Source organism: Talpa europaea (assembly GCF_964194135.1).
Source record: "Talpa europaea genome assembly, chromosome: 9".
Lineage (NCBI taxonomy): Eukaryota > Metazoa > Chordata > Mammalia > Eulipotyphla > Talpidae > Talpa > Talpa europaea.
The window spans coordinates 115,334,993-115,446,203 of NC_140076.1; the positions used below are offsets into that span (position 1 = coordinate 115,334,993).

The window sequence follows — 111,211 nt, forward strand, 5'->3', positions numbered from 1 at the left end:
CCCCAGAGCGAGAAGCATGGAGGTGGGTGGGGGGAAGAGGTGGGGTAACCGTAAACCCAGAGGAGGAAAAGACGCATTTCCAGCAAGACCTGCAACGCCCCCTAACCCCCAGGCCCGGGTCATGCTCTGCGTCTGCCTGTGTCTGAGCCATGTCCTCGCGGTCATCTGGTTGTCTCATGACAACACATGGGCCTGAAGTTTCTAAATGTGGGCGCTGTGAGGATGAGTGTGGGCCGGAGGGGAAGTGGCAGAGCTGAGTCAGAGAGAAATTGTGCAGAAAGGCAGATTCTTTTGGTCTGCCCTAAACTTTCCCTTGCAGCCCACGCTCCAGGTAGGAGAGAACTGAAGACCGCCCGGCTCTTTTCCTTGATTCACAGCAGGCTGTGAAGAGCCGAGCCTTGCAAACATGAGGTCTTATTTTAACCAATTATGTAAATTGCCATCCAGTGAGGGGGATCCCCATGGTGCAAGAGGGGAGGAGTAGAAGATTTTGCTTCCCATTTTCACTCCAGGTGCCACTTTCGGGGCCATTACGGGGCAGAGCGTGGCTGAGGACCCTCACAAAGGCGTGGCGGTGGCAGAGGCTGAGGGCGAGAAGGCAGGCGCAGGGTGCAGGCGAAGGGCAGGCGTTGCCAGGTGGCTAGGCAGGCCCAGGCTTAGTTACAAGAGTCCCTTCCTTAAGCCAGCAGGGCGGTTCTCAAGCAGCAACCCCAGGGGACATTTGGCAACATTTGGGGACTTTTTTGACTGTTCTGAGTTTCTAGTAAACAGCAGAGATGCCATTGGACACCCTAAAATACACAGGGCGGCCCCCACAACAGAGAAGTCTCTGCTCCAGTGTCAAGAGTTCCCCAGGTCGAGAAAACCTGAGTGGGAATTTGGGGCCCTACAAGAGCCTCTCCGTCACCCCACGGAGCATGGTGGGGTCAGGTGACCTAGGGCAATACAGATGTTGGTGCTCCCCAGGCCCCACGTTCCCCTCAAACTTCAGCCCAAATACTTAACTTCTAACAAAGATAAATCAAAGTGGAATCCCTGCACTGCTGTGAAGTCAGCTTCCTCCAGAGACGAGGGCCCCGGGTGCTTGACAGAGGCTATGCAACTCTGCAAAAGGCACAATCTCTTGGCCTCAGTTTCCCCATTTGCAAAATGACTACCCTGAATTCGGGGAACTCTCATGTCCCCTTTGTTCCAACACTCTCGAGTTGTGAACAGTTCTTGTGCAGCCTTGTACCCGGTTCGGGTCAATGGAAAAGGAAATGACTCAAATGCAACTGAGGGAAGTCCAAGGATGACTCAGATTTCCCCAATCACGAAAGGCATCTCAGGCCCAGACCCTGATGTCAGACCAGGCCTCATGACCCCAGTCATGCCAGCGCTGTCCTTTGGGGGTCTGAGGCAGCGGGACCCACATGGGGTGCCTTTAGCTATAGGAAGCTGCCTCTGCCGGAGAGAATCTCCCCACAGGACACTCATGTGTGAATTTCTACCACGAGAGTTTTTAGCTCCAGTTAAAAATATAGATATCCTACGTGACGGAGCTGGCACTGATGAGGAATCGGGTCGCTGAAGGGTAAGAGGCAGTTAACAGGAATCATCTGAGAAAAGTCTCCCTTCCTCAGTTCAATCTTTTCCAGCTAAATATTATAACAAACAGTTAATAATCGACTTCACATTTTATATTCATTTCTAACATGAGCCTGTGATGAATACAGGCCAGCACAAGACTCGAAGTGTGTCCAGCCAAATACACAAAGTGCCTCTGACACTAAACCTGTTGATACTAAACCTTCTCTGTTACCTGAAGGGGCCACTTACCACACTGTGGTTCTCAGTACTTTGTACTCTGCTCTTCCTGTCAGAAGGAGACATTTTAATGTTTTATAGAAAAAGTCATGCTTGGTTGATAATCTGAGCGCTTGGCCTTTACCTGTTCCATCATGTGGCTCATCTAAAGGTTTTCCAAAAGAGAGACCAGCTGTGTCTGGGGAGTAACCTTTCGATGATATTCTCTCAGAGGTTTCATTTCCCTGCTTATCTACCACTGCTGTCATGTAGAGGCTGTTTAAAGAGGTCAAATTCTTCTATTTTTTCTTAATACTTACAGATTTATCTGAACATAAAGTTAGCAAACAGTTCATTATTTCTTTTTAAAAAAGATTCATTTTATTTATGCATACAGGAACTGGGGTGCAGGCCAGAGGTGTGGGAGGTGAGAGGATTCCCCAGAGACAGAGTGGGGAGCAGAACAGGCTGATCCACTGAAATACACTGCTGAGGGGGGCAGACAGGAGAGGTCTGCTGCGCCGTGTGGGTAGCTCCCTGGCCAGGGATGGAGCTCAGGCTGCAGTGGTGACAATGTTGAGACTCAACCCCTAGGTTACCAGGGAGGCCCCCAAACACCCTTCCTTTTTTTTTTTTTATAAAGATTTATTTATACATACAAGAACTGGGGTACAGACCAGAAGTGTGTGTGGGGGGCAAGAGGATTCGCTAGAGACAGAGTCGGGAACAGAACAGGTGTAATACGCCGCTGAGTGGAGCAGCGGGGAGGCAGGAGAGGTCTGCTGCACCGTGGGGGTAGCTCCCTGGCTGGGGTTCGAACTTGTGCTGCAGTGGCTGCTGATAGTTTCATAGTGAAGAGACTTAACCCCTTGCGCCACCAGGGACACTCCCCAAAACACCCTTCTTGATGCTGAGGATACAGCAGTGAACAATAAAGAAGGAAACGGAAAGAGAAAGAAAGGGAAGGAAAACAAGAAAGGAAAGAAAGAAAAGGAAAGGAGAACAGGAGAGGCAGAAGGGAGGGAAGCAAGAAGGGAAGGAGGAAGGAAAACTCCTGTTCCCTTTTCGTTATCCGGCAATGTCGTCCCAGAGGGGAAGCCCCACCTACCGCACAGCACCCCGAGAGGCAGCCTGAGAGGCGGGCACGCCCGGGCTGCAGTCACCACTGGCACCATACACTGGAACCAAAGGCGGCACCTCGAGGCCGCCCTGGGCTGCGGCTCCCTGGTCCCTCCTCTTTGGTCCTGCCTGAAAGCGGAGCTTTTCCCACCTGCTCGCACCTTCTCTCGGTGCCTCGCTTCTCGGATGACTCACACAGAAAACCCACTTGAGAGAATTTCCCTCAACCCACTCATTCAAATTACACCTCGGTTTCCCCCGGGACAGCGCTTAGTGAACAGCTGTTGTGGGGTTTTCCCCTCCCGTATCAGAAAGTTGGGGATCTGAACCACTCTCCGCCCCTCAGACATTTCCAGGCCACAGTTAACGCGAGCGACGCCTCCGCAGTCTGTGCCAGGCCGGCCCGCCTTCCTGCCGGGGGCTGCATCTCCCCTCAAGTCCTGCATCATCCTGGGGTCATTCAAGCGCCTCCACTTCCGGGCCCAGCGCTCCAGGCTCCTCGTTCTCTGTTGCGGCTGTTTTCTAAGCTGGACACGTCAGCCTTTCTTTATAAAAACCACAAGATTTAATGAGCAGATGAAGCCCAGGTGCGCGAGCCACTGCCTCGAGGCCGGTGGGCTCCCTCGGTCCCCCCAGGCCAGGGTCCTCCCTCCCGCCCCACACCTGTCCCTGCTGACCTTGTCATTGCGGGAAAATTCCAACTCTCAGCTCCTAAACTCTAACATCATTCTTGCTGCCACAGGGCAGGCGGACCCCCCCACCGCACGCTGTAAAGGGGTTCTGCCCTCCGCTGCATCAGCCCTGGAAACCCCTCCGTCCCTGGGGGTGACCCTGTTAGGCGCGCAGCAGGCCCCCGTCTCCGGCCTCACCACTTCTTGGAAATCACCTGCCCTCACACCTCAGCAAGACGTCTCCCGGCCAGCTGCTCCCCTCCTCGGCCCGCCTCCACCTTCTACCCAGTCCTGACGAGGCAGAGCCCCTGATGCGTCCTTCGCGAGCCCCCCGCAGCCCCTCGTTCCTGTCTGCCTCACGCGTACCACCACGATGCAGGCTCTGGCCAGCGACGCGTCTTCTCTGCCCCGGGACGGGCAGCTGTGTGTCGCAGACAGAGCAGAAGACGCGGCTGTGTCGTTCTAGCGGCTCGGACAGCCGCGGGTCTAGCCTGCAGGGCCTTGGACAGGGCTCTGACCTCCCCCTTCGGGTTTGTCAGCTCTCTTCCGGGCCCTCCTCGTCCTCTCTCCTAAACACAGGCCCTTCTAAGCCCCCGTCTAACTTCCCAGCTCTCCCCCAGCAACTTCCCATGTGCAGGGTACGTGATAAAGTGTCAGGCTCTTCTGCCCTCCGCCATCAGGCTGGACGATGGCTCCCTGAACGCACGGCGGTCCTGAATGCACGCCTGATGGCGGCGCCTGGGCCTATGTCGATGGGATTCACCTGGGCTGAGACTGGGCTTTTTTTTTTTTGTGGGACGCTCGCGGGTGGCCGGGGATCGAACCGGTGCTGCAGAGGCTGCGGGCAGCCCCGCAGCCCAGCACTCAACTGCTGCACCACCAGGGGAGGCCCCAAGACTTTTAAGGGTGGCATCATGGGGACGGGGACGCCAGGAGAGCGAAAAGAGGGAAAGAGAAGCAGAGGCCCCAAGAGAAGGCCGGAGAGCCCAGGAAGAGCGAAGACTTGCTGGGAGGCCTGCCAGCCTCCCGGCCCCCTGGCACCCCCTGCCAGCCGTGTACCTGGTAAATGCCAACAGAAGCCTGCAAAAGCCACCGAGGACTCCAGGACTCCTTCGCCCGCCTGCTCGGATCATAGAGATCCTGCTCCGGCCCTTCCTGCCCCTGCGCCCTCCCATCCGCGAGGGACAGTGAAGCTGTCCGCAAGGCCTCCCGCTAGTTGCTGACTCCGCCGGCACAGCAGCTGTCTCCCCTGTTCTCGCTCCTCCCGGGTCTCGGCAGGATGAGGAGCACACCCTCTGCTGGAGCCCAGTTCCTTACTCAGCGGCGGCCCAGCACCCCACCTCCTCAGCGGCTCGCTCGCTACGGGCGACCCCACAGCCCTCTGGCTAGCCACATCCACCCAGCGCCTTGCCATCCCGCCTGCTCAGAGCCTTGCCCCTTCGGGCACCAGCATTCTCTAGTGAGCGTCACCTTCTCTCCGGCAGCAGGGGCGCCTGAACCACCCCCATCTTAAAACATCATCATCAAACCCTTCCCACACGCAACGCAAGACGCTCACTCCACCAAGCCCCCGAGCCCGGTCTCAAGAAGGGTTACCAACTGTCAATCAAATGGGCACCTTTTAGGTCATTTTAAAAAAACATTGTCATTTTATTGTTTTGGGAATTAAAATTTCCTCCAATTATCAAATACATGCATATTGCCAAAATCTTGAACAGAAAGCGCACACATGTGCACACACGTGCACACCCCCCCCCCAGGGTAAGGAAAAGTATCAGGCTTTTCTGCCTCCCGCCATCAGGACAGGTGAGGGAACCCTGAGGTCCCGAATGCAGGCCTGATGGCGGCCCCTGCCGTGGGTGCACCTGGGCTGAGAGACTGAGTTTTTAAGGGCGGCGGCGCGGGGACGCCAGCAGAAGCCGAGAGTAGCAGCTGAACGAGAAGCCAGGAACGAACGGAAGCCGAGAGCAGAAGAGAAGCAGAGAGCAGCCAGAGCCGGGACGGAGTGAGGCTGTGCTGGGGGCTGGCAGGCCGGCCTGCCTCCCGGCGCCCCTGCCAGCCGCTGCGGGTTCCAGGACTCCTCCCGTACCTGCTGCTGGATCAGAAAACCTGCTCAGCGTCCGTTCCTGCCCCTGACACCCCCCCAAGCCATAACCCTAATAAAGTCACCCACTGTCCTGGCACGTTTCTTCCCTGAAGTTTCTGGGCACTTTCCACGCTGACAGCACGGACCGCCGGCTGTGCTCTGCGCAGGGGCCCGGCCGGGTCCTGGGGGGACTGCCCGCGGGCACGCCCTTCTGATGCTCCCGCTTTGCTGGGCGCGGCTCTCCACTCCGGATGCGAACCTTCAGCAGGGGCCGCGTCCGCTCCTTCTGCTCTAGAGGCTTGTCCTTATGTGGCCAGCACCCACGGAGTCACTGTCTCCCCTCGATATTTCTCTCCCACCTCTATATCATAAATCCAACAACTCCGTCCCCTGCTCCTGGATGTCCTACAAGCACCTCGAGTCACCTCCTCTGCGAAACCGCCCTTGTCATCGTCCCTGCTGACACCTCCTCCAGCTCCAGCTGAGCTCCACCCGGCCCGGCGTCGCCGCGCACCCGCAGCCCAGGCCAGAACCTGCGGATCGTGAGCGTCCTGCCTCTTCCCAAGCCTCTCGTGAAGGGTGGGTGAAGCGTGGGTGACTGCACCTGCTTTGCATTCCTTGGCTCTATCGTTCACTCCTCTTCATCCTCATTGCCACTCATTTCCCTAGCTCCCAAGCGGCGGTCTCCTGCGGGAAGCGCGCTAGCCTGCGGCAGGTGGACTCGGGGGAACGCAGTACAGACTTCCCCTCGGGTGTTTCTCGGTCACTTCAGATTTACTGTGCCACCAATTGAGCTCATCCTCTTCCTGAGAGCCACACCCCTTTCAGATTTCTAGCACCTAAGACATCCATTTGACTCTCCCCAGCCTCTCCCCCTACGGTCATCGGAAGACGGCTCCAGAGAGCCAGCGTGACCGTGTCGCCGCCGTGCTCAGCCTCTAGGCAGCAGCTCACCCTTGCTCCCAGGACAGACCAGAGGCCTGTGTGACCTGTCTGAGTTTCCACCCGGTTCTGCTTCACCCCTGCGCGGTCACACTACTCTCGGTCACTTTAAATTGGCAGAATGTAAACCTCCGAGCGCTTCCACACTCTGTTGCTTCCACCTGGATGACCCCTTCTGTCTATTTTTATTTTTATTTATTTATTTATTTATTTTTATAGAGGCATGCTTTATTTATTTGTTTGCTGGTTTTTGTTTTTGTTTGTTTTGTTTATACATGCACTGGGTACAGTCAGAAGCGCGGGAGGGTGAGAGAATTCACCAGAGCCAGAGCGGGGAGCAGAGCAGGCAGAAGGACCGAAGGACACTGCTGAGGGGAGCAGCGGGCGGCAGGAGAGGTCTGCACGCCATGTGGGACCCTCCTCCGGTGGCCGGGGAGCAGCCGGGGATCGAACCGGCGCCGCAGAGGCCACGCGCAGTTTCGCAACCCAGCGCTCAACCGCTGCGCCACCGGGGAGGCCCCGACCCCTTCTGTCTAATCCCTTCACCTGCGTGCTCCTACCCCATCGATTTCCATTTACAAGTTTTTTTTTTTAAAGATTTATTTTATTTATTTATACACAGAAAAGCTGGGATGCAGGCCGGGGGTGGGGGGTGAGAGGATTCAGCAGAGACAGAGAGGGGAGAACAGGCAGACTGACTGAAATCCACTGCTGAGGGAAGCAGCGGGGAGGCAGGAGAAGTCTGATAGCGCTGAGACTTAACCCCTGCACCACCAGGAAGGCCCTTTGGAAGTTACTTTCTAAGGAAAGGTTTTTCCAGACAGGTCTACTTCCCCATGTTAGACGAGAGCCCCCGCTCTGCGCTCGGGAGCATTCTGTGCTCGCCCCGACTTCGCCCCAATCGGCGTGTGCTAAGCGTCCGCCTGCCCAGCCTCGGGTGTCCTCCCAGCCTGTGAGCTCCTTGAGGGCAGAAACCATCTGACGAACTTAGCGTGCTCGTGGCAGGCACATGTGATCCTGCCTTATGGCCGCGGCCTGAGGCCTGCGAAGCTTGTCTCAGCAGCCCCCGCCCACCTGGGCCCAGGGGCTTCTCCTCACAAGCCTCTTCTGCCTAGCGCCCTGGCAGCTCTTTCTGCCTGTGCCAGCTTCTCCTTGCCTTTCCTAACAAACCTGTCCTTTCAGAGTGTAAACAAACCCCACAACTCGCAGTAAGTGATCAAGACACCCAGCCCGGGGTGCCAACGGGCAGCCTGACACCAAACCAGCCCGCCCCAGGGCCCACCCGCTGGTCCCTTCTCCCCAAGATTTGGCCACGACCCATGAGAACTGGGGCCTGACCACTCTCCTTGGCAGCCCCGCACCGACTCGCACGCCCCTTGCTCCGAGCAGCGCAGCGCCTGCCCCCCTGCCCGGCGGCCTGCACCCCTGGCGCACGGGACACGGCCACTGCAGAAGCCACAGGTGCCCGCCACCTCCCGCTTCTCTCCGCGCCGCCCTCGACGCCAACGCCGCACCTCACCTTCCCTTTCTGGGGCCATGCCTGCTTGTCACTCGGAACCTGCTCCATGGAACCTCCCGACACGCCGCGCCCCTCCCTCTGCAGGCGCGTGAACCTGCTCCCCTCTCAGGGGCTGAAACTTGGGGAAAGGGCGGTTTGCTCACGTGACCACAGTGCCGCGACCGCGCGCTCCGCAGAGCCTGAGGATGCCAAGAGGCCATGTCCGTGAAGCACGCATGGGACTGGGCACGTAGCAAACACCAAACACTGAGCAATTGCTAAATCCTGTCCCTAGGACTCTGGAGCGACAAACTGAGCACTACCATGATGTCACGAGGGGTTCCCTGGCACAGTGGGATCTGGAAGCAGCACCCACATTATCGCTCACGTACGGGATGACCGGGCCGGACCCATTTTTTAAGACCCAGCTCAACTTCCACTTCCTCCGCTGGCGTCTGCGCATGATGCCAGCCCTGCAGCCCCTTCTCAGAACTCTGACCACGGCCTGACCAGTCATGCGGCGTCTTGCATTAGGGGGTATGTGCAAGAACTGTCTCAGCGAAGCTTCTAGTTCCTCCAGGGCAGACACCACCTCCTGCATCGTTCATCTACCCAACAGCTAGTATTTCTGACGGCAAGTGGGCGCCCAACAGTGACTTGAATCAACGCGCCGTCCCAGCGCGGGAGGCCTCCCTTTATTAGTCACCAGCTCTAAAAAAATTTGGCTTATTAATAACTCGGTTCCTGACACTCCTGCCCTCAGCTCTTGGAGCTCTACTTCCTTTAGCTACATTCCTGTGTTTTTATTTGTCATTGTTATGCTTTGGTTTCCCGAGGGACGAGCGCTTCCCTCTTCCTGTTGGCCTCCCCCCGGCCCAGCAGAGGGCACTGCGCGCTCCAGGGCGGCTCACGAGGGGTCACGGGCTCACTGTAAATACCTTCCCTGGCAGCTCTCCAAGGTATTTATTTCTCCCTTGCCTGTTTCCCACGCCCAGCCCACATCAGCTTAAAATACACGCTGGACAATAATGGTGACTTCACCCCTTCACAGGGCCGCGGGCCCTGCGTAGCAGACAGCCCGGCCGAGAGGCGTGTCAGCGCCACCATCACTCAACCAACCGGGGGGTGAAGAACCCCCTACTCCGCTCTCAGAACAAAAGCTATGAAACCCTGAGTTATGAAGATGGGCTGTCTGGGCCCTGCCGGTCAGGCTGCCCCGAGGCCTACCCCTGCAGTGTGAGGGTGAGGAAGAGGAAGCGCACGCTTTGAACTGAAATAGCCACACTGACACGCAGGAGCTCCAAGGCTACAGCCTGAGACTAAGGACCGGGCAAGCCAGGAGCGCTGGCAACGTCACAGAAGAGCCCAGATACTAACTCAAGCTCTTCGGCTCTGCCGCTGGCTGAGTGACTTCCACACCTCCGCGTCCTGACCTGTATTCAAATGACCTGCACTCAGTGATGCCACGCTCAGCCTTGGTGATTGTGCCTGGCGGCCTCTGCCTGGCAGACAAGCCAGGGGCAACACGGCAGGCTCAGAGGCCCCGGGTCAACGAGGGAGGGCGGGCACAGCGCCGTGTGTGCCTCTGGCTTTAACATCTGCAAGTAACCATTTGAAGAACGTGAACTTGTCCAGATTTTCTTCCCGACAGACAGCAAGCCCCACCAAGGCAGGGGGCATCGCTTCTGTACCTCTTCCGCACCACCGCGCCGCTGGGGTCTGGTGCGCTCTCCAGGTGCCCCAGGCCCCCAGCGAACTCACAAAAGCAATCCAGCAGCACCCTGAGTGGCTGAAAACTTACTGGACAGCTCCCGGCTAAGGAGCAGGCATGCACTAGGCTCTGAAAACATCGTTTCCAGACCTTACCTCCCCTCACGCGTACTTACTCAAGAAGCCCACCACGTTCGGGAAAACACCCCGATAAATTTGGGCAAAAGTTTCAATCTACCAGTGGCTGCGGGCAGGTCTGCGCTGTGGCTCCCCGCTGTCGCCGAGAGCTTCTAGCGCCCTCCAGCTGCAGCCGACCAGCAACTCAGGGCGGGGAAGGCGGCGCGCGCCCCCTGCTGGCCGCCGGCAGAAAGGCCTGAGCTCACTGGGGCAGGAGCCTAGAGGTCAGGGTTCTCCCTCCCCGACAAGACTCCTGGAGGAATGACAGACTGACAGGGAAGAGGAGGAGCCGGCTTACATTTTTCCTTAGCCAGGATGAAGCTTTGGGTGGCAATAAACCCTTTAAATCAAATCCCTCCAATCCCTCTTTTTTTTTTTTTTTTGAGTCAAAACCTGAGGTTGGTGCCTCTGTGCATTCGCCACAGAAACACGGGGATGGACGAGAACCAGCAAAGGCCTGGTCTGCACACCAACACCCCTGCGCCTTAAGACGAAAGCAGGGGACCCAGCCACCCCCCATATCAAGGGTCCCTATTCCTTAAAAAGTCAGGGCCCCACAGCAGCCGTTCCCCTGAATGGGGTCCTCAATCTTGTCTTCCCTTTCCCAAGCCCCAATAAAACACACCAACTGCTTCAGAGCATTTCTGGGTCGGGTTTTTGTCGTGGGTGTTCTTCTTTTGTTTTATTTCAAACACTGAAAAAGTCCCTTGGGCTCCGTGGGGCTCCCCACGCTCATGGCCCCTTCCCCACACTCACTGCCCTTCTTCCCACGGCAAACCTACTTCAAGGACAGCACTTATTTTTCCTTTTATGAACAATTAGTGGTGAGTTCTCAGCCTGCGCTGCAGAGCCGGGGAGCTGTGCGCCGCGTCGTATTTACATGGACAGTTCCTCGTCTCTGACAGCAGCTTCCCAGCCTTCCCAGCCAACAGGGCGTGTGTCACAGAGCGGACTCGGAACCCCTCGTCTTCAGTCTACTCCTCGTCCTCCTCGTCACACCCACACCGCTCCAGCCACGCGATTGAGGAGGACTGTCAAGAATGTCATCAACTCCAAGCCCTAGTCCGGAGTCCCCCAGATCTCTCCCCCCACCCGCTCAGCCCCCCCCTCCAGAATTTCACTGAGATTTCTCCCAACAGTTATTTGGAAAAAAAGGTAAAACAAAAAAAAGGTTCAAGGTCTTGGTGCTCAGCCCAAGGGGCTCCATGCGCTGGGACACCGACGGGCAGGGGCTTCTGCCTCTCCAGCCCGCGCCCGAGCCACCTCCTAACCCCTGGCTGCAAAAGCAGGGAGGGGCAGGAGCGGACCCAGGGGGGCAGCGTCTCAGGATCTGGCGGAGCCCCGGGCAGCATCATTCAACTTGGCCACTGTGGACGAACACAGAAGAAGAAAAGAAAACACTGTCAAGTGATAAGGGAGAAACCCTAAGTCCATCCCAGTCTTTACCCATGATTCTCTGACTCTTCCACGCTAGAGCTTCCCTAAGCCTCCGGGCTCATGCAAAACCCAGCCTGAGAGTGATTAATCAGAGGGAAGGGGTGGGGGGAGAGCAGAGAAGGGGTGGGGAGGAAGAAGGAATTTGAGCTTTTCACTATTCGCAAAATAAAATGTTCTCTGCCTTTCTAGAGATAACCCATGAAAACAAAGACAGAAAAACAATTCCTTAGACAAGATCAGAGTAACTGGGGGTTCGCAGGGCAGGGGCGCCGGGCTTGACACAGGTTCAGCTGTGGAGGCCCCTGCCACCGGCAAGACTGGTAGGCACTCGTTGGCACAGTGGGGCTGCGGGGCCAGGACCAGGACACAGGCGCTGCTCTGAGGGGGTGTGATCATCCAGGTTTGAGCAAAGTGACCTGGAGTTGGACTTTACAGCTACCCTGCTCTGCCAGGCAGCCCTGGCCTCCTGCTGTGCCAACAGGCCGGAGCACAGCACAGAACAACGGAGATTGTTTTCTTAGCTTTGAAGAGAGCCGGGTGGAGAGAGGGAGACCAATGATCTTTGACTTTCTCTTTTTTCCTATTCTTTCTTGAACACCAGACTACCGCAAGCTCACTTGTGAGGATTCAAACTGACCAATAGAGAAAGCAGCTCAGACAGAAAGAAAGTACAAAATTCGAGAAGATCGGAGATGAAGAAAACGTACAAAATTATATATATATTTATATATATAATAACATGACATATCTATGTACAACATGGTCGGGACGGCTGAGGAAACTGTACAAGGATGTCCGGCAGCCCCCTCCCCACATGGACTTTAGACTAAGGAAGACAGCATGAGAAATGGAGCAGGAAACACAGAAGTTATATACAGTTACAAGTGACAGTTCAGGAGTGTGGGGCCGGGGGGCGAGGGACCCTGTTCTCTCCATTCCTTCCTCACCAGCTTCTCCCACCCGGTGTGCAGGGCAGGCGCAGCATGGCCACCCCGCGCATGCGCACCGGTAAATTCTCCACGCCCGCCCATGGCGTCCACCGATGCTTGGCGTCTCAGAACGTTTGAGGTGAACGGGCAAGAGAATTTCAGGATCTCGCTCTCTGAACAGCGAGTTCCCACCCTGACCCTCTCCGTCGTATCGTAACTAGCAGATTGTGTTCGTAAAGATTCGGGCCAAGCTAGTGATGAGATCACCTGCCACCCCCTCCCTCCGCCTGCTCCTGACTCAGCGCCTCCTGACCTCCCTCCTGCTCAGGAGCTGGGTCACTGCACTCTAGGAAGGCAGAGACTTCTCAGGGTTTCTTCTCTCTCACACCCTCCCCAGCTTCCTCTCAGGTGAATCATCTCCTCAAAACCTGCTGCTCCAGCCCTGCAGGCCGGCTCAGTGGCTCAGTTTATCCCCTTCGTGTCTTCCTAACAGTACACCTGGCACCTGATTACATCTGGGGACCCCACGCTGCGTGACTGAGCACACTTCCTCTGGCCAGAGCAGCTTTTCAGTAGGCTGCAGACTGTCGGGGAGGAAAGGGGCGGGGGCAAGGTGCTTCACTGCTCACTTCCACCTTTCTTTGGTCTTAACCCTCTGGGGCCTGTTACTTACGAGGCCCTCCTGTCTAATTCACGACCCCCCAATCTCCGCTTTCTCTCAATCTCAGCCGTAGCCGCCCCTCCTGGAGGCTCACTCGCAGGCCTTCTTCACTTTGTTTCCCAACGACCAGCGCAGCTTCCCAGCTAGCATTTTTAGGATTTTAGAAGCAGAATCGAGTTTACTTAGAGTCAACTCTAGTTCAGGAATGAGGAACTAGGAGTCCAGGAAGGTTAAATGACTCAACCGAGATTACACATCGGTTCTGCCAAAACTCAGTGGCACCCAGAGATCCTGACTCCTAAAGCAGTGCACTCCCCACCACCCCGTGAGACCTACAAAAGCAGCATGCTGGAACAGAGAGAGAAGGTGCCCGTTTCCTGTGGATACTTTTCCCAATCTTGACATTATTGAAGAGCCACGACAAACTGCGTGGCACACTAAGGGAGGGTAAGTGGACGCTGCGGCTTTATGCAAGCAAATCAGTTTTTCTTTTTGAGGAGTCTCTAAATCGGCCATAATGGGAACACGAAGCAGTAGCAGCCTAAGGGACAACACACTTAGAAGCACAGAGAACAGGTCTCACCCAACCGACCAGCTCCCCACTCTGTCAGGTCGGCCTTAGGGTCCAAGCTGTCGTATTATCCCCAAGGTGGGGGCCTAACCAATTCTGGGATAGTCTCTTCCCAAAGGAGAAAGCACATCTCCCCAGCTTCGCACACGAAGAAAAAGTTTGCAGCATCCCCCCAGCCTAGTCTTCCCTTTCGGGGCCCCCACCTGGGTCCAGGGAGGGAGCGGAAATCTCACTTTAACGGAAGAAACGAACTCAGAGCCCCCTCCGACCGCGTGACCGTCTCAGCAGCCCCGCAGGGTCACGGCCATTTCTGGCCAGCAAGCTGAGCAGCTCTACCTAGGTGCCCGGCCCGGCCCATCCTGCCTATGATATGCAAAGTCCAGCGGGTGAGGAAGGGGAGGAGGGGGGCTCAGGTTACCCCGCGAGCTTGCTGGTGACGAGCGAGGACTTTCTCTGGGGCAGATCCTGTGGGGTGGGGATGTGGTCGCCGGTCACCAGGTTCTTGTCTGGCCCCGCACTGGGCAGCTGCTTATTCTTCATTTTGGCTTTGGCCATGTTGTAGTCTCCTGAGTCAAAGTACTTTTGCTAAGAGACAAGAGGAGCATTTAGATGAGAGCAGCCCTGGCCTTCCTCAGGAGCAAGAGACTCCCACCCACTACAGACCCTCACCCACATGCAGGTCCTTCAAAGTCTTCTTTGATTTGATTAACTTCAGCTTGGCGCTAACTACGTGCGTTCACGCCCTCCTCACAGTGTGCTCTGAGGTTTCCAGGCCTGGAAGCAGTTTCGCAGCCAGAGTATGTATTTTGGGAGTTAAGAGGTAGTCCCTGCTTTGTGTGTACCCTCATCCTTTGTAGCCCCAGCGGCACAGGATGATTTAATCCAGTCACTGACTATTCACAAGGGCTTCCCCAGGAACTGTGGGCTTGGTGCCAGGGAAACAGGCAAACAAGACACATGAAGGGTCAATCTGGGGCTACCCCAGCAGTCAGCAGGTAGCAGCCTCAAGCTGACAACCTTAAAATTAAAAAATTTTCTCTCAGATCATGAACAGAAACTGGGCTTGTTCAGGAGGCAAATGTACTTTCCTCCAATTCTCACCACTCCCACACATGTTCCGTGGCTGTGACAGCCAGCCTACGCCTGCCTTGCCAACAGCAAGGTAAACTGCAAATCAGCACATCATCTTCTGTGACTAAGACTCAACAACTAGGATTCTCCAGAGGGATCTGTTTCACTCTCCATTTTATCCACACAGAGAAATACACTCCATTTTAATGACTTCCAGCGCCTCAGCCAGCCTGAGGTCTCTCTGGGGCCCAAGGAACCTGATCAGGAGCTGGGTGGCTGTGAACGCAGACTCTCCCTAGGTGTGGAGGACCACCGCACACAGGAAAAATAAGCCTCTGGAAGGAGGACACGCAGTGGCTAGTGCCAACTTCAAGGGTATGAAAAAACCTATTGTTCATTCAAGTTGAGGCAACTGCAGGACAGATGATTTATCCTTTCCTGAAATGATGCACCCCAAAATTGAGCTCTGATCCCATACTACCATCTAAACAGGCAAAGGCCTGGGGGCAGTTCAGCAAACCAGTCTCTCAACTCCCTTATTTCCCCAACCCCTGCCTCCCCAACCCCAATTCCCCCACACCATTAAGCCTTAATTCCCTATAAAGGAAATCAGAAGACAAGAGACCCCACACGGGGCTACAATAATGAGCCTCGCTCTTGCTAAGTCCCCGACAGCAGAGCCCCAGCGCAGCGGCCCTCGTCCCTAAGTCCCCGCTTGGGCCCCAAAGGAAGAGAGTGGGCCCCGTACCCCTTTCTGGAGTCTCTTCATAAGGAAGTCGGAGCCTCCAGGCTTTTGTCCTAAGCTTGGATATTTGGCCTTCAGCTTGGCCTCCTCGGCTCTCTCGGGGAGAATGCCTTCTTTCTCCTGTGTGTCCTGGGGGGAAAAGGGTGAATAAAATTAAAGACCGAGGACCAAATGCTGCCAATGTCTGATAACCTTTACACCGACCAACAACCCCTGGCGCCCCACCCACGCGGGAGCAGCAGTCTCCGCCGTGCGCTCCGGGCCGGACCTTTGTTCCTATCCCTGAAGCTCAAGGCGAAGCCAAACCCTCTCCCACTCGGCGCCCGGAGCGCCCCGGGGGCCCGCAGTGCCGGTTACGGGCAGCAGCTGAACGCCAGGCCGGCACCGCAGCGCTCGGCCTAACCTCTCACAGCAGCGACGAGGCCCGAGGGGAAAGGGCCGTCGGGCTTCTGGCGGTGCGGGCGGCACGTTCCCAGCGACAGGGCGGCCGGGAGCCCGGCGGGGTCCCCCTGCGCGGGCCCAGGGCCGGGCGGCGGGCGCAAGCCGGAGTCCAAGCTCAGGGAAACGACGCGTCCGCCGGTTTCCTCGAATTCCCCCGCCATGTCCGCCGAGGACGCGGCCCGCCCCGCGGGGCGACCGCCGCGCCTCCCGGGGGCCCAGGGGCCCGTCGGCCGCTCCCGCCGGGGGGCGCCCCGCCCCGCCCCCCGCAGCCGGGCCCCGGCGTCTCCCCCGGCCGGCGAGCGCCGCGACGACCCCCGGCCCCTTTCTAGGCTTCGCCCTTCAAATCCCTATTCCCAGGTCCCGCCGGCTCCCGGGGCCCCGGCCCCACATCCTGACGGAACCCGGGCTCCCGCCCGCCCGGCTCGGGGCGCCCTGAGGGGGCGACAGACGCCCGCAGCCCGGGCTCCCGAGGAAGCTGCCGCCGCCGGCCACCCCCCGTCATCACGCTCGTCCCCGCCCCCGGCGCGGGTCCTTCCCAAACGCCTTCGCCGCGGCCGCGGTCCTTGCGGGGCTGAGGGGCCCGGCCCGGCCGCGCCGCCACCCCCACCCCCGACCCCGCGCCCCGCCGCCGCCGGGACCACCCGCCCCTCCATTCACCCCACTCTCCCCCAACACCCGCCCCGCGCCGGAGCGCGGCCAATCGCAGCACCGCCTCGGTGCGGCCCGCCGGCCAATCAGGAGGGGCACGGCCCTGACTGACAGGCGGCCTCACGAACCGGGGGCCGGAGCAGCGAGCCTTGTTGCGGCTCACCCAGCGTGACGCAGGAAGCGGCCAACCCCCGCGGAGCCCGAGACCATGGCGACCAATCCGCGCCGGTGGGAGCCCGTCTCCCGCCCCATCACGCTCGCCCCCGGCCGCCCGCCCGCACCCCCTCCATTTCACCTGCTTCTCTTCGCCGGTCTCCTCCGCAGGGTTCTCCTCTTCTTGCTTCTGGGACATGGCGGGGCCGGGGCTGTGGGCTGCGGGGGACCCGGGAAATCCGCCGGAGGAGGGAAGGGGGAGGGGAAGCGGGGACAACCTGCGCTGCTTCTCCGGCTCCTGTCACTAGGGTTGCTCAGTTAAAATGGCGGCCCTGGCCTGTGACGTCGCGACCGCCCCGGCCCTTCAGAGCCAATGGCAGTGGAGCAGACGGGGCGATGACGTAACGACCCGCCAATAGTCGCCGACTGGGGGTGGGCTCTGTGGGCACGACGGGCAAGCGGGAGCGCCAATCTGGGCAGAGCGTGAGCCGCAAGGGCCAATAGTAAGCCCGGGGGGCGGTGCCGCCCGCCCCGGCCGTGGCCCCTTCGGGGGGCTCCGGCTTCCTTCCGCCGCTCCGCCCGCGCTCGAGCGTGGAGGGGCGGGGGGCCGGGCAATCCTCGCGCAGCCTGGGCGGGGAGTTGTCCGTCTGCTCCCGGTAACGTGGAGGTTGGCGCGGACCTCAGTGGGGCCCAGCGCGAGGCCCGCGGGGAGGGGAGCCCGCCCCCCACCCGAGCCGTCTCGGCAGACTCGGGGCTCGCGTGCCCTCGCTCGCCTTAGGCGCGCGCCTGTCCAGGGGCGCCCCGCGGGCACCGAGCTGGGGCCCCAGAGCGCGGCTCTAGTGCCGTGAGGGGAGACGCGTCACTGGCCTGAGTCTCCGCGACGCCGCTGGCTTCGCTGGGCCCGAGGCCGTCTCTGTCCTTAACTTGGTGGGGGCGGGCGGGAGGGTGTCCCCAGTGTGCACGGTGTATCCCAAACAGTCAATAGACAAGTATTTCTGCTGTTGATCAAAAGCATAGCCTTTAATATTAAACATTGGACTAATGCTAGTAACACCGCAAAATTCCTAAGAATTAAAATTTCCGGACAGCTTCTTGGGGGTTGCCTGGGGCCTGTGCATTTTTCTGTGTAATTAGGTATATTTATAGAAGAGAAGCGCTGGAATGCACAGATTACCAAACAAGGGAAATCTGGCGAGCTTTGAAATACGTGTTGATGAAGAGCTTGTAGAGATGCAAAGGAAAGTTCATATATTCAGTTTAGGGTTTAAAAGAAAGACGTCATGAAAGAGGTGGTATTTAAAATGGTGATTTTTTTTTTTAAAAGATTTATTTATTTATGCACACAAGAGCTGGGGCACAGGCCAGAGGTGTGTGGATGAGAGGATCCATCAGAGCAGTGGGGAGCAGAACAGGCAGACTGACTGAAACACACTGCTGAGGGCAGCAGCGGGGAGACAGGAGAGGTCTGCTGCGCTGTTTGGGTCACCTCCCTGTCCAAGCTGCAGGGGCTGTGGGCAGCCTCATAGGTTGCTTCTTAATCCCTTGTGCCACCAGGGAAGGCTCGAAAGAGGTGGTATTTGAATAAGCTTTAAAGCATTTAGGAGTTTCCCAGGCAAAGATGAAGGAAGGATGGGTTTTCCAGAGCTTGGGCACGGCGCGAGGTCCACAACACGGGGGGTTTTGAATGCCAGCATAAGGACTTAGTGAATACTTTCATAAGCCATCAGAGAGTGGCAGATCAGAACTGCTCTCTGTGAAGATGAATCTGTTATTAAAGAGCATTCAGAATTCCCAGCAGAAAGATGCTGGCAGTGGGCATCTGGTCATGGGCCCACTGCCTGCTATAGGTGGGGTAGTTAGGATTTAAACTAGCAACGTGGCGGTTGAGGATAGAAACCGTGAACCTAATTGCAAATGTCTGTGAAGACGGAATCTACTGGGTTAGCAGCTGGGAAGACAGGTCTGAAGGCAGCTGCGCATCCCAAGGTGACTATTTGTAGAAACAGTAACTCCAAGAAGAGGCGTTAGTTTGAGGATGGAATTAGCAGCAGATAGAAAATGAACTGTTTGATTTTGAAGACACTGGCTCGTAAAAGCCAGGGAGCCATTTCCTGGAAATAGGCGGACACAGAAGGTGGAGGGGGAATGCCCCGTGAGAGCTCCACGCCTGACGTTTTCGGCCCTAGGAAGCGCAGAGCTGGCGTTTGGGAGAAAAGCAGAAGCCGAATAGGAGTGTGACCTGCTTCACGGAAGCCAAGTTGTGGCAGTAGATGGGGTTGCTAAAAGCCGACGCAGAAAAAGAGAGGGCCCTGCGGAGAGTGGGCGCGAGACAACAAGGGCCCAGAGTGGGGAGGAGACGATCCGAGGAGAAGCCAGTAGCGGCGTCTTTACTGTTTCCCTCGATTAGACCCTTCCAGCCGGGACTGGCCTTTGCCCACCGCACAAAGCAAAAGAACAACAACCCCCTCCTCGACTCCCTCTTCGTTGCCCTCATTCCTTCGTTTTAATGTTAAATGTGGCCACCACCTCTCTCTCCCACCTGCTTGCCATGGAACCGTGTCCTCTCCATTTAACATCCCTGCCGCTCCCGGTTTGTCTCCTCACCAGCTGGATAGTGTGTGTGTGTGTGTGTGTGTTTCCTGCCCCCTCTGCCCGCGCCTGTGTTGGGACCTCTTTTTCTTTCTACTCTCGCTCCTGGCAAGCCCACTTGCTTCCCAGTTTTGCAACTAAGGCTGATACTCAAACCTGTGGAGAACTGCAAGTCATGCAGCTGCTGAGGTCCCCGCGGCCTGAGGAGACTCAGAAATGGCATGTTTGGGACTTGGAAAGGTTTAACTGCAAGTAGCGCTGTGGGGGTGGGGCTGGAGGGCAAGGGCTGACAGCGCCACTCCAGGCTAGAGGAGACTCTACGTGGGGCATAAAGGCTAGGCGAGGAGCAAGGGTGAATCCTGGCTTCCTGCGAGGAGGGTGCGGCCCTCAGAGCGCACACCAGCAAGGCCAGGTTGGAGGGGAAGCAGGGAGGGGAGAGGCCTGAGCTGCTCACATGCCCATCCTTGCTCTTTTGGTCTTTTTTTTTTAATGTCTGTATTTTTCAGGACAGGACCTAGATCTTTCAGGTTATGAGATGAGCTATCTGGAAAGAACACTGAAACGTGTCAGAAACATTCTCTGAGGATTGGTGGTTGAAAGAACAGTGAGACTGCAGTGACGCCTGGGCTGACGCATGCCGTGAGCACCCTCTGATGGGCCAGACCGAGAACACCAGGACGAGCCCAGTCCTCACCTCAGCTTGCCTCCTTGACAAATCCGTGCTCCTGGGATTGGTCTTAACCAGAGCTCAGAGTAGCTAAACGATCAGAATAGTAGTGTTCGGGATGATTTCCCAACAGGTCTCATCACAACCCATACAAACGGGGGAATCAGTAAGGAGCTAAACTGGTTCAAAGAGAGCCTGGAGACAGACACCTTCCCACCACTTAGAGGCCTCTGGGGCGGCAGGCCGTGGTCCCGCAGGCTCCCCCATGGACATAGGTAAGCGATAGGCTGCACACTTGGGCTCGAGTGAGTGCGCTCTGACATTTGCACAACCACAAAATGGTTAAACGATGCACTTGTCAGCACCTACCCCATCCCTAAGCGACGCCTGATTGAATAGGAAGCGGAGTACTGAGATGAACTCACCAGCAGATGTCAAGTCGCTCAATATAGGGCAGAAGACATGATGTTTGGAATGAATTTTTCTACCTCGTTTCTCCAGGGGTAACGAGCCATTTGTCCCCAACGGCACTGGCGGGAGCAGGTTGTGGCTCACGGGTTCCAGGCGCCCGGGGCTCCAGACAGGGTGATGGAGCGGGTCTGTGAGGATTGTGTAGGGAGGAAGGTCCACACCGAACACAGATGACACCACCTGGCACCTGATGAAGCTGACCCCAGTGCACACCGGCACCCACTGGACTGTCTTCGGGAAGAGGCAGGGCCACGTGTCTGGGCCATGGAGTCCACAGTGGATGATGTGGAGCTTTGGAGCAGAATCTCCCCCTGCTGTGCCCTTCCCGGTCCATTTCTCCCACCCTCACTCGTATGGATGCTTGTTTTTTTTTTTTTTTTAAAAACAGGTTTATTTTTTTATTTTAAAGATTTATTTATTTATGCATGCAAGAGCTGGGGTGTAGGCCAGAGGTGTGGGGGCGGGGTGTGTGGGTGAGAGGACTCACCAGAGACAGAGCGGGGAGCAGAAATACACTGCTGAGGGGAGCAGCAGGGAGACAGGAGAGGTCTGCTGCGCCATGTGGGCAGCTCCCTGGCTGGCCAGGGAATGAAACTCATGCTGCAGTGGCTGGCTATAGCTCGATAGTGCTGTCTTTAACTCCTGCACCACCAGGGAGGCCCAGTTTTATATTCCTACTTGAGCTTTTACCACAAAGTATCCAATTTTTCCACTGAAATGAGTCCTCAGAAGCTGGCGTTGTTTCCTACACAATTTTTTTTTATTATTATAAACCAGTTAATTTGTAACTCCATAACAATTTTTGCATGAATTATAGACAATAAAACACAATGCTGTGTTCTCAGATTTTCATGTGCGAGCCTTTAGCGACTGTGCTCAGAGGCAGTTTCCTAAGCCCGCGGTCCTGGAGAGCGACTTACAGGAAAGGGCATTTCGGCAATCATACACCTCCCCAAATCAACTTTGGTGATTTTGTTTGAGAAACATTGCATAAAGGATGACCTATGGGACTAAAGCTTTGAAATAACTACTGTCCCTTTTGCTACAGATATTAGAAAGAAGGGAAGAACAATAAGAAAATTACAATTAAATTACATTTTCCCATATTCAATTATATGTCATCTTATCACATTTCATATTCGTAACTATAACTCAGGTATGTTATCTGTGCTTGAAACTTAAGACTCTTCATTCTCAGATAAGTTCAGGCTTCACTTACAAGTAAGTATCAGCGGGCAGAACATACTCTCTCCACGGCTATAATGGTGTAACTGGGTACCTCAGTGGACTGAGATGGAGACATAACTTGGGCTTACAGCATTAGCTGTTCTTCAGGTCAGTGCTGGTGTGTCCTGCTCCCTAGCTACGTGTGTTAAAAAGAACATTAGTGTAACCCACCCAGGATGAAACGAAGGCCTGTATCCCAGTGTAAAGATGGCGCCTCTGGCCTGGTGTGTAAAGTTCTTATTTCCAGCTAAAGTGACTCAACTTGTAAACCTGCACAGGAAATCAGAGAGCGAACAGTTGATCTTTATTATACAGAAGAGGAGGCCGAGTGGGAAGCACTCTGCTGCGGACATTATGCAGATTCCAACCGGAGACAGCCTCACCCGCTGGGAGGCGACAGAAATAAACACAGGCCGAGAGTTGCAAGAAGGAACTCAACTCACCTTCTACCCCCCAATCAAGCTGAAACTTTCCACAGGAAAACCTGGTTTCAATTCATGCTGAATTGTTCAAATGGAAAGAAAAACAGAGTCAGGCAGAGACAACACACAGCTGGTCTTTGTTCTTTACAGAGTCAGACTGAAGCTCTGCTCAGTCTCACAGTTACAATTCGTTTCACATGAAAGTTTTTATCTCTAGTCACCTAAGTGATACCCAATGTGAAAAATGAGAACAAAGAATTAATTGGTTGGGGATATTGTGGGGCTAGAAAGGCTTGGGGAGGAAAGTTATAATCATTCGTTTAAATTACTTCAAATCATTCTAAGTCGCAAGCAGCAGCCCTCTGACAGCTGTTTTCTCTGCAATGGTCATGGTGTAGCATCCATTAAAAGTAACAGCATAATAAATGCCTGATATTTGTACAACGTGGTGTTTGTGTTTTGATATTCACAAATATTGGACTTTATACATCAGCAGCTTTTGATACCAAATTGTCCCTCCAAATAGGATTTTTCTAAGTAAACATCTCTCTGCACTTTGACTTGAAAATGTTTGAGAGATTTGGCTAGAAAGATGGTTCTATAGAGATGAGACTACCGAGTAGGAGGGTATCTCTGGATTAAAGGTACTTCCAGAACCCTTCGAGACCCAATCTATTGATTTATGTAGGAAGGCAACAGCAGGGAGATCTGGAGCGTGGAGGTACTGCCTGGCATCAGGATGCCACTGTTCAGCAGCTGCAACCGACAAGTCCCTCAATCAGAGCGGAGACATGTAAAGTTGTCTGCAGAAACCAGGGTGGTCATGCTAAAAGATGGAGATTCTCACGTGCCCTTTCTCTCTCTCACAAATTGTAATGCCAATGGTGCCAAGGAGGTGGTTGGCAGATATATTTTTTTCATTTATATTTTTGTCCTAATGAATAAAGGACTAGGATAATGCCGAGAGAATAAAGAAAATATTTCTGATTCTACAGTGTGAGAACCAGGTAATCAAATTTGGAATATCTCATTTGTTTAGAAAACGAAAGAGAAAAATCATTAGTGGGATAGATAATCCTGGAGACGATATGCTCCAAAAGGTAGTTTTGTTTTTTTTAAAAGATTTATTTATGCATACAAGAGCTGGGGTACAGGCCAGAGGTGCAGAGGGTGAGAGGATTCACCAGAGACAGAGCGGGGAGCAGAACAGGCAGACTGACTAAAATACACTGCTGAGGGGAGAAGCGGGGAGACAGGAGAGGTCTGCTTCGCCATGTGGGTAGCTCCCTGGCCGGGAATCAAACTTGTGTTGCAGTGGCTGCGGACAGCTTCACAGTGCTGTGTCTTAACCCCTTGCGCCACCAGGGAGGCCCCTCCAAAAATTAGTCTTTTCCCCCATTGCCCCTTATTCAAAGAGGCAACTCTTTCGATAAGGTGAATTACTCAGCAGAGTCTGAGAGACGAAGACTGTGAAAACACGTATTTAAGATAGAAAAACAAACTTTAAATGATGTAACAAAAGGTTTAATACCTCATTCACATTCTGTGGCTAAAGAACGCCAAATCCCAGTCAGATATTCCTGCTTATCCAAAAGCACAGTGGGTGGAAATAAACCAAGTAGGGAAAATGCCTACTGGGCCCGTATAGGCTCACCCAGTGCATCTGCTCTGGCGTGGAAATTCAGGGAGATATAAAGTCTGCTCAGAATGGTCAAGATCTACCGAGAAGCCCTCAAGTTGCTCTCCCCAAATCACAAGTCTGATTCAAGAGAAGGAAAAAAATGATGAAAATATTTCATCACACAAAAATCAGTGATGGTGTTTCTGTCACTAGTTAATGGGGGAAGGAGACCCACCTGGGCTTTAGGACTTATTGAAGGCGGCCAGCACAGCCCAGATCATCTCTGAAGCACTGTGCTTTGTCCCCTCTACTTCAGGGTCCAGCTCTACTAGGTCCTTGGCTCGATTCATTGCCACATCATACTTGTCATCTGTCAGAGAGGAGAAGACATTTTCTAGCACGTCAGAGGAGTGGGCGAGCACCAGGAGTGCCAGCGTGCGCTTGTCCATGCGCTGAGGGTCGTTCACCCACCGCTCGAGCACACTGTCTTGGAGTTTTTTCACTAATCGCTGTTTCTCTGTTGTGTTGGTCACTGGGTGAGTCGTCATGTCAAAAAGGAGGAAATTCTGCTTCTCGGTGGTCAGAATGCCCTTCTCTACGAGGTTCTTTGCAATTCGCTCTCGTACATTTCTCAGCTGGTACTGTAACTTGAAGGGGTTCCAGGTCTCACCTGTGGGAAACAGAGAGAAGACATGAACAACGTCATAAACAGCCAGGCCTGACAAGACGTCTACAGAGCACCCCACCTCCTAACAGGCACGAAACACATTCTTCTCAGGGGCACACAGCATGTTCTCTGGGATAGACTACCTGGGAAGCCACAAAATAAGTCTCAACAGATCTCAAAAGATAAATGCCATACAGGTATCTCCTAGGACCACGATGGGATGAAACTGGAAATCAGTAACAGGAGGAAAACTGGAAAATTCACAAACGTGGAAGTTAATCGCAAAAAGCCAAAGTGTTACAGAAGAAATCACAAGGGAAATTAGAAAAAACTTAGAAATGAATGAAAGCACAAGATATCAAAATACATGGAAAATAGTCAAAACAGTGCTCAGAGGGAAATTTATATGAATGCTGGCATCAAAAAAGAAGAAAGCTCAAAGCAACCACTTCACTTTACGCTGTAAGGAACTAGGAGCAGAACAGCAAAGTAAAGCCGAAGCTAGCAGGTAGGGAGAAAATAATAAATATTAGAATGGAGATAAACAAATAGAGAACAGAAAACAATAGAGAAAAATCAAAGACATTAAAAGTCGGTTCTTTGAAAAGATCAATGAAATGGACAAACCTTTAGCTACACTGCCAAAGAAAAGAAGGACGCAAGAGAGAAGGAAGCAAAGAAAAGAAGGATGCAGACTGATAACAGGAATCAAGTGAGACGACCACCACCTTACAGAGATAAAGAGAACTGCAAAAGAATACTATGGGCGACTGTGTGTATGTTAACAATTTAGATAACCTGGAAGAAATGGACAATTTGCTTGAAACAGGTTATTTAAACTGACTAAAGAAGAAACAGAAAATCTCAACATCAATAACGAGATTAGTAACCAATAATGTCCCCACAAAGAAAACCCCCAGTCCAGGTGACTTCTTAGTGAATTCTAGTTAAAATCTGAAAAAGAATTAACATTAACCTTTCTCAAATTCTTCTAAATAACTGGAGGGGACACTTTAAAAATATTGCATTGTCTCTTGTTGAGGTAACATTGGTTCACATCATTCCACATGATTTGGTGGCACATTCACACCAATCTAATGGGTGTTACCACACCTTAACCCCCACCAACCCCCTAATCATCCTCCACCATGGTCCACTGGGCACTGCCCACTTTGGTCCCCTACTCCTGATCCTTTTGCTCTGGTAGCCTCAGCTTTGTAGCCAGTTTTTTTTTTTTTTTTTTTTTTTGTGGGACCCTCGCCGGTGGCCAGGGAACGAACCGGTGCTGCAGAGGCTGCCCAGCGCTCAACCGCTGCGCCACCAGGGGAGGCCCCAGTGTAGCCAGTTTTTGAGGGTTTGTTTTGGTTTAGTTTTGTCTGTTCCTTTCTTTGTTTCTTTGTATTCCACATAACAGTGAAGGAAGCCGGGGTCTCCCTGGTGGCAGCCACTGCAGCACAAGTTCGATCCCTGGCCAGGGAGCTACCCACATGGTGTAGCAGACCTCTACTGTCTCCCCGCTGCTCCCCGCAGCAGTGTATTTCAGTAGATCCACCTCTTCTGCTCCCCTCTCTGTCCCTGGTGTATCCTCTCATCCCCGCACCTCTGAGCCTGCGCCCCAGCTCTTGTATGCATAATAAATATTAAAAAAATGATGGAAACAATCAAGGTGTTCATAAACCGATTAACAAACAAGATGTGATAGGTGTGTGTGTACGTATGTAAATGTATGATTAATCAGCTATAGAAAGGCATGAGATTTTAATAAGTTCAACAACATGAATGGTCCTTGAAAACACTATGCTTAGTGAAATAAGCCAGACAGAGAAGGACAAGAAATCTAAAGTTCCACTGTGTCAGTCACCTGGTATAGAAAGTTGTGGAGACAGAAAGAGAAGAGGCATTGCTTGGGAATGAGGGTTGAGGAAGAGGGATGTTTGGGATGATGAGAAAACTTTGGGTGTAGAGAGAGGTGATGCTTACGCAATGCTGTGGATGTAGTTAATGTCACTAAATTGTACACTTATGAATGACAATATTTTATATATAGTTTATGTATATATACCCAAAGAAAATGAAATGGTCACACAAAAACTTGACTCTGAATGGTCACAGCAGCTTTAGTCATAATAGTCAGAAAAGGGTAATAACCCAATAAACTAATGAATGGATCAACAAAATGGTATATTCATACAGTGAAGCATCATTTGGCAATAAACAGGAGTCCAGTCAAAACCAGAGACGTTCTAAAAATATTGGTGAATCTTATCCATGACCATATCCTGGTTGTCATATACCAGTTTTGCAAAATGTTACCAGTGGGGGATTCTGGGCAAATAAGGGATCTCTGTATTATTTCTTATAATTGCATGTGAATCTACAAATATCTCAATAAATCTTCAATTAAAAAAATTGTTCCATAAAGTGACACTGGCTGTAACGTGAAAGTGTCCTGTGGAAGATTCATCTAAATGTTTATGCCAAAGATCTAGTTACTCACAGTAAAGTTTTTGAATTTGCCCCTAAAAAGGAAAAAGAAATGAAGTATTATTATGTGCTTCAACAGGCATAAACTGAAATCATCCTAAGAAGTCACAAAAGTTGTAAGTTTATGACTCCATTTATATGAAATGTTCAGAATAGGCTAATCTATAGAGAGAGAATGTGTATCGGTGGTCGCAGAGTTGGGAAAACTGTGAATGATAATGGGGTTTATTTTGGGGGTGATGAAAATGTTCTAAATTTAGGCTGTGATGATGATTGCACAATTAGATGACATACTAAAATCTATTGAGTTGTATACTGTAAATGAGCCAACTGTACAGTATGTGAATAAAATATATTAACAAAGATGTTTAAACAATGAGCCATATATCTTACTCAACACCCTGAATTTCTGTATTTCTTTTCCTGATCTTATTAAGAATAGGATAAAGATCACAAATGGTGGAATTTTTGAATCGTTTTGCATGTTCTTACCAGTGAGTAGTTCTATCCATGTTTGGACAGTTTCTGTGGGTTCAGTGGCTTTGATGTGTTTGAGAGTTTCATCCAGTAAAACGTCACCTGTTGGGCTGTCTGACCTTAGTAGTACCTTTCAGGAGAGAGGCAAGGAACCTGGTTCATTCACTTCATTCAAATTAAAACCTGTCAATATACTATACAATATTGGTTAAGTATTGCAGAAAATGCAAAAAAGCAGTATAGTATACTGTCCTATCCTTAGAAGTTTAAAATAATAAGGGGTGATAGTTGGGAGACAAAATAACATTTGAAGTGGACCCTGGTGATAAAATGGATAGAAATGACAATAAAGGAAAGATTCCATAATAATTCTGAGTCTAGAAGACCAACTGGTGAAACAATTAATTAATGGAAATGCCACGGTGAAATGTCCAGCCGTTAGTTAAATATGCTCCTGGCAGGCGGAAAGGAAGACAGGACTGATCTCACGGGGCTAACAGATGACGCTGGAAAGAAATGGTATCTCCAAACGGATAGACAACGATGTAATGGAAGACAAACCGAGACTGAATGTTAAGAAATGGAGAACTAGAGGAAACAGGGTACAGTGAGAGGAGCAAGAGCGTGTGGTACAGGAAAGGCCAAGGAGACGGGCTTAAGAGGAGGTGGTCACAAGTGTCAAGTGCTACATGGAGGTTAAAGAGAAAAATAAGCAGCGGGTGAGGCCTGAGACTGCGGTCTCCGAGTGTGGGCGGGCGGTGAAGTTGTGAAGGAAGGATGAGCAGTAAGGAGATGGACACGCGGAGTAAGGAGATGGCTTCACGGGCTGGAGAGGGTCTGCTGTAGAGGGAAGGAATCAATGGCTCCCTCAGGTTGACCGAGTAAGCAGGACAGCGCCTGACCCCTGTGTCTGCTCCCTGCTCCACAGCGCTCTAGTCTACAGTACAGTCACAGAGGGGAGGGAGCAATAGTATCAGAAATGGGATTTGCCTGTAGTAAAGAGGCAGATGAAACCCCGGAAAATCCTGGAGCTCTTTAGACCACGGACGCCTGGGTTGCTTCCTCTGCTGCAGGATGCTACAGTCAGCGGGACGGCCGCATCGTGGTATCGACCTCGTCTCACTACACACACCTTCCCACTCTCCTAGGACGGACTGCTGGTCTCTGCCTTCCCTATGTCAAGAGGTCGTTCACAGAGGATGCTGTACCTTTCTGTCAAGGAGCCGTTTCTTACGCATGGTGGCAGGTTCCAGGTAGATTCGACCCCGCATGGCCAGCTCTATCAGGATGCCCCCTCGAAGGCCCGAGGATATGCAGTCATTCCAGAAAGATGTGTAACCCTAGAAAAGGGAAAAAGGAAGAGAAAAATTGTTCTGAAAGGGACAGACCCAGAGCAGCATCCTAGGAACATTCTACTTCGTCGTGACCCACTTCACGTCACGTCACATGAATGCAAAGCACAGAACAACGTGATGTCCGACGTCAAGCTATTTTATGAATTCCTATCGTCTGGCTGTTAATAACTGGCACGTCAATTTATATTTTTGAGAATTTGGGCTTCTTTGAAATCTGTTTCCATGACACTCTAAATTTAGGAGTAGAAGTTAAATCAAGCAGAAAAATGTACACACATTGGAGCCTTTACTCCTGCAGGATATGTGTTTACAAGCATCTTGACAGCCGGTGTAGTCAAGTCCCAGCCTGCCAATGACCAGTAGGTAACTAGGGTGCGACGAGTAAGTAACTAGGGTGTGTAAGCAACCTTAAGTGCAATGGGCTCAGAGGTACAATGGAGACACTAACATCTTTCTAAGTTTGCTGTGAGGCATAAATGAGATGTTATATACAAAAAAAGACTTAATATAGCACTAGGCATATAGCCGGCACTTAAGTGTTAATTTTCCTTTCTTAGGAGCTATAGGGGATACAAGCATATTGAAGACATATCACTGTTTTAAGGAGCTGAAAGACTAGTGTTCGTCCTTTGCAGTTAGGCAAAGTTGAGGGAAGTTCCACGATAATAAATAAATTAAATTAAAGCTCGGTTGAAAATGCAGCAAAAGAGACAGGCATCCAGAACTACTGAAGTTTGCTTTGAATGGCAAGTTTTCAAGTTATAACTCACTTTTGAGTTAGTCTTAGGGGTCCTGCCTGGGGTTTGAAGAATAGGTCGAATTTGGTAGAGGGTATTCCAGAGGAAGGAAATCATTCAATTTTTTAAAAAGAACATTCAAAGCAGCAGTGTCAAGGAAGAAGACCTCAAATACGTTGAGCATCCACATTCCACACTGGAAAGCAGGCAAGGGAGCAGGCTGGCTGGGGCCAGGCCGCGGAGATGCTTTATGCATGGAATTTTTTACTGAAAGGCAATGTTGAATCCTGAAGCTTCTGAGCAAGTTGCTATGGAAGGAAGGCCCACCAGGGTTCTCAGGACAGCTGGCACTCTCTGACTCTGGGTGTGGCCTCTTGTCTCACGGGAAAGAACCTGGGTGAGATGTTAGCAGGGAGGATCTACTGCAGCTTAAAGCATTAACAAAAAGTCGAACTAAATCAGTAGGAGAAATGGTGATGTCTAATATTTATTCAACATTCTGGAGATTTGCACTAAGCCTTTTGCTTACATTGTCTGGTTACTTCCCTATAAGGGTGGTACTTCTACTAATCACACTGCAAGGATAAGGAAATCAAGGTTCATGGAGTTTATGTACCACGGCTTAGGTTACACAGCTAAACATTGTCAAAGAACTTACTAAAATGTAAAAAAAAATTCCATCTTCCTCCCTTTATTGGCTTAGACGTTCTGAACTCTATAGCAAAGTTACCTTTGAATTTAATATGCATGGTGATTAACTTAAAATATATGATCCATTTTTTAAAATAACTCAACATTTTAACCACTTTCCTAGTTGTATGTTGTATCCTTTTTTTAACCTCACAAGACATTATAATTCACATCATCATTATGATATGCAGGTAACACGTATTGACATTAACTCAGATGCTTATCAATTTCTTCACTCTCCACTCCTTCTTGCATCTCACATCTTCCTGGTGCCCTTCTCCTCCTTCCTGAAGTAGAATTTCTTTTTTCTTTTTTTTAAAAGATTTATTTATTTATGCATACAAGAGCTGGGGCATAGGCCAGAGGTGTGGGGACTGTGTGTGTGAGGTGTGAGGATTCACCAAAGACAGAGTGGAGAACAGAACAGGCAGACTGACTGAAGTACACTGCTGAGGGGAGCAGCGGGCGAGTCAGGGGAGGTCTGCTGTGCCCTGTGGGTTGCTCCCTGGCTGGCTGGGGATCGAACTCATGCTGCAGTGGCTGTGGACAGCTTCATAGGTTGCATCTTAATCCCTTGCGCCACCAGGGAGGCCCCCAAGCATCTAATTTTAGACTCAAAGTTGGGATTAGTTCCTTCCATTGCCTGCCTCAAGGCTACTTCAAATCACACTTGTAACTTCTCTTTTAAAGAGTAGGCTTTTCGGGCCTCCCAGGTGGCGCAGCGGTTGAGCGCTGGGTTGCTGAAGCTGCCCACGGCCTCTGTGGCGCCGGTTCGATCCCCAGCTGCTCCCAGGTCACCGGAGGAGGGTCCCACATGGCGCGCAGACCTCTCCTGCCGCCCGCTGCTCCCCTCAGCAGTGTACCTCAGTCCTTCTGCCTGCTCTGCTCCCAGCTCTGGCTCTGGTGAATTCTCTCATCCTCCCGTGCTTCTGACTGTACCCAGTGCATGTATAAACAAAACAAACAAATAAATAAATAAAACATGCCTCTATTTAAAAAATAAATAAAGAGTAGGCTTTTCATTTTTATTTTTGTTTTAAACAGAACATTCTTTTTTTTTTTTTAAAGATTTATTTATTTATTTATACAAGCATTGGGGTACAATCAGAAACGCAGGAGGGTGAGAGAATTCACCAGAGCCAGAGCAGAGAGCAGAACAGGCAGACTGACAAAGTACACTGCTGAGGGGAGCAGCGGGCGGCAGGAGAGGTCTGCGCACCATGTGGGACCCTCATCTGGCGGCCGGGGATCGAACCGGCGCTGCAGAGACTGTGGGCAGCTTTGCAACCCAGCACTCAACCGCTGTGCCACCGGGGAGGCCCCATTCTTTTTTTTTTTTCCAAAGATTTATTTATTTATGCATACAAGAACTGGGGTACAGGCCAGAGGTATGGAGGGGTGAGAGGATTCACCAGAGACAGAGTGGGGAACAGAACAGGCAGATCGACTGAAATACACTGCTGAAGGGAGCAGTGGGCAAGGCAGGAGAGGTCTGCTGCGTCATGTGGGCATCTGGCTGGGGACTGAACTTGTGTTGCAAAGGCTGCAGACAGCTTCATAGCTTGCGTCTTAACCACTTGCATCACCAGGTAGGCCCGACTTTTCATTTTTTCATTAATACTTGGTTTTATACAACTTACATGCCTAATTAAGGTTAAAGTATAACTTACTTCACATGCATTATTTACTGAGGCACAGCTTTTATGGTGACTTTTTAAAACTCAGCAGGTGTGTAAATATTTGTCACTACTACAGCAATCTAAGGAGCTTTCTTATTTCTTCCTGTTATTATAACTTCTGTTTCAGTGACAGTGATATCAGATGGTCAATAGGACCATAAAGGAGAATCAATATAAATAAACAGTGGAGACCAGGATGTAGAAACTGTATGCTTTCACCACCCTTTCGCATCACGGTGTCCATAATATGTAAAACTCTTCAAAAATGAGTTTTGCTAACTTTTTATTGAGTTACATGCCAAACAGAAAAAAGGCAAAAAATAAGTATGTAGAGTTATATATGTAATATCACATATGTATTATCAGTACTCAATATTTGGTGAATTAATACTAACAAAATAAATAGGGCAATTCTAGAGTTTAAAAAAAATAAATATGTAGAGCTTTAAAATATAGTTATAATTCTAAGGTCCACTTTCCTCTAAATAGATCTATTTAAAAAAAATCTATCTGAATTTTCAAATCACTTGTAATAAAAATTCTGTGTTAAAGGGCCATTGCTCTGGCATACAGGGTCCCTAGCACATACACATTAATTTCACCATTCAATATTAAGTTAGTTTAACCAATTCAACCAAAGGATAAATATATGAAGGAAAAGAGAAAAATTTCAGGATCCATTAACACAAATGGCATTGCACATTGCCTCATGACCAACAGAGAACCTTGGAGGATTTGGATAGTAAACTTTGTTTTGTTCTGATTATAAAAGCAATATGTGATTTAAGAAGATCACATTATAGAAACACATAACTTAGAATATGAAAGTCTGACAATCTTATACTTTCTAGATAAACACTACTAACAATTTAGTGGGTATATTTCAAGATTTTTATACATATGTACATATTCTATTAATATTATTTATTTAAGATTGATTTATTTATGCATACAAGAGCTGGGGTACAGGCCAGAGATGCAGGGGGTGAGAGGATCCATCAGAGACAGAGTGGGGAACAGAAAAGGCAGACTGACTGAAACACACTGTTGAGGGGAGCAGCGGGCAAGACAGGAGAGGTCTGCCACCCCATGTGGGTTGCTCCCTGGCTGGCCGGGGATTGAACTCGTGCTGCAAAGGCTGCGGATTGCTTCATCGTGCGGTGCTTAACCCCTTGTGCCACCATGGAGGTGCTCTATTAATATTATTTATAGGGGGCCTCCCCAGTGGCGCAGCGGTTGAGCGCTGGGTTGCAAAGCCGCCCGCAACCTCTGCTGCGCCAGTTCGATCCCCGGCTGCTCCCCGGCCACCAGAGGAGGGTCCCACATGGTGCCAGACCTCTCCTGCCGCCCGCCGCTCCCCTCAGCAGTGTACTTCGGTCCTTCTGCCTGTTCTGCATCCTGCTCTGACTCTGGTGAATTCTCTCACCCTCCCGCGTTTCTGACTGTACCCAGTGCTTGTATGTATGTATGTATAAATCAATCAATCAATAAATAAATCTTTAAAAAAAATATTATTTATAGAAATAAAATAATACCAGGTGACAACTTTTTCCCTTACCCATTATTTTATAATTTTATTTTATTTTTTTTAACATTTATTTATTTATTTATACAAGCACTGGGTACAGTCAGAAGCATGGGAGGGTGAGAGAATTCACCAGAGCCAGAGGGGAGAGCAGAGCAGGCAGACTGACGAAGTACACTGCTGAGGGGAGCAGTGGGCACCACAGGAGAGGTCTATCGCGCCATGTGGGACCCTCGCCAGCGGCCGGGGATCGAACTAGCGCTGTAGAGGCTGTGGGCAGCTTCACAGCCCAGCGCTCAACTGCTGCGCCACCGGGGAGGCCCCTACCCATTATTTTAGACCTCTTTCCACATCAATAAATACAGATCTTCATATTCATTGTAGTGATGATGTATTTTAAATGCGGAAAGAGGCCAGAAAGGCTGCCACTGCCCCAGCACACCGGGGCAGGCCTGGAGGAAGCAGGCGCTGCTGCTAGCAGGGGGTGAGGGTGCTGCACCAGAATATGAAATTTATCCAAGCTTTTACTAATGTCTGCTTAGGTAGCTATGTTTACAGCCATTACAAAAAAATTTTTTTTAAATATTTATTTATTTATTTATACAAGCACTGGGTACAGTCAGAAGCACAGGAGGGTGAGAGAATTCACCAGAGACAGAGCAGGGAACAGAACAGGCAGACCGACGAAATACACTGCTGAGGGGAGCAGCGGGCAGCAGGAGAGGTCTGTGCGCACCATGTGGAACCCTCACCCGGCGGCCGGGGATGGAACTGGTGCTACAGAGGTTGCGGGCAGCTTCGCAGCCCATCACTCAACCGCTACACCACCAGGGGAGGCCCCATTACAAAAAATTTTTATGAAGAAATATAGTAAGTTCTACTTTAACATCATAGTTAGGTTCTTGGAACTGTGACTGTAAGTGAAATGACATAACGAAATCAACTTTACTACTTGCTAATTGATATAAATAAGAGTTAAGTTTCCCTTGTACATTGTTGTGGGGATTGGTGTAATATCTATAAAATGGTATCGGTGTTCCTCAAAAAATTAAAAATAGGGCCTCCCTGGTGGCGCAAGGGGTTAAGACGCAACCTATGAAGCTGTCCGCAACCTATGCAGCATGAGTTCAATCCCTGGCCAGGGAGCAACCCACATGGCGCAGCAGACCTCTCCTGACTTGCCCACTGCTCCCCTCAGGAGTGTACTTCAGTCAATCTGCCTGTTCCGTTCCCCACTCTGTCTGTGGTGAATCCTCTCACCCCCCATCCTCCCAGCACCTCTGGCCTGTACCCCAGTTCTTGTATGCATAAATAATCTTTTTTAAACAATTAAAAATATATCTACTAAATGATCTAATAATTTCACTTCTAGGTATCTATCCAAAAAGTATAAAAATACTAATATGAAAAGGTATATGCACCTTAAATTCACTGTAGCACTATTTACAATTGCCAAGATATGGAAACAAACTAAATGCTCACTGACTTACGATTGGATAAAGAGGATGTGGTAAGTGTACACATGGAGTAATATTCAGGTATAAAAAGATGAAATCTTGCCATTTGTGACAACATGGATGGAACTGAGGCTATTATGCTAAGTGATATAAGACAGAGAGAGAAAGAAAATTAGCAACCATTTCACTCTTACGTAAAATATAAGGAAACAAAGCAAAGGAACAGACAAAACCAAGCCAAAAAAAAAAAAAAATACCTGGATTCTGACCACAGAACTGAGTTTTCCAGAGGTGGGCGTTGGGTGGGAGCAAAGGGCGGAGGGAGTTCAGAGAACTATAGTAGAGAGTTAGTGGTGCTTTGGTGGTGGGCGTAGAGAGAATAGCTATTTAAAGAGCTGTTCTCCTAAAACATATACAGAGATATAAACCAATGTCACCTCGATAAAAAAATTGAGAAAAAGAGTTAAGTTCCTACAGCATATTTCTGGTCATGAAAACATCACTAATCTCTAAATAAAGACCCCAAACACTTCTAGTATTAAACAATCATCTATATTCATTCATTTTCTGATCTACTTATTACAGTTCAGGGTCTTCTGCAGCCAGAACCTATGCCCACAGCTCAGGGAGGGAGACAGGCCCAGCCCCGGACAGGGCGCCAATGAGCCTCACATGCTTGTCCTCAGGATTTAGGAGAAAACCCACAGACAAAGGAGGAATGTGTGGGCTCCTACAGATAGTGGCCCCCCTGGGGAACTGATTCCTTTTTCTCATCAATATAATAAAACCATTTTGAGAGAAAAGACCCTGAGGGCCTGCTGTATTCACCTGTGTGTGTTTTTCTGTTGAACAAATTCCTAGAAGAAATTCTGGGGTCAAAGATTTTACAATGACATTTTGTCCTAGTAAGAGATTCAGAATGAGATTTCAATAAATTCAGACAGTCAACACTTCATGCTTGAATTTCCACCTAGTTTCCTCATTCAAACTTCCTTGAAGACACACCTTAAAAAAACTCTGAAGGCCAAAGGTTCTGAAGTTGCTGCTTAGTGTACAAATAGGAAAGATAACAAAGAAACTTCCTAGGATCATTAAAAATTAGGCTTATAAGGAGTTAAAAAAAATCAGAAAGTTGTTATAAAGCTGGATGAAAAACAGTCAAATACAAAAGTGTATTCAAAATTATCACAATTATGTAAGATACTGTTCTACTTTTCAAAAGTTTTTTTTTATTCTTTCAAATTATCTACAATGAGAAAATATCACTTTATTACGAAAAAAATCTCAGAAAAAAAAAAATTCTTCCCTCCCTCCAAATCCCGACACTAAAATTGTTTTAACTTCTATGGGGGAATTGTCTTCTACTGTCTTCCTGAAGCCCTTTCCATATGCCCAATTCCAATGGCCATGTCTGTAAGATGATCCCCAGGGGTTATCAAAGCTTATATAAGCAAAACCTTTTTTTTTAAAGACTTATTTATTTATTTATGCATACAAGAACTGGGGTACAGGCGAGAGTTGTGGGGGTAAGAGGATTCACCAGAAACGGAGTGGGGGATAGAACAGGCAGACTGACTGAAATACACTGCTGAGGGAGCAGTGGGGAGACAGGAGAGGTCTGCTGCGCCATGTGGGTAGTCCCCTGGCTGGGGATCGAACTCGTGCTGCAGTGGCTGTGGCTAGCTTCATAGTGCTGAGACTTAACCCCTTGTGCCACCAGCGAGGCCCCTAAGCAAAACTTTTTTTTACATTTTTTAAATCAAGGTAACATTGGTTTACATTGTTTGTATTTAATATAAAACTATTTTTATTAAAATCTTTCCCTCTTAAAAACATATAGTTAACATACTGTTTTCCCTTAAAGTGCACTTTGAATAAATTGCAGAATTTGATTCAAATTCTCATTTTACAAACTTGATATGATTTATTTTTAACTCTAGATCATATTTCTTTGTCCACCCAGACAACAGAGATGTTTCATAAGAGGTTAGACATTAACAGCTCTCTCTCCTGCTTCACTGTGGTGGGGAATGAGGAACTGTGACAGGGCGTGATTCCGGCTTAACAGGTGATTTCCGTGGCTGGGAGTGGGTGGATCACATACGTAGATATAATTTCTCATAAACTACCTACATGAATATTATATCCTTTCAGGTTTATTCAGAAAGCTGGAAAGATGCAAAGTTGGTCATAAAGATCAGCTTATTAGTTTTCTCAGTTCTCAGTTGAGCTATTTATGTCTTTAAAATAGTCGTTGTCAAAACAACATGTAATAATGCCTCATCAGTGAAAAAGATCCAAAGTGAAGGAAAGCAATTGGTAATCTCTGGATATTTCTGTATATGCTTTAGATCTCATTTTTTTTTAAACGCTAGAAAATGTGAAAGTTATTGTAGCATCAAAACCAGTAAGTTACATGACTTCCTTTCCCACAATCTGTTACTTATGAGAAAAGGGAATTTTCATTGCTACACATTGTCCAAAGAGAACAGAAGGAGAGATAGTTGGAAAGGGGACTAAAATTCTGAAATCACATTTAGGGCTCTAAATCTATCTCCCTACAACTCCTCAAATGATTTAAAACAGCTTTAGAAAGCCTTAAAGGCAATTATGGTATAATCAAACATCAAAAGAGAAAGACTAAGTGTGTGTGCAGTTATCCCTTTTGTTTGCAAATAGCTCTTTCTTTACTGATTAAAAGCAGTATACAGAGCCTCCCCGGTGGCGCAGCGGTTGCAAAGCTGCCCGCAGCCTCTGCAGTGCCGGTTCGATCCCCGGCTGCTCCCCAGCCACCGGAGGTGCCGCCCGCTGCTCCCCTCAGCAGTGTACCTCGGTCTTTCTGCCTGCTCTGCTCCCGGCTCTGGCTCTGGTGAATTCTCTCACCCTCCCGCGCTTCTGACTGTACCCAGTGCTTGTATAAATAAATAAAAAATAAATCTTTAAAAAAATAAAATAAAATAAAAGCAGTATACATATACTTTTGAAAATTTGTAAAGATATCATAAAAATTACTCATAAATTCCATCATCATCATCATTTGGGTGTATGTAAAATCAGATTTTTCATATATATATCATACACATATTTTTTCTTCTCCCCATGTTTTTTCCAGCCCAAATTTTGGGGCTTCCTGCATATAGTAATTTTGTGTTATTAAACCTTTTTGTTGGTGTTATAAACCAACCTTCATAAAATACTGGGGAGTAGAGGGAGAGATATAGTGAGACAAGGTAAATGCGTCATCTTGCCAAACAGGCAGGCAATAGGATATTGTCAAAAACGTAAATGTAGTTAAGAAAACATGATTCCGATTTTATTTATTTATTTATTTATTAAAAAGCATATTCTTTTTTTTATTTTATAGAGGCATGTTTATTTATTTTGTTTGTTTGTTTTGTTTATACAAGCACTGGGTACAGTCAGAAGCGCGGGAGGGTGAGAGAATTCACCAGAGCCAGAGCGGGGAGCAGAGCAGGCAGAAGGACCGAAGTACACTGCTGAGGGGAGCAGCGGGCAGCAGGAGAGGTCTGCGCGCCATTTGGGACCCTCCTCCGGTGGCCGGGGAGCAGCCGGGGATCGAACCGGCGCCACAGAGGCCGCGGGCAGCTTCGCAACCCAGCGCTCAACCGCTGCGCCACTGGGGAGGCCCATGATTCCGATTTTAAATTACAAATTTATATGGCTTTTTGGAGACTTACTGTATGGCATTAATATTGATGGTAGGTTCTTGGAAACTACAACTTTAAGCAAAACAAGTACAATAGAAGCAGGTACTTGAATAATGTCTTTTTACTTAACTTTGTTGGCCAGGATTTTTTTTTTTTAAAAGATTTATTTATTTTATTTTTATACAAGCACTGGGTACAGTCAGAAGCGCGGGAGGGCGAGAGAATTCACCAGAGCCAGAGCGGGGAGCAGAGCAGGCAGAAGGACCGAAGTACATTGCTAAGAGGAGCAGCGGGCGGCAGGAGAGGTCTGCCCGCCATGTGGGACCCTCCTCCAGTGGCTGGGGAGCAGCCGGGGATCGAACCGGTGCTGCAGAGGCTGTGGGCAGCTTCGCAACCCAGCACTCAACCGCTGCGCCACCGGGGAGGCCCTGGCCAGGATTTTTTTCTCATCAATGTTATAACAAAATTATGCTGAACGAAATGGCATTTTTGAGGATCTGCTGTGTGAGTTTTCGGTGTACAACATATATATAAATATGTACACACACGTATCTGATCAACACAGTCAACCTTGGTTAACATTCATTGCTTCACATAATTACAGTTTTCTTCCCGCGTGATGAGAACTTTTAAGATCTACTTTCAATAACTTTCAAATATACACCACAATATTATGGACTCCGGTCAGCATGCTCAACACCACCTCCCAGCACTTACATATTTTATAACTGCAAGTTTGTACCTTTTGAAGACCTTCACCCATTTTACCCCCACAAAACCCTCCTACCTCTGGAAACCACCAATCTGTTCTCTATGTTTATGAATTAATTTCTTAAAAAGTATTTCACATAGGGCCTCCTTGGTGGTGCAGGGGTTAAGTCTCAGTGCTATTAAGCTATCACCGGCCACTGCGGCCTGAGTTGATCCCTGGCCAGGGAGCTGACCCACATGGCACAGCAGACCTTTCCTGTCTCCCTGCTGCTCCCCTCAGCAGTGTATTTCAGTAGAGCCTCCTGCTCTGTTCCCCACTCTGTCTCTGCTGAATCCTCTCACCCCCTGCACCTCTGGCCTACATCCCAGTTCTTGTATGCTTAAATGAATAAAAATAAATCTTAAAAAAAATTTCACACATAGGGCCTCCCCAGTGGCGCAGTGGTTGAGCGCTGGGCTGCGAGGCTGCCAGCAGCCTCTGCAGCGCCAGTTCCATCCCCGGCTGCCGGTGAGGGTCCCACAGGTGCAGCAGACTTCTCCTGCCGCACCCGTGCTCCCCTCAGCGTTAGTCTGCCTGTTCTGTTCCCTGCTCTGGCTCTGGTGAATTCTCTCACCTTCCTGTGCTTCTGACTGTACCTGGTACTTGTATAAACAAACAAACAAACAAACAAACAAATAAATGTTTTTTAAAAAAAAACTTCAGGGCCTCCCTGGTGGCGCAGCGGTTGAGCGCTGGGTTGCGAAGCTGCCCGCAGCCTCTGCAGTGATGGTTCAATCCCCGGCTGCTCCCCGGCCACTGGAGGAGGGTCCCACATGGGGTGCAGACTTCTCCTGCTGCCCGCTGCTCCCCTCAGCAGTGTACTTCATCAGTCTGCCTGTCCTGTTCCCTGCTCTGGCTCTGGTAGATTCTCTCACCCTCCCACGCTTCTGACTGTACCCAATGCTTGTATAAATAAATAAATAAATCTTAAAAAAAAAAAAATCACACATAAGTGAGATAATATGGTATTTCTCTTTCCCTGAATTATTTCACTTTGGTTATTATTTATTGAGCATTTATATATATTGGGCTCTGAGTTAAACATTTTATATAAATAATTCAATTCTTACAATAGCACTTGAAGTCCACATTATCATCTAAAATAAGAATAAAGAAAAGAATGTGGAAACTGAGGCCAAGTCATTTAGTAAGTGGTAGACCCTGGATTTGCAGACAGACAGATCTGCTTCCAAAGCCCGTGCCTTTCCACAATGCCTATAAGAAAACCAGAACAGGGCTTCCCTGGTGGCGCAGTGGTTGAGCGCTGGGTTGCGAAGCTGCCCGCGGCCTCTGTGGCGCCGGTTCAATCCCCGGCTGCTCCCCAGCCCCGGAGGAGGGTCCCGCATGGCGCACAGACCTCTCCTGCCGCCCGCTGCTCCCCTCAGCAGTGTGCTTCGGTCCTTCTGCCTGCTCTGCTCCCCACTCTGGCTCTGGTGAATTCTCTCACCCTCCCGCGCTTCTGAGTGTACCCAGCGCATGTATAAACAAACAAACAAACAAACAAACAAATAAATAAATAAAACATGCCTCTATTAAAAAAAAAAAAAAAAAGAAAACCAGAACACTCAGTAACTGAGCACAGGGATCTACAGAATGGAAAGGTCACTATTGGACTGTAAAGGGCTTTTTTTCAAAGATTCTTTTCAGAAATGTAAAACTTAAGTGAAAAACAAACAAGCAAAAAAAAAAAACACAAATGGGGAGGGTAACATGGCAAGGACATACAAAAGACAAATGTGGTGGGAATTCTGGGAAAATGGAAGACAAGGCAGCACCAGAAAACTGTCCTCCCATCTAGACAACTACTGCACCAGCAAAACCTATCTGGTATAAATACCCAGAAACTCTGGAGTCTGTTGAAGCTTTGCAATTCCCCGGGGAGGCGTGGATGATAAGTCAGAGTTAATTTCAGCTCCTGTTAGCAAGGGCATCCATCCCCTATCCCTGGCCCAGGGCAGGCAGCCAGGGGCGGGCGGCCGGAACACATTCTAGGAACAGGATGGGCATGTGAGAATCCTGCCCTTCAGATACTGGAACCTGCATTCTGAGCACTGATTGCTGCTTCTGAGGAGGAAGCTGGAGACACAGAGTCCAGGGCAACCTCCCTGCTGTTGCAAGCCCTTCCTGCCTGCACCCGGTAGCTTACAGGTGATTCCACCTGGTAGCTGACAGGTGATTTGAAGGGCTGGAACCTTTCTCCTCTTCATGTCTCTGCTTTCCATTTTGAGAACCAGACACCAAAGACTAGGATATTCAACAGAGGAAATGAGAAAATCACCATAAACTGCCAAGACTGAGAAGACTTTAAGTTTGTACCTTAGGCTGATCCTTGGCACAGAGATTGCCTACCAAGATTAAAAAAAAAACCTCAAAATGAATTAAAAACTTAAAAAGTAACACTTGAAATGGTAAAATTAATAGCAGAAAACACAGCAGGTGAGTTCCTTGACACTGGTTTTGGCAATGTCTTTTTGCATTTGACACCAAAAGCTTAAGTAACAAAAGCAAAAAAATCAACAAGTGGGACCACGTCAAAGTAATACACTTCTGCACAGCCGAGGAAACCATCGCCAAAATGAAAAAGCAACATATAGAGTGGGAGGAAATACATACCATATATTCAAAAAATAAAAGAAACTCATACAACTCAGTAGTGAAAAACAAATAATCCAGCTAAAAATGGGCAAAGGACCCAAGTAGATACTTTTCCAAAGAAGACATAAAAATGGCCAATGGGGCCATGAAAAGGTGCTCAATATCACCAATCATCAGGAAAGGCACATCATGGGGCCCCCCTGCTGGCAAAAGGGTTACGTCTCAGCACTATGAAGCTATCTGCAGCCACTGCAGCATGAGTTCAATCCCTGGCCAGGGAGCTACCCACAGGGCGCAGCAGACCTCTCCTGTCTGCCCGCTGCTCCCCTCAGCAGTGTGTTTCAGTCAGTCTGCCTGTTCTGTTCCCTGCTGTCTCTGATGAATCCTCTCAAGTTGCCCCCGCCCCCCGCACCTCCCTTCCTCCCTCCCTCCCTCATCCATGACTGATCATGTTTATTTTTTCACCTCACAGCTCTAGTCCGTCCCAGGCCCACAGGGTCTTCCCCTCACTTGACACACTCACTCCCTTCTCTCCTCCCAGCCTCTCTGTTCCTTTTGCAAAACCCAGGTCTGCCCTTTGCAGAGTGCTCTTGGGCTCCCCTCCAGTATAATCTCAAGTACAAACTTAGCTTTTTTTAAATTTGCATGAAAGATTTGTGGAAGCAGGGTCCCACATCTCAGAAACATAAAGCTAAAATTAGAAACCATCAACTTTTCCAAGTAACATCTGCTTTTCCAAAAAAGCCCAACTGAACCTAACTGCTAAATGCCCTGGGAAACCAAGAAATTCCCTTGACTCACTTCATTGCAATACTAGCTCTCCTGTGGCCCGAGTGTTTCAGTGCTCTCTTATCATAACAGGAGGTATAAATTGAACTCCATATGAAGTTATTCTAGAAGATCAAGTTCTTGGGGGAGGGGGAGTCACACCAAGAAATGAACAACTTTGAGCAGTTCACTTAGTAAGAAATACAGAAAATTATGTGATACCTGTTCAGCAAGCATGTCCTTTTAACCTCAGAGTCAGGAGGACTATACATTCCACAACATATTGGCCAAATGACCACTTAACTCTGACTCCCATAAAAAAAAAGGATATTTGCTTCACAGGATCAAGGAAGAGTACGTGCAAAATGTTTTGAACCCTCTTAAGTTACACAAATACATCATGACAGAGACAAGAGGAGGGAGGGCTCGCAAGACAGTGCAGCTGGTTCAGCCAGCGCCCAAATGTAAGCGAGTGGGTTTTAGTATCAATACAAGATATTTCAGGACAGTGTGCATTTGGGGGTATGGCATATAGGGAGACTCAGGCTCTCAATGAAACAGCTTAAACTATATTTTCCTACTATTAGGATGGAACTTTGGTCTCCCACATTTCCCTGTATACCAACAGTAAATAACTGAGGCTATGTGACTGGATGAAATAAAAGTTTTTTTTTTTTTTTAAACATTCAATGTTAAACTCACAGAACCCGACAAACGAGTCCTTTTGATATTCTGGCCGTGACTACTGACAAGAGATTTATTGTTCATTTTGTGCAATCAGGGAACTAAAAGGCACGACCAGGTTAGTGACCTAACAAAATAAGACATTTACTCTTTTTTTTTTTCCTGGCTTCACTTTTTTTTTTAAAAAAAGATTTATTTATTTATACAAGCATGGGTACAGTCAGAAGTGCGGGAGGGCGAGAGAGCCAGAGCAGGGAGCAGAGCAGGCAGAAGGACTGAGTACACTGCTGAGGGGAGCAGCGGGCAGCAGGAGAGGTCTGTGCGCCATGTGGGACCCTCCCCCGGTGGTCGGGGAGCAGCTGGGAATCGAACCAGAGCTGCAGAGGCTGCGGGCAGCTTCGCAAACCCAGCGCTCAACCGCTGCGCCACTGGGGAGGCCCAAGACATTTACTCTTTTAGTAATAAAATGTTTTAAGACAGTCACTTTTTTTTTTTTTAAGATTTATTTCACTTATTTGTTTATTTATTTATTTATACAAGCACTGGGTACAGTCAGAAGCGCGGGAGGGTGAGAGTATTCACCAGAGCCAGAGCGGGGAGCAGAGCAGGCAGAAGGACCGAAGGACACTGCTGAGGGGAGCAGCGGGCGGCAGGAGAGGTCTGCGCGCCATGTGGGACCCTCCTCCGGTGGCCGGGGAGCAACCAGGGATCGAACCGGCGCTGCAGAGGCTGCGGGCAGCTGGCCCAAGACTTAGTCACTTTTGAAAAGGAGCAATTTTCTCCATTTATAGTCATTCATTGAGAGCTTTTTTAACTTTGATTAGTTCACTAAGTTTTTTTTTACCAGCTTTAAAAAAAGGTTTTACTTTCATTCTCCCATTGCTAATAAATTATAAGTGAATTATAACTGATGGTTGATCATTAGAAGCTTGAACAAATTTAGTATTAACATAAATTTAGCATTTAAAATAAACGTTCTGGGCCTCCCCTGGTGGCACAGTGGTTGAGTGCTGGACTGCGCGCAGCCTCTGCAGTGCCAGTTCTATCCTAAGCTGCCGGCGAGGGTCCCACATGGCGCGCAGACCTCTCCTGCGGCTCCCGCTGCTCCCTTCAGCAGTGTATTTCATCCAGTCTGCCTGTTCTGTTCCCCGCTCTGGCTCTGGTGGGTTCTCTCACCCTCCCATGCTTCTGACTGTGCCCAGTGCTTGTATAAATAAATTAATAAATCTTAAAAAAAAGTTCTATCCAGTTTTATTTACCACTTTTCTATATGTTCAAAGAATGTAACTGATAAATACAAGAATATTCTTAGCAGCATCGTTCACAATGGAATCCCCAATGTCTAGTAACTAGTAGGATGAATGGAGGTATATTCACATGATGAAATACTGTCTTACAGTGAACTGAACTAATTTATATGCAATAACACGGATGAATCTCAAACATATTGAACAAAATAACACATAACAGCATTAACCCAACAACATAAGGTTTAAAAACACTAAAAAAAAAGGTTAAGGGACATACACACATGTTAAAAGCAGAGAGAGGGAACATGAGGTTAGGGGTGCGCGGGGGATGTGTCTAGGGAGCTGATGTTCTAGTGGTGGCGGCTACAGGAGTTTGTGATTTAAAATTACTTGTTAAATTCTGCATATGTGTTTTATATATGTCTCTGGATATACTGTATTTCATAATTTTAGGAGAGCTGAACAATAAAACACGTAACTGGACATCTAGCTGTTTGATAACTAGGTTTCAAACACCTGACTCCATTTAAAGGAGCTGGAATGCTCTGAAATCTCTGAGGTTATTCCAGTTGGAAGTCACTGAAATGATCATAAACATGCAGCTGAAGGTCTTTTCTCCCAGAACCTGTCCCTCTCCACAGACGAACTGACGCTCATCTTCAGAATTCAGGTCAAGAGTTCCCACCTTGTAGCAGTCTTTTCCAAGTAATTCTCCTTCCCTCTTTCACTACCACTTCCGTCACTCACCCGAGCCAGGAGCCTTTCCCCTGTGCGCTCCATGAGCCTGAGCTGCCTCTGCAGCAGCCTGGGGACTTGCCTGATGCCAGCTTCTCCAGTTACTCTCATACCCCTAGACTATCTCAAAAGCAGGGACTACTGTATTGGTTCTCTTTCAACAGCCCTCACTTGACACATAAGAGACATTCTGCCGAAGACCAGCTCTGGCAAAATGTCGGGTCAGGTGTCCCTGAAAGGATGAAACCGTGTGGGCCAACTTGAGGGCTGAGGGGAAGGGGGGTGAGGCAGACACAGATACTATCTGGTGCAAGTATCTCCTGCTGAGGGTCTCAGCGGGTCTTTAATTATACATTAAGGCAAGCGGTGGGTTTACATCACCTTTTGCATAGAAGCAAAACAGAAACAATCAGTACATTCTTTTCCCACAGACATTTTGGCGCCTACAGATTTTGAGAAAAGAAGCGACCTTAAAAGTTAATAGATAATTAAAACTTAGGCTCATTATTTCAGCCTAAACAACTAAGACAGCCTGTAGTCCTTGGTACGTTCCCTATCCGCCAAGGCTACAATATCAGGAGACTCCTCTATCTATAGGGCCTGCAGCTAGAGACCAGTTGCTTCCTGGTAATCAGTTATTAGAACTTTTTTCTAGCTAGAAACTCCTATCGTAATCAACTCTATGAATCATTACAAGGCTTCTTTACGGAACTTCCACATAAGGAAAATTGCAGCCAGCTCTGGGCTGCTTATCAGGCATGCCCTTGCACAATAATTATTTCCCATTGTCAAGTGGGCCAAATTATTCAGTGTTAATTTTTAAGCAAATAATTCTCCGTGCCATGTACTTACAATATTTTTATACGTATAGTTTATTGCCCAAGGTATATTCTGAGAAGTTTTTTCTATTATGACCAAGAACAAAAAAACAAAGGGATGTTTAATCTTCAGCCCTACTGTGTGAGGCTTTTTAAAAGTCTTCGGCCCCATTGTGTGAGGCCCTTTTCTTAGCTGCTTGCCAGTGTCTTATCTGGCTGGGGCAGTAAGGCCCCCTGCAGTAACGTTCTTTTCTTAGCTGCTTGCCAGTGTCTTATCTGGCTGGGGTAGTAAGGCCCCCTGCAGTAACGTTCTTTTTTTTTTTTTTTCAAAGATCGATCTATCTATCTATCTATCTATCTATCTATCTATCTATCTATCTATCTATCTATCTATCTATATACAAGCACTGGGTACAGTCAGAAGCACGGGAGGGGAGAGAATTCACCAGAACCAGAGCAGGGAACAGAACAGGCAGACTGACAAAATACACTGCTGAGGGGAGAGGCGGGCATGGCAGGAGAGGTCTGTTGCACCATGTGGGATCCTCGCAGGCGGCCGGGGATCAAGCTGGGGATCAAGCTGGGGATCAAACCGGTGCTGCAGAGGCTGTGGGCAGCTTCGCAGCCCAGCGCTCAACTGCTGCGCCACCAGGGGAGGCCCTGCAGTAATACTCTTAACAAACAATACTTCTGGTCAAATATTGCTCCAGTGACATGAAAAATATGATGAAAAGCTTTGTGTCTCAGGGCACAGTAAGTACTCAACAGATGGCATTGCCAGGAGAAAGCTTAGCAAGGAAGGGAAGTGAGTAAGAAAACACTGTCCACAAACTAAAAAGATTATGGCCAAAAGCCAAAAGCATTAATAGGGCTTACTCCTCTTAGGAGGCAACTTAATAATAAAGATTCTAATAAAGGAGAGGTTTTATATACTAGCAATTAAAGCATTTATTTGAAGTATCAGTTGTACGTGAGTTAATAATGTCTATATAAAAATTTCCACCAGGGCCTCCCCGGTGGCGCAGCGGTTGAGCGCTGGGTTGCGAAGATGCTCGCAGCCTCTGCAGCGCCAGTTCTATCCCCAGCTGCTCCCCAGCCACCGGGTGAGGGTCCCACATGGCGCGCAGACCGGGCTGCTCCCCTCAGCAGCGTACTTCCGTCCTTCTGCCTGCTCTGCTCCCGGCTCTGGCTCTGGTGAATTCTCTCACCCTCCCATGCTTCTGACTGTACCCAGTGCTTGTATAAATAAATATCTCACCCTCCCATGCTTCTGACTGTACCCAGTGCTTGTATAAATAAATAAATAAATCTAAAAAAAAAAAAATTTCCACCAAAGGTAATAATGACAAACAGGCTTTTTATTGCAATATGAAATAAATGTAGTTATTTTGTCAGGCTCAAGTTTGATTCTCTCTGTTGAGGTCAGTGTTACTAAACAGAGATAACATCTAATTTTAAATGTACTGAAAGGTTAGACTCTTCAGCAGACAATATGTAAATATATTATATATTATACATAAATGTCTTGATCATTTTCACAATACAATGAAACTTAATATTTTAAAATCAGGCTGTGGCAGCTTCTCCTCTAAAGAATCTTAAGAGAGGGATGAATAGAACAGCATGCGTGACTTGATATATGACCTACTAGCACGCCTCCCTCAGCCTACAGTTCTTGAAAGATTAGTCTCTCTTTATCACTTCCTACTTCAATGTCTTTTCAAACAGATTTTTAAATATTATAGTATTAGGTTTGAAATAGTCTTATGGAAATCTTCAGCAAAAGTTAACTTTGGGAAACAGAGTTCAATATTGAGGATTCTTTTTGACATGTCACAAACCTCAAACCATGTAAAAACAAGTAATTATATACACATCAAAACATGTACTCACAAGGAATTTAGAGCAAAAATATCAAAAGTCTTTAATTTGAACTGAAAGATTAAATGAACTTTGCTGTTTTCATTAAGTATGATCTTATTTTACTCAGAGGAAAGGATCTAAAGTCTGCCTGGCACTCAAAATCCTCCACACTCTAGTCTAAATCTAATTGCCAATTTTGAATGTCACGAACATGACCTACTTCACTCCTGCTGGTTTCTCCATCACCTCCCAAACGGACCAAGTTTATGATAACTTTGCTCACCCGGGTTCTCTCGCCCAGCATACCTTTGCTCACACAGGTTCTCTCATAGTTCTAAATAAGCTCTTTTATTATTTTATTCTATTTCCTTAAATATAATAAATGACTATAATTTAGAAACACACAAAGGCAAGTCCAAAGGCAGTTTCTCTACTACTGACCAGAAGCAAAAATTCTAGGGTGAGCAGGAAATCAATCACTTCTACTCAAAGCTAAAACAAACCAAATAGCTTTTTAGTTCTAATGTACTCTTCTTATAAAGTCAGTGAATGTTTCCTAGAGACCAGGTACACATCCCAAAACAGCGTTGATGCCACCTAATCTTCAGGTCTCTTCCGACATTCTTTTGGTGAGTCAGTTTTGCATTTTCATTTGTCATTTTTGTAAAACTACAGTCTTATCAACTTTTTTAGCAAATAGGAAAATACACTTCTAGGCAAGGTTTTCTGATATATTTATGTCTTGGCCAAGTACATACAGCATGTCTCTATTACTAGTTTTAACAATACACAGGCCATAGCAAGTTTTGTTCCAGTTAGTAATTTGATATGAAAAAAAAAAAAGAGAAGGAAAAAAGTGATAAAGAAAATCAAATGTGGGGTCTCCCTGGTGGTGCAAGGGGTTAAGTCTCAGCACTATGAAGCTATCTGCAGCCACTGCAGCTTGAGTTCCATCTCCAGCCAGGGAGCAACCCACATGGCTCAGCAGACCTCGCCTGTCTCCTGGCTGCTCCCCTCAACACTGTATTTCAGTCAATCTGCCTGTTCTGCTCCTTACTCTGTCTCTGGTGAATCCTCTCAACCCCCACACCTCTGGCTGTGCCCCAGTTCTTGTACGCATAAATAAGTAAATCTTTGAAAAAAGAAAGAAAATCAAATGTAAAGTTTAGGACACAAGGGTACTCACAAATTGAGGAATAAAGTAGAAAAGAGACACTATTAGATGCTTGTTGTTACTGAATTTCTAGCTAAGGACAACTGAACAAACCACATTTAGTATTTTTAAAAATATAACATTTTATACATATTCCAAACCTCTTCATTAGGGAAGAATTAATTAAGGGAAAATATAATACAAGTTAAATTACAAATGAAGGTTAATATATACTATTGGTAGAAAAGTAAGAAAATATTTGGTTCAATCACTAGACCTGCTATCTCAAAACTAATTCTATTATAAATGTTCTAGTAATAAGGGGAATTTGAGAATGCTGAAATTAATTTAAAAACATTTTCTAAAATTAAAATAATGTTGTCAATATTTAACTTCTAAGGATCCACAGAATAGGAAACACAAAAAGCTATATCAGAAGAAACATACCCATCATTTATTTTTGTAAGAAAGCAAGTATTAGCATGCTCCTTGTCTTCTCATCTAAAATACTTCTTCTCCCTAAAGCTTAAGAAGCCGTCAATGAGGACCCTCTTTGTTAGTTAAATACCATCAGTCTTAACTACAAGTGCAAAAATTTTAGACAGTGTCATAAAATGTTTTGCAATCCCTAAAAATTTGGAGTAATTTTATAATTATATTTCAAGTAATTATATTCTGGATTTTTACCCTGCAAGTTATTAACTACACTCCAGAACTCCTCGAACCCCCAGATGGAGCACAAATCTCAGGCCAGCTTAGCACTAATGAAAGTACCTTCCAGATTCCTTCCCCCAAACATGCCAGTATGTAAGAGTCTCTGAGATGACCGAGCAGACCCAGCTGCATTACCTCTTTATCCTTTAGTCCCAGAAGCAAGACTTCTTCCATGAGGGTGAGCCGGATATCCTTGGAGTCTCCTGTGTCTTCATTGTCCGGACTCCTGTCCTGATTAGCGTCTTCCTCACTTTCCACCTTCTTTTCAGAGTTCTTGCCTACTTCAGCACGACGGGCCCGGTGAGTTAAAGTAGTCATTCTCGGCTGTTTCTAGAAAGAATGTTGAAAAATGTCTGTAAGTGAGCTTATGTAAATCAACACACGTAGACATTCATACATGCATAAAGAAAATGCAAACGAGTATGTACACACTTCAATAGAGAGAGAAGGCATAATGACTAGGAAAATAATATAGGTAACCCCAAATATTTTCCAGAGTATAATAGGCATTCCAAAGGCATGGACAAGCCATCAAATTAGTAATTCTGAAGATTAGTAGAAATGATCACCTTTTAAGCCTCTGATTTCTTGTGTATAATCTATACCTCAGGAGTAAATGTTCATCATTTTAACTCCTCTTTCACAAAGTGGATACCCCCTTAAACAATATGAAACAGCAAAAAAATTGTCAGCATCGAGTCCCCAAAAGCATATAATTTACATATTCATTCAATGGTACATTATAAATCAAACACAAAAATATAAAGTAAAAAAACAAAACTAAACAGAATTCCATGTTCTACTCTCACCTTCCCATACCCTCCTGACTCATACACTCGCTTTGGAGCTCACTAGTCTAGAGAATAATGCTCAGATACTGTGGAGTAATTCAGTATTACTTTGGAAACCCTTATCTTTACCCCTCGCTAGTTATCTTGCAAAATTACAAACAGCTGCCAACAAAAAGTACCGGCAAGAGAACGTGAAAGATGAGCAATTTTTTTTTTCAATTACAAAAACATCAAAGTACTATAGTTGCTTTAAAAATCTATTAAGAGAGATCACACCAATCCAAGTTTCAAGTTGGCATACTTTTAGAAAAAGCTAGATGTTAGTTTTTAAGACGATTTACAATACACATTTGAAGTCAGCAATTATTTAAAAGAAAAACACCCGGAGCTTCTGTGCCTGGGCCCTGTTCAACCTTCTAGCAACATTTCCCATTACTCCCAGGACTTGCTGTCATCAAACCATTTCTCAAGCATGCCCCGGGCCTTCCCCACCGCTCTCTAGTACCTGTTGGGGTTCTCTCCCTCCCCTTTCCCTTTCTCTCTAAATTCTGCTCACTCTTCAAAGGCCCACTGAAGATCCACCGAGAAGAGAAGCGTCAGTTAAATCTTCTCCACTCCCCGTCTACCTCAAGTCCAGAACTGGTCTCCCTCTCAGCTGGGCTTTCACGGACTTTGTACTTACTTCCGTTTAGCATTTATTCTCTCTCCCCTGGGGTATAGCTGTCTCGCAAGCGTAAACTCCTTGAGGGCAGGGAGATTGTCTTCTTGGGTTTTATATCCTCCACAGAAACTAGCTCAATGTCTTTAACGTTGTAACTGCTTAATAAATATACACTGATTAAAAGGCATACTCAGAAATGCAGGGGAACATTTAAAGTAGAAATACAAATGAAGCGACTTTCAAAAGATTCTTTTGCACAATGCTGTATTTCAAGTGCAATTCCTGGTGGGAGGCGGGGAGCAGAGTGTGGAGGAAGAGGCCGTGAAGTAAATGCTTAAGGACACCAGCTCTACCTGGCACTGTGACTAGAGATTTCCTAACCACCCCAAGAAACTTCAAATTTCAGGGGGAAAAAAAATGAAAGGGCATTTTCTTTCAGGAATAACACCCCCCGGACATTTACTAGTTAAAAATCCAATCTGAAAACAAATGGCCCCCAAATAAAATAAGTAAAAACCTCCCTTTCCCTATTTAAAAATTGGATCTTTTTGAGCGTTAGGAAATGTATTCTCCCCTTTTCTTACCTGACGTTACTCCCAGAGAGGGCCGGACGCAGGCTGCAGCTTGCACTCAATTTTAGGGCGGCACCTGTTCCCCCGCACCCCGACCCCCGTCCCAGCAGGTTAAAAACTTCGCAGCCACGCAGAGCGCGCAAACTTCCTGATCCTTCGCTGCAGAGAAGGAATAACACATCAGCGGCCTCAGGATCCCTAGGCAACCTACCTTAGTGCTGCTTCATTGGGCCAATCAGAGCGCGCCAAGGCCAGGGCCGGCCAATCGGCGCCCACGAGGGCAGGCTCTCCCCCCGGCTATTGTGCTGCGATCCAGACAAACCCCACGGAAAGAAGGCAGGTTTCGGCGCAGCCTGACAGCGGGTCAATCCAATGAAGGAGCCCCGGGTGGGAGAGGAACGAGGCTGCGCGCCCCTCCGCGCCGACCAATCGCGGCGCCCCGAGAGCGAGCCCAGCGCCCACCTGCGAGGACGGCGGCTGGTCAGTCCCGGGAGGCAGGTGTGCCGGGCTGGCGGCGCGCGCCGGGGCGCCCAGGTGGGGCCCCTGGGCGCTCAGAGTAAATGAGCATTTGTTCATGGATTGTGCCTACAGTTAGCTTCCCCTAAACTCCATGCCCCAGGAACGCCTAGCCTGGGCCAGGTCTGTGGACACTCACTCGGCGGACACGAGGGTGACCGGGCACGTTTCTCCCGCGCACACGCGCCAGTGCCCTCCGCGAGTCTTGTTACTGCAAACTCAAGGATAACGTGTGTTTACAGAACAGTGATCCTCAAACTGCCAGAGCAAACATACCAAGTTTTAAGACTTCCTTTTCTAAAGCAAAGGAAATGGTCAAGGCTGGAACCGTCCCAGATTTTTCATGGAAAGTACAGTATTGTGCACACTAACACTCAAGAGTTCTAGGAAGTGTACTCAACGCCTGCAAAGCAACATCTACAGAAGTGATCTCAAAATTTGTGTGCAAACATTTTCTAATTAAATAAGAATTAGAAGCCACAAAAGAGTCTAGATGCTAAACACATTTTATTTATGCTGCCCAAAATGCCAGACTTCAAAAAATCAGTTTTGTCCTGTTGTAAAAACGTTTTTTTAAAAAGGCAACGTACCAATTTTTAATTTTACATTATGTATTAGCATGTTAATCTATTACATCAAAGTACGGAAAATATTGCTAAAACAGTAAAACGACAACCACAGTTAAATGACAGCTTTAACATAAGTAAAAGGTGAACTTCTCCAAAATTTAATACCACAATAAACATTATTCATTTCAAAAAATGACTTCATAGGACCATACAATTTTTGTATGTTTAAAGGAAGTATCCATCACCATGGAAGATAGATGATGCGGATGGAGCAGGTAACAAACAAGACCAACTGTAACAGTGGTGCTTTGTCTCAGCTGAGGATGACAGTGTGAAGCTAAGATTCATTTTAGTGTACGAACTGCTTAAGACTACATATGAATTTTCATAGGCACGGCAAACACACCTTTAAAATAGTAATATCGTGTTGCTTAGTTTAAATGTTGAGAACTTTGCAAACGTGCAGAAGAAAAAATGTTTAGATATGTTCCTTTGGCTCACTAAACTTTCTTCTTTTTGGCACTGACTCTTGACTAGAAGAATCAAAGTGATGAAGGCCCTGCCAAAAGAAAACAGCCACTGAGAATGGGTATTTTGCAGTTTAAATGTCTTACATTTTAGATCTTTTTCATGTCTTGGGGGTTTCTCCCTTTTTTGATTACAGGTAGCATAACCGATTTCCATTAACATAGGAAAGACTTACTGTTTTCCCAGATTCGAGGTGACTTCTCTTCCGATTTTCTCTGGAAGATTTTATTGGTTGATTTCCATTAGCCTCCACAAAGACAGAATAATTACTAATAGGTTATTTGTTAAAGAAAAACCAACACTTCAGTTTTCAACCATAGGCAACTACATGCAATTAAAAAAATAACTACTGAGATATATAATTCAGATACCATACAAACTCACCATTTTAAAAGTATACAATTTAATGATTTTACGAATATCCACAACCAGTCAATTGTAGAACAATTTCATCCCACTGAGAAGAAGACCTGCACCCTTAGGTGTCGTTCTCCTACTCCCCCATTTTCCTGCAAGCTTTAAGATTTTCTGTCTCTCTAGAAATTCTTCTTCTGAACTTTCCCTTTTTTTTGGACTCTCATATGAATGGAATCATGTAAGTGTGGACTCTTGTGACAGGCTTCTTTCACTTAGTGTAATGTTTTCAGTGTTCATCCAAGGTCTGACATGTAGAAATAGTTCACTTCTATCTATGGTTGAATAATAGTCTATTGTACGGATTACCACATTTTGTTTATCCCTTCATTTGTCGATGGACATTTAGACTTTCGACTTCCTGGCTAGTGTGAATAAGTGCTATATATGCAGGGCTTTTGTTAAGTGAATACTCGGTAACAGCAAATTATTCACTGTCACATTACTATTCTCTAAAAGGACATACTTAATTTTCTGATGCTTAAAATGAAGGTTTCAATAACCTCCTTAGTATATATACAATTATTTTTTTAAATTTCTTGTCCTTTCCTAACCTTAATTCAGTCATTATTCTCAAAGTCAGGGGTACTTTGGTAGAGAGTTCATATCCAAATGAAGGGTAATTTCTGAAGTGATTTTATGTCCCCAAACTATCTAATTTTACATTATAAGTAAAACTTGCCTAGTGGATTTTTAAAAAATGCTTGCTTTTAAGCAAAATAAACTCACATCTGGAAAAGAAATCTAAAAAGATACTTACCATTTTATTCTGAAAGATTTTTCCACTTCTTGTTTTGCTTTCAGACACATCAAGTTCAGATGTTTTACTGACTAACTGCTCAACCTAGAAAAGAGAGTAATTATAAAAAACCACATAACATAATGTAGTAAAAGCTTTGCATAGTACAATAATGAAGTTGACAAATTCTTCAAAATTTAGGGTCTTGTTATGTTGAACTAATGAAAACCAGTAATTTTGAGTTGGTTTTTACACAAAAAAGCACCAAGGTAAAGACAGTGAGCCTGACACTGTTACAAGTGACCATTCGGAGCTGAGAAAATCTCAAATGATCAGCAGGCACTGCTCTTCCAGAACTGCAGGACATGCCCATTTGGGAAACTGGCTGAGCAGAGGAAGGTAGACAGTCATCAGTCCCATTACTTTCAAGTTCATTTTACCTAAATCTGTGATTTCAGAATTTTACTGTCTTTGGAAAACAGTATCAAGCATGTTCTGCTTCAAGGCAACAAAAATGTGTTATATACATTTGTAGATACAAAGGGTAATGTATACGTAACTACTTCAGATTCTATTGAGCACCAAGATTCTGAGATGCCATGAACAGTACTTACGGTTATTACTAAACATTTTTTTTTAAAGAGATTTACTTATTTTTATACAAGAACCGGGGTACAGGCCAGATGCATGGGAGGGTGAGAAGATTCACCAGAGACAGAGTGGGGAACAGACCAAGCAGATTGACTGAAATACACTGCTGAAGTGTGTTTTGCCGGTCTGCCTGTTCTGTAACCCGCTCTGGCTCTGGTAAATTCTCTCACCCTCCCACGCTTCTGACTGTACCCAGTGCTTGTATAAATAAATAAATAAATCTTAAAAAAAAAAAAAAGAAAGAAATACACTGCTGAGGGGAGCAGCGGGCGAGACAGGAGAGGTCTGCTTCGCCATGTGGGATTCTCGCCGGCATCAAACCCGCACTGCAGAGGCTGCAGACAGCCTCACAGTGAGGCGTTCAACTGCCTGTGCCACCAGGGAGGCCCTTACTAAGCATTTCTTAAAGCCTAATTTTCTTCTAGAAGACCCAGGATATATTAAGACATTCTAAGCAATATCTAAAAAAGCACATAAGCAATAGTCTTATGAAAAACAAAAACAAAAACAAAACAAAAGTGAGACCGGAACTACCAAGTTTATACCTGAGAATGAGAAATAGAAAAATCTGAACTTTCTTTAAATTTCATTTCATCTTCCTCAAAAACTAAACTTGGCTCTGTGAAAAAAAAGTATATTTTACATTAAATAGTATAATTATAATTAAATTGGAAATGAATTAATCTACATTTTCATTAACTTATTACCTCTGGTTTCAGAATATCCAGGGGTTTTTCTCTGCCCTTCCATTTTAGTTTCAATGTCAGAATCATCCTACAATAATTACAAGAAAAAAAATATATATACATATTTCAAAAAGAAATTAAAACAACTGGGTAGAGGTAATTATGAACAAACTTGTTTTATGTGAAGGTTAAATATATCATGATACTCCAACTACTGTACACTTGCTAGAAATGAAGTAGCTGCTATAGCAAGGCAACCGATTTATCCACAATACAAAATACTACCTAATTTGCAGGGTTGCGGCTTTCTCAAAAATGTATAATGCTTCTAAGAAGCTTAGATGCTTCTTTTGCATCTTGAGGACACTGAATTGGACATGTTCACCCAATAAGCTACCACTTCCAAACTCTGGAATTTCCTAGATGTTAGCATGCACTCTGAACAAGCCTTAGCTCTCCCCAGGGCATTAGTGAAGGGTAAGCTCAGCCTTGATATGGTCATAGTGCTAGTGTCCATAGTTATCGTTCCCTTTGTGACATGTGTCAAAGAGCTTTTAATATTTTTTATTTTTTATTTTTTTTTAAAGATTTATTTTTTTTTTATGCATACAAGAGCTGGGGTACAGGCCAGAGATGCAGGGGGTGAGAGGATTCACCAGAGACAAGAGTGGGGAACAGAACAGGCAGACTGACTGAAATCCACTGCTGAAGGGAGCAGTAGGTGAGACAGCAGAGGTCTGCTTCGCCGGCCGGGGATCGAACTCATGCTGCAGAGGCTGCGGATTGCTTCATAGTGTGGTTCTTAACCCCGTGCACCACCAGGGAGGCCCTTAATATTTTTTAAAAAGCTACACAATTCCCAACCATATTTGTTTATAAAAGAATGGGATTTAGGTTTTAGGATAAAATTTTCTTCATTGAATTGTTTGAAAATTGAATTTTCAATTTGAAAGGATGAAGCCACAGAGCACAAATCATCCTCTGTATATAAGTATTGGGGCATAATTTAGAATAGCATGAGACGAGAAAACAACAAAGATGAGAGTAAAGAATGATCTTGCGAATACTGACAGATTTCTGGGAAATGGGGCAATAAAAGTGCTTTTTAAATATACCTCTATTCATCTATGCATTCAACCAGTACTGAGAATGCACACTGTAAATCCAAGTGCTAGGCACAGGAGGTTACAAAGATGAGTAAGACACTTTTCCTGCCTTCCAGGAACTTCCAGGTTGCTTCAGGACAGACTTGCCAGACCTTGAAGAATTCAAGCACACGCTTACATGAGCACCGAGCAGGGCGCTGAGGAAAACGGTTCCAGCATTAGTTGGGGGATTAGACTAGTTCAGTAATTTTCAAATTTTGCTCCAGGCTAAGGGGTTTCCTCAAAGTCACTGTGAGGGCAAGTGAGGTGGTAAGTGGTTGGGCCTTCAGGAACATTCTCTGTTTCACTGGGAATAGCTGTGCTGGTACATTTCTGAGAATAACGTTGCTTTCACCAAGGTAGAGAATTCTGAAACTACAAACCATTACCTTCCTTAATGGCCCTTTCAACCTTGAGTTTATGATTATAATACACTTATGCAAATATTAATAAAAACTATTAAAGTTCTCAGAATAGAGTTTGTTACTCTCTGTAGCACTTTATAACTCTAATGTACACTCACACTTATATAATGCTCCTGTTCATTTCCTAGGTCATCTTTGTCCATGAGAATTTTCTGAAGTGGTGTTTTTAAATGTTTTGGTGATAATATGGTTGAATCAATATTTTCCATTCGTTCTTTCTCAGTGGTCACTTTTACTTTGAAGGTGTGAAAAGGTGTTGGGACTTCTCCCACATTTAAGTACATAGGTTCCCCTTCAAATATCACTCCTTCGCAATCACCATCCTTAAAGCCAGGAGGCTGGTAATCTGGAGGTGTAACTGCAAAAGAGTAAATGTAAACTGTGCTGTTCATGAAATGAAAGAAATTATTATTGCTATTATAAAAGTAAATGTAGATGAAGGAGTATGAATAGTATAGAAGGGCATACAATAAAAAATAAAAATTACTCTTCTACTCCCAAGTTGTGATTTTATTTTTATACCTTTTTCCCCCTTGACTTGGCTGGCTATGTGACCTTGAGGAAATTATTTATCATCCTTGATTCAGTTTCCTTATCTGTCAACTGGGGGAAATAACTGTACCTACCTACTAATTGAGGTGCTAAAAAAACCCTTGGGTGGAAACCAATTATTTCTTTTTTTTTTTTTAATAGAGGCATGTTTTATTTATTTATTTGTTTGTTTGTTTGTTTTGTTTATACATGCACTGGGTACAGTCAGAAGCGTGGGAGGGTGAGAGAATTCACCAGAGCCAGAGCGGGGAGCAGAGCAGGCAGAAGGACCGAAGTCCACTGCTGAGGGGAGCAGCGGGCGGCAGGAGAGGTCTGCACACCATGTGGGACCCTCCTCCGGTGGCCGGGGAGCAGCCGGGGATCGAACCAGTGCCGCAGAGGCCGCGGGCAGCTTCTCAACCCAACGCTCAACCGCTGCGCCACCGGGGAGGCCCGGAAACCAATTATTTCAATAATAGTAATATATCATACAGATACCAATGGTAAAAGGATATATTGCAAATAGTACCTTCATCGTAGTAAAACAGTTTCATGGTCAAACAAACGTCATTAGGTAGAGGCCCCAGATTTTGCATCAGAATATATATCTTGCGAATGAGGAGAATACTTGCTTTCTTGGTGTCGGCAGATGACATACTAGATTCATTTGTTTGGTTTTTACTAGAAGAGAATCCCACATTAATTTATTTTATGAAACCTGTGGCTGCTAATAACATAATTTCACATTTACTATTTGAGATTCTTATTCCTATCATAGCATACAGTTAAGTTGAAAGTTACCATAACTGTGTTTTAATGTCACTGTGATTAAAATTTTAATATTAATATCACTATTAATATAAAAGAATAACTCTACATAAATTAAATATATATTCTATATAAGGTGTTTAAAGGAAACAAATGATGCATTTTAATTTATTAAGCATCAACAACTTTAATTCTATTAAGCATCAACAACTTTCCTATTCTTTGGTTCTACTTCACAATTAAAATAGTATATGATTAGCCACAGAATCCTGCCTTGCACAGTTACTTCAAGGATATATTACTATATAAGCACACCCTCATGATTAATTCAAAATGTTTGTGAAGTTTCAGAATTAAACATGAGGTTTTAGTTATATAGTATTAATATGAATGAGTGGTAATCTGTTATATAAAAAGAAAACAATACCTTATGAAGTCCATGATTGGTCCATTGACAGTATACTTGAATTTAAACTGGTAACATTCTGAAATTGTCTTAAATAGAAAACACTGCAGTTATGTATCTGATATACAAGTACTGACTGCCAAGTAGACATGTACTGCTTCTGTACGACTCTCAACATTTAATAATTTTTTTCTGCTATCTTAATCCCTATTGGTCCACTGAAACTTTCAAGTCCATAGTCATTTCCCATGGCTTGGGGTTTGAGGCTTCAGTCCTGGAGAGATATTTATTTCCCCATTCACTTTATAACATGTGTTATATATACCAGAAGGAAGGGACTCCCTAGCAGCCCAGTAATGGAGGCAGCTTATCTCTTACTTTGGCAGAATGGCTAGACACAGGACCTAAATCCTTACTATACTTTAACCAAAAGCATCATTTAACTACTCCAAGTCTCAGTTTCTCCAGCTAATAAAAGAGGTTGAAAATAGTACGAATCTCATTGGTGACTGTGGATATTTATCAGATGGGGTACTTTGTATACAGAGCCCTTAAAGTGCCTGCTATGCCAAGCATCAATAAATATTAGTCTATCAGCAAGCGTGCTCTTTTATAAAAGAAAAATGTGCAATTATAAAGCATATGAAAATTTTCTGAATAATCTAATTCCCAGCCTTTGCCCACATGACTTTGTCACTGTGATAATAATATTAAGTATTAATAGCAGGCATAAGTATTAAAGAAAAGACACATTCCCAGTCCTGTTGAAAGTTTAAAACTTGTACTGCTTTCTTAACATTCCAGTACTCACACAGGGATGAGGAATGGTTCTCTTTTTAAAAAACCTGCTTCTCACCTGTTTCATTACTGAATGAAACACTGTATTACAACAGTGGTTATAATACTGGTTAAACACCCAGATCATGAATTAGCTTCTTGGGTCCAAATTCAAATTGTGCCACTGTGAATTCAGGTAAGAAACCTTGTGTCTAGGTTTCATTATCTACAAAGTAGAGATGGTAACCTCATGAAGGTTGGATGAATAAACGAGATAACACATAAAGACTCAAAGAACAGTCAAATAATAGTAAGTATTCAACAGGCCCTTAATTTCTTGTCTTCTGACTTCCTCTATTATTTCTTATAGTCCCCTCTTTCCCTTAAATGTCAGATGAAAAGATGGATGTGAGTGGATTAGGATGAATATGAAAGTTTTAAGGATGAGCATATTTTTCTCATTTTCAACACCTTTCATAATTCTATGAAAAGACTATTGTAAAGAATCAGAAGTCAGGAGATTTAGACTATTTCTAATGGTTTGTGGCCTAAGATCAATCACATAAATCTCTGCTGTAGTAACAATATTAATCTGTTTAAAGGTAATAATACAAGCCCTGTTCTGCCTCAAAAAAAAAAAAAATCTGAGTTCTAAATTTTAAAGTATATATTAAAGTGTATTGATTAAAAGCATATGATTCAATTTTGTTATTTTTAGATATCAGAGATATTATTTGTTTGCTACTTAAACACACTTACCTGAGGGTCTTCAGGATTGGTATATACCTATTTAAAAATAATTTGCAATTGAGTTAGATAAAGCAAAGTAGTCAACAAAATTAACAGGATACTTAGACTACACTATTAAAAACCTCAGCAAAACAAAATACAAAATGACTTCCCCAAATATTGTTATTTTTTCCCATTGAATAGATCAGTTGTGTGAATAAAGTGATATAATCATGTAATGGTTTTAGTGTTATTTAATCAAGTCTGAATTTGACAGTTTTAAAAAAGAACAATTTGAAAATACTTACAGCTAGAACAACCATCCTTAGCTGAAACACAACAAAGAAAAAAATTTTACTTTTATTCTACACTATATTTTGTCATGATGAATCACAGAACTCTTTTACTACTTTCACATCTACTCCTAGTAAGAAATGATCATGCAGAAAAACAGACTTTATATGAGGCCTAAAAAAGCAATATCTTAGATATTCTTCTCTTTACCCCCAAATATCTACTTGACTTACTAAAGGTTGTAATTCATGTCGCTGACTTAAGAAAACAGGGGCATTACAACCAGTTACAAGGAAGAAATATATTGTGAAATCTTAGCACTATAAGAACTGATTTTGAAAAGAGAAAAAGTAGAAGAGTTCATTTGAGAAAGGGAAGAGACTGTGGGGACCACAGGAAGAAGCACAGGAAATCATTCAAGTAATCTGCCAAAAATCTAAGCTTCAGATTTTTTCTCTATACTCCACAGCCCTTCCATCCACAAGTCCAATCAGCTCTACTACCGAATGTGTCTGACTCTTCCATTTTCCCCTCTGTAATCTTGGCATAAGCCACCATTATTTGTCACCGGTACTGCATATTCTTCTTCTACATTATATTCTTTTTTTTTTTTTTTAAGGATTTATTTATTTATTTATACAAGCACTGGGTACAGTCAGAAGTGCGGGAGGGTGAGAGAATTCACCAGAGCCAGAGCAGGGAGCAGAACAGGCAGATTGACAAAGTACACTGCTGAGGGGAGCAGCAGGTGGCAGGAGAGGTCTGCGCACCTCTCCTGTGGGACTCTCGCTTGGTGGCCTGGGTTCGAACCGGCGCTGCAGAGGCTTTGGGCAGCTTCGCAACCCAGCGCTCAACCGCAGCACCACCAGGGAGGCCCCAATATATTCTTTATAATTTTTTAAAAAATTTTTCTAGAGGCATGTTTTATTTATTTATTTGTTTGTTTTGTTTATACATGCACTGGGTATAGTCAGAAGCACGGGAGGGTGAGAGAATTCACCAGATCCAGAGCGGGGAGCAGAGCAGGCAGAAGGACCAAAGTACACTGCTGAGGGGAGCAGCGGGTGGCAGGAGAGGTCTGCGCGCCATGTGGGACCCTCCTCTGGTGGCCGGGGAGCAGCCGGGGATCGAACCGGCGCCACAAAGGCCGCGGGCAGCTTCGCAACCCAGTGCTCAACCGCTGCGCCACTGGGGAGGTCCCCCAATATATTCTTTAAATAAGAGTGATTTCTCTTTTCATTTTAAATATAAATCAAATGTTACACTTCTATTCAAGACCTTTAAATGAGCTTCATTTACACTAAAATAAAATCCAAACACCTCACCTGTACAAAGGCCTGCAGGACAGGGCCCACCTTCCCAGGCTCATCTCATACCACTCCCCACACTCTGTCCACTAAACTCCAAACTCCCTTCTCTGCGCTCGCTGTTCTGCTAGCTTCTCTCCCAAAATCAAAGTCTGCCTGGTTTCTTTTCATTCAAACCTCACCTTCAACAAACGTCATCTCCTAGAGAGTTCCTTCAATCACTCTAGCGCAAGCGACCCCACTTTTCCACTTTCTAAAAGTTTTAATGGCATTTACTACTAATGGAAATGATCTGACTTACTTGTTTTATTGTTTTTTTTTTTTTTTTTTTTTTTTTTTTTTTTTATTTGTGGGACCCTCGCCAGCAGCCGGGGATCGAACCAGCACTGCAGAGGCTGCAGGCAGCCTTGCAGCCCAGCGCTCAACCGCTGCGCCACCAAGGGAGGCCCTTTTATTGTTTTTTCAGTATAGAAGGGAGCTCTTTGTCTCATTGACCACTGTCCACTTATTGACCAGCTCCTACCTACAATATGTATCTAGTATATAGCAGGCGTTTAATATTTAAATATTAAATGCCTTAGTGAAAGAGGTTAGTGACCATGGATAAAATGTTATCATTTTCACAATTTTGTTAGTGTTGAACCTCTACAAGTTGATAAAGACATAGGCTAAGTATACAAAAAGGGTTAGTTTATAGCAAAATCTTATTTGTTGAAATTCATAGGAATACAGAATTTGTGACAATTTAATCTAGATTACATGGGAATTTATTGTTGAACTTTCATAAAGAAATAATTTGTTAAATTATTAGTATAGAAAAGATTGTAGGGACCTCCCTGGTGGTCCAAGGGGTTAGACACTGCACTATGAAGCAATTCGCAGCTTCTGCAGCACGAGTTCGATCCCTGGGAGTAACCCACATGGCATGGCGACCTCTCCTGTCTTGCCCGATGCTCCCCTCAGCAATGCATTTCAATCAGTCTGCCTGTTCTGTTTACCGCTCTGTCTCTAGTGAATCCTCTCACCCCCACCCCCGAATCTCTGGCCCATACCCCGGCTCTTATATGCATAAATAAATAAATCTTTAAAAAAAAATAGAAGACTGCAGAAGACATGTAAAACTAAATAATGAACTATTTAAAAAGAATTTAATTCATTAAGATTTTAAGTTAATATATGTTACTAATACAAATGAGTGTTAACAATTAACCAAACCTGGCTTTGCAAAATTTGCTAAGTATTAATTTTATGAGCTTTAAATGAATTGAGTATTAATCTTCAAGATATTCAAATGTTCTTTTCAATATGAAGAGGACAGGCCTGTGCCCAAGTTAAAGTTTTATTACGTGGTAATTGCTACAATTGTAGAATAAAATGTAGAACAAAGGATAGAGATATTGACTTACATATTTTTTTTGCAAGGCATCATAGCATCCTAGCATCCTAAAAAATAACCAAGGATCCATTTTTAGATGGAATGCATTTTCAGAAAAATTTTTAATAAATCTCCAATGATCTCATTATATATTTATTCAATATACAATAATACAAAGTTTTCTTACTAAAGCTTCCTTCTTGTTAACTAGCTTAAAATAATAAAATAAAACAATGTGGCAGAACTATGAGATGTTGATGGGGGACGGAAGAGTAGGTATAAAATATCTGGCAGCTATTTGTGGGGAACAAAAATAGGAACATGATGCTTGATCATGCAGCATGAAGCAAAGGAAAATTTTAATGCAAAAATTCAAAGACTTGAAAAAATATATTCATGGTTAAAGAGGAACATTAAAATTTAATTAAACACCAAAAAGTATCCAAGATTAAAAAAAATGTGATTTAAAAAACAGTTTTCTATCACTAGGTATGCTTTTACTTACCACTTCACTAACTGTGTAGCTCCTGGACAATTTTTATCTTCTCTCAGAATTTTGACACAAAGATCTAAGCACAAAAATGGTGATATAAATATAGAACTACTTAGGATTAATAAACAACTAGAAATTTTAAATGAAGATTATTTTCTTTAGCTGCTCATTATAAGTAAAGTATTTGCAAAAGGCCAAGAAGTTAACTGGTTACCAAAGAGAACCCTAAAAAGAAGCAACATGTCATATAGTGGAAGGGACTGAGAAGATCTCTTTCTCACGATCCTTATCTGAAAAATAGGGTTAATATCTGACTCATCAGCCTGTAATATAAATTAGTAAGTCACCAGAAATAACACAGTCCTTAACATGTTGCCTAGCACATTACCAGCACACAAAATTACATACTGTGTATGGTGGGCAATGAGTTAACCTAATTATATAAATTGGATGCATTGTTTTCTTCCTTAAGCTAACACGAGAACATGCACTACCACTGTACAAAATTATAAATAACAGAATACTTTATCTACTTACTTCATCATCATAAGATTAATAGCTGGTGAAATTATACTTGTGATACTGCAAATACTTCAAGAAAACCCCACTTAGATGTCCACAATAAAAATGTGCCACATACATGGCATTATTTATAATAACCAACATATGGAAACAACCCAAATGTTCATCAACTGAAGAATGGATGAAATGTGGTATATCCACATAATGGAATATTATTCAGCAACAAAAAGAACCTAGTACAGTTCTCTTCTATGATGTATGCATGAACTTCGAAAGTGGCAGTGAAAGAAGCATTCCCAAAGGACCACATATTGTATGACTGCACTTACATGAAAGGATGTTTTTGTTTCTTAATCATACAAATTTGTTGGCATTTTCATGAAATGTTGAGAATAGCCAAATCCATAAAGACAGAAAATGGGAAGATTGCGGGAAGTGGGGAATGACTTAGTGGGTATGGGGTTTCCTTTCGGGGTGGTGAACATGTTCTAAAACTGTGGTGATATATATTGAAAGGTTCGGCAGGGAAAGATGAGGCGGGAAAGACAAGGCGGGAAAGACGAGGAAGACAGAGTAAGTTTAAAATATTGTGTTCCCAGGTGAACCTCACGGACCCAAGGTGGGGGCCGGTGAAGCCACGCCTATTGTCAGAGGAAGGCAGGTTTTTATAGGATGGGAAGAGGGAAACTGGACTTGCAGGTAACGAGGAACAGTTGTTTTCTGATGGTATCAGCAGGTCCTCATTCTGGCCCTTAGGTGGGCTTCCTACCAGACGCCTTTTCACCCTAGTAACTTTGGTTCCCACCAGACCTTTCATATATCTCTATGAATATACTAAAAATCACAGTACACTTTATTTTTATTTATTTATTTTTTTGTGGGACCCTCGTGGCGGCTGGGGAAGGAACCGGTGCTGCAGAGGCAGCGGGCAGCCCGGCAGCCCAGCACTCAACCACTGTGCCACCAGAGGAGGCCCTCACTGTACACTTTAAATGAGTGAACTGTCAGGTATGTGAATGATAGCTCAATAAAGTTATTAAAAAAGCAAAATCCTGAAGTAAAAAATTACAGTTTTAGAGCAAACCAAAATAAAAATAACACGTTTAAAGAAAAAATTTAAATAAATATTATATTACCATCTAGATATCTTGTTCCGTAAGCACATTCTGGAAATATTCCTCTCAAATAGGTGATGCAGGATACTGAAACTGCTAGAAGCCTCTTCACTAACACCAAAGACTGCTGTTCAGTTGATATCTTATTGGGAAATACCAATGCACTCTAAAATTCAAGGGAAGTTAAAATAGCTTGTTTAGATTTATTAAAAATATGCTTTCCTGAACTTAAAGTAGATCTAATTTTGTATAAGCACGGTACTTTCCCAAATAGTTCCTAGCCACTGTGGTTAGGAAAGCTCAGAAAGTCAGACTGCCTTCCAAAATGTGAGCTGTTCCAGGGTGGCAGCCTAAAAGTAAAATGCAGAAAGTGCTAAGAATCATGTTACCAACCCCCTGCAGGGTCAACTGTCCCTATGCATGTGAGGCATGGATAGGTAACATGGTCTTGTCAGTCACCGCCTAGGTTTAACACAGGAACTACACGCACATGTGCATACGCCCTGTAGTGCAAGCCCCACGCAAAGACGACAATTTTTTTTTTGTCTGTGGGGTCTGGAGATGCATATTCTAGGAATGGATTGTTATGAACCATCATGCCTCCAAAGGAACAGAAAAGCGTCCATTAATACCTAATGGAAATGGAATGTGAACCAGTGATTAAATGCAGTGAATCCAACACCCAGTAGAAATCTCCACGAATTCAAAACAACTTAGCCAGTAATTTCTAGATATCATTAAACTCTCAAGCAGCTGGCTCTAACCTCCAGGTGTAAAAATATTTGAGACCTCAAGAAACAATACAATTTGCTAAATTAAAATCTATTAAATCTATGCAGGAGATCATACCATGGACGTTCTCTGCAACTGCGCAGTGGCCATCTTCCAGTATTTTCTTTAAGGCAACCTTGTGACAAAGAAAAGCTTATTTTTATCGCTAATATTCTAGCTTGTACCTGTGAAGTCGGAAAGAATTTTACGTGAGGAAACGAGATTTCTTTTCTTAAAAAGGCCACTTCTGAAACAGGCTTCCTTTCTCTAGCCCATTCTTCCAGCGTATGACCTTATTTTAAGCCACCTGACTGGCGAGCTTCGCATGACCGGGGCTAAGAAAGTGCTTTAGGGGCCTCCCTGGTGGCACAAAGGGTTAAGCACTGCACTATGAGGCAGTCTGCAGTCTCTGCAGCACGATTTCTATCTCCCCGGCCAAGGAGGTACCCACATGGCGCAGCAGACCTCTCCTGCCTCCCTGCAGCTCTACCTCAGCAGTATGTTTCAGTCAGTTTGCCTGTTCTGCTCCCCGCTCTGTCTCTGGTGAATCCTCTCACACACACCTCCAACTCTGGCCTGTACCCCAGCTATTGTATAAATAAAAATTAAATCTTTAAAAAAATTAAAAAAAAAATTGCTTTAAACCAGAGAGACACACGGGGGGGGTGGGGGGGTGGGAGAGGGAGTAGGATGAAAATAAGGGGGGGTGGGAATTGTATGGGGACGATAACCAAGTGAAAATGCATACATTGTGCAAAAATGAAAACTGATGTAAAAAATATATAAAATTTAAAAAATAATAAAAACTAAACTAAGAAAAAAAAAAAAAGCCCCTTTCAAAGACGCACCGTCCATTTATTCGAGCACTGACAACAGCAGGTAGCGGGTTAGGAAAAGCTCGCCCCGGGCAGATCCTAACGAACCTCTTAACTTTTTGTTTCAAATTTATAGTTTCAAAGAACTGAATCGGGCCCTCCCCGCGCGGCGCTGGGCCTGGCCCGGAGCCCGTCCGCGCTGTGCGGCCCAGGACAGGCCTAGACGTGGGGAGACCCCCGGTTCCGTGACCTGTGGCGCTTCCTCGTGTCCGGGCCTCCCTCAGCTTCGGGTTTTCCCGCCGCCGGGCACAGCCCAGGCCGAGCCCCGGCGGCGTCGCGGCGCCTGACAGGGCCCTGCCGCGGCCTGAGCTGCCGCCAGGGCCCTCATTGGGCCGGCCGCGTGGGAAACACAAGCAGGCACCGCCCCACCCCGCAATATTCACCGTCCAGGCCTCGCGGTGACAGGAAGGCCGGTTTACAGAGGAGAAAAGGAAAAGGGAGAAGAAAGAAACACATATTACGTCAAGTCTGAGGGCCCAGGCCTCGCACGGAGCAGCGCCTTCTGCGTCGTGGTGGTTCCCTCGCTGCGCATGCGCTGTCCTTAACGGTTGGTCGCCCGCGGGAGCGTGACGGGGCCCTCAGGCCCGCCAAGTGCGGCGCACAGCCTGCCGGGAGCCCCGGGGCCGGCGTCACCTCAGCGGGAAACGCCCGCCGCCCAGAGGGGCCGCCTCAGTGGCTGCTCGTGGTAGTCTTGGCCACACGCTTGTCGTTCACCTTGGCCAGAGGGTCCTTGGCCAGCCGTTTAATCCATCATGTTTATTTCTGGTGGGTTTTAGGCCTTTGCCTTGTTGTTGCATCTGCTGCATGTTGCTCTCCCACCGCCCCGTCTCCTGCGTCTTCAGGAAATCAGCTGCTCTAGTAATTTCTTCCTTAGCTCCATCCACTGGGCTCTGCCTGAGGGGACCGGGTGCTTCGAGGGTGATTAATGTCTCATTTAGAGACAAAATAGTAAAATCAGAGCTAGTAGGTAGCAGGGGGTTGGGGAGTAGCACACACTTCTTTGTTTACAAATTGTTATATTTCCAAATAAATTGTGTTAGTGTATTTATAAACTTTGATGTTTCTGCATCACCAGTGAGGAAATAACGACTAGATATTAAAAAATTTGCCTCGAGTCAACTAGGAGAGGAATGAAAACTAGAATTCTGTTTTCAGGGTGAAAAAAAAACAGTGAACATCCCCTGGCCTCATAATTGAAATGACTATATTTTGAGAAGGGGAGAAATGGGTGGTGTTGCTGTAAGAGTTCTAAAACATCATAAAATACCATTTTAAGCTGATAAGTAAAAAAGCAATAAAATATATTAGAAATTTAGAAACTTGAAGAACTGTTAAAAGAATTATCATTGATTTATTTTATTTTTTAAGATTTATTTATTTATGCATACAAGAACTGGGGTACAGGCCAGAGGTACAGGGGCATGAGAGGATTCACCAGAGAGAGAGTGGGGAACAGAACAGGCAGATCGATGGAAATACACTGCTGAGGGGAGCAGCGGGCCTGTCAGGAGAGGTCTGCTGCACCATGTGGGTAGCTCCGCGGCTGGGGATAAAACTCATGCTGCAGTGGCTGTGGATAGCTTGTAGGTTGCATCTTCACCCCTTGTGCCACCAGGGAGACCCAAGCAGTTACATCCTTTAAGGACTGTTTTTATTTTTATTAAATGGTCTCTTTGGGACTTAAGAATATGTGCATTTGAAGCCAGACTCATTTAGAGAAGAATAAGAAATGAATAATTTGATTTCAGGAATTAACAATCCTCTGCTTCATATATTTCATACACATTTTTAAGCAAATTTTTAATTTTTTTTTTAAGATTTATTTTTTATTTATACAATGGGCTGGGGTACAGGCCAGAGACAGATTGGGGAGCAGAACAGGCAGATTGACCAAAGTACACTGCTGAGGGGAGCAGTGGGTGAGACAGGAGAGGTCTGCTGCTCCATGTGGGTCAGCTCCCTGGCCGGCCGGGAATTGAACCCACGCTGCAGAGGCTGCAGACAGCTTCACAGTGGTGCCCTCAACCTGCTCGCCACTGGGGAGGCCCTCATGCACATTTTTTTCATGACATTGTCCAATGGATTTCTAATTCTGGAATATTTAAATTCTTATCCAATTAAACATTTTGTTAATTTTTACTCTGTGATGGATCCCAGATTTCCTTTTCTTACAGCTGCTAAGTTTTCCAAGCTTTTATCACCATATGTATGATCTCCTAGCTAGTATCCTTTGAATTTTCTTCAAATCATCCTCCGTACAGATTCCAGAATAAGATTTTTCTTAAATTTCTCATTTTATTTTTATAAGTTTGAAATTGTTTATTGCCTTTACGAATCTATAGATTCCTAAAGGATCCATATGAAGAATTCAGAAACTTTGTGAATTTGTACGGGAAAATAATTACGTCTTTATTTTCAGTAATTTTTTTTTCAATAAAATGAACACCTCACTTTATGAAAGAATAAGTCATAAAATAAATATTCAGCCTCCCTGATAACCAGAGATACAAATTATTATGATTCCGTTTACATAAAGCTTTCCCGCAATTACAAAACCGACTGTGGTTTGGGTATAGGAAAACAATACTCAGATACTATGTTGGTGGGAGTTTAAATTAGTTAACCTTTCAAAAAGTCAATATAGTTAAAAATCTTTCAACAGTCCAACACCTTTAACAAAGTTATTTTCAGTAACTTCTAATTGAAATTAGCATTTTTTCCAATTCTGAACACAATCTAAAAACGATAGTAATATTTTTTTTTTTTAAGATTTTATTTATTTATTTATTTATTTATATAAGCACTGGGTACAGTCAGAAGCGCGGGAGGGTGAGAGAATTCACCAGAGCCAGAGCGGGGAGCAGAGCAGGCAGAAGGACCGAAGTACACTGCTGAGGGGAGCGGCGGGCGGCAGGAGAGGTCTGCGCGCCATGCGGGACCCTCCTCCTCAGGTGGCCGGGGAGCAGCCGGGGAATTGAACCGGCGCCACAGAGGCCGCGGGCAGCTTCGCAATCCAGTGCTCAACCGCTGCGCCACCGGGGAGGCCCAAAACTATAGTAATATTAACAACACTTGAAACTTTATCATTAAAGAAAATTGATATTTTTGTATCACGTTACAGTTTAAAATACTTAAAAAACATCTTAAAATACTTATCATTCAAATTTACGATAGTAACTCCTGTTGTTTAATGAATTTATAAAGAAGTAAGTATGGGGCCTCCCCGGTGGTGCAGCGGTTGAGCGCTGGGTTGCGAAGCTGCCTGCAGCCTCTGCGTCGCCGGTTCGATCCCCGGCTGCTCCCCGGCCACCGGAGGAGGGTCCCACATGGCGCGCAGACCTCTCCTGTCTGCCACGCCCGCTGCTCCCCTCAGCAGTGTATTTCCTCAGTCTGCTTGCTCTGCTCCCCGCCCTGGCTCTGGTGAATTTTCTTGCCCTCCCACGCTTCTGACTGTACCCAGTGCTTGTATAAATAAATCTTTTAAAAAAAAAAAAAGTAAGTATGTTACCATAGCACAGATTTTTATTTTGCCATTTTAGTAACTGTATTTCAATATAATCATTGTCTGGTTCTACATCTAACTGGATGCATTTAAAAACATTCTGAGAAGGTGTCCTTAGCTTTTATTAGATTGACAAAGGTTAACAATCCATGTTTTCCCATTTACAGGGCTTGAAAAATTGTAAGCAAAACAAAAGTTGTTAAGAATTAAAGAACAGTCAATAAAATACTTTAAGCTATAGTGTTTCTCTACACTTTTGATAATATTTATATATTATGAGCATGATTATAGCTAGCAATTCTTTTTCTTTAAAATGTACATTATAGAGATGGAACCAGAGGTGGTGAAGTTAAACTAAGATCAGTTTAATATATACTAATGACATCAAACTCACATGTTTTTCTTATCCTAGTATTTAACTTATAAAATTTAAAGTTCTTGCCGTGTTTTCAGAATCCCTATATTAATCTAAAACAGTTGCGAGGAAGGGCAATCTGAATTAGATAAAAATTTGAATAATGGAATATTTTAAAAGTAATGCAGTTAGTTTATTAAGGCTGACTTTACTTGACCAAAATAAATAAATAAATAAATAAATAAATAAAAGGTCTGGTCAAATTGCTAAAGACTCAGTAAAAATAATTTGAATTAGTATTTTCTGATAATTAAAACAGAGTGATAATTAAAACTCTTTCCAGAGTGCTTGAAAACAGGTTGTCTTTTATGCATTTACCTACTTTAACATCATTCATTTAAAAAAATATTAAGTACTTTTAGGGCCTCCCCGGTGGCGCAGCGGTTGAGCGCTGGGTTGCGAAGCTGCCCGCAGCCTCTGCAGCGCCAGTTCGATCCCCGGCTGCTCCCCAGCCACCGGAGGAGGGTCCCGCATGGTGCGCAGACCTCTCCTGCCGCCCGCTGCTCCCCCCAGCAGTGTACTTCGGTCCTCTGCCTGCTCTGCTCCCCGCTCTGGCTCTGGTGAAATCTCTCACCCTCCCGCTCTTCTGACTGTACCCAGTGCTTGTACGTATGTATGTATAAATAAATAAATAAATAAATAAATCTTTTAAAAAAATAAGAGTACTTTTATGTGCAGAAATAGACTTGAGCCCTCAGGTCATGAATAACCTTAGTTTCTTTCAGTGAAGTGGCCATGGTCATCAACATATTATAATTTATATTCTCATGATTAATTATGACAGTGACCTAATAATAAAGAAAGAGCAGTAGGTGGTAATGATATAAAGTTGAAAAGATATTTATTAAGCCACCAAGTTACAAAAGGATATCAGGGGACTTAAAAAAACACAGGGCAAGTTTAGACAATGACAATGAACATGGCAGATTATCTTGGGTTTAAAAGTTCTTGTGCAGTTATATCTATAGCATGTTGTTAATTTACACACCAAACATTTTCCAAGATCTGCAAACTTAAAAAAGTGCAAGAGCCAAACTGTACTTTGTTAGTACACTAAATATACATCGATCACACCACTTGTTTCTGTTGATAACAGCAGGTAAAATTAAATCGTGAAGTGTTTCTTCTTTCTTGTCTTGTTATAAAAAGAAGAGATCTTCTAGATTTCTGGGTAAGAGGGATAACTAGCAATCCCACAGTGATTTTTACTATTTCTTGCCATCCGAATATATCCTTGCTCACCAAAGGTGGTGCCCCAGCTTTAGAAAAAGAAGTAACACAACATTACAAAGGAATAGAATTAAATCACGTTAGTAACTTTTTATTGCTTAGGTGTTTTTCTCCTAAAGTGATTACATACAAAAGTTGTGAAACAAATAATATAGTAATTTCCCCAGGACTTTTAGGCCATTTGCAAAGGATAGTTTGGAAAACTTTCATTATCTAAGGCCCATCAATTTTGCAACTGTTTAGAGAGCTTACCAGATATTGCTTAAAGGTAGTTTCTTGGTATGTGTGTGTGTGTGTGTGTGTGTGTGTGTCATTAAGGTTCTAATGAGCATATGGTTAATACATTTCATTCCCCCCCCTACTAAAATTACGTTTAGGCCTGATAATTTAGGGGAGTCATTTATTCATTTTTCTGTATATTAGATTAAATTCCTTCCCTTTATTCCCTAGAGACAATCTTGAACCATTTTGTGGGAAATCCCTTAGATTATGGTGGTCTTCTAGCCAAGCACATGTTCTTGTTAGGCCCTTAAACTTTTCTATTCTAAGTACATAGCAATTATATCTTAGCTCAACTAGCTTTCTAAATTTAAGGATCTGCCTAAAACCGACAACTTACACAATCCAAATATTTCAGGAGTTTAATCAACCTTATTATAACCTTAGATTATACTTAACCTCAAAGTCTCTACTGGCTAATTATTAAGGCTGGGGAATATGTACTTCATCATTCCTCACACAGATGCCCTAGTTTTATTTTCTGGACTGAATTAAACCATCAAGGGTTGTACAATTTTTCTATTTTGCACGATTTTTCCCCCACCCCCCTATTTTACACTATTTTTTAATGAAGATTTATTTATTTATGCATACAAGAGCTGGGTGTAGGCCAGAGGTGCAGAGGAGGTGAGAGGATTCAACAGAGACAGAGCGGGGAGCAGAACTGGCAGATGTACTGAAATCCACTGCTGAGGAGAGCAGCGGGGAGACAGGAGAGGTCTGGTGTGGGTAGCTCCCTGGCCAGCTGGGCACTGAACTCATGCTGCAGAGGCTGCAGAGAACTTCACAGGGCTGTGCTTAACCCCTGGCCCTATTTTGAACTATTTTGGTTCCACAGAATAATATTTTTTCAATTGTTTCTTATTAAATCACTGGCCTATGTTTTTAGACTTTATGAAAGCATTCTTTAAACTTATGTGTATGGTTGGAATGTTATCAAGGGGATTGTTACCTAGATCAGGCAGTATTCTTTTTACAGAGAATTTTAAAAGGCTTTCACTGCTCTGGGCCCAAGCTGACCATGGGTTACAAGTGGACCAAGATATTGATGCCCTACTTCCCCAGGGGGTCATACAGATGTACCATCTTCTGTGTGTGCCACAGCACAAAAAAGGTAATGAAGCGCCTTCCTGTGTGCTTACAATTTGTAGGCTCTGTACTTCCGTTAGATTTGGGGCATGTTATTAGCTGGATTGCATCCACCCAAAATTCATATGTTGGAATCTGTACTACCAGTACATCCAAATGTGACCTTATTTGGATATAGAGTTGTTGCAAATATAATTAGGTTAAGATGAGGTCATTAGGGTGGATCATAATACATTATGACTGGTGTCTTATAAATAAAGAAAATCAAACAGAGATTAACGTGCTCACAGGGAGAATATCACGTGGAAATGAAGGTGGAGGCCTGGAGGTGCTTTGACAAGCCTGGAAATCCTAAGGTTGCCAGCAAACCGTTAGAAATTAAAGAAAAGGCACTGAGAATTTTCTTCCTCACAGCCTTCAGAAGAAGCCAACTTTGCCAATGCCTGGATCTCTAATTTCTAACCTTGAGAATCATGAGACAATAAATTTTGTTGTGTAAGCCACATGGTTTGTGGTGCCTTGTTATAGGAACCCTGGAAAACAAATACAAGGAGAAACCTCAAACTTTCTACATATTCACTCTTCATATTTCCTCTAGAAGCCACATTCCTCTGTTTATGGATTATATTGATGTCAGTTAATTCATGAATTAAGAAGCTGGTAGGTGCCATGTAGTGGTAAGGATACAAAGGCGAGACATAATCTCTACCCAAGGGGACACAAGAATATTGGAGTGAAAGATGGGAAAACAAACAATTTAAATACAATGCATAGAACATTCCCACATGCACACGACACTTCGGGGCCATTGGAAAAATGGCATTTTAGCCAGTCCAAAGATTCAGAGGAAACTTCCTGGTATTGCCGTGCTGATTTCGAAGAAGCGAGGAGAAAGGATGTTCAGGCAGAGGGAACAGCAGAGTTGATACATGAAGGTATTAGTTATAAAGTGAGATGCGTGCTAGGGCTGAGGCTGGCAAGGTAGCTGGCACCACAACACAGATGATTTGTCTTCTCTATGAAACAGCATTAATTTGTACCCCAAATAGTAGTAAATAGAAGATCTGTAAGCTCACATTCATGTTTTGGACAAACCAGTCTGGCAACTGCATGAAAAGGGGATTTGACAGCAAAGGAGAGCAGTTAGATTACAGAGATAGTCCAGGCAGGTGGCAGACCGAGACCAGCGACAGCGGGCAGAGAGAGGCCAGAACCAAGAGGCGGTATGAGATAAAATTAGTCTGACTTGTTGCTTGTTGGATTCGGAGGTGTTTAAGGTGATCCATGATATCTAATAGGGTGACTGTGATGTATGAGGTGTTGCCATTTATTGAGACGGGACATCACGGAGGAGAAACAATATGGCTCTGAATCCCTTGGAAATACTAAATTCGGAGAAACTAACATATATGGATACATGGATATACCCAGATAAATAAGTCTGAAGTTCAGGGCACAGATCAGAGCTGGAGCTAGAGATTTGAAAACCTTCAGCAGATAAGGTATAGCTAAAAATCATAAACCTGGGATGAGGTTTTCTTTTTCTTTTTTTTTAAGATTTATTTATCTATTTATATAAGAACCGGATTACAGGCCAGATGCATGGGAGGGTGAGAGGATTCACCAGAGACAGAGCGGGGAACAGAACAGGTAGACTGACGAAACACACTGCTGAGGGGAGCAGCGGGTGGGACAGGAGAGGTCTGCCACACCATGTGGGACCCTGGCCGCCCGGCTGGGATCCAACCAGCGCCGCAGAGGCTGCGGACAGCTTCACAGCGCTGCGCTCAACTGCCTGCACCACCAGGGGAGGCCCCTGGGATGAAGTTTTCATGAAGAAAAATGTAGACTAAGAAGAGTAATGGGCAGAGGACGGAGCCCTCTGGGAAAGACCCCTTTTGGGGGGTAAGCAGAAAAATAGGTGTTCCCATAGGAGACGGGCAAAGAGTGAGCAGAGAAGTGTAGAAAATAAGTCATAAAAACAAAGTGCTGGAGGAAGACTAGGAAGCGAAGACACAGCACTGAGTCATTTACAATGTCACTCTGGAAGGCGCTATCAATGTTTATCATTGTCAACATCATCTTCATCGTCATCATCATCACAAGAAAGTATTTGTTGAGGCTCCCTGAAATTCCTGATTTTAATTAAATCTACATCAAGGGGTGAATACATTACCTGTTTTTCACAAGCCAGTAATCTTTCCCATCGAGGTTGCCGTAGCCAACCACCAGCACACCGTGGTTCACAGTGTCATTACAGGCCGGGTCGTCGTAGACACCTGAGAGTAAATATGGTGGAGGAGAGTGGAAGGCATGTGACAAGTAGGGGCACTTAAAAATGTTATCACTTTCACGAGACTGTTTTGGATCTACGGCAAGGTGAGTTAAAAAGTTAGAACATGTCTAAATGCTTCAATGCTCACACTTAAACTACTCAGAGCTCACAGTTCTTCCCATCACTACTCTAGTTGTCAATTTGCTTGCCAAAGCTGGACATCAATCCAATTGCAGTTCCCTGAGGAACCATCTTTGATAAGCTGCCACCTGTTGCTAATTATTTTTTGACATATACGTAATCAGATACTGCATTTCCTTACAGATTGAACCCAATTTCTGTCTAAATTGTTCCATGCATTTTTGCCCTTAATTATTAAATGATCTTTAAGGAGAGGTTAAAAAAAAGGAAGATAATCTTCGACCTGGTCTAGTACCATGCTCCGCACTTCCGGGGTGCTCCGCCCCAGCTGTGCTCACTGTCACCCTGCAGGTACCGGACTAAGTGGCACCATTTCTACCCCACTGACCACCTTCAATTTATGTGACCCCAGGCATGTGAACCCCCCCCAAGATTTAGTTTTCTCATCTGTTAAAGAGGTGTTTTGTGGGAATTAAATGAGCTAATGCACAGAAAGAATTCAGCATCAGTACTTGGCAGGGGGAGTTGGTAACTTTTGATAATTATTACTTTGCTGTTTAGAGCCAAGTATATAAAATGCTTACATGAAGTGGAGGATTCTATCTAACTTAATCTAACCACTAAGAGGTGGAACGATGTGGAAAGATAACGTTCTTTCTCACGGTGCAAGGTGGCACACAGGGGAAGCATAGCTGAGGCTTTACCACTTCTGTAGAGGAAGAAGGATGCGCGCCTGGCATCGATGCCCACAGACACCGGGCCTTTGTTGGCCACCGCTTCTTTCAAGGCCTCCTCGTCGCCATAGGGAAGTCTGGTGTACTTTGAACACGTGGCAGCTCGATTTCTGGAGTCATACTGGCACTTCCCATCCTGCAAGAAAGAGTATAAATTAAGTAAAGCTGTCTGCTCCATAAATACTAGATAAATCATCAGTCGTCGAAGTCTGGGTTTCAAATATGTGTTCTGTCCTCATTTAAGTGCTCCATTCAAAGACAGAAAAACTAAATCTTGCAGATGCCAGAAGTCCCACATTCAGCAATAACAGAAAATACAGAATCATTTTACAACTTCAGGTTGTGAACACCTGCATACCTGCGAGAACTGCAAGAATCTGAGGTGGAACATGGGAAAATGTTACATAAAGGTCATATGTTCTAGACTAGTTCTTCGGTCTTTTTTTTTTTTCTTTTAAATATTTATTTATTTATGTATACAAGCACTGGGTACAGTCAGAAGCGCGGGAGGGTGAGAGAATTCACCAGAGCCAGAGCGGGGAGCAGAGCAGGCAGAAGGACCGAAGGACACTGCTGAGGGGAGCAGCGGGCGGCAGGAGAGGTCTGCGCGCCATGTGGGACCCTCCTCTGGTGACCGGGGAGCAGCCGGGGATCGAACCGGCGCCGCAGAGGCTGCAGGCAGCTTCGCAACCCAGCGCTCAACCGCTGCGCCACCAGGGAGGCCCAAGTTAGGAGGTTTTTTGAGTGATACTTTATCTTTAAAATTTTTCTGTAAAATGTGTGAATTACTTATATATTTAAAGAAAATATACGACCTTTCAAGGAGAAGGAGGAACTTTTTAGTAGGGAGAAAAATGATGTGTCAATGATCTTGGAATCAGGTTGAAAACAAAAACATTAAAATACCAGGCAGATATACAGAAGGAATTTTAAGGAAGGTCCATGGAAAATCCATTTTAAGCGTGACTTCTACTTGCTTATTTAAAACCATGGTGACAGGGCCTCCCTGGTGGCGCAGCAGTTGAGCGCTGGGCTGCGACGCAGCCTCTGCTGCACCGGTTCGATCCCCGGCTGCCGGTGAGGGTCCCCCATGGCGCGCAGACCTCTCCTGCCGCCCGCTGCTCCCCTCAGCAGTGTCCTTCGGCCCTTCTGCCTGCTCTGCTCCCCGCTCTGGCTCTGGTGAATTCTCTCACCCTCCCGCGCTTCTGACTGTACCCAGTGCATGTATAAAAAAATAAATCTTTTAAAAAAATAAAATAAAAACTAAAACCATGGTGACAGAGAGAAGTGAAGGAGGCTTTGACAGAGCGAGAACTCGGGGATTCCGGGGGTTCTGTCACACACTGGCTATGCTTCCCCGGCAGTCGGTGGGGACAGGGCCCGAGTCAAGGGGCGGCCCAGGCTCGGGGGCGGCCCAGACAGTCTGACGCACCACGGCCTTGTACGGGTAGGAGGCGTCCGAGTCGATGCCGTTGTTGTCGATGACGTACTGGAAAGCCTCGGTCATGAAGCCTCCGTTGCAGCCTTCATTCATGTACTTTTGGGTGGCGCAGTCCACCAGGTTCTGTGCGCTGAGCGACACCAGCTTCCCCGTTTTCAGCTTCAGCTGTGCCTCCAGGGCCCCCACAGCACTGAACGCCCAGCACGAACCACACGCCCCCTGAAGCAGAGACAAAGTCACTCAGAGACAGTGAACCCAGATGGCGCCCGCTGGGCCTCCGTCAGCCCCAGGGAGACGTCCCGCCACTGCAGGTTTCTCTTTTTGGGACAGTGGCATGAAAACAAAGCACTTCATCATTCCTGAGGAAGGTCCGAGTTAGAGAAAGATTTGCAAATGGCTAAACGCAGAGGGTAAGGCCACACTCGAGGGTGCTGACGGCCCCACCCGGCGCGCATCAGATCCCTACTGTCTTCACCCCCACGGGGAGATGCCACAATAAATAAAGTGTTTTTGGGAGAAGCTTGCACGATCCCTTAACCCTTCCTCCTGCCAAGAGATGCCTAAAATATAAGGTTAGCAACTTCCAAACATTTTTAGCTTGAGAATTTTTAAGTCAAAAGCTATTTTGCAGAGAAGCCCAGGAACAGACAGACACAAAACCGATTTAGTTTAAAACCGTGGAGTGGGCCAGGGCTCACGGGGATTGCTCTCCTTCTGCCTGCTCCTTCCCCACAGAAGCAAACTGAATTTGCTTTTGGTTAAAGCAGAATCATCCATTAATAGGCAAGCACCCCGGGAGAGGCGCTCACTAAATTATTCATAGTTAATAACTAAATGTGTCGTTTCTTTTGGTCTTCACAAGCTTTTATTTTAGAGACGTTGTAGTCGGACTTCCAAAGAAAAATATCTAGCTGGAGAAGCATATTAGCAGTAGCATCCACGTCTTAATTTTACAATTCTTCATTGGTCACTAACTAGGGCAGTTACTTGGAGCACAGATTCTTCTCTCTTACCTTGACCTCTAAGGTGATAGATTGATGTGTCTTTTACTCCTAGTTATCCCTCTCTCATGTAGGATTTTGATAACTTCTCTTTTTTACAAGGAAACTAAAGGAAAGGCAAAGGCACAGAAACAAATGTATATAGTCCCTCGTTCTTATCCTAACAGTGTAAGCTGACAGGCCGCTCTCCTTCTGGTTCTTTCCTCTCTTTCATTCCTGAAATTCACAACTGAGAGGAGGAAGAAACTTCCAGATCAGTACCCCGCCCCACACGATGCTGATTCTCAAGCCAGTGGTTTGATGGAAGCAGCAGTCATCGAGTAGGCAGTTTGTCTTAAAGACCCATTTGCTTCTTTCACAGTTTTCGTCTAATGTGGCTCAAGTTGCTGGCGTCCTAATCACTGTAGGGAACACGGTTAAAGTAGATTGTGGGGTCCTTCCCTCTAGGAACTTACAGTTTAGCGGGGAAGACAAGAATAGCAAAAAGAATGAGAAAGTAACCTAAGGAGAAATTCACCTGTGAAATTCACCTCCAAGTCCCGTGGCTCAACTAAGCCCTTAAGGAAAAGAGAGCGCTGCTTGGGGTACAGAGGCTGGGGGTGACTCACCTGGTACTTCACTTCAGTCACACAGCCCTTCTCTCTCCAGTCCACAGACTCAGGCAGTTTCTGATTAGGCATGGACTTGTACGTGACATTCCTCTGCCACTGAGGGGGGACTTTCAAGGAACTCATCAAAGACATCACTTCTTCACTGGTCTACAAGGCAAATGCATTTATCTCCTTTCATTTATATCCGTCTGATCAATAGCCTAGTAATTGCAATAGAGTTAACAACGGGGACAAGTCAGTGGCAGCTGTGCCCAGCGCAGGCTCTGCTAACTGTCTGAGGGTGGAGGGTCTGGATCGCAGTGTTAGGCTCTGCGCTAGCATCCCAGCCTGGCCTTCTCGTTGGGAAGGACAAGAGGAAAATGGTAAAAACTAGAAGTTACGGGAGGCAGATTCTTGGCTCTAAGCAAGACATCTTATAAAAGGGCTATTTAAAATAGACTGAACTGGGTTCCTTTGTGCGAATTACAAAGGAAATTCTGGCACTTAGGTCAGTATTTAATCTACCTAGATTGTTCCTCCAGGGGGTTTATTTTGTCTGTCTGTGTGTATCTCCATCCATTCATCCATCCACTACCCACCCATCTATCATCTATCTTCTGTCTATCTGTCTATCTATTATCTATCTATCATCTATCCTGCCTTTGCATTTACATATATTCCTTCACTGCTTGTGTTGATTTTCTATTGCTGCTGTGGCAAATGATTACAAATTTAGCAGTTTAAAAAACACAAGTTAATTATCTTACATTTCTGGAGGCCAGATGTCTGAAGTGGGTCTCAGTGGGGTGTGCAGGGCCTCCTTCTTCCTGGAGGCCTGGCTGCAACCCGTTTCCCTGCTACTTCAGCTTCCAGCCTGCTCCTGGGCCCAGTCCAGCCTTTCATCCCCAGAGGGAGCGCTGTTGGGCCCACGTCCTCACGCTGCCCTCTCTGTGGTTCTCTGCCTTCTGATCCCCCTTCCACTACTAGAAGGATGCCTGTGACTACGTGTGCTCACCCCGATCAGTCTCCCCATCACCAGCCTTAATTCCATCTACAACCTCAACTCCTTTTGCCAGGGAACCTAACAAATTCATGGGTTCTGGAACATGGATTTTTTTTTTTGCGGGGGGGGGCAGTTATTTTATCTACCATGCTCGTGTTCTTTTTTCTTTTTCTTTTTTGGCATATATTTGGATACTATCTTGGGCCACTGGCTTTAGCTGGAAGGATATTTTTCAGTGTTTCTTCTAGTTCTGCGAGCAACAATTTCTGTTTTCTTTAATTTGGGAATGTATTTTAGCTTCATTTTTTTTTTAACATTTTTTTTTATAGAGGCATGTTTTTTATTTTTATTTATTTGTTTGTTTGTTTGTTTTGTTTATACATGCACTGGGTACAGTCAGAAGCGCGGGAGGGTGAGAGAATTCACCAGAGCCAGAGCGGGGAGCAGAGCAGGCAGAAGGACCGAAGTACACTGCTGAGGGGAGCAGCGGGAGGCAGGAGAGGTCTGTGCGCCATGTGGGACCCTCCTCCGGTGGCTGGGGAGCAGCCGGGGATCGAACTGGCACCGCAGAGGCTGCTGGCAGCTTTGCAATCCAGCGCTCAACCGCTGCGCCACCGGGGAGGCCCTTTAGCTTCATTTTTGAAAAGTAGTTTTTCTGGATATAAGATTCTTAGTTGTGTTTTTCTTTCATCACTTTACTATGTAAACCTAGGGTCACTATAACCCTTATTTTTGGCCACAATGGTAAAGTTTCATAGGTTAGAACCAATGTGAAAACTAATGGGAGATTATTTGTGATATTAAATACCCACCCTCCCCCATTAAGAAAGCAGTGGACAGTATTAAGTTGTCAATTTAGATTTACAATATTAAGGTAACTTCCTACAAAAGATTGCAAGCAATCTTTAGGCTATGCTTTCTAGAATCAATTAAAAATTATAAGCAATAGTAGTGTGTGAGTTTAAAATAGTTCTCTAAAGAGGGGTATGTTAAGTAAAGTGGTCATGGCAGGATTAAATAAGGAATCTGTACAAATTCTCATGTCCTTAAATTCTAATGTTTTTTGACTTTGTACACATATATATATAATGCTGCTTTGTTGTTTGCCTTCAAATTGCTTTTGGGAAGACAGGAGTCATGCTCACCTGGGCATGGAGAGGGGGGGTTATTTCTCATGCACCTACCATGTCTGCCAGGTGGTTCATGCCGAGGTCATATGAATGTATTCCCATCGAATGTTCCAGATTGTGAAGCATCACATATTTCAGATTCTTTTCCCAAATGAGACGCCGTGCTACTTCTTCATTCTAAAATATAAGGAAAAAGAATACAGTTATACTGGATCCTGCACAAATTAGTGCTCAATAATGAAAAGAAATATGGTATAAAACATTCTGGTAAATGTGGATCTGCCTGGAGAATGTGGATTAAATTAACATATACAATATAGCTGGAAAAAATTCACATATTAATCTTAATTTTTGCTTTTCATTGCTTTGATGCTGTTTAATGTTATTTTATGATATACATAATGAATGTCCTCAATGTGTTAAAAAACTTTTTTAGGAACTGCTACTTGCTGAAGTGGTAAACTCACTTAATCTTGATCAGTGTTTTAAAAATCTCTTTTACCCTCTTAAAAAGTAGTTGTGTTAGCAAAAGAGACAATAACAAAAACAAAGAGAAACCCCACCAACTGGGAGAACATTTTTGCACACAACACTAATGATAAAGGACTGATCACAAAAATCTGCAAAGAGCTGATGAGACTCAACAACAACAAAGAAAATAATCCAGTCAAAAAATGGGCAGAAGAGCTAAAAAGAAACTTCTCTGAAGAAGAAATGCAAATGGCCAACAGGCATATGAAAAAATGTTCAACATCACTTGTAATCAGGGAAATGCAAATCAAAACTACCATGAGATACCATCTCACACCAGTGAGAATGGCACATATTAAAAAAACTAGCAACAACAAATGTTGGCGAGGTTGTGGAGAAAAAGGAACTCTTCTGCACTGCTGGTGGGAGTGCAAACTGGTCCAACCACTGTGGAGAGCTGTGTGGAGATGTCTGGACATACTAAACATAGAGCTTCCATAGGATCCAGCAATACCACTCCTAGGTATTTACCCAAAGGACACAGAAACATCCATTCCAAAGAGCACCTGCACCCCTATGTTTATAGCAGCACTGTTTACAATAGCTAAGCTTTGGAAACAACCCAAATGCCCAAAAATAGATGACTGGATCAAGAAGATGTGGTCCATATACACCAGGGAATATTACTCAGCATTCAAAAAAGATAAACACATGCCATTTGCAGCAACATGGATGGCGTTGGAAGGGATCATGCTCAGCGAAATAAGCCAGAAAGAAAAAGAAAAATACCCAATGGTCTCACTCATAGCAGGAATCTAGAAAACTTAAATAAGGGACCAGGAAAATGAATAACTATAAGAAAGTGAAAATCAGAATCAACAAAAAACTATGAAACAGAGACACTTTTGGGGGGTTGGGGGGCGGGAGGGGAGGGATTGGGATCAGAATGGGGGGGGTTGCAATTGTATGGGGAATATAAAAATAAAATCTATTATTTAAAAAAAAAGTAGTTGTGTTGATTACAAATTTCTAGCTATTTTTCTTCAGTAACTTGAAATATTTCTTCATTGTGTTCTGGAATCCCTTGTTGCAGATGAGAGGTCTATTGTCAAATTGTTGTACCTCTGCTTTGCCCCAGTTACACTGTTATTTTGTTGAGGTTACATCCTTTTCCAACATAGATGTATTATTTGATTGGGTTATTTGTTTCTTTTTGTTAAATGAGGTAGAGGGTCACACTGCACTCCACCCATCACCAAACCACTCAGGCCCTCCTTCCCAGCCCTCCATCCAGACCCCTTCCCTCACTTCTGAACCCTCCCTTTGGGGAGGGCTTTGTTTTGTTTTTAGTTTGTTCCTTTGTGTCTCTTCTACACATGAGTGACTTCATTTGCTATTTCTTTCTCCTTCAGACTTATTTGGCTTAGCATCAGGCTCTCCGGTTCCAGTCATGTTGTTGCAATTGGCAAGATTTCATCTTTTTCTGTAACTGAGTAGAATTCCATTGTGCATATGAAACCACACTTTTCTTAACTCATTCATCCGTTCTTGGTCACCTTGGTGGTTTCCATCACTCGGCTGTTGTGAATAGTGCTGCAGTGCACACAGGAGAGCATGGAGCCCTTCAAATTAGTGTTCTTGTGTTCTCCAGATAGATACCTAGGTGTGGGAGTGCCTGGTCACGTGGCAGACTTATTTTTACTACTTTGAGAAACCTCCATACTGTTTCCCATAGGGCTGGGCCAGTTACAGTCCTCCCAAGAGTGTACTAGGTACAACAAGTGACGGGACTCTCTGGGTGCAGTGTCTGTGTGCTTAACTTTTAGATGACACTCTCAGGAGCAAAGCAAGGACATTCCACTGATACCATTTTGGTCTGTCCTGCTCATTTTGTATTTGTTTTTAACTTTCGTAATTTTTGTGATTAGCTTTATCATTTTTATGATTTGCAATTGCAGTCCATGTTTCTGGGTATGTTTTATTCATTGTTCTCTTGGGTATTTCTGACAGGAGAGCACTTTTGTTTGAAGTACTCAAGACTTTTTTTTTGTATCTGGAAAGATCTCAACCATCATCTCAACTCTTTTCTCTACTATACCACCTAATTCTCCTCTTCAGAAACTCCTATCAGATGTATTTTAAAATCTCTGTTTCTTTCATCTCCTTTACTTGAATTTTCCTTTTTTATGTACTGAAAAATATTTAGTCGCAGACACTATTTTTAAATGTAATTTTAAATGTGATTCTGAAATGAAATATATGTCAGAACCAGAATATTTAACCATGTGGAGAATGTCTGCAACTGTTCCTCCCGTGAATTTTGCAAATTATTAGCAACCATATGTCCTGAAAACTTCTGTCAATGTCAACCTCACTGAGGAAAGCACTTTGTCCAGATCCAAGCAATCGCCCATTCCCTTCCTGGTGTGTAACCAAGGTCCAAATTATAGCCCTGTAACTGAATGGCTCTGTGCTCTCATTTTATGTGTTATAACTAATAGGACCACTGATTTCTTTCTTTTTTTTTTTTTTAAAGATTTATTTATTTATTTATACAAGCACTGGGTACAGTCAGAAGCGCGGGAGGGTGAGAGAATTCACCAGAGCCAGAGCGGGGAGCAGAGCAGGCAGAAGGACCAAAGTACACTGCTGAGGGGAGCAGCGGGCGGCAGGAGAGGTCTGCGCGCCATCCATGTGGGACCCTCTCCCTGTGGCCGGGAGCAGCCGGGGATCCAACCGGCGCTGCAGAGGCTGCGGGCAGCTTCGCAACCCAGCGCTCAACTGCTGTGCCACCGGGGAGGCCCTGGGATCACTGATTTCTAAAGCAAATTTAGATTAAAAAATTTTTCTAGGGCCTCCCCGGTGGCGCAGCGGTTGAGCGCTAGGTTGCGAAGCTGCCCGCAGCCTCGGCAGCGCCGGTTCGATCCCCGGCTGCTCCCCGGCCACTGGAGGAGGGTCCCACATGGCGCGCAGACCTCTCCTGCCGCCCGCTGCTCCCCTCAGCAGTGTACTTCGGTCCTTCTGCCTGCTCTGCTCCCCGCTCTGGCTCTGGTGAATTCTCTCACCCTCCCGCGCTTCTGACTGTACCCAGTGCTTGTATAAATCAATCAATCAATCAATATTAAAAAAAAATCTTAAAAAAAATTTTTTTTTCTACATTTACTCTAAAAGGGTAGTGCTCTAATAGTGTGGAATCTTCTCTGAAGCAAAGACCATCTTATCTCTAACTGCCTGTTGAGACTTCTGGTGAATTGCTGAGGTAGTTTGACTCAGCAGTTATTACAAAATCAACAAGAGGCTCTCTGCTGGTTGTTTCAACACACTTCACACTGAAGTCTTCTGTTTGAATTGTCAACCAATTCAAAAATTTCAGCTGCCCACCCATGGACGCTGCCAAACAAGCATCGTAGAGGTCTCCCTCCCCACTACCTTCGTCTGTAAGTCAGTCTCCCAAGGAGCTGGAGCAGCTGTGGAAACTCTTCATCAGAGGTTTAAGCTTTGAAGCAACTGATGAGCCTCTGAGAAGCCATTTTGAGCAATGGGACAAGCTCACAGACTGTGGTAATGAGAGCCAAACATCAGGTGTTCCAGACGCTTGGGTTTGCCACGGTGGAGGAGGTGGGTGCAGCCACCCACCTCATGAAAGAAAAGGAAAAGGAAACTCGGGCTACACAAGAGGGTGGAAGAGTTGTGGTACCAAAGAGGGCTGTGTCAGCAGAAGATTCTCAAAGAACTGATGCCCACTTGCAGGGGCAGGAATGACACAGGGCAGGTTTTCTATGATCCCACGCAGGTCACAAAAGGGGTAAAGGAGGACGAGTCCTGGAGCCCTCGGTGGGTTTCTGCAGGCTTTTTATTGGGATTTACTGGGTACAAGGCAGGCAGGGGTGCTGGGGGGCTGGGAGGCTGGCAGGCCCCAGCAAGTCTTCGCTCTGGGCTCTCCAGTCTTCTCTCACGTTCTCTCTGCTCTTCTCATGGCTCGGCTTCTCTCTCAGCTTCTCTGCTCCTCTCTCAGCTTCTGCTTGTTCTTGGCTTCTGCTGGCGTCCCCGTGATGCCGCCCTTATCAACTCAGTCTCTCAGCCCAGGTGCACCCACTGCAGGTGCCACCATCAGGCCTGCGTTCAGGATCACAGGGTTCCCTCATCTATCCTGATGGCGCGAGGCAGAAAAGCCTGATACTTTTTCCTTACCCTACACCACTTCACTGTGAATAAGATTTTTGTTGGTGGCATTAAAGACGACACTGAAGAACATCACCTAGCAGATGCTTTTGAGCAGTGTGGGCACCTGAAGTGACTGAAATCATGACTGATGGAGGCCGTGGCAAGAAGAGAGGCTTTGCTTTTGTATCCTTTGATGACCATGATTCTGCAGACGAGCCTGTCATTCAGAAACTCCACTCTGTGACTGGCCACGACTGTGAAGGAAGCACCTATGTAAGCAAGAGACGACCAGCGCTTCAGCCCTCCAAAGAGGTCGAGGTGGTTCTGGAAACTTTGCTGGTGTTGTGGAGGTGATTTTGATGAGAATGATGACTTTGGTCATGGCGGAACCTTCAGTGGCTGAGGTGGCTGTGGCGGCAGCTGTGGTGGTGGATGCGATGGCAGCGGGCTGGCTCCAAGGGATTTGGTGATGGTGGCAGCAGTGCTGCAGGCGGGGGAAGCTGCAATGATTTTGGCCACTACAACAACTACTCTTCCAAGGCCGGACCCATGAAAAGGAGGCAGAAGCTCTGGCCCCTAAGATGGTGGACGCCAACGCTTTGCCAAACCACAAAACCAGGGTGGCTGTGCTGGTTCCAGCAGCAGTAGCTGTGGGCCGTGGCAGGAGGTTGTAATTAGCCGCCAGGAAACGAAGCTTAGCAGGAGAGGAGAGCTGGAGAGGTGACGGGGGCCACGGCTCACCACAGAGGCGCGAGCTCAGCTGTGCACGGGGCGGCCCGGCCTGGCTGCCACAAAGGAGACACGTGCAGACAACACTCGCGTGCTGGGCAGAGACTCGAGGACCGCGTCCGTGACTAATGGTGTGAGAGGTGGCGTTAGGTTCTGCTCGGTGGAAAGTACAAAGATTTCCAACTCCAGGTTTCGGTGCAGACTTTCCAAGCGCTGTGTGAAGTCAGTCTGCTCTGAAGCCATCTTGGTGAAGTCCCCCAGCACCCTGAAGCGGGCATTCCTTCAGGGAGATGCCAGTTTCCATCTGAAGCGTATTTATGACCACTTGGCAGAGCAGCCGCAGCTTTCAGAACCCTTGGTGCAGCTGCACCGACGGTTCCTGTGCTGTGACTCGGGGTGCCCCGTGGAGAGGCCACCCAAGCCGGAAAGAAACATTTTCCAAGCCAATGACCTGGGCTCGAACTGTTGTAGAGCAACCCTGATACAAGAACATCATTTCCCCCTAACAGAACTACCTTCCTGCCTGATCCTTTCAGCCTCCCCTCCGCCCCAGCCTTGGAGCCGCCCCCGGGCGCCAGAGCGCGGCTGTTGAGTCACGATTCCTTATCACGATTCCTTCCTAACTGCTTTCTGGACCCCACAACCTCTCACTCCTCGTCGGACGTTTCCACATCCCACCTCAGCCGGAAGGTCGGGCCTGGCAGAGGCCGCTCTCGCCCTTGTCTGGGGACAGCCACTGAGTAGGACGGTGGCCTGGGAATTATTTCCTTGGATTTTCATAGTTTTTTCCCCTTTTCTTTCCTGGGCTGCCTTCCAGGCAAACGGCAGAGCGCTGCCTTTCAGACGGCTGGGTGTGGCCGCCCATGTTCAGCCTGGAGTTTCTCCCTTTTGCTAAGTTCTTATTTCTATGACTATTATCCTTCATTTCAAAGATGTCTGATTCGATTTATAATTTATTTCACAACTTCCTGTTCATTTGGGTGGATGTTATTCCATTATATATAGTTATCTTTTAAAATTTTCTCAGTTCTATTATTTTAATTTTATACAGAGCAAATTCATATTGTAACTGTTGATTTGGTTGCCCTCCGGGAGTTTTATTTACCTAGAATACAATGTACATTGAATACAAGCTACATGGCGCCTTCTTGAATTGCCCCCTAAGGTGACCGCTTCCAGAAAGTCTTAGCCCAGACAGCAGCGGCGACAGCTCCTTCCTGCCTCGTTTGAGAGCCCAGGCAAGACCCTGGTCTCAGGTAGTTAGTCTGGCTGCAGCTTCTTCCCCCTTGGAGCAATGTTTTATTGTTCCCCCATGACGCCGTGTATAGTTCTATTTCCAAACCACTCAAAGGGAAGAAATGGAATAAAGCCAAACAAATCTAATGAAGTACAGAAAAGGAAAAAATGACCTTTGAGATGAATTCTAAAGGTAGGCTATTAACCCAGCCCTCTTCATTCCTTCTAAGCCACTGGAATTGTTAGAGAGACAGCATTCCCTTCAGCGGACAGTGGTGCTACCTGCACATCTAATTCTAATTAAGCGAATTAGGGGCCTGGTGTGAAAGGGAGTGGGTGAAGGTGAAACTCATCACCACCTAGAAAACTCTTACCAAGCACATAAATACCTAATGCTCACATCCAAACTCGGAAACATCATGTATAGTTCTAGGACTTAGTTATTTGAAGCAGTAAGGGTAGGCCTTAAATCACTCAGTAAGTGTGCTCTGCAACAAAAACAAAGTACAAAGTGGGAAGTGAGAACCAAGAGAGCACATCTGCAGTGAGCCTCGCAGTGGGGCTGACATCGGCCATTTTTGTTCCTCAAACTTGCTCTCATTTCCTCTGACTTTGTGCTTCCTGGCTTCTATCAATTCTCTGCTCAAAAGGTCACCTTAGTGAAGACATCTCTGAACTTTCTATCCTATTTACACAACAACCATCCCCAGGGCTCCCTCACGCCCTGGCCTTGCTTTATTTTTCACTCCTGCACCATCTAACGCCAACACACCATCATCAAGAATACCCTGTGTAGCTACTTATTTATTTACTTATTTCCTGTCTCTACTGGAATAAAAGTTCCATAAAAACAGAAACACTGGGGCCTCCCTGTTGGCGCAGGGGTTGAGCACAGCACTGGGAGGCTGTCCGCTGGCCAGGGAGCTGCCCGCATGGCGCGGCAGACCACCCCTGTCTCCCCGCTGCTCCCCTCTGCAGTGTGTTTCAGTAGATCCACCTGTTCTGTTCCCCGCTCGTCTCTGGTGAATCCTCTCATTCCCCCACCCCCACACCTCTGGCTGGTACCCCAGCTCTTGTGTGCATAAATAAAAACAAAAACAAAAACAGAAACTCTGTTTTGTTTCCTGCTCTATCCTCCTGTTTTGTCTCTCTGCTGTATCCTCCAGAGTAGGATTTGGCAAGAAGTGTCTAACACTGGAAACACTGCCTGTAAGGCCTCACTTTGAGGGGAGCAAGTGGGCATTTAGGGGTAAAAGCAGTGCCTCAGGTGGTGCATCTACCTTTCCCGTGTACTGCTTGCCGTAGGTGTTCTTCCAGAGGAGCCAGTGGCGATCCAGGGTGGCGTCTCTCTGCGGCTGTGCCGTCGCCAAGGGGCAGGCCAGGAGCACCCAGACCAGCCACTGCACCCTGTGAAGAAAGGGGCACAGAAGATCGTCTACCGGCTGCAAATCTGGTGACAGGGTCAAAGCCCCAGAACAACACAGTTTACACAGGGAGGCACAGCTCCGGGATCTGTTGTCACAGGGGGCACCTGCATAGTTAGGTCTGAAATATCGCTTCCAGTACTTGGTAGTGCTTTGAAAAGAGATTGTTTGAAATTTCCTGATCTCTGGTTAATCAAATTTACATCCAAATGTCGTGGGAAGAGGTGCTGGGAAGGAAAGCAGGGGATTTCCAGGAATAGCAAATACAATCCGGGGAAATCCTCTTTCCTTCGTTAAAAAAAATCCTTAAAAAGAAGACAAACCTTTGAAAAATCAGTGTCCTTTCTGTATAGTTCATATAATCACTTACTTATTATAAATAATACTCATATTCTTTTATAATAAACATTTACATTAATATTAAAAATATATTAAATATATTTTATATCATTTACATTAAATAATAAAATCATATATTAAAATAACTATAATAAATGTACTTGTAACAGTTATATAATTATTATATGAATTATAAAATTATTATACTATTATAAAATATACTATAAACGATAATGATTATTATAATTTATTATCTGAATGATTGAATACAGGAGTTTTTAACCAGTCTATTTAAATATCCATACCCTTTAGAGGTAGTTATAAGGCAACTCCCATGGATTGCTTTCCCATCATTGGGTTATTTTTCTTTTTTTAAACTTTTTTCCCAACAATCAAAATATCTATTTTAAAGGAAGCAATTAACTACTTTTGAAAACTCCACTTGTAAGTTTACTCCAAAGAGACCACCGGAAATTCAGTGACTAACTCCCGCAAACTGGATTCTACTTTCCTTTGAATTCAAGGAAGTTGGCAGTTAAACCGGGTAAATCTTCAAATTTCAAAGGAGGCTGCACTTCAGCCTCAGGCTTAGCTGTCCATCAGACACTAACTTTTCAAGGGGGATTGCCTTTCACCGAAAAAAACAGGAGGTAAAGTCAACAACATGTTTTTTTTTCTGTTTGTTTACTTCCTAAACGCAAAAGAAAAACAGAAAGGAAGACAGACTGTAAAGACAAAACGAAGAGGAACAGACATACGGACCTGAAGGGACTCGCGTGGGCTGCCATGGCTGGTGACTCAAGGTGGGCTCTTGCCAAAGACTTCAGTCAGGAAAAGGGCTCCTGCTCAAGTGAGTTTAAAAAGAAATCGGGACTTGTCACATGAGGCACTGAATGAGGAAGTGAACTTTCATTTCAGTTTCATTTTGTCTAACGGAGTCAGCCCCCTCCAACCTCCTGAGTGGTCAGCTGCCAGGACCCCAGAGGAGAGAGCCAGACAGACCCGCAAGGTCAGGGCAGCCCTTGCTTAGGCTTTAGTCCCTCCTCATTTTCATAATTCACTTTTCTTAAAATCACCAAACATCAGATCAAAAAAGTTTAGCCCGGAGGTGTTAAGCCCAACTTCCTCCGTGATTTCCAAGAAGAACTCATCTTATCCCTTTAATACAACTCACCTGTGAGCCACTATTTTCTAATTCCCACCTGGCCATTTCTTACTTCATTAATTCAAAATATCTTTTTTGACAATAACAGAGGTCCATATATCCACTGGAAGAAAGATAAACCTACTTTCCTCTGATTGCTGGAGGGCACCTGGGAAGAGACAGGAATAAGATGAACTATGAAGTTTTACAATTTGCATTTTCCATATTATTGAGGTTGAATACCTTTAAAAAAAAAAAAAGATTTATTTATTTATATAAGAACCGGGTTCAGGCCAGATGTACGGGAGGGTGGGAGGATTCACCAGAGACAGCGGGGAACAGAACAGGCAGACTGACGAAATACACTGCTGAGGGGAGCAGCGGGCGAGACAGGAGAGGTCTGCCGCGCCATGTGGGATTCTCACCGGCTGGCAGGGATCAAACCCGCACTGCAAAGGCTGCAGACAGCTTCACAGTGCGGCGCTCAACCGTCTGTGCCACCAGGGAGGCCCGAGGTTGAACATCTTTTTACACATGACGGACTACTTGCGCTGTCTGTGAATTGCCTGTCATATCTTTTGTTCATTTTTCTATTGTATTATTGCTTTTTCTTGGCAACTTGTAGGAGGTTGTTTTTTTAAAAAATACATATTCTGGCTACTAAAATATTTTTTTCTGCAGAATTTAATTTTAAATTTTGTTTATTGAAGTAACATTGATGTACGACACATATGTGTTATTGCCCGTGCCCCCCACCACAGCACTGGTGAACAGCCCCCCCATGTCCACTGGGCCCAGGAGCCTCTGTTCTGCAGTCAGATTTCCAGGGCGGGTTTTTGTCTCTTCCGTTGCTTTGCTTTTACACTCTGCATTGCTGACATTGTTAGCATGCGACCGAGAGATGTTTGGGGCCCCCAAATTGCAGCTATAATGGGGGTCCAGCCATTTAACACGCCAGAGGCTCACTTTCTGTCTGCGAGAGTAGTCCAGGAACGTCAGTTTCACTGCACGTGAACTGGGAGACACGGCAGTGGACAGAGTGGTCTCTTCAAAAGGCGGTAAAATTGGATGGTTCCGACTGGCCCTTCCTGTGACAGGGTGGTGCCCAGGAAAAGGGAAAGTTCCAGGTTCCCTGCCCCCCCCTCCTGTGGGGTTACATTCCTGTGACATTCCTAGGCTGTGGAGATAGATAGAGGCTCACTTGCCAGCCCCCCACTCCGGGTATTTACTTGAAACCCTAACACTCTTGGCACGCAGGGGTCGCCTTTGAATTGGCCAATCCCTACTGCTCCAACAACAGCACCAGGTACTCTCAAGCAGCAAACAAAATCCTGGGTAAGGGGTTTGTTATCTATGGGCTTTTTGGCCTTTTCTGCGCTGTGAGGGAGGGGGTTCGGGGCACAGTCTTAGGAGAGGGCTGGGGGCTCGGGGATCTGCAGGGACTTTGCTCTCCCTGGGCCAAGAGCGAGTTTCCCACACTCCCAGGCCTGTCTCCTCCCCCAATTATTTGGTCTTGCTCTCTGGATGACCACCAGGGAAGGGGATGAATGGCTTTCAAATGTCCGAGGGTCCCGGCATTGAGAATGTGGTAAAAGTAAAATTCTGTGTTAGACTCTGGTAAGTCCAAGTTGACTCTGTAAACCTCAGGGTTATCCCCAAGAGAGCAGTGAAAGAATCCATAACTGATAAGTTATTATAAGGGGGAAGTAAAATAATAAATATATAGAATGACTTAAACGTGCAATAAAAGAGAGAAAGAAACTAAGGCAGGTGAATCAAGCAGAAAGCAATTAGTAAAAGGCTGGAAGAAACCCAGTTCTGTGAATAACGACAGTGCGCTCCTCTCGACTATTCCCTTTAAAAGAGAAAACGGCCAGGCTGCACATCACGGGCAAAATGCTCCCTGGTGCTGACGCGGGAAACTCAAGGGCGAGCTCGCAGCACGCACAGCCCCGGCCTGCGGGTGCCCTCGGCGCCCCCGACGTCTCGGGGAGCAGCGGAGGCCGCTGCCAGGGGTCAGGGCGACGAGCCACCCCGAGCCACGCGGCCTCTCCTGACCCCGAAGCCTGGTGGGTGATGCTGCCGGGGTAGCACGAACCCCACCGACGCGGGTGGACGCCAGAGGCCTGCCGGGGCGCAGATTGGGTGAGGCTGCCGTCGGGGCTGCCGTCGAGTCTGACGTGATGCCCGCAGGGGCGTCCTGCCTGGCCTGGCAGCCACGAAGGGCACCTCCTCCCCGGGGACGCCCGCACCCCCCCGCACCCCCCCAACCCAACCCGGTGCCCACAGGCTGCAAGGACCGCGGGTCTCCACGGACTGGGGAGCGCCCAGCGCGCTGCTGCGGCGGCCTGTGGCTCAGACAGAAGGTTGCGGCCGAAAGACACGGGTTGGTCTTTGCGTGGGAGGCGGCACTTTGATGTGTCAGGTCTCCCCACCGAAGAGGCAGCTTTGAGTCACATCTGCAGCTGAGACACCCACAGAGGTGGGGGAGACTTTGACAACGCAAAGGTCACCCCTGTCGCTAGCAGCTGCCCCTCCATTTCCATTCGTGGTGTCACAAGTGGCTGGAATTAATCCTTTTTTGGTAGCTGAGTGGTATTCTCCAAGCTGGTGTGAAGACAAGAAGCATTTTTAGATAAAAGGAGGCCCTCTCATGATGCCAGCAGCGGCCCCACCAAGGGAGATTGTAATTGTCAATGTGCATGTTCCTTAAAACATGGGCTCAGGTGCGACAGACCTCTCCTGTGCGCCCGCTGCTCCCCTCAGCAGTGTATTTCATCAGTCTGCCTGTTCTGTTCCCTGCTCTGTCTCTAGTGAATCCTTTCAATCTCCCCTGCATCTGGCCTGTACCCTAGTTCTTGTATAAATAAATAAATAAATAAAATCTTTAAAAAAAGTTAAAAAAAACAACCATGGGCTCAGAGTCTAAACAGCAAAGATTGAACGAACGACAAGCAGACACTTGTACAGTCTCAGTGGGAGATGTTCAGATGCGTCTTCCAGGGCCTCCCTGGTGGCGCAAGGGGTTAAGTGTAGCACTGTGAAGCTGTCCACAGCCACTGCAGAATGAGTTCAATCCCTGGCCAGCCAGGGAGCTACCCACATGGTGCAGCATACCTCTCCCGTCTCCCCGCTGCTCCCCTCAGCAGTGGATTTCAGTAGATCCACCTATTCTGTTCCCCACTCTGTCTCTGGTGAATCCTCTCACCCCCCCACACCTGTGGCCTGCACCCCAGATCTTGCATGTATAAATAAATAAATCTTTAAAAAAATGTGTCTTTCAATAGTTGACAGACTAATGCACCAATAAAGATACAGATTTGAATAACACAGTTAATAAATTTGTCCTCGTTGGCAGATGAGGAGTCTGCGCTGAGCAACAGAGTAGACATTATTTTCAAGGGCACCTGCAGTATTTACCAAAATCGGCCTGTGTGTTCTGGGCCATAAAGTGTCGAAATTGTTCAAAGTATGTTCCCTGACCGGGATAGAATTAGACTTGGCACCAAGAACAAAAAGGTAATTGTATACTTACCCACTTAAGTGACACACTTCTGAATAATCCATGGGTCAAAGGAGAAATCACAATGGCAATTAGAAAATGCTTGGAAATGACCAATAACAAAAATAGGACATGTCGAAACGTGTGGGTGCAGCAGAAAGGGTGCTTAGAAGGAAATGATCACCTCTTCATTGCGCATGAGGATCCATGGTCTGATCTGGCGCCCCGGAGTCAGAGTAAAAGCACCCGGAACACACTTTCTGGGTCCTCCAGACTAAGTGGCAGCTGTTGACTTGCTCGGCCATCCTCTGTGAGGACAGCACTAGGGTCCTTAATGCTGCATTTCAATCAATAATACTTTAACTTGCCAAGAGAATAAATCTTTGTTTTGTTTTAATTGCATATTTTTCATTGAGGTAACACTGGTTTAAAACACTGCCTACGACTCAGAGGTGTAGGTTCATCCTACACTTTATGGCCCAGAACACACAGGCCGATTTTGGTAAATACTGCAGGTGCCCTTGAAAATAATGTCTACTCTGTTTCTCAGCGCAGACTCCTCATCTGCCAACGAGGACAAATTTATTAACTGTGTTATTCAAATCTGTATCTTTATTGGTGCATTAGTCTGTCAACTATTGAAAGACACATTTTTTAAAAAGATTTATTTATTTATACATGCAAGATCTGGGGTGCAGGCCACGGGTGTGGGGGGCAAGAGGATTCACCAGAGACAGAGTGGGGAACAGAATAGGTGGATGTACTGAAATGGGTTGCCATACCACACCCGCCACCAAAGCATCCATCAGCCGCTATTTCTGGTAGCTCTCTGAGTTTGGTTGCTCTCTGGATTTTATAAGGAAAACCCTTTTAGGTTATATAGATGTTGTGGAAGTCTGGGCTCAAGTACAGGTTAATGTTTTTTCCTGAGTCATTGCTATTTTCCAGCACATCAACTCAGCTGAGTCTTCCTCATAGGCCCAAACTAAAGAGAGTAAATCTTTACTGTTCTCAACACACACATACACACACACTCACACACACACACACACACATCCCACTCTGCTATGTGAGGCCATAAATGTGTTAATTAACCTGATTATGGTATCAATTCACAGTGTATATGTGTCAAAACATCATTTTGTGTGTTGTAAATCTGCAAAGAACTGACAGCCTGTGCAACTCTGTCAGTTGTACCTCTATAAAGATGTAAAACTTTTAATTAAAAAAAATGGACTAGGGTTAAAAAAGAGAAAAGCCCTTCCAGTGCTTTCCAGAAATCATATGAAGGGACACGCTTTGCCTTGAACTCTCAAACTCTATCATTGTTTTCTACCAAATAGGCAGTTTACAGAAAAAACATAAACTAGGACATGAAACATACACACGACATGCTTTGATGAGACACGACGCATCTCCTGCGCCGGGCGCTGTGTAAGGCTCTGAAGCCCTTTCATTCTGTTGATTGAACCTGGGAGGTGGTGAGCAGGAATGTCTTCCTCTGTGTGAGGAACTGGGACTTAGCAAGGCTTGTGCAGAGCTAGTGGTAGAACTGGAACTCAAAGTCCACATTCTTTCCAACAACCCTGGTTGCCTGGACTACATATTCCACTCACCCTAGGCTGGGCAGCTGCGTCCTGCCGCTGGCTCTCCTGGCGTTGACTCCTGAGAACCACTAATGCCCACTTCTTCCTGATCCCACCTCCAGGGGCATTAACTACATTGGTAGTTTTAAATCAGCTACTGTGGAGAAAATAGGCAAGCCCCACAAATCAGGGCTCCCCCCCCCCACTTCTTCTGGAGAGGCCATTAAAATTTTCCCAGCATACAGTGGGCGGGAGTGACTACTAGGAAAGCAGAGTATGCTTATTTTTAGCGTACCTATCTCTCTGAATCGTGTTTTGGTCAAGACCTGCATTATAAGAAGTTGTGATACTGGTCTGAATTAGTTCTCAGTTTCAGATTTCAGAGTCATAAAATTTGAAGAAAATATTAGAGGGCAAACTTAAGGGTTGCTATCTTTGATCAAATTAGGATATTTAAAAATTCGTAGCTATACTCATCATCATTTCAATCCGAAGGGGCATTTTAACTCCAAATAAGTGGAAAGGAAATATGTCGGAATTTAGAAGTTGAATATTTTTGGTGCTATGAGAAACTTCACTGTCCATATTTTAATCATTTCATGAAGATGAATGAAAATATCGTGCAGGACAAAGACCTCACAAGACGGGGATCTTTGTTTTTCCGATCTCTTTCAAGCGCCTAGAGTAGGATCTGGCACACAATAGGAGAAATGATTTGGGAATCTCCCCTCACCTACTTTGGTTCCTTTGGCTGGTCCAACAATCAATTATGTGAGAAAGATTAGCACGAGAAAAGACACACTTCATTCTGTGCACGTGGACGCCTGGAAACTAGTGCGTGACTGAAACAGTTCATTTATTTTTAGACAAAGAAGCAATAAATCTGTGAAGAATTGAAAGTTTTGGTTTCGAACTAATTTCAGGAGCAAAGCAGAGCTTGCTTACATGGCTCCCAGGCCTGTCCCTGGCCTGATCTCCATTTCTGAGCAGGGAGGTTGCCTTTGGCAGAGATTTATTTTTTGTTTTCAGGTTGGACCAAGAGAAGAAGACAGAGAAGACTCCTGCTTTCAGGAGAAAGGTGGGCTTAGGGCATCGTTCATTCGCTGTCTCTTTGATTCAAAATAATCAATATGCTTCTTTGGTATATCGTGGGGTGCCTGATACGGGACCCGACGGTGTCCTAGGCACTCAGCTGGTCCGCGATGGAAGAATGCGAGATTGCACCGCTCTGAGACCCACAGTCTGCCCACCATGGTGTAAGCTCCCCAGGTTGGCGTCTTGGCTTGTCAGTCAGCTAATGGATTTGAAGCATTTAAGGAGATAAGGAAGGTGTGGGTGGGGAAGGGGACCTCACTTCTTAGGTTTCTAAACTCTACTTGGGAGGTGTAGAAAATCTAAAGAAGAGGCCTGAGGGCCTCCCCTGTTGGTGCAGTGGCTGAGCGCCGGGCTGCGAAGCTGCCCGCAGCCTCTGCAGCGCCGGTTCGATCCCCGGCCACCGGCGAGGGTCCCACATGGCGCGCAGACCTCTCCTGCTGCGCCCGCTGCTCCCCTCAGCAGTGTATTTTGTTAGTCTGCCTGTTCTGTTCCCCGCTCTGGCTCTGGTGAATCCTCTCACCCAGCCGCGCTTCTGACTGTACCCAGTGCTTGTTTAAATAAATAAATAAATCTTTAAAAAAAATAAAGAAGATGCCTGAAAATTTGACTGCGTATGAAATTGAATGTTTCAGGCTCTAGTAGAATTGTGTGGTGCCTTTACTTAAGGTATCAGAAATTCCTTTGCTAGAAATTGAGAACCTGCCCAGGGTCCCTCAATTTTCCTAGGAATCGGGAGGACCAAGGAGATGGAGAGCATGCATAGGTGTGATGGAAGGGGCAGGATTCTGATGCTTCCATTTAATTCTATTGTCAGGGACGTCGAAAATACAAATGGCAACCAAATGATAATGCATACATTGTGCAAACATGTAAAATGATGTAAGAATTATATAAAAGACAATACTAATTAAAAAAAAAAGAAAATACAAATGGCAGCTGCACTGGTGAATGGTGGTGGCGGCTGTACTCCTGGGTCTACATTAGAGGAAATGGCTTAGAGAGGCTTGTCCGAGGTCACTGCGGGAGGAAGTGGTGGCCTGTGACAGGTGCCATGCGCATGAGTGCAGAGCACGGGTCAGGAGCAACCCTCTTCCCTTAGCCATTTCTCCTTTTCACATCCTGCCATATTTGGGGGAGGTGCTTGAAACTAAGGGCAATTGTAACAGAAAAGGCAGAAGAGGTGGAGATCCCCAAGGGTATAAAGGTGAAGATGCATGACAGCTTGAAGTTCAAGTGCAAGCTCAGTAATAGCCTTCTTTTTTTGATCCTGTTCAGAGGCAATTTCCAACTTGCAAAAAGGTCGTGTTCTAAAAGACATGTAAGGAGGCTGTTCAGAGCCAAGAATGCACTATCCTAAAAAAGTCTTATAAAATAGTGATTTGTTTCTTAGGCAAGGGAACGAAATCCTATCTACCCCATAATGTCATTGAAAAAGTGTACTTTTACAAAGAAAAGTACAAAAATACTGTTGTAAACATAATGGGCTTGACTTCCATGCTACTTGTTCCAGCAGCTTCCCAGGGGGGCCTCCCTTGTGGCGCAAGGGGTTAAGACACAACCTATGAAGCTGTTCGCAGCCACTGCGGTGAGTTTGATCTCCAGTCGGGAAGCTGACCCACATGCAGCAGACCTCTCCTGTCTCCCCACTGCTCCCCTCAGCAGTGTATTCCAGTCATTCTGCCTGTTCTGCTCCCCACTCTGTCTCTGGGGAATCCTCTCACCCCCTACATCTCTGGCTTGTACTCCAGTTCTTGTGTGCATGCATAAATAAATATTTAAGAGTCCCATAGATTGAGTCTTAGATCCAAATTTCATTCTCATGAACAATAGTAGCAACAAACTTATTTTGCAATCACTCCAGCCAGGCACTCTTCTAAACATTAACAGGCATTTACTCATTACATCATCAAAATAACTCTGTGAGGCAGGGGTTATTATTGCCCCTAGTTGACAAATCCCTGGCCCTGAGCCAAGTTACTCTGTAAATGGAAGAGGTAGGATTAAAATGCAGGCAGTCTGTTACCTGCGTTCATGCTCTGAACCATTATAACATATCGCCTTTCACTAAAATGTAACTGGATTTTATTCTATTGGTCTTTGTTTCAATAGATAGGAGAGGGAAGTTCCTGACTCTGGAGAGAATTGGTGGGGCAGGCGGTAGGCAGCTTCTTCTTCTTTTTTTTTTTTTAAAGATTTATTTATTTATTTATACAAGCACTGGGTACAGTCAGAAGCGCAGGAGGGTGAGAGAATTCACCAGAGCCAGAGCGGGGAGCAGAGCAGGCAGAAGGACCGAAGGACACTGCTGAGGGGAGCAGCGGGCGCCATGTGGGACCCTCCTCCCGTGGCCGGGAACAGCCGGGGATCGAACCGGCGCTGCAGAGGCTGCGGGCAGCTTCGCAACTCGGCACTCAACCACTGCGCCACCGGGGAGGCCTGGTAGGCAGCTTCTTAAGATAATATAGCACTTGGCATCTGTGCAGGTGCTCAGAAAATCTTTTTTGATTGAATGAACATGATAAATTATGACTATTTTAAGTGATGGGGAATTTAGGGATTCATTTTTTAAAAAAGATTCATTTATTTATGCATAGAAGAACTGGGGTGTAGGCCAGAGGTGCAGGGGGCCGTGGAGGTGAGAGGATTTACCAGAGATAGAGTGGGGAGAAGAACAGGGGCATCAACTGAAATACACTGATGAGGGGAGCAGTGGGGAGACAGGAGAGGTCTGCTGTGCCATGTGGGTCACCTCCCTGGCTGGGGATAGAACTTGCGCTGCAGTGGCTGGCTCTAGCTTGAGAGTGCTAAGACTTAACCTCTTGTGCCACCAGCAAGGCCCTTAAGGATTCATTTTTATAAGATGGCTGGAGTAATAAATAAATGTATGAAAAGAACCAGATGGAATTTTCCATTGAGCCTCAGGCCTTGCCTGATCACAATTCAAGCAGCAAGTCTCAGGCATAGCTCAGGGCAGAGCACTTGACTGCAAACTGCAATGCTGGTTGGGATTTCCCTCTGTCCCAGTAAGTCCTCCCTGTTTTGTGAGGTCTCTGAGGGCTTTGAGTAGATGCTTTTTATATTTTTCAAGTTTTTCTAGAAGACAAATATGGGCAGATTGGTCTGAAATACTTAGTTCACCACACTGGAGGACAAATCCCTGATTGAATCCTGTTATTCCTCCCACCTCTAGAACCAGGCTGCCCAATGGCAACACAATGCGAGTCACATAGTAATTTTTAATTCTCTTGCAGCCACATTTTAAAAGTAAAAAAAGTAAAGTTAATTGGAAATTATATTTCATTTAACAGTTAACAAAATATAATTGTTTCAACATGTAATAATCTAGAAGGTAATAATCATCATCATCAATAAATTATTAAAGAGATTCTTACTTGCAGTGTCTTCAAAATCCAGCTGGGCATTTTCTACTCACAGCACGTCTCCTCAGGACTGGCCACATTTGTTCAAGGGCCCAGAGGCCACCTTTGGCTACTGTTACCATATTGAACCACATGTTCTCCCAACCCCTCATCAATTCTCCTAAAACAGATCTGATTAAAATACTTCCTGTCTCAAAAATATCTTCAATGACTTCATATTGCCTAATAATTTAGGAGTAAGTTCTTATCCTAGTATCCAGATTCTGTACCAGAAAGGTTTTACTTGAGACATCCAGGTTGCTACTCCATCCTAACAGTGAAAGGCTGAATAAATAAAAAATTCAATTACTACTTTTAAATCCATAAGAGAGGCACAGAGCAAACCACTACCCTCAAAATTGAAGAGGCTGACAGGTTAATGCAGAGAATCATAACTTACTCTCACCTGTTGCTGGTGGGGAAGAAAATGACAGTCAGTTAGAAAGATGGTTTAGCTATCTCTTACAAAACGAAATGTACTTTATTGTACAATCCAGCATCCTCCTTTGTATGTACCCCCAAAAAGGTGAAAACTTGTATCAACACAAAAATCCCTGCACAGATGTTTATAGCAGGTTTTATTCATAATTGTCAAAACTGGGAAGCAACTAAGATGTTTTTCAGTAGGCGAATGGACAAACTGTGGTACATCCAACAATGGAATATTATTCAGCACTGAAAAAGAAAGGCGCTACAAAGCCATGAGGAGATGTGGAGAAAAATGCATATTACTAAGAGAAAGAAACCAATCTGGAAAGGGTGTATTTCTGGGAAAGACAGATGAGTGGTTGTGGGCTGAGTGCAGGGAGGAACAAAAAGGCAGAAGACAGAGGGTTCTTTGGCAGAGAAAGTACTTTTATGATACCATAACCATGGCTACATACCAGGCCCATAGATTGTCTAACGTGTGTGAATCCGCAAGTAAACCCTGGCTGTTGGGGGATAATTATTAACGCACGTTCATCAGTTGCAACCTATGTACGACTCTGAGGCGGATGCTGATGATGGAGGGGGCTGTGCATGTGTGGAGGCCTGGGTGTATAGGAGCTCTTTGTGCCAGCCACACAATTTTGCTGTGAACCTAAAACTTCTCTAAAAAATCTATTTTTTTTTAAAAGCATCCCTCTATCATTACAGCTTCATGTTTACCATTGCTATAGACTGGATGTTTGCGCCCCCACCCCACACCCACTTGTTGAGGCCAGCTTCCACTTTGGTGGTGTTTGGGGATCATTAGGTCACCAGGGTGGAGCCCTGATGATTGGGGCCATTGCCGGTATAAAACAACCCCCAGACAGCACCTTGGACCCTTCTGGCATGGGGAGGACTCAGTGAAAAGAGTTTCTATGAATAGAAAGCTTCCCTCCCCAGGCACCAAATCCACTGACATTTTGACCTTGGACTTCCCAACCTCCCAAGCTGTGAGAAATAAATTTCTGCTGTTTACAAGCCACCTGGCTTATGGCATTCTGTTACAGCGATAGAATCAGACCAAGTATCCTCAACATGAATTTGATATTCAGAGCAACTCGTTCCCGTCATGTTTCCAGAACATCTATGCTTATAACCCTCTGCACGGCCACCCACTCATTTATTATAACTGTCCCAGCTAACACTTGCTGGATGGCATTTATTTCCCACTGAATGTGTATTATTATTTAACTTTACAGCACTACGAGGTAGGTATAGTTGTTATTTTCATTTTACAGAGGAGAAATTAAAGTTCCGAGAGGCGATATATCCTGTTCAAGAGGACAGCGCCGCTTGCTGAAACTGGGATTGAACCCAGTTTCTAAAGTAGTGCTTTCCCGACAATACCATTCTGCCTCTCACACTCTACATCTTCCTTCCCTCAGCTCTGCCTGCTGAAGTCCTGCCCTCCTTCACCGCCCATCTGAGAAGACATCGTTTTCAATGCACCTTTCGTGATCTCCAGCTTGAAGTCTCTCATGGAGCTTCTACAGTCCTCTGAGGCTCTCTGGTGGTGACTCATAGATTCTGAGAACAGAATTGTAATACCTAGTATTACAATAATGTATGTCTTTGCCCTAAAATCTGTTGGCTCCTTAATACTAGAGTCATGAGCATGTTACTCATCTGCACAGCAGATAATGCTGATACAGCACTACTGACATGATTGAATCAAGCATACAGACAGGAGCTAAATGATTTCAAGAGCTTTCAATCCAGTCCACCATCCAGACTCATGCTGTACGTCACTGCCAAATTGCACTCTTCACACACATTTTTCATGTCATTTTCTACAAACGCTTTAAGTTATCTGCTACATTTCCCCCATCGTTTTGCCCATCCTTGAACATTTTATTCAATTGAGAACAAATTCTTTTTTTAACTCTCACCCCCTCTGGAGTAGTCAAGCTGTTCCCCGGGCCTCCCACGCTGCACAGTCATTTGTGCTTTCCCCATCTTGCAAGATCTTCCTCAAGCATTGCTTTCCCACAGCAATGTCCCACCATAGTCCTCTTTTACATACTTTCATGACACTTACATATTGAACCACACAGCCTCAAATTATTCTCTATTTGTAGCACAATAAAATAGCTTTGTCTCACTAGCTAACTTGAGAATACAGGCGCCTGTCTTAACTCATCTCTGTATTGTTCTTTGGCTTCATACATGTTTAAGTAATAACTGATACGTATTTTTTTGATGAATTATCTTAATTCTGATTTTCTACATGCTTTATTTTCACATCTGAATCATCACCCATTTCGCACAGCTTCTGAAGCTTTAGCCTGAGGTTTCTGTGCTGGTTTTTATGTTTGTTTGCTCTCTTCCCAGAACATAAATGCCTACAAACAAACAGTATTTAAATATGTTAGGAGAGGGCCTTCCTGGTGGCCCAGGGCTTAAGTCTTGGCACTATCACCCCTGCAGCCTGAGTTCAATCCTGCCCAGGGAGCTACCCACATGGCACAGCAGACCTCTCCTGTCTCCCTGCTGCTCCCTTCAGCAGTGTATTTCAGTAGATCCACCTGTTCTGTTTCCCACTCTGTCTCTGGTGAATCCTCTCACCCCTGCACCTCTGGCCTGTACCCCAGTTCTTCAATGCAAGAAAAACAAAAAAAGCTACAAGAGCATGACATTACATAGTCTAGGTATGCTTAATGCATCCTGTACAACTAAAAACCATCCTGCAACATTCCAAAGCTGTAAGCTGCATTTTTGCACTGTAATTTCCTTTGAAAAGGGGTACACTAGCTGTTGCAAATTTAACTAGAGATTAAAAACAAAAAAACAAGGGAAATCTGCTATAGCACATTACTAAACCTTTAGAACGCTGACTCCCTTCCAATCACAGATGAAGAAACATCCCCTCAACCACACGAAAAAGGGAAACGAGAGCAGAAGAAGGAAGCCCTGAGCCTGTTCCGAGTTGTGAAGTCAACTTCTGCTACCCTCATGCACCCCAAAAGCTGGGAGCATCAAGTTTCTCTGAGGAACTATCTTAGTCGTAAAGAAAGGACTGTATATTGCGAAGATCCTGGTCTTACATGGGAGCACTTCCCCTGGCTGTCCACAGCTTGCTTCCTTTTGGCTGTGATGGCAGGATGAAGAAATCTTGGCAGGGGCCTCCCCGGTGGCACAGCGGGCTATAGGCTGTGCTGTGAAGGTGTCCGCAGCCTTTGCAGTGCTGGTTCGATTACTGGCCGGCCAGGGAGATACCCCCATGGCGCGGCAGACCTCTCCTGACTCCCTGCTGCTCCCCTCAGCAGTGTCTTCAATCTGTCTGCCTGTTCTGCTCTCTGCACTGTCTCTGGTGAATTCTCTCACCCACCCATGCCTCTGATCTGTGCCCCAGTTCTTTTATAAATAAAAATAAATCTTTAAAAAAAAAAAGAAATGTTGGCGGGTAACCAGCAAAATGAATAGACTAAAGGTGACTGGACATTTATTGGAACTGTATTGTCAAAGTAACCCCAGGCCGGGCATCCTCTTGTCTTTCTGGGCTCCCATCTTGTACTGCAGTTAAAGTTGAGTCATTTCCAAAAAGGGCCTGTATCCCACGCCCGCCTCTGGCAGAGCCATGGAGGGTGAGGGTCAAGGATGATCCCCCAGCAGGGAGAACTCGGGACCATGGTGGACAATAAGAGAATAAACTGGGGTTCCAGTTGGTAGGCCAAGAGGTTCAGCTGATTGCCGGGAGCGAGGCTTCCCTTCCTGCCTCTACCTGCTGGGCAGGATGGACTATCTGCCATGGACCAGAGAAAGCGGGGGTCCCGGCGTCCTCACCGTTCCAGATTTAGACTTTCACTGCGGTTACCCTATTTCTTCTGTGCCATTTTCAAAGCTATAGATGACTTACGTTTTAGGGTGCCAGGCCTCAAGGGGCCATGTCCAAACTTGATGAGAAGGACTATTGTAGGTCAGCTGAAGGCCCAGCCCCGGAGCAGAACACAGTGGCCGGGGCAGGCCAGGGGCTGTCTCCCTGGGAGGGTGGCTGGCGAGCCGTCTCCTCTACTGGCACAAGGATTTTTTTAACATCCACCATCCACCCCTAACTTCCTTCCAACAGAATCCTAATTTCCTTTGGAGGAATGTTCTCCAGGGGGCCATGGGCTGAATGGAGCCTGGCATCGGATCGTCCTTGTAGGTGACTTAGAATTTTGTGTCATGGTCTAAACTCACCAAAACATGAGCTGTAGGAGGCCATGGGTTTGTGTCACTGCCGACTTCCTAGGGCAGCGCCTCAGGCGTACAGGAAAGTGTAAAGGGAGGTCTCTGCCCGGGGAGTGGTGTGAGCAGGGGAGAAGAGACAGCGGGTGGGCTGTGGGGAGCCACGGGCAGCAAGGAGGGAAGTTGCTGGGCTAGCGCAGAAGTCTGCAGGAGAGAGGCGGGGAATTTAAACGGGGGGTTCGTGGTGGAGCTCAAGGAGTGGCTAGATTTATAATACACTTTGAAGAAGGAGGAAGAGAATTCGATGACATGCACGGTAAGCGGAGAGGCCGGGAACAGCGACCTGCGTGGAGGTCTGTGGGCGCCCCGCGGTGGGGGCGCTATGGTCACGTTGCCAGATGGGGGATCCTGCATTTCCGAAATCTAACTGTGATGTAAGCCAACGCTACTTCCATAAAAAAAACTAAAAACCAAAAGTGAGCCATGTCTAATTCAAAATCACATGACTAGATAATACTATTTTAAATAACCATTAGAACCTCTCTGGTTCTTTTTAATTGTGGTAAAATCTACATTTTAAAATATACCTTAACATGAAACTCACCACTTGAACAATTTCTAAATATACATTCAGAGGCATGAAGTATATTGTGTAACCACTGCCACAAGCTATTTCCAGAACTTTTAAACATAGACTATTTTTTAAAGAGAATTTTAGGTTTACCGCAAAATGGACCTAACAGTGCAGAGGACCAATATATTTCTTGGCCCCCACACACCCACAAACTCCCCCACTTAGAACATTTTTCATCATTCTGAACAGAAGTTTTGTACCCCTTAAGCAGTAACTCCTCAATCTCCTCCCAGCACTGGGTGATAGCCCCGGCCTGTTCAACTTTCTGTTCCTATGAGCTGGAATCATTTGCCCTTTCGTGCCTGGCTTACTTCACTACCTTGCTTCCGCTGTGTTCCCCTGCTGTAGTGTGTGTCAACATTGCATCCCTTTTTATGGTTCAGTAACATTCCATTATATGTGTAGATATCACACCATTTGTTTGTTCATTTGCTGGGCACTTGGGATGCATCTACCTTTTGACTATTGTGAATATTGCCGTGAAGAATATTGGCGTACACACATCTGTTGAAATTCCTGCTTCCAATTCTTTTTTTTTTTTAATAGAGGCATGTTTTATTTATTTATTTATTTGTTTGTTTGTTTGTTTGTTTTATTTACACATGCACTGGGTACAGTCAGAAGCGCGGGAGGGTGAGAGAATTCACCAGAGCCAGAGCGGGGAGCAGAGCAGGCAGAAGGACCGAAGTACACTGCTGAGGGGAGCAGCGGGAGGCAGGAGAGGTCTGCGCGCCATGGGGGACCCTCCTCCGGTGGCCGGGGAGCAGCCGGGGATCGAACCGGCGCCGCAGAGGCTGCGGGCAGCTTCGCAACCCTGAGCTCAACCACTGCGCCACCGGGGAGGCCCGCTTCCAGTTCTTTTGGACATATATCTAGTCAGGAATGGTTAGATCACAAGCTAATTGTGTTTAACTTGTTGAGGAACTACAGGCTGTTTTACACAACAGTTGCATCATTTTACATTCCCACCAGTAATGTACTAGAGTGCTAATTTCTTTTTTTTTTTTTTTTTTTTTTTTTTTTTTATAGAGGCATGCTTTATTTATTTGTTTGCTGGTTTGTTTTTGCTTGTTTTGTTTATACATGCACTGGGTACAGTCAGAAGCGCGGGAGGGTGAGAGAATTCACCAGAGCCAGAGCGGGGAGCAGAGCAGGCAGAAGGACCGAAGTACACTGCTGAGGGGAGCAGCGGGCGGCAGGAGAGGTCTGCGCGCCATGTGGGACCCTCCTCTGGTGGCCGGGAGCAGCCGGGGATTGAACCGGCGCCGCAGAGGCCGCGCGCAGTTTCGCAACCCAGCGCTCAACCGCTGCGCCACCGGGGAGGCCCTAGAGTGCTAATTTCTCCACATCCTCGTCACACTTAGTATTTTCTGTTCTTTTGTAATAGTCTCCTACTGGGTGCGAAGTGGACTCTCACTGTGATTTTGATTTGTTTTTCCTTAATGGTTAGTGATAAGCAGCGTTTCATGACTTTATTGACCACTTGTATATCTTCTTTGGAGAAATGCTTAAGTTTGCCTGTTTTTGCTTTGGGCCTGTTTGTTTGTTTTGGTTTTATTTTCTTATATCATTGTTAATTTTTGTTAGACCATTGATTTCTCCTTCAGGTGTTGTCGCCAGAGTTCTCCCTCCACCACAGCCCCCGTGACCATCACCACAGTCCCTTGTGCTCTTCCCTCCTCTGTTCTGACCCCTTCTCTCCCCCTTCGCCTGCTGGATGCCTCAGATAAATGGTCAGCTGGAAAGTTTTGTCTTTTTCCTGACGCTTGTTAGGTTTCTATATTCCACATATGAGTGAAATCATCCAGTATTTATCTTTCTCCTTCTGGCTTATTTCACTGAGCATCATCCCTTCAGCTACATCCATGTTGCCACAAACGGCATGAGTTTATCTTTTTTAACCGCTGAGTAGTATTCTTCCTGATCCACTCATCTGTTTTGGGGATTTAGGTTTTTTCCATACTTTGGTTATTGTAAATAGTACTGTAATAAACACAGGTTTCAATAAGTACAGGTTTCTTTTTGAATTAATATTTCTGCGTTCTTTGGGTAGATTCCTAGAAGCGGGATCTCTGGGTCATATGCTAGATCCATTTTTAGCATTCTGAGGAACCTCAACACAGCTTTCCATAGTGGCTGGACCAGTTTGCATTCCCACCAGCATGTTAGAGGGCTCCTTTTTCACCACATCCTCGCCAGCATCTGTTGTTTCTGATTTTTAAAATATGGGTGATTCTCACTGATGTGAGGTGGTATCTCATTGCGGTTTTGATTTGCATTTCCCTGATAATAAGTGATGTTGATCATTTTTCCATAGGCCTGTTGGTCACTGGTATTTCTTTGGAGAAGTATCTTTTTAGCTTTTCTGCCCATTTTTGACAGACACACACAGGCCAATGGAATTGAATTAAAAGCCCAGAAATAAAGCCACACATATATGGTCAACTAATCCATTACAAAGGAGCAAAGACTAAACAGTGGCCCATGGAAAGCCTCTTCAATAAATGGTGCAGGGAAAATGGAACTGCCACATGCAAAAGAATGAAAGTCGACCGCGACCTCACCACACACACACACACACACACACACACACACACACACACACACACACACACGGACTCAAAATGGGGAAAAGACGTGAATATAAGACCTGACACCAGAAAATATATAGAAGAAAACACAGCACAACACTCCATGACATACACCTCAGAAGCACCTTTCAGGGCTCATCCCCAGAAGCAAGGCAAGCAAAGGAGAAGACAAACAGCTGGGACCTACCCGGGACTGAAAAGCTTCTGAACCGCAGGAGAGGCAGCAACCACAACGGCGACATCCTACTGAATGGGAGAGAATATTTGCTTAGCCACACAACTGACGGGCGGGTAGCAAAGACCTACCAAGAGCTCACACAACTCAACAAAAACAAAGAAACAACCCAGTCCAAAAAATGGGCTTTTGTTTTTGTTGTTGAGTTGTAAGAGCCTTCGGTCTGGCTTTTTTTTTTAAAGATTTGTTTTATTTATACAAGAACCGGGGCACAGGCCAGATGCGCGGGAGGGTGAGAGGATTCACCAGATACAGAGTGGGGAGCAGAACAGGCAGGCGGACCAAAGACACTGCTGAGGGGAGCAGCAGGCGAGGCCGGAGAGGTCTGCTGCGCCATGTGGGAATCTCCCTGACCGGCCAGGAATCAAACCCGCGCTGCAGAGGCTGCGGACAGCTTCACAGCGTGGCGCTCAACCTGCTACGCCACCAGGGAGGCCGGTTGTTCTTTTTTGAGACTCTGATGCATAAAAGTTTTAATTCTGATAAAGTCTATTTTTTCCTTTTGTTTTTCTTTGCGTGGTGTCACGTTTAAGACAAAGTCAAGGGCCTCCCTGGTGGTGCAAGGGGTTAAGATGCAACCTATGAAACTATCCACAGCCTCTGCAGCACGAGTTCCATGCCCGGACAGAGAGCTGCCCACAGGGCGCAGCAGACCTTTCCTGTCTCCCCGTTGCTCCCCTCAGCAGTGTATTTCGTCAGTCTGCCTGTTCTGTTCCCCACTCTGTCTCTGGTGAATCTTCTCACCCCCCATACCTCTGGCCTGTACCCCAGTTCTTGTATACATAAATAAATACATCTTAAAAAAAAAAGACAAAGTCAAGATTTAGCTCTATGTTTCCTTCTAAGAGTTTTATAGTTTTAGCTCTGACATTTGGATTTTTTAACCATTTTGAATTAATTTTTGTATATGGTGTGAGGCAGCACCCTCACATCATTCTCTAGTTGGTTATCCAGTTGTCCCAGCATCAGTGGTTGAAAAGACTATTCTTTTCCCCACTGAGTTGTCTTGTCACCATTGTCAAAATTCAACTGAACATAAATTTCTATTTCTTAATTCTATTCCATTGATCTATCTTCCTATCCTTATGCCAGGGATACACTGCCTTGATTACTGTTGGTTTGCAGTAAGTTTTGAAATCGGGAAGTGTGAGTCCCCCAACTTTGAGATTGCTTCAGCTCTTCTGGCTCCTTGAATGTCCACATGAAGTTTAGGGTCAGTTTGTCAGCTCTACAGAGAAGCAGCTGCCGCTCAAGAGTCATTGCTTTGAATCTATAGGTTAATCAGGAAAATATTGGCATCTTTGATATTGTTTTCCAGTCCATGGGCACAGAATGTCTTTTCATTTAGGTCTTCTGAATTTCTTTCAACCATACACATTTTACCCTTAATCTTGTTCCTGGGTATTTAATTCTTTTTTTAATAAATACAACATGCAAATTGTATTTAACAAAGGGTAACAGATAAAGTCAAACAGGGACTTACATGAAGAAAACAACTGACTGCAAGATAGTTTGTCTTAAACATCTTACAGTAACCTACTTGCAGTTGCATTTAACTGAGCTCTGTTGCTGTGAAGAATCCAGCTCATGCACAGGTGTGGATGGACAATTTGTATGTTTTTTAAGTATTCCTTAAATACCACTTTATATATACATAAAAATTAAATATGGAAAATATTCAATTGACCATCCCCCCATTGTTATTGATCTTTTGGAAGAGGCCATGTAAACAGAACAGGTAGTTCTGGCTCATGAGTCAGGCAGTGAACCAGCTGGACTGTTAGACAACACGTCTCCACGCCT

At 45.7% G+C, this 111,211-nt stretch overlaps 4 protein-coding genes and 1 pseudogene across 9 annotated transcripts; 1 reads left to right on the top strand and 4 right to left on the bottom strand.

The window, feature by feature from the left end:
* Positions 1-14,000: 14,000 nt before the first annotated feature.
* On the bottom strand, positions 14,001-16,939 carry ENSA (endosulfine alpha; the record flags this gene model as incomplete). Its single annotated transcript, XM_084241964.1, has 3 exons — positions 16,787-16,939; positions 15,406-15,531; positions 14,001-14,171 (listed from the first exon to the last, which is right to left on the bottom strand). Exons 1-3 carry the CDS (start codon positions 16,841-16,843, stop codon positions 14,001-14,003), a joined length of 354 nt encoding a protein of 117 aa, XP_084098090.1. The 5' UTR covers positions 16,844-16,939.
* A 6,944-nt stretch (positions 16,940-23,883) lies between these two features.
* On the bottom strand, positions 23,884-51,272 carry GOLPH3L (golgi phosphoprotein 3 like; the record flags this gene model as incomplete). Of its 4 annotated transcripts, XM_084243274.1 has the most annotated exons (5): positions 23,884-24,311; positions 27,285-27,399; positions 28,478-28,609; positions 49,847-50,041; positions 51,185-51,272. In XM_084243274.1, 4 exons carry the CDS (start codon positions 50,027-50,029, stop codon positions 23,884-23,886), a joined length of 858 nt encoding a protein of 285 aa, XP_084099400.1. The 4 variants fall into 4 exon arrangements, with proteins under 4 accessions (XP_084099400.1, XP_084099398.1, XP_084099399.1 ...); XM_084243272.1 differs by lacking the exon at positions 51,185-51,272 and having other exon boundaries at positions 49,772-50,029; XM_084243273.1 differs by lacking the exons at positions 28,478-28,609; positions 51,185-51,272 and having other exon boundaries at positions 49,847-50,029.
* Positions 51,273-53,298: 2,026 nt separating this feature from the next.
* On the bottom strand, positions 53,299-66,607 carry HORMAD1 (HORMA domain containing 1; the record flags this gene model as incomplete). 2 transcript variants are annotated; one of them, XM_084243523.1, is made up of 14 exons in its annotated part: positions 53,299-53,379; positions 53,524-53,595; positions 54,523-54,606; positions 55,698-55,771; positions 55,860-55,926; positions 57,507-57,766; positions 58,469-58,620; positions 59,135-59,202; positions 60,650-60,676; positions 60,928-60,948; positions 63,627-63,663; positions 64,101-64,164; positions 65,747-65,891; positions 66,575-66,607. In XM_084243523.1, 14 exons carry the CDS (start codon positions 66,605-66,607, stop codon positions 53,299-53,301), a joined length of 1,185 nt encoding a protein of 394 aa, XP_084099649.1. The 2 variants fall into 2 exon arrangements, with proteins under 2 accessions (XP_084099649.1, XP_084099650.1); XM_084243524.1 differs by lacking the exon at positions 60,928-60,948.
* Positions 66,608-72,447: 5,840 nt separating this feature from the next.
* Positions 72,448-91,352, bottom strand: CTSS (cathepsin S; the record flags this gene model as incomplete). The annotated part of the gene is made up of 8 exons (XM_084242489.1): positions 72,448-72,547; positions 76,063-76,165; positions 77,007-77,172; positions 78,469-78,696; positions 80,087-80,236; positions 82,256-82,378; positions 90,082-90,208; positions 91,327-91,352. 8 exons carry the CDS (start codon positions 91,350-91,352, stop codon positions 72,448-72,450), a joined length of 1,023 nt encoding a protein of 340 aa, XP_084098615.1.
* Positions 84,123-87,560, top strand: LOC311177778 (heterogeneous nuclear ribonucleoprotein A1-like; annotated as a pseudogene). The gene is made up of 3 exons: positions 84,123-84,137; positions 86,119-86,431; positions 86,889-87,560. The product of its transcript is annotated as a heterogeneous nuclear ribonucleoprotein A1-like (transcript).
* Positions 91,353-111,211: the final 19,859 nt, after the last annotated feature.